Genomic DNA, 110,780 nt, shown 5'->3' on the forward strand with positions numbered 1-110,780 from the left:
TCACACATAACTGTCTGTGGCCCTAGAGAATCTTTCCACAAAAAACTATTCCCTGAATGTACATTCCAAACCTTTTCCCCAGAAAGACAAGGCCATCCAGTCAAAGTTTAGGTTCACTGACTCTGACCTGGCCTCCCCGGTGAGCCCCGCAGTCTGCCTGTGGGAGGCCCAGGACAGCACGGGCTGAGGGTGGAGCAAGTAGAAAAACAAACAGTTTGCTGCTAAGAACTGAGTTGTGTTTACAGAAGAACTTCATTCCCCCAGGACATTCTCCAATCACTCTGGACATCCAAGCCTCTATCCTTGAGGCGGAGCTCGCCACCTCTCCTGACCAGGTGAAGGCCTGCCTTCTAGGGCAGGTGGACCTCAGTCTACAACAGAGGGGAGACTCTCTACAGAGAAAAATAGTAACTACAGGAATAAGGATACTGCCCCGGCTCCTGCCGGCAGGATAACGTCTTCCAAAGGGCTGCAGTGTCCAGAGGAGGCGCTCGCTCATGTTCTGACTGCCCAGCATACAGAGCAGAGGAGCTTGGGAATGGTGGGACACGGGAGCCCAAGTCCTAGGTGCAGCCAGGGAACAGTCAGGAAGTCAAAGTCAGTGCTAACAGCCAACAGGGGTGGTGGGCTTCTCCGCAGGCAGGAGGCAGCAGCAACAGCAGCATCCGTCTCCTGGCAGCTCATGTTTCCACCACTCGGATGAGAGGCATGGGCTTCGGGCTGGGAGGCTTGGATATCCTAACACTGAAAAGAAAGTTGGAAACGCTGAGTTGTGTTGGAAGCAGCTGTCTTGCTGCCCACCCTCCACATGTGCCGCTGGACTCTCACACTTCAGTGCTGGCTGATCTCGTGGGTTCCAAATGCTTTGAAAACGTGATTGTCGGTGACATCTAAGAGAAGATTTGGGGCATGATATATTTGCCTGGAGACAGGGATGATGTAAAGAGAGGGGAAGTTCAACAACTGAGAAGTGGATATAGCTGTGATTCTTGATTCTTTTCAAGGTCTTAGGCCGTTCTGTGAATCTCTTGAAAGCAAAAGACCCTCTCCCTAGAAATACACAAATATTTCCAATACATTTTGCATACCATTTCAGGGGGTTCATGTGCATCTAGAAGCCATTCATGGACTTCCTTGGGTTTGTGATATCAGGCTCTACTAACTAGGTTAGAAAATGGTTCGGTGGAGAACGGGTCAGATTAGAGACTGAGGGCAGAAAGCCGACTTAAAAGAGCCTTGTCCTTGCTTTAGCACTGAAGGTTTCGCATGGCTCTCTCCCTCCTTCCCTTCCCACCTGGGCCCGTTCTATCTATATATGCGCTTCCTCACCTGCCCGGGTTCTCTGTCTTGGCCCGGGCCTGGGTGCTGAAGTTGCCGTAGCTGATTTGTTTTTCTATCAGGTGTTCCATCCGGTCGTGCATCTCTAAATTCTGTAAGACAAGCTATGGGGTTAGAATTGGCCTTTTTCTGGCGCATTCTGGTCTCTCCATCTCTGTGTTTGTGCTGCTGTTGCCCCACCCCCTCCATGCGTGCCACCACGCGGATGCCCGCTCCCCTCGTCCCCACTACTACCGATTGCTCAACAACTCTGTGCAACTCTGGCCATTTCCCGTAGGTCCTCTCTATATATTTCTTGTATATAATTTCTTGTCATCAGTTGAGATATCCCCTTGCCTTCATCGATATGCTATTCTATAAAGCATTCTTTGATCTTTTTAAAAAAATACATATTATCTCTAACTCTAGACTGCAAATTCCCTAACGATAAACAACCCTTTCTCCCATTTATCTCCCCTACACAAGGAATCTTCACACAGTGGCTATAAAGTGATCTTCAGGTGGTCAACAGACAGGAAGGGCTTTGTAACAACACAGAAACTAGACTCAGAAGACAATGCCTCAGCGAATCAAGCCCATCCTCTTAGCCATGGAAAAGACTCCAACTACAGAACGCCTCCTCCTCCTCCTCCTCCTTCAAAGCCCAGCTGCCACTGTCAGCTCCTCTGCAAAGCCCCATAAGGTCAGAATGAAGGGTTCACCTCCACGCTGCCATGACATGCAGGTTGCACCGTGATATGTCCCTGGAGGGCAGGGGCAGGTTTCACCATTGTTAGCAACTCCCTGGAGGTTCTCAGAAAATGTCCACTCAACTGAACTGAAGATCCACCAACCATCCCAGATACTCAGTTCAGAGCAGCAGCTAGACAGGACCAAGACCCCTCTATAAGCTCTCCCTCCCTTATATCCATCTTGTCTTCACGAGCCCAATTCCCCTGCTGGGGCTGTCCAGCACACACACCTCTGCCTCCAGATAGGCAATTTTCTCCTTGAGCTCCTGGATGGTGGTGTCCTTTGACTGGATCACAGCTTTTGAATTCTGGAGCTGCAAAGATATAGGAGACACTGGAGGTCATTATGCAATGACTCATTACACACTCACCAAACTTCACCCCACTGCTGGGGAAGCTAGCAGAGATGAAAGGCAGAGCTCTGCAACTCTCACATGACTTAATTAGCTTTTCTACAAAGGCTTCATTTCAGTCAATATTAAACTCTTGATTATCCCAGGGGTGAGAGTGAGGGATATATGAGGGGAACACTACCCTGATAATGCAAAATAATGGATGATTCAAAACCCATCCCATTTGGCTTTAGAAAATACCAATTATTTTTTCGTTCAAGAAATATTTATTAACTAGCACTCTGGGAGGCCGAGGCGAGAGGACCGCTTGAGGCCAGGAGTTCAAGACCAGCCTGACCAAGAGCGAGACCCCCATCTTTACTGAAAATATAAAAATTAGCTGGGCAACTAAAAATAGGAAAAAAGAAAGAAAGGAAGAAAGAAAATTAGCCGACATGGTGGTGTGCGCCTGTACTCCCAGCTACTCGGGAGGCTGAGGCAGGAGGATCGCTTGAGCCCAAGAGTTTGAGGTTGCTGTGAGCTAGGCTGATGTTACAGCACTCTAGCCTGGGCAACAGAGCAAGACTCTGTCTCAAAAAAAAAGGAAAAAGAAATATTTATTGAGTGCTTACTATATGACAGACCCTGTTCTAGACAATGGGAAATAACAGTAGACAAAACAGATGCAAATGGAGCTGACATGAAACAAACACACCTTCCCAGTTAGGGGATGTTAAGTTCTCAAAACAATTCTGCCGATGGGCATATACTGAATGTACTACCCTTCAGCTCAGGTGGGCAAGGACAGGAAATCTGCCATGAGGCAGGAAGACTGATAATCTGCAAGCAGATAACAGAGTTATGATGACTCAGTTACTCATTTACCAGCACTTTTCAGCATATACGAGAGACTAATCTTTTCCTTCCTTTCCTTTTAGAAAGCAAAAGCCAAATGGCAAAAAAAGTAGGAGAAAGATAGAAGAAAAGCAAGTCCCAATAACCCAAAGTTATAAATGTTTCATGGGAAACACAGGAATGTAAGCCAAGCTCCCTGGGAGAATAAATAAATAAAAGCGTAGACTCGAAGTAACAACCCAGGGAGGGCTGAGACCTGCTTACCTGCTCTATCATTTGCCGCACTTTCCGCTGCTGGCTCTTGAGCATGTCATCCAAGTGGTGGATCTTCTCCCGCAGCCCGGCCACTTCCTTTTCCAGGGTAGCAGCCCTGGGTACAAAGACCGGAGGCTGAAGCAAGGGGAAAATATACCTTCTCTACCCAGTATGAGAAGAGCCTTGGGCCTGGGAGGTTCTCATCAGGTGTGATTCTCCCTCCCCGCTTGATCCCCCATAGGTGGTGGGACACCTTAGAACATCACATTGGAAGCACCATCAGAGATCATCCTATCCAAGTGACGAAACTGAGCCCCAGAAAAGTTAGAAGGGATAAGTCATTCTGGATGGCTCTAGAGGGTAAAGCTAGAACCAACGGGTTAGATGTTCTAGGTAAGCTGTTTTTATATTAATGCAGGAAAGACTTTCTCAGTAACAAAGCCGTCAGAAAGTGGGCTGCCTCACATGTAATGAGCTCCTCGCTACTGCAAACAATTCAAGTAGGAGCTGGGGTTGTTATACCCAACACCATCAAAGCTGTTGGCAGATGAGGTTCCCTGTGGATGTTCACGCTGGTCTCAAACTCCTGGCTTCAAGCAATGCTCCTTCCTGCCTTGTCATCCCAAGGGATTTTACATCAGGAAGGAGATAAGATATCAGGAGGATCCTTAAAGCCTCCTCATGCAATTCTGTTTCTAAGTCTCCTAATTCCCAAACCACTGTTGTTTCCTTTGCATCTTCTAAGCAAACCGAGCCAATATTCCCAACGGTCAGTGTGACATAAAAACAAATATATATTTGGGGAAGGACACCAATCGGATATCAGACTGAGGTGGGGGGTGGAGGAGAGGATGGGGGTATGCCTACACAATGAGTGCATTGCACACCGTTTGGGGAATGGTAACACTTGAAGGTGCTGACTCGGGAAGGGGGGGTGGGGAAGGGAGGGATATATACCTACACGATGGGTGCAACGTGCACTATCTGGGGAACAGACACTCCTGGAGCTCTGACTTGGGGGGAAAGGCGGTACATGGGCGACGTATGTAACCTGCAATTCTGTATCCCACATAACAATAAGATGAAATAAAAAAAATAATAATAATAATCTTTTATTCCCAAGGGTAGGAGGAGCCCATTGATTGCAATAGATACATTATATTGCAGTAGTTTTTTGTATTATTTGTTTTATGTCAGCATAAAATTTTTAAAAATATGACAATATATGCCAGAAAAAGTACTTGCTCTAAAAACCAAGAAAACAAAATTAAAAAAAAAAAATCTATGCTATAAATGATGATGATGGTATTTCAAGGGTTTATTAGTTTTAGATCTATGTATGCAATTCAAATGTATAGAATTTACCATTACTTGGATTTTATTGTAAGCTCTTTTTGTCAGATGCATGATCAATCTTTGTTTTTAATATGGAGTGTTACAGTTTCTAATGTTCTATTAATATTATCTAAACTGTGATTATCCAGCCTGATCAGTTGTTCTTATGTGAAAAAAAAGTCTCCCTTTTGAAATGAAAGACAGGTTAAATTTACTCTATAAAAGTAAATGTAAAAGAAAAAAAGTAACAATTAAAAACTATTGATGTATATGGTTATTTAAATTAAATTACTGTAAGAAATAAAGATTGGAAAAAATATACATGCAAAAAAAAAAAAAAGAAAAAAGAAAAGAAATATATATTTGATCTCTAGCCAGGGTTCCTGAAACAGAGCTCCTAAAACCCTTGTAATTTCCTGAGTATAGGGGTGACAGGAGTACGTTTTGTTACAATATTTGATCTTAGTGTCTGGTTCCTGACAAGACCCTTGGAATCTCCGGGAATTCTCCAGGAATGACGAGTGTCTTTTTGTGTGCTAAGGAGATGCCTGGTGGTTGGGATCCCTAGATAAAGCCAGGATGGGGGCTAGTCAAAGACCACACCATGATTAAAGGGTCGGCACTTTCAGCTCCACCACCCCAACCTCTGCGGAAGGGTGAGGGGCTGCTGGAGGTCGAGATTCACCAGTGGCCAGTGATTTAATCCACCACACCTATGTAATGGAACCTCCCTAAAATAAACCTGAACCAAAGAGTTTAGAGAGCTTCCAGGTTGCTGAATGCTTGCACATGCTGAGAGGGTGGCATGCCCCAACTCTATGGGGACAGAAGCTCTGGCACTCTTCCAGACCGCCCCCTATGTGCCTCTTCATCAGTCTGTTCATTTGAATCCCTTATATTATCCTTTATAATAAACCAGTAATTGTAAGTAAAATGTTTCCCTGAGTTCTATGAGCCACTATAACAAATTATCAAATCTGAGGGGAGGATCATGGAAACCCCCAATTCATGCCAGGTTGGATTGGACAAAAGCGTGGGTACCCTTGGATTTGTGATCGGCATCTGAAGTGGGGGCAGCCTTGTGGGACTGAGCCCTTAACCAGGGTGGGGGTGGGGGGTCTGCACTAACTCTGGGTAGTCTCAAAATTGAATTTAATTGTAGGACACCCAGTTGATTTCAACTGCGAACTGGAAAAGTGCTTGGTGTGCAAAACCCACACATGTGGTGTCAGAGGTATTATGAGTAGAGGAGCAGTTTTCTTTTTGTCAGGCCACTTGGGAGCGTGTCCAGGAGTTAGGACCCCTGAAAGGATCCATGACTGCTCCATTCTGCCGGAGGACATTGAAGTGCCCCAGAGAGTGGGCAGTGCTCGGGGCAGGGGGGATACAACGCAGTCAGAGCCTCCCCACATTCTTCTTGAACTTAACATTCTAAGTTTCCACCCTCAGTTCTCCAGTGCCCTATTTCTTGGTCTCCTGTTGTTTGGAAAGTCAGCATTTATGATACACGGCTGCCACGTGCATTCCCAAGCCTTGGCTTTGGATTGTCTAGTCCTCTTTGTTTCTCCTGCGACTCCCTTCTCTTGGTCTGCCCAAGTGCACCTCCACCAGAGAGGAAGACGGAGTGCTGAGTAATTTAAAGGAATTCTGATATGAAGTCAAGTCACAAAAGAGGCTTCAATAAGAGGTGCGCATTTTCCATGCCAAGAAGTCAAGTCTAGGTTATCCTAAAGGAGAGAAAATGCCTCTGAAAGGCAAGGATCGTGTCTGTTAATCTTGGAATTCCTTAGAAGGCCCTTCAGATAATGTCTTGCTGAACTAAAAAAAAGTCCAACTTATACAATGGAGATCAGACCCAATATGCTGATATTAAAATTGATTTACCATTTGTGGTCTTATTTATTAATTGCCAACAGCATAAAGAACTTCTACATTCCTGAAAATCCAGAAGGCACACTCGTTGCTCTGTGGGTTTCACTGGTCTGGAGCCTCTGATCCCCTCTGATCAGAAGGAATTTGCAAAACCCTCTACCTTTGGCAGTAGGAAGGATCTCAGCAATGGCCCAGATGCCACAGCTGACAGGTGGTTCTCGGTTTCTAACTGCGTCGCTTCAAGTGACAGGAAGTTCAATATCTCTTCATAAAGCAGCTCATTCTATTTTTCATCAGCGTAACTCGCGAGGAAGTTATTCGATTTTACCCTCAATGGTTTACAGTCAGTTTTTGGCTCGGCAGGGAGGACAGCGGGGTATAATACACCCAGTGTAACAACCTGAGAATGACGTGCTGCAGCAGCAGATGCTCTACCAGCTTCCACTTAACCTTGGCTCTCAAACTGTAGAAGTCTTTTCTTTAGGTTATTACCCCATGGAAAATGAACTCCCTGGAGATGGCCGCCTTCCAAATAGCATCTCCCCAGGCAGGGCTCCGCCCTGAGCAAACACACTGTGAGTCAGAGCTGGAATATCTGACATCAGCACTCGCTTCCTCCCCAGATCTGGCCACCACGGGAGCTGCAGGCTGCACGGCCCGCCCTCCCCTCCATGCACCCCAATTTCACAGTCAACAAGAGCCCTTACTTTTCTTGTTCTGCTTGGCAGTCAGCGTTCTTGCTCCGAAGTTCCTCTAGGGCCAGCTCCCCTTCCCTGACTTTGGCCAGTAAGGCCTGATGCTCCTGGATGGACCAAAAGAGAGAGAAAACCCACAATGAGAAAATGGCAACAGTTTCTATGTTTGAGGTGAGATGGGCACTAGGACTGGGACTCAGCCCCTACTGGGCCTGGGACAGCTGCCAGAGAGTAGCAAGACAAGCTGGTTTGGTGGGGCACCCTCCCCTGTCAGGGAGAACCCTTCCATCCTCAGCACACAGACATTTCCCAGCCTCACCCAGCTGCCCAGAGGGAGAACCTGGCCCTGCATCACGCAGGCCCACCTGCCAGCTATGGCTGCCAACCACCGAGGAGAGGAAGCCGGCTGCATGACTTCTTAGCAACAGTCTTCAAAAGCCCCAAAGGGGCATCTGTATAAGAATCCGATTAAAGTGGAAATGGGTTCAACTCTAGTTAGGGGGAGGCTGAAACTAGCGGAGAGAAAGATTTTCCCATTGAAATGTGCTTTTTCTGGAGCTGCTTGGAAACACAGAGTCTCAAAAACCATCTCAATCAATCCTTGAGCCCGTTCCAGCCCAGGAGTCCAGCAATACGAAGCAAGACCCCCACCATTACCGTCTCCATCCCTAACAAGCGCCTCTGCAGCTCTCCGACTTCTGCCTCTTTCTGCTCCACTCTGTCCTCCTCTCTCTGAAGGGCCACATTACTCCGTTCTGCTTCTCTCTGGTACTGGCTGAGTTTGACCTATGGCACAGGATGGGGATGTGTTAAATGGTACGGAACAAAAGAGCAAACAAGGATAAAAACCTTAGAAAAGAACCCAGGAATCTGGGGCAGCTCTGGCACCAAGATGGGAGAAAGGAGGCGACTCTGCTGAGTGCACCGCCACCTCCCAATCCCTTTTAGGACCACCTCCGAGGACTCTAGCAGATTAACTCTATTTGCAGGGTTAACTGGCACACAATTGAACTTCACTTTAAAGTGACACCCGGGCCAGGCATGGTGGCTCATGCCTATAATTCCAGTGCTTTGGGAGTCCAAGGCAGAAGGAGTTCAAGAGCAACCTGGGCAACATAGTGAGACCCGTCTCTACAAAATATTTTTTGAAAAATTTAGCTGGGTATGGTGGCACATGCCTGTAGTCCTAGCTACTCAACAGGCTGAGGTAGGAGCATCACTTGAGCCCAGGAGTTCATGGTTGCAGTGAGTTGTGAACGCACCACTGCATTCCAGTCTGGGTGACAGAGCAAAACTGTCTCTAGAAAAAAATTTAAAAAAAAATAATAAAATAAAATAAAGTGAGACCCGGAACACACAAGCAATACTTTTCAGATGGCTGACTTCTTCAACATACCCAGGAATCCTCCCGTGCCACCCAAGCTTAACCCAGTTTTATGGCTTTACTACCAATTCAATAGTAAATAATCCCAGGGAGGCTACATTGCCACGTTATTCCTTCTGTTTCCTCAACTCTTCCTTGCCCTCAATTTAAGCAATATTTCAGAGCCCACATTCAAAGGCCTAAACAGCATCTGGAAGGGCTACTAAGCACCAGGAAGAATTTGTCTTTTATCAAAGATGAAAAACCAATTTAGAAAAAAATAAAAGCAGAATTTTAGAATATTAGAATAAGAAATAAAAGTAAGAACTTGCTTCTGTTTCTCTCACCTGCATCTTGCCAACTCCTACTCATTCTTCAGGTCTCACTTAGATACCCCCTCTTCCAGGGAGCCTTCCAAGCCTGCAGAGGAGCTGTTCCTTTGTGTACCCACAGAAGACACACAGCCCTTCCCTCTCAAAGCATTGAGTGGATTCTGCCCAGTTACTTGTGCACACAGCCTGAGCAGATGGTCAGCTTCACGACGGCACAGACCTAAGCACCATTACATTTCGAGAGCTCCCACAGTAGCTTTGCGGTGCACTAACTGATAAAATCACAAATGGAATTTCACAAGTAAAGGTCAACTCACCTATTGGAGGCCACACAGCTAGTGAATGACAAAGCCAATGTTAGAACCCAGTTACTTCACCATCCATGTCAACGCTTCCCAGTTGCCCTATACTGCCTCTTCATCATTTACTAAAACAGGATCCAGGCCGGGCGTGGTGGCTCATGCCTATAATCCCAGCACTCTGGGAGGCCGAGGTAGGTGGATCATTTGAGCTCCAGAGTTCGAGACCAGCCTGAGCAAGAGCAAGACCCCATCTCTACTAAAAATAGAAAGAAATTATATGAAGAGCTAAAAATATATATATAGAAAAAATTAGCCGTGCATGGTGGCACATGCCTGTAGTCCCAGCTACTCGGGAGGCTGAGGCAGGAGGATCCCTTGAGCCCAGGAGTTTGAGGTTGCTGTGAGCTAGGCTGACACCACGGCACTCTAGCCCGGGCAACAGAGTGAGACTCTGTCTCAAAATATATATATATATGAAAAATAGGATCCAGGTAACATCTGAAAAGCCTAGCCAGGCCTGGGAAAACAGAACACCAGCAGCCAGTTTGTCCGGCTCCTCCTGAAGTCAGAATTAGGGAGGAGAAAGCACAGCACGGGATGATGTACGATGGGACGTGTCCACGCCGCACACCAGCCCTGTCTGGAGCAAACTCACTCTCACTGCAAATCCTTCCTGACAGCAAGCAGCCAGTAGAACGGGAAACCCAGGCTTAGCAGCAGGTTATTTTCATGTTAACTGATGATCTTGCCCTTCCTACCGCAAGGTTCAGAAAAGTAGACCAGAGAGTCCAATCACTAGAAGAGACTAAGGAAAGCTCTCAAATGACCCATATTGGCCTGAAGCAGGCCAGCTGCACGGGCAAGAACTTGAAAAGAAGGCTTTTCATTTTGGTACATAAACACTGCACCCAGGTTGATGAGTGCTCGGAACACAGCGTGCACCATGCTCAGAGCACTGGAGGCCATGGTCCAATACTCACACCTCATCATAGGATCACAAAGGTTAGAAAACAAAACAACATTCCCATTCCACATCTGTCCCTGTAGCTCCAGCCAGCCTAGCCCCCAAAGGAACCTCTTAATTATAAAAGGGTGTGCCCAATAGTGGGAACAACGTTAGGAGCACTTCCTATTGCAGGTGGTGCTGTGCACCATGGGGTTAAGGAACAGCCTCTTCTGAACTGTGGGCAGTTGGCTGCAGCTGTCCGGGGCCTTCTGGCCTCAGGCGTATATTCAGGGCACTTTTACTCCGGCTCTGAAACCCAGAGCAGCAGACTCCTCCATGTGTGGTCAAAACTGACAAGTATTTCTGTAATTTCTACAACTTAAAAATGCCTCTCAACGCAGACATTTCTTTCCAAAATTCACAACCTGGTCAGTGCTCCAGCCTCAACCTCCCCTTCCTCCTGTTTTGTTCTGAGAAGGTACGAGACAGCTAGTCACCAAACTGATACATCACCAGCCAAATGTTCCACATTGTAGAAGCTGAAACAGAGGCAGAAAACTTCTTTACCAGACAGCTGGTTTGTTCTGGGATCACAAACTAACCTTAGTATTACCCTAAGTCCAAACTATTTACGATAGGAAAATCTGCTTAGCGAACTGATCGTGAAGAAAAATACAAAATATCTCTTATATTTCTAAAACCCTGTAGAATAATAAAGTGCTCTCATAAAGATTACCTCACTTAATCCGTACAACAAGCTTGTGAGGTATGTTTAATGACCCCTTTGTATACTAGTTAAAACTGATGCTTAGGGAGGTTAAATTGCTTGTTCAAATAAGACTTCAGCTAACCTAGAGGCAGTTTATCATCCTCAGTGCCCTTCCTCCTCACCTTCAATCCTCCTCTCAAAAATTACCTTTCTCAGTTCCATGAGAAAGAAGAATTCAGGTTGCCCTCCTCTTTCTGTCAGTTCCCAGCATGCCTAGGCAGGAATAACCCTACCATAACATATTTATGACATAAAGAGTACTTTATTTATGGAAGAGCAAAGCAGATAACAGATGGTTGATCTCACGGAGTAGTTAGAAAACTGTCCCATGTACCTTATGTTATACTCAAAGAATTTTCTAGAAAGTATGAAAGACCTTGCATATTTTTAATAGTAGGCAGCTTTTGCTCTCCATTTATAGACTTCTGTTTTTTTTAATCTTCTGTAATAATCTAGTGTTACTTTTTTTAAAAATCAATAATTAAGATACTCGTTCCAGATCACAAAGCTCTGCATAGTAAAGCCTAGAGCTAAAGTCCTCTGACTCCATGGCACAGTTCTTTCTATGACAACACAGCTGACAGCACTCATCCAGTCCACATCCACAAAGCACCCACCTTAAGCCAGGTATTGTGCCAGACACTGGGGACTCAGTGGTGACCATGACAGCAACAGTCCCCGCCTGCATGGAGCCTTACAGCCCAGTGACTCTTATCATGGTACACACAGAAATGACTTCTGAATGACCTGCTGTCCCACACTAGTATTACTGCTCAACTTCATCTGAGCAGAAAATCAAGAGCTGACCTTTGAACTATGGGCCAGCCTTGGACAGTAATCCACCATAAGTGTCCACGAGAAGGAAAAGCAGATGAGAAGTGCCCCAGGCCTCAAAGCCTTGTTTTTCCAGTTGGTGGCACCCAGCCAGAGAGACATGAAGTCCAAGCCGAGAACGTCACTGGCACCTGCATCCAGCAGCCCATCCCTTAGGGCACCTTCTCCCCAAATCCCAGATCTCACCTCAAAAGCCACACGGTCTAACTGGTGTTGACGCTCAGCCTCCTGCAGCTTGGCTAGCAAGTCCTGCACGGTCTTCCTCAAGCTCTCGACATCTTCATTTATATAGGTGTCCACCTATGACCAGAGCAGGGAAGGGAAGGCAAAGCCACCATGATTTTTATTTGGTAAGAGAAGGTCCACTCCCTGCCACACACTGGTTTGGACCACCTCATCCAGAACACCCTCACAAAAGAATTAACATCACACAGGGGGAGAGTTAGTCTTAGGCAGCCAAGAATTCTGAGTTATTCAATGAAACTTTCTCCCTTCATACCCTAAAGAATTCAGCTATGTAATCCTAGCACTCTGGGAGGCCAAGGCGGGAGGATCGCTCGAGGTCAGGAGTTCCCGACCAGCCTGACAAGAGCGAGACCCCATCTCTACTAAAAAAAAATAGAAAGAAATGATCTGGACAGCTAAAAATACATATAGAAAAAATTAGCCAGGCATGGCGGCACATGCCTGTAGTCCCAGCTACTCAGGAGGCTGAGGCAGTAGGATCGCTTGAGCCCAGGAGTTGGAGGTTGCTGTGAGCTAGGCTGACGCCATGGCACTCTAGCCCGGGCAACAGCGTGAGACTCTGTCTAAAAAAAAAGAATTCAGCTAGCCTCAAATCACTGAATTATTTTAAGACACGCTCAGCAATAATTTGTACCTATGTCAACCAGTGATTTCTTGGCAAGTACGTGCATGCCATCTTTATGCTGTGTCCTGCTTCCCTGCATCAGACTAGACCTCTCTGAGAGCAGGGTCCATGTTCCTCTTTGGAACTCATCTCCAGGGTAGGGGCCCAAAGGCACACCTGTCACCGTTCTCGGCACCTGGCACCAAGATCAGCATATGAAGGGTTACTGATGGATGCACAGGTTAAGGGCAAGAGCACCCAAGCAGTCCACAATCTGATTCAGTGTAGGAAAAGGTGTCTCATCAAGGTTATTGCTCAGTCTCTCTCCCAGACACACCCAACTGTGGGCTGGTGATTAGGGCTGAGCTAACATGTAGGGTCTCGCCCCCATCTCTGCTACACAGACACCAGACACCAGTTACGAGCTCCCTGTGGGTCTGAGGGAAGAATCTCTCCCTGTCTTGCACCGTGGGAAGCAGCAATATCTTCAAACCAGAGCGCAGAGCTCTCACAGTTGGGAGGAGGGAGACAGGGTCCCAGTCACTGCATCATTACCAGGTCCTGTGGGCCTTCCTTTCTTTATCTGTGGAGCAGCGAGAAGACTCCTTACAACACCCTGCCTTACAGGCTGCCTTAAAAATAGCCAAGATAATATCTGGCAGGGCTTTGAGCTTGTCAGAAGAAAGAGGCTAAACACATATTACCAGGTGTTATTATTAATATAATTTGTTGCCAACAACATATTTGCCAAATGTGGTGATTCAAGGGAATGGGAAAATCCAAACTGCACATCTGAAGAGGGGCTAGAATCATGACATTCTAAATCTAGACATCCACAAGTTATCTGATCAAATCCCCTATGGCCTCACCTAAGCCACTGAGCAGGTGAAAAATGCTTTAAAGGCTCCTGGAACACATCTATTATGTATTTATTTCAAATGGTGTTCTCATAAGACTATTTAATGACATGGAACACTTTCATGAAAATATTATTTCATCATATGATATAATATGAAGTGACAAAAAAGAGAGATAAAACTAGATGAGGGGCCGGGCGCGGTGGCTCACGCCTGTAATCCTAGCACTCTGGGAGGCCGAGGTGGGAGGATCGTTTGAGCTCAGGAGTTCGAGACCAGCCTGAGCAAGAGCGAGACCCCGTCTCTACTAAATTAGAAAGAAATTATATGAACAACTAAAAATACATACAGAAAAAATTAGCCAGGCATGGTGGCACATGCCTGTAATCCCAGCTACTCGGGAGGCTGAGGCAGTAGGATCACTGGAGCCCAGGAGTTGGAGGTTGCTGTGAGCTAGGCTGATACCACGGCACTCTAGCCTGGGCAACAGAGTGAGACTCTGTCTCAAAAAAAAAAAAAAAAAAACTACATGAGGGAAGTAGAAACAAAAATTCGATTTTAATACAGCAATGTATTAAATAAACCACTAAAAACATGCTGCTGTGTAAAAGAAGAAAAAGCAGAAAAAAGATACAGCACAAGCCCATCTTGTAAACTGAAAACATTTTGCAGGCTTATTTAAAGTCATATACTGAATTCATTAGGGTTAGTGCCTCTTGGGGGAGGTAGGAAAAGAGGCAAAAAAAAAGAAAAATTAAAACCAGTGGGAGGCCTTGAGGGCACTCATGAGGATGACGTGCTGAGAACTAATAGATGAGTCTGAGTCAATCCTATACTTGAGAGTCAAAAACATCCAATGCAAAAAAAATACCCAACCGAAGAAAAAACAAATACAGGCCGGGCGTGGTGGCTCACGCCTGTAATCCTAGCACTCTGGGAGGCCAAGGTGAGAGGATCGTTTGAGTTCAGGAATTCAAGACCAGCCTGAGCAAGAGCGAGACCCCCTCTCTACGAAAAATAGAAAAAATTAGCTGGGTGTCATGGCTTATGCCTATAGTCCCAGCTACCCGGGAGGCTGAGGCAAGAGGATTGCTTGAGCCCAGGAGTTTGAGGTTGCTGTGAGCTAGGCTGATGTCACAGCACTCTAGCCCAAGCAACAGAGCAATACTCTGTCTCAAAAAAAAAAAAAAAAAAAAAGAAAAGAAAGAAAGAAATGCTATATATAGTATATAGTAACAAACATTATTTTTTTAAAGTACAGCCATGGAAGGAAATACTAAGCAGTTATTCAAAAGATTGATTTAGATCTATATGTACTAGTATGGAAAGACAACTATAATTACATTCTTCAGTTTAAAAAATTTAAAAAAGCAAGGAATAATGCATTTACCATGACCTTGTTATCTGTGAAAAGTATATGTGTATTATATACATATATATGTGCGTATATATGGTATGTGTATATATAATAACATATATAATATGGTATTTAAATATGGTTGTCTGTGTACAGAAAAACACTCTAGAATATTGGTACTCAACTTTGGTTAAACAGTAGTATCACCTAAAGAGCTTTTAAAAGTCCTGATGCCCAGGCCACACCTCAGAATTACTATCCCTGGGGTTGGGACCGGCATGATCTCCTGTAAAGCTCGAAGGCCATTCCAGGGGGCAGCCGAGGCTGAGGAGTCTGCTTGTGAAGGACCACCCACTTCAGTCTGCTAACAGCAGATACCTCCCAGGACTGGGACTGGGGAAGGGGAATTTCCACTTTTCATATTTCTCTATTGTTTGAATTTTTACATCAAGTATTACTCTTGTATTTAGTGAGAGAGAGAGAGAGCACTCGAGGGAGCAATAAACAAAGAAAGGGATCAGGGAAGAGGAGGTCTGGCCCTGGCTAAGCAGAGTCACCATGGTGTCCCCTCTGTCACCTACCTCAGGTGGGCTGCTGTACAGGGTTGTCGGACTCTGACTAAAGCCATTTGGCTTTTCTAGAACCACCTGTTCAAAGAAAAATAAAACTGGTAGTTAAAACAGTTCCAAGCAATCAGCTTCAAAATATTATTCTCCTAAGACTCAAATCTTAGAAAGAGGGAGGAGAGGAGGGAGGAAGGAAGAAGAAAGGGGAGAAAAGGAGAGAAAAAAGGAAGGGAGAGAGGGAGGGAGGAGGAGGAGAAAGAGCAAAGGGAGGAAGGAAGGAAGGAGAAAGGGAAAGAAGGAGAGAGGAAGGCAAGGCAGGGAAGGGAAAGGGAAGAAGACTTCCGGTGCTTCCTGGGAACACAGAAACCGGAGGAGGTGGAGAAATGTGTGGCCCTGAAAAGAAGTGCCCTCACCCTGTAAGGAGGATGAAAGAAGCCTCAGGCTAAAACCTCTCAGCAGGTTGGAAAATGCGTGGAGCCCATAACCTCCCAGCCAGGGGAACACAGGCAACTGCCTATAACAAACAGTTTCCCTTGCCCCCGGGGATCCTGACAAGGATTGACAAAGCATAAATGACAAGGGGAAGCTGCTTTTGTCACAATTCTTTCCAAACCAATGCCTGATTATTCATCATATGATGGCTGATTTGTGTAAACACGGGGCCTGGACTTTGGGGCCAGTCTCTGAGCACATTACGCTCTTCCACCACCTGACAAAGCATCTCCCACCAGCCACATGTGAGCTCAGGCGCTGAAAGTCCTACCTTCAGCCACAGAAAAATAAATTAGGGAATGTCCCTCGCAAGCCTAGTGCATGCCCAAGACAAAGAAGAACTGTCTGGCACCAGCTGCTGGGCCACTGCTCCCTCCACGGGAACGAAGGCAGGGACTGCTGGACAAAGTCCACCCCGCCCAAACTGAAATGCAGATGAAGGAAATACGGCTCAGAATCTAAAGGAGCAGCAGGGGAAGTCGCTGCTCTCCTGAGGACATTTCTGTCCTCAAATTTTGGAAAAGCTGAAAAGCACGATCCCAGGATTCTCCACCCCAGAAAGGATTTATCCAATCTATTCAGTCTAACAAATATTTACTGATGCCTCCTACATCCCAGACCGTGGGGCGGCGGGCCTGTGGGGGAACCCCTAACCTCGAGGAGCTTCCCATCCCAGGTTAGATATATTAATAGTTATATACACAGATTAATAACAGGCCAGGAAGAAGCAAGACAAAGACTTCAGTTTACAGCACAGGTATCACCCAAATTAAGCAAGATCAACTTATGAGAAGTTTGGATTTAGGGGAGACTGCTTTATAAAACTCTGAATTACAAGAAGATCGATCACAGAACCCTTATAGATAAGAGGCTGTGCCAATAACTGATGATCATTCATTATAAAATTCCATTGTGTACAGTGTGTTAGGATCAGGTGTACTTATACACAGGCTGACACATGTAAGTGCAAGAGCCCACCTGCCGCAGGGCCCTAACTCTAGATCGTGAGTGTTCAGAGAAGCCAGCATGCCTAGATTTTCTCCACTCTTGGCAGCGGTGCTAGATTCAGCACACACCACGTAACTGGTACATGGGACTGCCTGGCACAACCCCGCCTCCTCAGTGGGGACCCAACCAGGGGCTATTTCCTATTACCTGTATCTCCTGTCGATGGAGAGACTCTCCGGGATCCCTGTCAAGCTTGCTACTTATATCCTCCCGGAGCTTCTGCAGGCAGTTCCTGGCCTGGGAGGGGAGGGCAAGAAACTTGAGCTTTAGGGCCTGGAAAGGGAGCACACCAACTCCCCCACCTTTGTGTCTGTCCCCAGCCCATACTACTGTGAGTCAGGTGCTGTTCTAAGTACTGGCTGCGGGAAGGAAGGAGGGACCCTGGTCGAGTGGGGCTATGGCCAACAGTCTAGTTGGGGAGACACACAACACAACAGACCAACAAGTAAAGCATGTAATATGTTATATGGTAAGACATGCCACGGAGAAAAATGAGCCAGGAAGAGGGTTAGGAAATGCTGGGAAAGGTGGCTCATATTTTAGATAATATGGCTGGGGGACAGTGCTAGGCACATGGTACTTCATAAGTATCTGTGGATGAATGGATTGGGTACAAAGGGTCAAAAATGATATTTGACACATGGGAGGGCATGGTGGCACTTCAGAGACATAAAGGGAACAGAAGGGGAAAAAACCAGAATCCTTAAAAATAAGGAAGCCAAAAAAAATGTGAGGTTTAGAGAAATAACCCAAGCACTCCTTCAGAGGGAAGGGGCACCCACCTCCTGGATGTACTGGACCTCACTCTTCAGCTGGTTAATATTCTTCTCGTGGATCATCTTGTCTCCAGACCTCCCCTTCAAGTACACCTGAAAAAAGGAAGATAACACTATTTAGTTAAGAAACCTCAAATTAAATTAATTCCACAAAAACATTGTATGAAGCCTCCTACCAGCTTCATACAATGCTGGTAGGAGGCTAAATTGTTACCATCAATTTACTGGGTAGCAATTTGGTGATTCAGATCAGAAGACTCAGAAATATATTTACTCTTTGATTTAGCAAATCTACTTCTGGAAATTTATCCTAATGCAATAAATTTAGCTAAATGATATATAGTGATATAGGCATAAACATACAAATACAGTCACATGCATCACCTAATGACAGGGATATATCCTGAGAAATGTGTCATTAGGCAAATCTGTGATGCAAACAAATGCACTTACACAAACCCAGATAGTATAGCCTACTACACACCTGGGCTGTGTGGTATAGCCTGTTGTTCCCAGCCTGTAAACCTGTACAGTATTTTACTGTACTGAATACTGTAACACAACTGTAACACAATGGTAAGTATTTGTGTCTCTAAACATATCTAAACATAGAAAAAGTACAGTAAAAATATGGTTATGGGACGACCACCACCATATACGTGGTCCATCATTGACTGAAATATCATTCTGCAGCATGAGTGTACTTTCACTGGGTCAATTATATGGTATGAATTATATCTCAAAAAGCTGGTTTTTTTTTTTTTTTAAAGAAATTAAAAAATGTTCTCATTTTTAAAAATAAGTTCCATAAGCACACCTCCCACCTCTCTCTACAACCTCCAGCAGCAAAACATGGCCAGTGGACAGGCACCTAGTAAGGTCATCCATCCATCCCCATGCCCACAGCCAGATTGTACCAGAGTCACTATGGGCAGATTATAGTCTCCTGGAAAGTCTTAGGATATTTCCAGGAGATGGCAAAGAACTAGTATCTCAGGTCTGGTTCCTTCCAGTCAAACCACAAGCTTCCTTTGGCAACGGCAGCTGCTCCCTCTCATGTACCCACAGGGAGAACGAGAGGAGGGAGAAAGGTGGTGAACTCAGTTTACCTTAATGATCTCCTCGTGTCCATCATTGGACTCCACCAGTTCTGAGGCCAGAGAATGACCAGTTGAGCGGCCGGACACCATGGCATAGGTCTTCCTGCCCGCCTAGCAGAGAAACACAGAGAGAGATGGCTCAGAAACCACATGGCCAGCCCAGAACTCCAACATCTCGACCAACGCAAAAGACCTGCTTCTCAGAAGACTTGAGGAGTTAGTCTGGTTTTCCCCTCCAAAAATTCATTTCAGAAGCTCTAACAGAAGCCACACAGCAGCAAGAACCCCAGACGAGGAATATTAGCAGAAATCGCAGGTTAGTTTTAATTTTAGTGGGGGGTCTCCCCATCCTCCAAAGCAGTGCGCAATGCTGAGGTCAGCTGGTATTTCTGAAAGGAGATGCTCCCAAGCTTGCGACAGCAGAGATGGCTCCAGGCAGCATGGGGGGAGGAGTCAGCAGCAAGGAGGGAGAACTGGTGAGGGGAGGGGGCCTCGCCCCACCAGAAACCTCAATACCTTCTGGGCTATGTGTTCAAGTTCATCCCCTGTCAGTTCACTCTGGAGAGTCAGCCTGAAAATGTCCACGCTGCCCTAATAATGACAATGACAGCAACAAAAACCCTTTACCTTTACAGTCTACAAGTGCAGGTGCGCTTCTACCAACCCTGTGGAGTGGGTCGTGTCATCACCACCTCACAGACGAGGAAAACTGAGGTCCACAGAGACGGTGTTAGCTCGCCCACTATCAGGTGTTGGGATGTCTCTGGGGCCATCTGACAGTTCCCTTTCCACTGCGCCAGAGACCACACAGCTCACTGCTCTGCACAGCGCCCACAGGGCTACCCGGGTTCTCAGATTACAGGGAGCACATTGCATGGACTCCCCTTCCCCCAGCTGTGGAGAGGTCACCCCTGGACTGGTCGTGCCCAATCCAGAATTTCTGCTCCTGACAACCAGCCAGGAAATTACTGATGCACTTTACAAGACTAGTATATTCTTCCTGAATCAAACTATAGGAAAATATTTGAATTCAAACTCCCATTTGTATGAGCCACACAGACAGAAATTATCCAAGTGAAAGCAGGTAAGATAATAGATATTTATCTAGAGATCAACCTAATTTCAAAGGATAGGCTGGGTGTGGTGGCTTACACCTGTAATTCTAGCACTTTGTGAGGACAGGAGTTCAAGACCAGCCTGGGCAACACAGAGAGACCCTGTCTCTACAAAAAATTTAAAAATTAGCCAGCTGTGGTGGTGTGCCCTGTAGTCCCAACTACTCAGGAGGCTGAGGCAGGAGGATCACTTAAGCCTAGGCGTTCGAGGTTACAGTGAGGTTCGAGGTTACACTGCGCTCCAGCCTCAGTGACAGGGTGATACCCTACCCCGCAAAAAATAAAAGCTAAAACACCTTGTGGGGAAAAGAAAAAACCTGAAAGGAAAAACACGTGGCAAGAGGGAGAAGTGGGGGCCTAGAGATCTGGGAAGACAACAACATTGACAGAGAGCTAGCAAGGCAGAGTGGAGCAAACCTTCTCAATAATTTATTTATTTATTATTTTTTTGAGACAGAGTCTCACTCTGTTGCCTGGGCTAGAGTGCCGTGGCATCAGCCTAGCTCACAGCAACCTCCAACTCCTGGGCTCAAGCAATCCTCCTGCCTCAGCCTCCCGAGTAGCTGGGACTACAGGCATGCGCCACCATACCCAGCTAATTTTTTCTATATATATTTTTAGCTGTCCATATAATTTCTCTCTATTTTTAGTAGAGACGGGGTCTCGCTCTTGCTCAGGCTGGTCTCGAACTCCTGAGCTCAAACAATCCGCCCGCCTCGGTCTCCCAGAGTGCTAGGATTACAGGCGTGAGCCACCGCGCCCGGCCCTTCCCAATAATTTATATGTGGAGGTGAATGAGGGGCTTAGCGATCTGGGTCCTCTAGTTCCCACTGGAAAAATAAGGGGCCAGACTAAGTATCTTTCAGGTGCCTTCCAGATTCCATTCTGTGACAGCATGACGGTGGAGTATAAGCCTCTTCCAGGCAATAAAGGGAAGATGGGTGCTGGGCTACCCAAGGAAGAGTGACGTTGAGGCCATCTGGTCATCCTCTGCCTCGAGGCCCAGGAGCATCAATGCCATCCTACCCATACAGGTTTTAAGGAACCCTCCTAACCTTCCAAATATCTGCAGAAGACAACCTTACAACTTGGTAGAGAAGAAATCAGTTTTTGATCAGATACTTAACTCTTGGTGTTCGCACCTGTAAAGTGGGAATACTACCATACAAATGCGGGGGGGGGGGGGGGTGAAGATTAATTGAAAATACATGGAGGTAACTCCCTGCCACAGAGGAGGGAGGCACTCAAATGTTAGCCTCCTCCCACTGCTTGGAATGAACCCAAATTTAGGAAAGACAGCCAAATGGCTCTTAAGCCTTCCCAATCCTAGCAAAGTAGCTGGTTTTACAAAAACACTTAATTCCTACGAAATAAAAGCCAGATCCTTAGTGTGGCACACAGAGCTCTCCATGGTCTGGGTCAACTCACCTCTCTTGCTACTGTCCCTCACTGCTTCCCACCCAATACATCCTGTGCTTTCGAACCTCAGTGCCTTTGTTGCCATCATGTCCTGTACCTTGAATATTCTTTCTTCCTATTTTCGCCCGTGGCATCTGCAAGTCCCTCAAGAGTTCACGTTTGGGTGCCACATCTACCATGCTGCTATCCCTGCATCCTGTGGAAGACACATTTTCCCACCCTGAGCTCCCTCAACAGCACAGGGCCTCCTATGGCATCTGCCTCTCAGTTATTTGTGTTCCATGAGGAATTACCCCTCCCAGTTGTTAACTCCTTGAGGGCTGCTGTCGGCCTCAGCCATATTCATTCATTCATTCATTCATTCATTTAGAGACAGGGTCTCACTCTGTTGCCCGGGCTAGAGTGCCGTGGCATCAGCCTAGCTCACAGCAACCTCAAACTCCTGGGCTCAAGCCATCCTCCTGCCTCAGCCTCCCAAGTAGCTGGGACTACAGGCATGTGCCACCATGCCTAGCTACTTTTTTCTACATATTTTTAGTTGTCCAACTAATTTCTTTCTATTTTTAGTAGAGACGGGGTGTCACTCTTGCTCAGGCTGGTCTCGAACTCCTGAGCTCAAACGAACCTCCCGCCTCGGCCTCCCAGAGTGCTAGGATTACAGGCGTGAGCCACCGCACCTGGCCTGCCTCAGCCTTTTAGCACAGTATTTTCTAAATGCACAGTGAATGTTCCATAACATCTAGGTTAAGAGAACATTATAAAAAAAAAGAAGAGGAAATGATTTCAAAATAGCCAAAATGACTGCCAACTCTTTTTTACCAGGACATACTTTGATTAAAACATGCACTTTGGATTAAAATACAATCTCCCCATACCTGGAGGCAGCTAGGAAAAGCGTGGACATCTCTTAGTCAGAACAAAGGAATTATTAGACAATGAAGGTCAAGCCTGGTTTATTTCATAAACTCAGGCATTCCAAATGAAAGAGCACAGACAACTAGGCTGGGTTGGCGCACTGAGAGATTATCCCATTCATTCATGTCATCAGAATCCCAGACAAAGAGGAGAAAGAGGGTGAGTTGAAAAAGTATTTAAAGAAATAATGACTGAAAACTTTCCAAATTTAGCAAAAGACAGAAACCTACAGATTCAAGAAACCAAGCAAATCCCAAATAGAATAACACAAAATTCATGCCATGATACATCACAATTAAACTTCTGATAACTAAAGACAAAGAAAAAATCTTGAAAGCAGAGACAAATGACACTTTGGGGACGAGGGGGGTGGGAACAATTTGAATAACAGTAGATTTCTCCTCAGAAATGACAGAGGCCAGAAGAAAGTGGTACAATATTTTTCAAGTGCTGAAAAAAAGGACTGTCAATTCAGAATTCTAAAACAAGAGAAAATATCCTTCAGGAATGAGGGGAAAATCAAGACATTCTCAGAAAAAGGGAAACCAAGAGAATCTCTCACCAGCAGAATCTACACTAAAGAATGGCTAAAAAATTCTCTAAATAGAAAGGAAACAATTTAAAAAAAAAGCAACTTGAAATATTGTGAAGAAAGAAACAGAAAAAAGATGGGTAAATACAATGGAGTTCCCTTCTCTTAGGTTTTCAAGTTATGTTTGATGATTGAAGCTAAAATTATAATACTGATGTTCTAAATGTATGCAGAATAAATATTTAAATATTGTATATTTAAATAATATATAATATTATAACATTAAACATTTAATGCTATAAATGGGAGAAGGTAAAAGGAAGGAAAGGTTTCTCTTCTTCACGCAAACTGATGACACCACCAGTAGACTATAAGTTATGTAATACCTAGAGCAACCATTAAAAAGGCTATACAAAGAGATAACATTCAAAAATACTATAAATGAATCAAAATGGAATCCTAAAAAGTGTTCAAGTAACCCACAGGAAGGCAAGAAAAAGAAAGCAGAGAAATGAAAAGCAGAGAACAAACAAAATACAAAAAGAAAATGGCAGACTTACCATACCAATAATTACATTAAATATCAGTGGTCTAAATATACTAATTAAAAAAGCAGCGATTGGTTTTGACCCATCTACTGTGAGAATGGAGACCATTCTCAGCAATCAGACTGTCAACATTCCAGAAAATATCGACATCACTCTTAAGGGATGTACAGTTACTGTGAAGAGTCCCAGATGAACCCTGCCGAGGGACTTCAATCACATCAATGTAGAACTCAGTCTCCTTGGAAAGAGAAAGAAGAGGCTCCAGGTTGACAAATGGTGGGGAAATAGAAAGGAGCTGGCTACTGTTCGCACTACTTGTAGTCATGCACAGAGCACGATCAAGGATGTCACACTGGGCTTCCAAATTACAAGATGAGGTCTGTGTATGCTCACTTTCCCATCAATGTCATTATCCAAGACAATGGATCTCTTGTTGAAATACGAAATTTCTTGGCTACAAAATACATCCACAGGGTTCAGATAAGGCCAGGTGTTGCTTGTTCAGTATCTCAAGCCCAGAAAGATGAGTTAATCCTTGAAGGAAAGGACATTAGGCTTGGTTCAAATTCAGCTGCTTTGATTCAGCAAGCCACAACAGTTAAAAACAAGGATATCCGAAAAATTTTGGATGGTATCTATGTCTCTGAAAAAGGAACAGTTTAGCAGGCTGATAAATAAGATCTAAGAGTTGTCCTGATCCATCAAGATGATGCCAGATGATTCCTAAGACCTATTTACAAATTTAATGATGTAATAAAAGACATATTGATTTGGGACTTTTTCCTTAAGCTGATTATTCCTTTTAACTACTTGGCAAGTAAATAGTTCAGGAATAAACTCTAGTGAACTAAGAACAATGCAGAAGGAATAGAACAGGAATGATTATGGCAAAATTTTTTTTTTTTTTTTTTTGAGACAGAGTCTCACTCTGTTGCCCAGGCTAGAGTGTGGCAGCGTCAGCCTAGCTCACAGCAACCTCAAATTCCTGGGTTCAGGCGATCCTTCTACCTCAGCCTCCCGAGTAGCTGGGACTACAGGCATGTGCCACCATGCCCGGCTAATTTTTTTCTATGTATTTTTAGCTGTCCAGATCATTTCTTTCTATTTTTTTAGTAGAGGCGGGGGTCTCGCTCTTGCTCAGGCTGATCTCGAACTCCTGACCTCAAGCGATCCTCCTGCCTCAGCCTCCCAGAGTGCTAGGATTACAGGTGTGAGCCACTGCGCCTGGCCCTTAAGGCAAAATTTAATGTTCAATCTTGATTTCTCTTACTATACATCCAGTCCATGAGGAAAGCCTGATGAATACCTTGAAAGTAGTAAGGTATGTTCGAAGTCTTTATCAGAAAAATTAAGCAAGAAAAAGTAAAAGAGAGGTAGCAACCAGTTGGAACGTATGGATCTTATTTAGCTCTTGATTCAGATGCACCAATTGAATATATGATATTGAGGAGTTAATCTGTTTGATGACTATTTTGTTAAGTTCTTAAGAAATTTGGGTGAAATAATTTGCTTAGAAATACCTGAGGTGGGGTTGTGGTAGGCACTAAATGGAGTTGTAGGTCAAGTAAGATTACTTAAGAATTAATAATTGTTGGAATTGGAAAATATGGGTTCATTATACTATCCTACTTAGTTTTTAATTTTTTGGAATGTAGGAAATGAAACAGACTCTGTATATTTAAAAAAACAGACTGGCAGAATGAGTTTCTTAAAAATGACTCCATATATGCTGTCTACAAAAAACATACTTCAAATATAAAGATACAGGCAGGTTGAAAGTAAAAGGGTAGAGAAACATACATTATGTATACATTAATCAAAGGAAAGTATGAGTGGTTACATTAGTATCAGATAAAGTAGACTTCAGAGTAAAACAAAATTACCAGAGACAGAAAGGGACATTACATAATGATAAAAGAATCAATCCACAAAGAAGACATAGCAATTCCAAAAGAATATGCATCAAACAAGCTGAAAAATGTGAAGTTAAAAATTGATAGAACTCAAAGCAGAAATATACGAATCTACAATTATATTTGGAGACTTCAACACCTATCACTCAAAAATTGATAACAACTGGACAAAAAATCAGCAAGGATATATAAGAACTCAACAACACCATCAACCAACAGAATCTAATTAACATTTATAGAACACTCCAACCAACAACAGCAAAATACACATTCTTTTCATGCATCTACAGAACATATACTAAGATAGACCATAATCTGGGTCATAAAACAAACCTCAACAAACTCAAAATTGAAACCATATGTTATCTAACTATAATGGAATCAAACTAGAAAGGAATCAGAGAGAGAACAGGAAATTTTCCAAACATTAGGAAACTAAGCAACACACTTCTAAATAATCCTTGGGTCAAAGACGAAGTCTCAAGGCAAATTAAAAAATCATTGAACTAAATGAAAATAAAAATACAAAATATCAAACTTTGTGGGACACAGCTAAAGAAGTTCTATGAGGGAAATTTATAGCACTAAATGTATACATTAGAAAACAGTTTGAAATCCAATGGGGTATCCCCGCGCAGGTTAAAAATTTTAAAAAAAAGAAAGAAAACAGGGCAGTCTCAAAGCAATAATTTAAGCTCCCATTTCAAGAACCAAGAAAAAGAAGAACAAACTAAACCTAAAGCAAGCAGGAGGAAGGAAATAATAAAGATAATAGCAGGCTGGCACAGTGGTTCACACCTGTAATCCTAGCACTCTGGGAGGCTAAGGCAGGAGGATCTCTTGAGCTCAGGAGTTCAAGACCATCCTGAGCAAGACCGAGACCCCATCTCTACTAAAAATAGAAAAAAAAAAAAAAAAAAAGAAAAGAAAAGAAAAGAAATTAGATGGGCAACTAAAAATAGAAAAAATTAGCTGGCTGTGGTGGCATGCACCTGTAGTCCCAGCTAATTGGGAGGCTAGAGCAGGAAGATCCCTTGAGCCCAGGATTTTAAGGTTGCTGTGAGCTAGGCTCATGCCACGGCACTCTAGCCTGGGCAACAGAGGGAGCCTCTGTCTCATAAAAATAGCAGAAATGAATGATATTTAACACAGAAAAATAAAGAAAAATCAGTGAAACAAAGATCTTGGAAAAGATTAATAAAATTGACAAACCCTAGCAAGACTGACAAAAAATAAAAGAGAAACACATAAATTACCAATATGAGGATTGAAATGAGATATTTTATAGATCCTGCAGACATCAAAAGGATAAGGTGGCAGACATTATCAACAACTCTATGAACATAAATTTATCAATTTAGATTCATTGGCCTATTCCTTAAAAAACACAAACTACAACTCTCCCAATATGAAACAGGTAATCTGAATAACCTTATAACTAATAAGGAAATTAAATTCATAATTTTAGAACTCTAAAGAAAACCTCCAGGCCCAGATGGTTCCACTGCAGAATTCTACCTAATGTTTAAAGAATTGGCACCAATTCTACATAATTTCTTTTTTTTTTTTTTTTCCAATTCTACATAATTTCATCCAGGAAACAGAGGAGGAGGGAACATTTCCCAATTCATTTTATGAAGCTAGCCTAACCCTGGGAGGGAGGGAAGGAGGATCACTTGAGCCCAGGAGTTGGAGGTTGCAGTGAGTTATGAAACCAGTGCACTTTAGCTGGAGCAACAGAGTGAGACTCTGTCTCAAAAAAAAAAAAAAAAATCCTGGTTGTGACGGGGTACTATGGTTTAACAAGATGTTACCACGGGGGAAAGTGAGTAAGGAGTACTTGAAATTTCTATTATTTCATTTAACTGCATGTGAATCTATAATTACCTTTTTTTAAAAGTAATTAATATTCTTTGAAGCATTTTCAGGGACAAAAACTGAAGAAAATAATGAAGAAAATAAGCATTTATAATCCTACCACCCAGAAATAGTCCATTAAAATAATGTATTCCTTATAATTTTTCTATGCATATTTTTAAAGGTATACTATTATACACAGTTATATATTTGTGTTTTTTCCCTTTTAACATTTTATCATTTTATCATTAATTTCCCTCACAGTAAATATTCTTCAAAATTGACTTTTAATGGCTACTAGTACTCTATTTTATAGATTAAACTAATTTACTCAACCTAACCCCACATAAGTTGTTTTCAATTTCTTTTTTTCTTATATATATATTTTTATCTTAGCATATATCTTTCATTTTGATAGAATGCGATGATATACAACAGTACCTACATAACCACTAGATTTATTGCCTGGTTCACTGCCCCTCAAGCCCAACCTTTCTCTCACCCTCGCAGAAAAAGGACAGCACTTGGAACAGGTAGACCTTGGCTCAGACGTGGGCTCTGGTTTTCCATTTGCTGTATAGGTTGACACTACTCTCCCTCAGCTTTAGTTTTTCAGTTGGTAAGATGGTAGCGTGACGGCTAAGTGAGAAAATAGTGACCAACATAAGTAGTCACACAAAATTATCAGTTCCTCTAAATTTGACATAATGCTCCTCTTCAAAATATTTTAATGACTCCATATGCCTACAGGTTAAAGTAAAAATGCCTTGTTGAGAAAAAAATGTATATTAGGCCGGGCGCGGTGGCTCACGCCTGTAATCCTAGTACTCTGGGAGGCCGAGGTGGGCGGATCGTTTGAGCTCAGGAGTTCGAGACCAGCCTGAGCAAGAGCAAGACCCCACCTCTACTAAAAAAATAGAAAGAAATTATATGGACAGCTAAAAATATATATAGAAAAAATTAGCCGGGCATGGTGGCGCATGCCTGTAGTCCCAGCTACTCGGGAGGCTGAGACAGGAGGATCGCTTGAGCTCAGTTGCTGTGAGCTAGGCTAACGCCACGGCACTCACTCTAGCCTGGGCAACAGAGTGAGACTCTGTCTCAAAAAAAAAAAAAAAAAAAAAAAATGTATATTAACTCCTACCTCACACAATCAATTGTGGAATTGATACACAAACATCATTTCTACCCCTGTAATATTCTGAAATTTTTAAAAAAAAGGGTAAAAATGTAAAAATAAACAAATGGGATTATATCAAGCTAAAAATCTGCACAGCAATAGAAACAGTCAACAGAGTGAAAAGGCAACTACAAAATGGGAGAAAATATTTGCAAATTATTCATCTGGGAGGAGATTAATATATAGAATATGCAAGGAATGCAAACATCTCAATAGCAAAAAATAAACAATCTATTTAAAAAATGGGCAAATGATCTGAACAGACATTTCCCAAAAGAAGACATACAAATGGCCAGCAAATATACAAAAAAATGCTCAACATCACTTATTATCTAGGAAATGCAAACAAAACCACGTGAAGTATCATCTCACCCCAGTTAGGATGACTATTATCAAAATGACAGAAATTAACAATTCTTGGCAAGGATGCAGAGAAAAGGGAACTCTTATACTCTGTTTGTGGGACTGTAATCTAGTACGGCCACAATGGAGAACAGTATGGAGGTTTCTCATAAAACCACAAATGGAGCTACCGTATGACCCAGCAGCCCCACGACTGGGCCTTCATCCAAAGGAAAGGAAATCAGTACATTGAAGAGACATCTGCACCTTCAATTATTGCAGCTCTATCCACAATAGCCAAGATACCAAACCAACATAGGATCCCAACCACAGATGAATGAATAGAGAAAATGTGGTACGTATACACAACAGAATACTATTCAGTCATTAAAAAAAAGATGAAATTCTGTTATTTGCTGCAACATGGATTGAACCAGAGTACACTGTGATAAGTTAAATAAGCCAGGAACAAAAATTTAGACCCCATATATTCACATTCATATGTGGAAGCTAAAAAGAGTTCATGTCATAGAAGTAAAAAATAGGACAGAGGATACTAGAGGCTAGGAAGTGCAGGGGGAGGGGTGATAGGGAGAGATTTGTTAAAGGATATCAAAATTATAGCTAGAAAGGAGGAATAAGTCCTAGTGTTCTATAGTACTGTATGATGACTATAGTTAACAATATATAACTTCAATCACTAGAAGGAGGATATTGAAGTTCTCAACACAAAGAAATGATAAATGTTTGAGATGACAGATATTATGGTAATTTCCCTGATCTGATCACTGTATATTATATGTATCCAAATATCACTATATGATCCATAAACATGTTCAATTTTATGTCAATTAAAAAATAAAATAAGGGGATGGGTGTATGCCTACACAATGAGTGCATTGCGCACCGTTTGGGGAATGGTAACGCTTGAAGGTGCTGACTCGGGAAGGGGGAGGTGGGGAAGGGAAGGATATATACCTACATGATGGGTGCAATGCGCACTAGCTGGGGATCAGACACGCCTGGAGCTCTGACTTGGGGGGAAAGGCGGTACATGGGCAACGTATGTAACCTGCAATTCTGTATCCCCCATAACAATAAGATGAAATAAAAAAAATAATAAAATAAAATGAGAATTTAATTAAAAAATCATTCCAAGTAGACTGTAGATTTAAATGTATAAAGTAAAATAAAGATTTTATAGGAAAACATCTTGGCAAAGGCAAAAATTTTCTTAAACATGGCACAAAAAAATCTTTCCCATAAAAATGAAAAATTGACAAATTGGGCTGTATTAAAATTTGGAACTTTTGTTCATCAAAAGACACTACTAAGAGACGAAATTCACTATACATATATCTGACAAAAGATATCAAGAATATATAAAACATTCCAACAAAACAAAAAGACTAAACACAATATGGTATCCTGGACTGGATCCTGGATCAGAAAAAGAATATTAGTGGAAAAACTGGTGAAATCTAAATAAAGTCTACAATTTAGTTAACAGCATTGTACCAACATTAATTTCTTAGTTGTGACAAATGTACCACGGTAATGTAAGGTGCCAACACTCAGGGAAACTGAGTGAAGAGTATACAAGAGTTGTCTGTATGCTCTTTGCAATTTTTTTATAAATCTAAAATTATTTCGAGATAAAATATTTACTTACACCTATTGAGTACAATGTACACTATTCAGGTGATAGATACACCTAAAGCCTAGACTTCACCACTATACAACATATCCATGTAACAAAACTCCACTTGTACCCCCTAAATATATTGAAATTTTTTTTAAAAAGCATATTTAGAGAAAGAGAAACAGACAGAAATACAGCCCAATAAAAAAATGAGCAGAAGACTTCAACAGATACATCATTAAGAAATGGTCAATAAACAAACACATGACAAGGGTTCACCTTCATTAGGCATCATCAAAGAACTAGAAACTAAGACCACAAGACAATACCACAAAGTATCAGAATGACTAAAATGGAAAGGGCAACTGCAAGGCTATTTTCTGTTTAGATGGATCTGGTACCTGGAAGTAGGTATTTTTGTGCCCTGCCTCCCTAAATAAAAGAAGTATTTATCCATTAAAAAAAAAAGAAAAAAAGAAAAGGACAAAAAAATGCCAAGTGTCCCGGGCATGTGGAACAACTGAAACTCTCACAAACTGAAGGTGGGACTGCTCATTATCACAATCGCTTCGGAACACTGTCCATATGCATATGGATGAACATATGCATACTCTAGGACGTGGCATTCTACTCCTATTTATTCTACCCAACAGAAAGCATATACAGGGTCTCAGAAAATGATACCCCAAAATGAAGGTCTCAGAAGCAAAAGCTTTTGTCTTTGTCCTGCTCTCCTTTCTCTGGCGTCTCATTTCCCCCCAAGGCTAGCCATAGAAACTAGAATCCTTCCTCCCCAAGGCAGGTCATAGAAACCCGACCCACTTTCCCCAAAGCCAGCCATAAAACCTAAAAATATTACTCTAACTTTTCCTGCCCTCTCCCTTCCCCGCTGCTTCTCTAGAAAACTGGCCATAAATAAATCATCTGACCTACCTTTTTGTAATTCATAAGACCCCTACTCCAGAGAGGGTCCTGCTCCACACCCAGAAGGAAGCAATGCTGCACACAGAGGCCAAGAAAAATCTGGACAGACAGGCCTTGCTGGGTTTCCCCACTCAGTCCATTAGCATACCCTTTTTGTCCAATCATAGTTCTACATAGCTGTTCCTACTTTGTTGAACCTAAGCATAAAAATGGACTGTTTTCCCTGTATCTTTGGGTCTTCATTCTAAAGGCTCCATGTCATGTAAAACTATGATCAAATAAGTTTGTATGTCTTTTCTCCCGTTAGTCTGCCTTTTGTCAGTGATTTTAAGTGAACCTTCAGTGGGTGAAGGGGAAGCTTTTCCTTCACCCTCAACACATACACATGTTCCCCATGAAAACATATACCAGAAAGTTCATAGCAGCATTTTTCATAATAGCCCCAAACCAGAAATTACCCAAATGTTCATCAACAGCAGAGTGGATAAATTGCGATATATTCATACAATGGAACAACGATCAAAAAGAATGAACTACTGTACATGCAGCATTGGTGAACCTCACAAAAATGTCAAGCAAAAGAATCCAGACAAATATGCTGTATGATTCCACTTACATAAGAAGTATAAAAATAAGCAAAACTAACATTAGAAGTCAGGATAATGGTTACCCTTGAGGGTGGAGGATAGGTAGAAACTAGAAGGGGACATGAGGGAGCTTCTGCAGTACTTGTTTCTTCCTTTATTTGAGACAGGGTCTCACTTTGTTGCCCTTACTAGAGTGCAGTGGCATCATCATAACTCGCTGCAACCTCAAATTCCTGAGCTCAAGCAATCCTCCTGCCTCAGCCTCCCCAGTAGCTGGGACTACAAGCATGCACCACCATGTCCCGCTAATTTTTCTATTTTCTGTAAAGACCGGTCTTGCTCTTGCTTAGGCTGGTCTCAAACTCCTGGGCTCAAGAGAGCCTCCCGCCTCGGCCTCCGAAAGTGCTGGGATTACAGGTTTGAGCCACCATGCCTTGCCCTTCTCATTTACTGAAGTACATATATATACACACACACACACACACACACACACACGTTCATAATACTGGTAATTGCCAACTCTAGTTATAGGAATGACTAGTGTGTAGAGCCCTCTTGGGCCCTGTTCTTTTTTTTTTTTTTTTTTTTTTTTTTTTGAGACAGAGTCTCACTCTGTTGCCCAGGCTAGAGTGAGTACCATGGCGTCAGCCTAGCTCACAGCAACCTAAAACTCCTGAGCTCAAGCGATCCTCCTGTCTCAGCCTCCCGAGTAGCTGGGACTACAGGCATGCACCACCATGCCCGGCTAATTTTTTTTTTCTATATATATTTTTAGCTGTCCATATAATTTCTTTCTATTTTTAGTAGAGATGGGGTCTCGCTCTTGCTCAGGCTGGTCTCGAACTCCTGAGCTCAAACGATCCGCCCACCTCGGCCTCCCAGAGTGCTAGGATTACAGGCGTGAGCCACCGCGCCCGGCCGGCCCTGTTCTAAGTGCCTTACATGCAATATTTAATACTAACTCATTTATCCTCACAAAAATACTATATAGTAGGTACTATTAATATTATCTACATCCCCATTTTATAGATGGGAAAACTGAGGCACAGACGTTAACTATCTTGTCCAAGGTCACACAACTAGTAAGGGGCAGAGCTCAGATTCAAACCCAATCCCTGTGGCTCTAGTCTAGGTTCTTAACTAGCATGCCACATGGCATTTTTAAATTAACATACACTAAAGTGAAGAAGGGTAGGTAAGCGAAGGAACTTTTATACCGTATACTTATAGTATTTTAAACTTCAGCAACAAAAATGTATTTGTGCAACACTCCTATAATAAAACACATAAATAAAGAGAAGGAAAGAAAAAGTACTAAACTTAGAGTTGGACGCAGGATGTCTGAGTCCTGAATGACACCCATTAATCCCTGAGCAAACTACTTAATCTCTCTGGGCCTCAGTTTTCTACCTGTAAAATGGGGGTGATAGTGCCAACCCTGCCGACATTGTAGGTAGACGCATAGGAACAATGTGAAAGTGCTTTGCAAACCATAAATCACTTCACAAAGGTCAGGCAGCATTACTTTCCCAAGTAGCTCTACCAAGTCTGCAAGGGAAGAGGGTGGATGAAGTAAATTGTCTAAATAGAGCTGGTGAAAAATCTAGGGCTCTCTCTGGCACCTCATCCTCTAGAACCAAGGAATGCAATCTAGTTAACAAGGCCACAAATCTCACCCCACAGCCCCAACCCAGAGCCAAGGAGGGAACCTGGGGTTCCTCTCTGCTTGGTGATTTTGTTTTCCAGAGCTGGAGTGACCTCAGGGCTGTGAGCAGGCTCCAGGGAACTCTAGGAATGCCCCAGAAATGTCTGCCAGGGTGGTCTCCACTGGGGACTCTAACAGGCAAGAGGAGAAGTGGAGTGGGGGTGGGGGGGGAAGAAGCAGGGCTAATCACAAGGTAAGCGGCCTCTAACCTCATAAACATTCTCGGGGAGAAGCCCAGCTACCTCCCAATTACAGGCAGACTCATCACTCTGTTCAAACAAACCTGCAGTGGTGACTCACTCCTCCAAGCAGGGAGCGGGTAAACACATAGCTGAGGGGTTAGAGATCAAGACACTAAAGGAGAAGAGATAGGAAGATAAACAGGGAGGCCCTGGAGATAAAGAGGGAGGTGAGGTTCTCACACTACAGGCTCATGTGAATAGGGAAATGCCTATGTCCCCAGCTCTCACTCCCAGGCTTCTAAAGGGGCCACAGGACTGGGTGATGGGTGAGGGTCAAGTGTAGATTTTTTCTAAGAGAAAGTAAGGGAAGTGGAGATTGCCCAAGCTGCAAACCCACAACCTTAATTCTCCTTCACCCTGTATCCCCTCCTCCATCACTTTGTCCCTAAATCCCGTGTCCTCTCCTACCTCAAATGTGCATGGTCTCTCAAGCTACTGCAGGAACAGCCACTTCAATTTCCCCAGTCTAAGAAATGGGAATAGCCAGCCCCTTGTAGCAATGGTTCCCAAGAGATCAGGGTGAGGAGAGGCCCATAAAGTCAAAGAGGAGAGCCAGATGGGATGCTTGGGTGCCTCTCCTGGGTGAGACTCCCGACCTGCTCAGCTCGAAGGTTTCAGGTCCTTGCTCCTGCCTTCGGCAGTGCTCTCTAGGCCAGAGATGGCCCTTTGTAGAGTATGACACAAAGAATCACTCCCTTTTTTCCTCCCCACAGATTAGCCAACAAAACAGGTGTTTGGTTTTTATCTGGCTACCTACCCAGAGGCATGGGCTGGACAAGCTCTATGCAGAGGGCTGACCAGGGTGACTGGGAGGTGAAACAAGAAAAGGCATTTGGGTGGCACCCTAAATGGGCAGCCCTTCTCATCACCTGGAGCCCTAGCAAACGCAAACACTGGGGCCTGGCAGTGAGAGTGTGTCTGTAGAAGGGAGTAGGCTCCTGAACCCAACTCCGAAGGGGACACCCTTTTGCTAAGCCAGTCTCTCTGCCAGACATCTGCCTGGTGACCAGTCAGCCTGGAATGAAAGGACAAGTTCCTCAGTGCCCTCTCCCCTCAAAGGGCTGACACAAGTGACTCTGCCAGCTCTAGTCTCTGACTAAGCTGCTTTGTGATTTGTGCTTTTGTGCCCCAGACCCTGGAAGACCATTTCCTTTTTCTTCCTTCATCGAGCCATCTCCATCGTACGCTATATTCTCTCCTCTTCACGCCTCTATTGGCCAGGTTTAAATCTGGGCCACCAGCCCTCCTGGCACATACCTATTCCCCCAACTAAACCCTCCCAACCCCTAGGAAACAAGGGTATTTCACAAGACTATGCATTGTGACCCAAAGAAACACGTATCATAATTAACAGCAGGCTAGGAAGCTAGTCCCACCTGCTCTGAGCACACGTGTCTGGAACCGAAACCATCTGGGTGCACACGCCCCTCCACCCCGGAGAAGTATGGGCACATGTTAGTGCCAAATGCCTGGTGATTAGGTAACCCTCCTCTCTCAGATCCTCCCTGCTCCTTCCTCCTCTGGCAGAGCCCAGCATTCCCCAAAGTCCTGGCAGGCTTGGAGACATCAGCTGCAGTGCTCCTCAAAGTAAGAACCTGGCACTAAATGGGAGAGATGGAATGGTGTGAGGAGGAATTTAAGGGCTGAGTTAGGGCAAGTATCATGAGTGGAAGGAACAGGCAGTCACCAAACTTGAATGGTTCCTCTGCCCAAGAGTTTCTTCCCCACCCAGGTGTCACGGAACCAGGACTTCCATCATTTTAGAATGCGTTCATTCCTTTGGAATAAGCAGCAGTGACTCCAGATGAATTTTCTTTTAAAGTGCAAATATTCTGACCCAGCAATTCCACTCCTAGGTATTTCTCTCCAAGAGAAATGAAAACAGAGGTCCACACAAAAACTTGTACACCAAAGTTCATAGCAGCATTATCCATAATAGCCAAAAAGTAGAAACAACCCAAATCATCCATGATGAACTTATCTATGATAATACATCTATACAATGGACTATTATTCAGCCATAAGAAGGAATGAAGTACTGATTCATGTTACAACATGGATGAACCTTAAAAACATCATGCTAATAAAAGAAGCCACATTATTATTCTTCTAATAAAAGAAGGATCACGTATTACATGATTACATTTATATGAAATGTCCAGAATAGGTAAACCTATAGAAAAAGAAAGTAGACTAGTGGTTGCCTAGGGCCAGGGAGATTGGGGGAAAATGGGGAGTGACTGCTAATGGGCCAGGATTTCTTTATAAGATGATGAAAATGTTCTAAAATTGATTTATTGATGACTGTACAACTCCACGAATATACTAAAAACCATTGAATTATATACTTTAAATGAGTGAATCTTATGGTATATGAATTATATCTCAATAAATCTGTTATAAAAATTATGTGAATCTCATGGTAAGCCTTTAATAAATCATAGCTTTAGTTTAAACAAACAAAAAAAAGAATGGGGCTCAGGAAAGACTTGGTGTTAAACTACTTCAGCTTCTAAGGTCCTAAAGGAATATCGCCTATTCCACATAAAGACAAGGGTTCGGACTGCAGCTGATGAAAAAATTCCAAATCCTCTCAGCTGTTTAGGGAACCTCTCTGGCCAAGACAAATCCAAAAATAAAAATAAATAACCATAGAGAGAATGAAAAAAAAAGCAAATATTCTAAGGAAGAGTAACACTGAGAGATTAATTAAAGAAAATCCCCTTTTCCAAGAGTCTAGAGCAGCAGAGGACAATAGCTGCCTTGGCCATGAGGTTAGAAAAAGAAAGAGGAGGAAAGGTGCCCAGAGAGGGATGCCAAAAATGAACCCTGACCATCACCCTGTCTGGGACCAGTCCTGGCTGAGTTAGGATTTTGCCCTGTGTCTATCTACAGGTCCCCTCTTACCCTTGGGGCTCCCACTGGCACAGGGACCTGGACCATCAACGAAAGGGAAAGAAACAGATAGGAATAAACAAATATCAACATAGAGAAGAAGCAAACCTTGATCAAACCAGAGTCTCCAGACTCTTTGTCCATCCCTTGGCTGGGTGCTCAGAGGTTAAAATGGTCTAGTCTAAGCTAAGAGCAAATGGAAAATAATAGCTAACCTCTGAGCACTTACCACGTGCACAGTGCTTCATGTGTCATGCGTATTATCTCATTTAATCTTCACAACAACCTTATGAGAAGGGTACAATTATTATCCATGTTTTACAGATGAGGAAACTGAGAATGAAGAAATTAAGTAATTTACCAAAGTGATCTTGGACAAAGCAAATGTCGAAGCCCTGACTAGAGTCCACCTTAGTCAGATTCTCAGAGCCATGCTCTTAACCACAATGCTATCAGCAGAAACCATAGTTTAGCTAAAAACTGACATACGATTGCACTGAGAGAATGGGAAGGGAGCATGTAAGAGGTAGGAGTATAAATCTTCCTATAATTCCTACAATAGGAAGTCAATAAATGTCTAAAACTGATAAATCAAGAAATATCACTATGAACATATTATTTAGAAACACAGAGGTAAACACCAGACAAAACAGCTAAAAGGGTTGAGAGTGGTTACTTCCATGGAGCAGAACTTGGAGGAGGGTACCATTTTGTTTTAAAAGCCTTCTGATATTATTAAATCTATTTAAAATTATGCACATATGTGCTCACTTCAGCAGCACATATACTAAAATTGGAATGATACAGAGAAGATTAACATGGCCATATTTAAAATTTTTTAATTATGCATATTTAATCCTTTGATTAAAAAGTGATTTAAGAAGAAAGGGAAGGAAGGAAGGAAGGAAAGAAGGAAGGAATGGATCAGAGATCATCCATGCCAAAGTCTAATATCATGGACATCTGTTCTTTTGCCACACAGCTTCCATTCCCCTCCACTGGAGACACTTGGGTCTTACTTTGGAGAATCTTCCTCCTTGACTGGTAATCTGGTGGGCCTGTCCATCAAGGAACTCTGCCCTGGCCAAGTGGGGGCTAAGGGGCAATGGCACCCTCTCCCTGGAATCTTGAGCAGAATGGCAAAAAGACCTAAAACAGCCAGAACCAATTCACCAGGCAATAGAAAGCCTCCACTAGTTCCTTCCACCGACCCAGGCCCCAGGACTCCCTCAGTCAGATCTTTTTAAGCTTTCCCTTAAATTCTGCAAGCTGCCTCATTTCCTTCTAATAAATTACTCTTCTGCTTAAGTTAGCTGGAGATTATAACCAAAGGATATTAATGGAAATGTCTAATAAAAATGAATTTGATATTTATTTGTTCTTTTATTTGCCAGTATAAATTACTATAGTGGCTTGCAAACTTTTTCAAACTCAGAAATACATTTTACATCACAATCCAGTAAACACACACATATAATATGTACACACACATATATGTAACCGAAACAGAAGTGTTGTCACAAATGTCTACACTCATTAACACTGTGAGAATGTTAATTCTACTCCTTTGTTTATGCTGGTTCCCACTCACTAAGCTGATTTCAGACCCACTAGTGGTTACAGTCTGTAGTTTTGAAAAACACTGGCTCCTTATGCCTGCTGCATCTGCCTCCAATAGAAACAACCCACCAGGGCTTTCAGACAGGCCTACGCAACATAGCAAGACCCTGACTCTACAAAAAATTAAGAAATTAACCAGGTGTGATGGTGCATGCCAGTAGTCCCAGCTATCTGCCGAGGCTGAGGAGGGAGGATCACTGGAGTTCGAGGCTGCAGTGAGCTACCATTGCACTCCAGCCTAGACAACTGTGTGAGATCCTGTCTCTAGAAAAGAATCTAAAACATAAAATTTAAAAAAATGCAGAGTGTATATTAACCATATTTCCATGTCCATATGTGCTGTACTAAGGCACAGGGCCTGGCTGGTGGGGAAGCAGAACCCAAGGTTCCTGACTCCCACTATGATACCAATCAGTGCAACTGTCTAGCTGACTCCAGAGGAAACATCTGTTCGTGTATTTATTCACTCACTCATTTTGCACATGCACTGAGCACTCTTTAGTGTGTGAATATATGACAGGTTCCTGGGGACAGTCCAGAGCCAAATTCTGTCTGCAGGCTGGTTCAGAGGAGAGGAATCTGGGACAAAGCCTGCCTCCTGACTGATTGATTGTTTACCATTTCCTCCCCCTATTTAAGGGCCCAGGAATGTCTCCAAGATTAGATCAGGGCAATGATTACTTCATTCCAAGCTTTGGAGTAAAATAAGTCTCAAGTTCAGCTTAGAAAAAAAGGAATAAGAGGGAATTTCTGTCTCCCCCTTGCTCTAGGGGTCTCTGGTTAGCTTCAAATTAATCTATGGCTGGAGACTATCTGAATTCCTTGTTCACTATTTTCTTACTTACTCTTTCTGCCCCATCAGACAAGCAGCCAAAACATCAAGAAATAGCAGAGAGTGGCGATTCATTCTCAACACTGCCCATGCCTGGTCTTAGACTTCTCTCTGGATCTCTTTACTACAGTAAGCAAAACAAAGCCCGAACATCCCTCTCCTTTATCTCACACCATTTTCCTCCAACCATTCCAAAACAGTGAGCAAGAACATGGAGCAGGAAGCCAGCAGTGGCGCATGCCTGTAGTCCCAGCTACTCAGGAGGCTGACGCAGAAGGATGGCTCCAGCCCAGGAGTTTGAGGCTGTAGTGCACTACGATCACGCCTGTAAACAGCCGTTGCACTCCAGCCTGAGCAACATGGTAAGACCCTCATCTTGAAAGAAAGAAAAGAAAAAGAAAGAGAGAGAGAGAAAGTAGGACTTGGGGCTGACACAGTAAGGGATGGATTTTTTCCATCTCTTCAGGGTCCCATAGGTGGGAGAGTGGCAGGCTACAGATGACTGGGGGTTGGGCAACCGGTGTTGGGCAGCAGCAAGACCTGGATTGTAATGTGGCAGAAACACTCATAGCATGGGCAGAAATGGAGAGGGGTCTGTGAGCAAAATTAAAAGGCCATTTGTACTTTAAATTTGAAATAAGTACCTATTCTACAAATATTCTTTGAAGAAGAGCCATAATCCAGCTGCAGCTGGGTTAGCTCTACCTCGGGGGCATGCTGAGACAGGCAGAGGGCAAGGGAATCAGATGGGGTGGGAGGTGGGGGTGATACAAACTCCCCATCACTTTGGCTCCCATTTCACTCACCCACAATAGCCTGGAAATCGATGAAATAGTACACTCCTATGTGGGTTACGTTCCCCAGCAGAGCCTAGAAACACTCAGCCACAAATTACCCTCCTCTGCCTCTGGAGAGGAAAAATCATATGGTGAGCTGGGGTGGGGAGAACAGGGACGGGGAGGCAGGGAGTGAGGGAAGCTGGACAGACGAGCTTGCACTGGAAGACGCCCCCACTCTCACCAACCCTCTTTCCCGTGCAGAAGCCCTCGCATGGGTCACTTCCATTCCAGTCTCTGCCCAGGTTCTACATCCCCTTTATCCACTGTGCCCTGGGCTTGGCGGCTGGAGACGGAAGCAAAACCAACAAGCCGTCCCAGGAAGCTATCTGTTGGCCGATAGGGGGAGGGGAGGAGAACTGCAAGAGGGAAGGAGAAATCCGAGACAAGAGATGACCCCCAGGCGGAAAGCCACATCCCTCTTAGCAAAAGGTGAGTCTCAGGCCAATCTCGCCATCCGTCCCCTACCCATCCCCCACCCTCCAGTCCAGGCCCTAGGATTTCACCCTCTACTCTTTTTCTTGTTATTGATCACCCAAGGCACCATGAAATTCTTTGAATGGCCTCTGAGGTCACCAGGATCCAAGGGAAAGCCTAATCAGGCTCAACGGGACAGTGTCCAGCAGAGCTCAGGGATCCAGTCTCTTGAGCCCATTCTCCTACGACCCGATCTAGAAGCCCACAGGACGCCTGAGTAACGTGCTCTGGGACTCACGGGCCAAGCAAGGGCTCAGAGGCGCCGAGTCCCAGGCAGGAGCCGCAGTGTCCTCCCTCCCAAAGGGCAGGGACGCCCCGAGCCCTCGAGCCTCAAAAGAGTCTTCATCCCGTGACTCCCCGGGACACCCACTGTCCGTCTCCGGCAATAGAAAACAGAGAGAAGGGCTGACCGCACGGAGCCGGACACCGGCTGATGTCAGCGAACTCGACGCGGGGCACGCGAGGGACGGACTTAGAAACCCAGCCTACCACGGAGGAAGGCGGCGTAGACGCTTTTTCTTACCTCGGCCTGGCCCTCCGGGTGCACGTCCACCAGGGTACACCAATTCCGTGTCCCGTTCATTTTTTTCCCCCGCTGGGCTCGCGGCGCACTATCCTACCCGGCCCTCGGCCCTGCGGTCCGGCGCCTACCAGGCGGGCGCGCGCGGAACCGCCCCCATGTATAGGCGCGTCAAGGGCGGGGGCTGCAGGTGGGCCACGCCCCCAGGGCGCTGTTTCGCCAAAGAGGCGACAGCGCGAGGTAGGTGGGGCCAAGAGGCTTTGGGACACGCCCCATCTGTGCTGGCTCAGATTTACATAAAGGTGGAGCTTGGGAGCGATTTAGGGCTGCTTAATTACCAATAGTTGCACCTCAACATTCTTCATTAGTCTTGCTGTCTCCATTCAACTCTGCAAGATCAGGTTGGTCAGAGGGAATCCTGTCTGCCCCTAGAGGACGAGGAGTTGGAACGTGCCAAAGGTTCCATACATTCTCCTCTGTATATACGCCAGCCTGTAGAATTTGCAGAGCTGAGTAAACCTTTCCTCCAACGCAGAAAAGCAGGCACCAAGAGCCAGCTCACTCATACTGGCCTAAGCCAGTCTGGCAGGTGCCCTGGCAAAAGGCCCAGGGCAAAGTCAAAGCCAGCTAGGCTCTGGGTGGGGCTTGTTTTGCAGAAACTATTACACTAAAGGTGCCCTTATATGGTTGGGAGAGGCGGGACACATTGCCTTAAAAGGAATTTGTATTTTTGAGAGAGGATGAGCCTGGACTTCTCCAATGGCATTTGTTCCCCAAGCCTACGCCAGGATCTGGAGGGCCTAGAAGAGAGGGTTGGCCAAACAGGACCGCGGAGCCTTCTCCCAGCTCAGCTGCCCTGAGCAGATGGCTATGGTCCACCTGGACAGAAGGCAGAATAGGTAAGGTCTGACCTAATCTCGAGTGGGCAGTATCCCTATACCTAGCAATAGGCTTTGGTGAAGGAAACACCTTGTGTTTAACAAAACACAAGGCCAGGGAAGGCAGAAATTTCCCTACCTCCCAGGTAGGGACAGGGTCCCATGTGAGTCAGAAATGGATGGGGATCTTTGTACCTGGGAGATGAATGGTGGGGTTATTCCTGAGACCCAGGGGAATAAAACCAGTTCTGATCTGTTCCCCTCTAACCCTTAAAGAAGGCATTTACTGGTCTTGCTCTTCCCAAAAGGTTGTTCAGGAGAGAATGGAACTGCTATAAACATTTCCAGGTTTTCTAGGTCACATCTGATCTGTTGTAAAGGGCCTCTGAAAAGTGAGGTAAAGAAAGCTCCAGCTTCAGCCTTTAAGCTATACAGTTAATATGACGTTTTCATAAAACTTGAACCTCCAAATGAGCCAGGAAAAAGAATGAGAAGACAAGCCAAGGATTTCAATATAGATATATAATTTTAATATTTAATTCATAATAAAACCAAGGCTGGATTGTATTGGGAGAGAATGTCTGATTTGCAGAATATGGGAATTTTTTTTTAAATCATGAAATTACAAGTCATTGGTGCGAACAGCCTTCCCCCTCCCACAAGCTCCCTATAGAACCTGCTTAGGAAATAAGAGAGGTGAATCATCCCCCATACCTCTTCCCCACCAGGGCTTGGCTCTCCCCAAAATCCAAAGAAGGAATAAATCCGCCATTGCCTCTTCCCAATTCTACCAGCAGTCAGCTTCTACCCCCAGGCAAAGACCTGAATCAGAGCCAAGCTCCTGAAAAAAACGAGGATTCCTTGGTTCTCTATTGAAATTGGGCACACCTGGTCAGAAAAGCCACAAGGAAGGCCAGAGGGACTGAGACCTTTGCTTTGAGAACCTATATAGACAGTTGTCAAAGTTCCCAGGTGCAACCACCTCAGAACCACATCTGTAGTCAAGAGGAAGGAGAGGAGGATGAAAACCCTGAGCAGAACCAGGCCCCCACCACCTTATCATGCCCTACCAAGACCCTCTCCCAGGGGTTCATTGGTAGAGAAACCAGCAAGCAGCTCTCTTGACCAGTCACTGGGGCAGCAGGGAAGGCTGAAAGCCCCGGTTGGGGAAAGGCTGGTCTTTGGAGAGGTATGAATGTGCAGATAAAAAAGGCAAGAAGAGCATCCTTATCTCCTCACCCTGGCTAAGGCACTGAGAAGAAAGAAGCAAGGTAGCAATGGTAAAGATGGGAAGAGGAGAGGATAAAGGATCCCTTGGACCTGCTTGCTTGGAGAAGACAAAAATACAGGAACTAGAGGGGTGTGGGGACTACCACATGGGCCCCATGACTGTGCAAAGAGGAGCATCTGAGAAGTGGGTAGAGCCACGCCTGCGTGTCCGTTACCCATAACGTTCCCCTCACCCTGCCCCAGGGTGGGAGGAAAATGGGCTGCAGGAATCCCGGGAGCAGAACAGCATAAGGTATCTCCCTGAGCCTTAGGGTTAAGGGCTAAAGAAATAAAGCTTTATACACATGGCAATTCCTATCCCTTCCTATCCTGCTCAGTCCTCCTCAGCCTATACGCTGACCATCCTTCCACTAAGAGAGATGAGGGAGGTGTCGGCACTTGAGGGAAGGGCTTGGTTGGCCTAAAATATCCACTTCTCCAGTGGAAAGGGAAAGTCCATCTATCAGCTTATTGCTGATGCTTTTTTTATCACCATCACTCAGACCCCTCCCTGTCTTAGGTCTGAATAACTGGGTCACCCACAGGCATGAGGAATCCAAGGTGGGCAGGGCAGAGCAGGGCTGGCCCTGAACCACGAGCTAACAGGAGCTGGTCTGCAGGTTGCTCTCTGTAAGCAGTGATGCGATGGACGAGGGATCGTAGACACTGTCAAATTCCTCATCTGAGCTCAGCCCTTCATGTTTGAGGGTTGATTCAGCAGCTGAGCGGGAAGCTTTGCGCCTAAGTCAGAGAGAAGAATACTGGTAAGGGAGGAGGAATAGAAAGATAGAGACAGCCACCCTTTTCATGCTAAACTCCAATTTTTCTAAGGCCTAAAGTTACTCACAAGATCCTCCACTAATCCGAGTTTTGGGGAGAGTATGGTGGCTGAGATATTAAGAAATAATCATAACTAGCTTCCCGCCAGGAATAAGTGACTACACAGTCCCGTCTTAGCGATTCTCCTCCTTAGCCAGCTCAGAGGAGACCATTCCCTTCTAGCTCTACTGTCCCCATAAGGCAGGCGGCAGAAGAGCAGCCCATACCAGGAGTCCTTCTCCAGGGATTTGATCCGGGCCTGGAGTTGTTCATTGACCTCATGCTGCTCCTCCAGCTCACGCTGGGCCTTCTTCCTCAGACCGTCCAGTCGCTCGATCTCCTCTTCTGCTTCATCCACCTGCCGCTTCAAAGCCTTCACCCTCAGGCTCAGCTGGGCAGGATACCAAGTCCCATTAGGAAAATATCTGCTACCATGGCCTGGGACCCTCTCCTCTAACAATCTTGACAAGGGATAGTTTCCCTAGAAAAATGTGATCATGGGCAAGTCCCCTAACCTCTCAGGGTTGTCTTGGGGATTCAATGGATTAATACATGTAGAACACTTAGACAGAGAAGCTATTACAGCACATACGCACTCCATATATATGCTTGCAATGACTGCTCTAGTCTTTTCAATCTCCCTGTCTTTATATTTAATACAACAACAGTCCCAGTTTGGAAGACCTATGGAAGAGGGGCCTCCCTTGGCCTTCAAGCAAACACATACTGTATACTTGCCCCATGGTTGCTTGGCCCCAGGGTGCCATGTCCTTACCTGGTCTTTCTGGTCATTGACATGCTGCCGCTCATCATCAATCTGGATGGACAGCTCTTTAACTCTCCGCTCTAGTTTTCGGTTGGCGGACTGCAGAACTGTCTTCTCCCTGAGAATGAGGTAGAAGGATGTCTCTGGGTGTTGCCATTTCTGAGAGAACCCTGACTTAGCCCTAGTCTACTGCCTCCATGGACTTCTCTCAGTCATGAGCCCACCATCAGACTGGGGAGGATCCAGGGCAGATCCAAAGAACCAAGGAGATTGAGGTCATCACATTTCAGAATTTCTGCACTCTCTCTGCTCTTTATCAGGAGAAAATGGCCCCCAAAGATCAGGCTAAGTCGGCCATATCTGAGGTGGAAGATGGAGGGAGCCCCAGAGGAGAAAGATCCAGAGGGAGGGAGGAAGGGAAGGAAGGGAAGAAAGGAAAAAGGGAGGGAGGAAGGGAAGGAGGGAGGGAGGGAGGACAGGCTCATGTCACCTCTCTTCAGCCTGTAGCCGCTCCTGCAACAACTGATTCTGGGACTCAAGTTGAGAGAGGCTGGCATTGGGCTTCTGGAAGCCTTCTGAGCTGGCCAACCGGGTCTTCAAGTCCTTATTCTGAAAGGGACAGGGAGCCTCCATGGTTAGCACTCCACTTGGTCATTCTACTCCTGGGCTCTATCCCCCAGACTCCCCACTCTCCCCCTCACCTGTCTCTCCAAGGAGATTTTGTCACACTCCAGGTCCTGCCGAGCAGACCTCTCCTGCATGAGCTCTGTCCTCAACTGATCCACCTAGTGGGGATGGGTGAGAGAAACCAGACATGGGGAGGGCTAAGGAAGAACCAGCAAGCTGAACCAAGTGAAGCAGAGTAACTGGACGATGGTCTTTGAACCCTAAACCCCCAAATTCCTAGGCAACTAAGATATCAGGCGCAGTGGCTCATGCCTGTAATCCTAGGACTCTGGGAGGCCGAAAGGAGAGGATCGCTTAAGCTCAGGAGTTCGAGACCAGCCTGAGCAAAAGCGAGACCCAATCTCTACAAAAAATAGAAAATATTAGCTGGGTGTGGCGGTGCACACCTGTAGTCCCAGCTACTCAGGAGGCTGAGGCAGGAGGATTGCTTGAGCCCAAAAGTTTGAGGTTGCTGTGAGCTAGGCTGACACCACTGCACTCTAGCCCAGGGCAACAGAGCAAGACTCTGTCTCAAAAAAAAAAAAAAAAAAAAGAAAAAGAAATCACAGCTTATTCAAATGGGAGGAGATACACAATTTAAACAGGGCCTCCTGTGTCCCACCAGGAACTAGCGTCCCTTTGGAACCAAAGCAGCCCCAACTCAGGTCAGAGAGTAGCCCAGACCACCAAGATTCCTTCCTCAACTCAAATTCTTGGCCCTTTCCACCTGAGGAAACTTGCCAACCCTTCCCGAAGCAGATGAGCCTGAAGTAGACCCAGCCGTGCACAAATTCTGCAGCCAGAACTCTCCAGATTACAAAAGGGGGGGGGTAGAGTTGTTTTTGAGAAGATCAAGAGGTTATGTAGGCCGGGCGCGGTGGCTCACGCCTGTAATCTTAGCACTCTGGGAGGCAGAGGTGGGAGGATTGCTCAAGGTCAGGAGTTCAAGACCAGCCTGAGTGAAAGCGAGACTCCATCTCTACTAAAAATAGAAAGAAATTATCTGGACAACTAAAAATAGATATAGAAAAAATTAGCCGGGCATAGTGGCACATGCCTGTCTCAAAAAAAATAAAAAATTAAAAAAAGGCCGGGCACAGTGGCTCACGCCTGTAATCCTAGCACTCTGGGAGGCCGAGGTGGGAGGATCGCTCGAGGTCAGGAGTTCGAGACCAGCCTGAGCAAGAGCAAGACCCCGTCTCTACTAAAAATAGAAAGAAATGATTTGGACAGCTAAAAATATATATACATAGAAAAAATGAGCTGGGCATGGTGGCGCATTCCTGTAGTCCCAGCTACTTGGAAGGCTGAGGCAGGAGGATTGCTTGAGCCCAGGAGTTTGAGGTTGTTGTGAGCTAGGCAGACACCATGGCACTCTAGCCCAGGCAACAGAGCAAGACTCTGTCTCAAAAAAAAGAAAAAAAAAGAGGTTATGTAGTCAGGGGTAGGCACAGATGAGGGGTAAGAAAGGGACTACCTGGTCCCGGCCACGATTCACCCGATCTGTTAGCAGCTCCACAGTGTTCTTCTCCTCATCTAACTCTGTTTCCAGCCGTGAGACTTTTTCCTATGGCAGAAGAACAACAAGGTTAATTCTGCCCCAAATGCGGGACACCGGAATGCCAAACTCAGACCAGCACCCTCTCAAACTCCAGCTTCCACAGAACTCTCTCTTGCACACCCAACCCAATAACCTTTTGGTACTGGTGCCCACACTCAACCACCATGAAGCTAGCGCCCTCTGCTGCCCAGCCATGGCATCGTGGGGAGGGGGTGGGGCATGCTCTGGTCATGGCCTCTTGGCGGGAAGGCAAACCCCAGAATCCATTCCTCATTGGAGAACCCTATTTCTCTAAGGGGAAAACTGAGAGAGAAACCCAAGTACCTGGGCCACAGCTGAGATGAAGAGACTCAGAAACCGAAGCACCAGAGTACAGACTGGGGGAGCAAATTCAAGCCAGGCGGTACTATGTACAGGCCGAGAGTATGTACATGGGGCCAGACTGCCTGGGTTTTAAAATCAGATCTACCACTTCCTGGCAGTAGAACCATGGACAAGGTACTTAATTTCTCTGTGCTTCAGTTTTCCTCATCTGTAAAATGAAGACAAAAAGACTGTCTACCCCACAGGGTTATCCTGAGGCTTAAATGAGTCCAAGTGCCTGTCACACAGCACAATATGTTTGTTGCTGCTCCTATTATTATCACATATAGCAAATTGAAGAGAATTATTCACTCTAAAGGGGAAAAGCCACACTGCTCAGCTCCAGCCCACTGCTGCCATGCACACCCAGGACTAGAAGCTCAGTATTACCACATCTTCCAAATATAAAAGAAGCCAGAAATCCAAATTTTTATATGACACCTGTAAATTTCTAAACATTGTCATAATTCAAAGTTGTTTAAAATACTGTAGCCAAACAAAACCCATTAGCTGTAGGCTGCCAGTTTCCATCTCTAGTATAGAAAGAGGATTTGGAAGTCCCACCTATGCCAGCACCCAGAATGCCCCGACCCCCACAGGCCACCCCCCAGTGTCCTGACCTCAAGGCTCTTCACTTGCCGGGCCCTGTCATCCTGGGAGCGCTTCTTGTTCTCTGCCTCTTGCTCCAGCCCCTGCAGTCGCTGGGCCAGCAGCTCTTTGTCCAGCCGAGCTGAGTCCCGCTCAGCCTGCGATGCCTGCAGGGCCTGCCGCAGCCTCTGGATCTGGACAGAAGGAAAAGACGCAACAGCTCAGTGTAGTAAGAAGGTGGGGGTTGAGGGGCGGGAGCAATCTGCCCCTCCAGAGAGAAACATTTCATCACAGATTTTCTTTAGAATTATCAGCACATGGTGACAATAAAAAGCAGATGGACTTTTAGTCCATTTTCATTATTGTTTTAAAATTCTCTACACAAATTGGAATCACCTGAGGAGTTTTTAAAAATGCTGATCCTGGGTCCCGCCCCCAGAGACTATGATTTAAGTGATATGGGATATAGCTTGGGCATTAGGATTTTTTTTTAATCTCTCCAAGTGACTCTAATATGCAGCAGAATTTGAAAATCACTGCTCTACAGATGATATATCCCCTACTGTTTGTACCTAGGGTGGACGACTCCCTCTACCCTACCCCACCTTAGCATGTCACTGCAAGTCATTAGACTACACCTGGCCCAAGACCCTTGGCCACAGGTTCAGTTAAGAGGCAATGACCTCCAAACCCAGGGACAATGGGATGGTTCCCACCCTCCTGTCATTTAGGCTCCTACCTCATCCTGAAGCCGGCTCAGCCCCCCAGAGGTCTTCTCCGCCTCACTGGCCCAATCCTTGGCCTGGCGCTGGGCATCTGCCACCTCCCGCCGGGCCTTTTCCTTGTAATCCTCCAGCTGGGCCTGGAGCTGCTGCAGGGCTTGCTTAGAGTTGTCCCCAATCTGCTCTAGCTAAAACGCAGAGAAAAGAGTGGTCCCTTTTCCAGGCACAGACTCCCAAGACTGTCCCAGGAGCCTCCCTCCTGCCAAGGCATCCTCTCTTGCTCTTTCCTGGGCCTAGGTTCCTAGTATGGCTAATAGTTACAAACAGATGCCTGGGTTCAAATCCCAGCTCTACCACTTACTAGTGAACATAGGCAAGTTACTTATCCTCGATGGCTGTGGTTCCCAACCCCCGGGTTTTAAAGACTGGTACTGGTCCGTGGTCTGTTAGGAACAGTGTTGCACAGCAAGAGGCAAGCAGCAGGCAAGCAAGAGAGTGAGGCTTCATCTGTATTTATAGCCACTCCCCATCGCTCACATCACCACCTGAGCTCCACCTCCTATCAGATGAGCAGCGGCATTGGATTCTCATAGGAGCTCGAACCCTACTGTAAACTGCGCATGCTAGGGATCTAGGTTGTGTGCTCCTTATGAGAATCTAATGCCTGATGAGCTGAGGTGGGGACCACTGATCTATGGGTCTCAGTTCCCTATCTGTAAAATGGGATAATAATAGTATCTACATAAGGTTGTTGTGAGAATTATGTGAGTTAATTACATAAAGTTCTATACTTACAATAGTGCCTAATACAAAGTAAACCTTAAATGACTATATTTCAGCAAACTCAAGGTGCCAACAATTATAGGATATACCACTAAGAAAGAAAAGTCTGCCAATTGAACTATGACGTATCATCAATTATAAGATATAGTCCTTGGCCGGGAGTGGTAGTTCACGCCTGTGATCCTAGCACTCTGGGAGGCAGAGGCAGGAGGATCGCTTGAGCTCCGCTGGAGTTCAAGAACAGCCTGAGCAAGAGTGAGACTCCGTCTCTACTAAAAATAGAAAAATTGGCTGGGTGTGGTGGTGCATGCCTGTAGTCCCAGCTACTTGAGAGGCTGAGGCAGGAGGATCCCTTGACCCCAGGAGTTTGAGGTTGCTGTGAGCTAGGCTGACACCACTGCACTCTAGCCCAGGCAACAGAGTGAGACTCTGTCTCAAAAAAAAAAAAAAAAAAAAAAAATACAATGCTATTTCAGAGATGATAAAATGTGCACTTTAGAACTGATGTAATATAGTAAGTGTTTGCTCTTGTTTTATAGAGTAAGAGATTGGAAAGAGAACCTTATCAGCAAAAAGCCATTTATTTCCTTTACTTTCTTTCTCCTTCCCCTCTCCCAAAATTTAAAATTCTTCCAGCAAAGATTCTTGTATTTAGGTTTTATTGACTTCTAAGGTAGACTCCTAAGAGATATTCTCCAAGAATGAAGACCACAAAGGAATGGGATGTGGGGGGAAGGGCAAAAGCACGGAAGGAGTTAGAAAGGATGCCACTTTTGGAAGATTTGACCTTGGCTTTCCTGACAATGTACTTGAGGAAAGCAAACATCACGCATTCTGACTCCCACCCCCGGCCCTCAGGCCAGCTTCTGTGCGAGCTGGGTCTCTTCCTACGGGCCCAGGCCACACCATGCCCCACCTCCTTGTTCAGTCGGTCCACAGTCCTGTCCAGCAAACGCTTCTGCTCCTCCAGCTCAGCCTTGCCTCGCCGAAGCACCTCCCGCTGCTTCCCCTCCTCCTCTAGGGCCCGTCTCAGTGCCTGCTGCTCCTGCCCCAGGCGGGCCAGCCCCCGCTGGGACTCTTCCAGCCGTGCCTCCAGTGCCCGCTTGGCTGCTGCCAGGCTCCCCTCCTCTTCCTGGGCTGCACCCAGGGCCTCCTCCAGCCGCTGTTTCTCTGCCTGGGAGGAGTGGAAGGGGGGTTGGACTGGGAGAAGGCAAAGCCTGGGCTCAAGCCATTTGAGGTAGATAGATGGGGGTGGGGGGGGAAGGAGACATTTATGAAAAATGTGGGCATTGAAAACAGGCTCAGAGGAACTAGAAAAGAAATCAAGACACAGAAAGCAAGCAAAGATGGGAGATAAGAGACAAAAATACCAGTGCAAAGTCTAGAACATTGACACCTGAGTATACTCCAGGAAATAAACCCAAGGTTAACAGAGGGTCTGGGGAGGCAAAACAGAAGCACACTAAGAGCAAAATAAAACTGATGGCTGCGTATGCAGCGTGGGAGTATTTGCCGGGGCTGAGTAGAGAGAACCAGGAGGAAGCCAACACTGTGGGCAGAAGCACTGACCTCCAGCCGCTGCACTTTGTCCCGAAGTCGTCCCTCCACCACTTCCCCACCCTCCGCCAGGCCTCGAGCCTCCTTCAGCTGCTGCTCCAGACCCAGGATGCGCCGGCGGAATTCGTCATTTTCCTCCTGGGTCTCTCGAAGCGTCGTCTCCACTGCAGCCCGTCTCTGCCCCAGCACTGCTGTTTCTGCCTCGGCCACCATCTTAGCCTATGGACGGTCCAGGGAGCGGTGGCTCAGACCCCAGGGCTCAGGGCCACTGCCAACACCCAGGAAAGCCCTCCCAAAGAGAGCCCAGAAGAAAAAGCTTATAGAAGGGTACTACCGCCAGCCAGAAGCTTCCCTGAGAATCCCACCCCTACAGAGATGCAGTGGGCTGCCAAATCCTGGCTGCCTTTAACCACACACCTCGGACCAAGGAGCTGGTTAGTACATACCCATGATAGGTAACTTGCCACACCCTCTGGCTCCTCAGCCCTCCAGCACCCTCAGCCTCCACCTCCTAATCCCTGTGCCCACTCCCCTTGCCTTGGAAGCCTCTTCACAGTCCTGTCTCAGTTGCTGGACAGTCTTTTGTAGCTGGAGGTTCTGCTCTTCCACCTCCTGAACTCGATCAGCCTCAACCCTCAGGACTGCCAGCTGCTTCTCCAACTCCCGGTCCCGGTGTCGCCCAGCCACCTCCTGGCTCTGCCGCTCTGCCTGCAGCTCCTTAAACTCCTCCTGTGTCCGGCGCAGCTCCTGGAAGGGAAGGGGAATGGTGATGGGGCACAAGAGCCAGACTTCAATACCACAATGTGGAGAAATTGAAACTCATACATTGCCAGAGGGAATATAAAACGATTCGACCGCTTTGGAAAGCAATTCGGCAGTTTCCCAAAAAATGAAACAACTAAAAGGGTGGAATTGGAATGTTTCTAACACAAAGAAATGATAAATGCTTGAAGTGATGGATATGCAATTACCTTGATTTAATACACATTGTATGCCTGTATCAAAACATCACATGTACCCTATAAATATATGCAACTATTAATATTATGTACTGATAATAATTAAACTTTTTTTTTAATTTTTAAAAAGTGAAACAGAGTTACCATATGACCCACCAATTCTACTCTTAGGTACATAACTAAGAGAATTGAAAATGTATGTTTACACAAAAAATTTGTACATGAATGTTCATAGCAGCATTATTCATTATAGCCTAAATGTAGAGATATGCAATGTTCATCAATTGATAAATGGACAAAATATGGTATGTCCATAGAATGGAATATTATTCATCTATAAAAAGGAAAGAAGTACTGATACTTGCTACCACCTTGAGAACATGCAGGTGAAAGAAGCCAGACACTTAAGGCCACATATTATAGAATTCTAATTACACGAAACATCCAGAATAGGCAAATCCAGAGAGACAGAAAGTAGATTAGTGGTCGCCAGGGGGGAATGGGTACTGGGTACCTTTTTGGGGTAATGGAAATGTTCTGTAATTAGATAGTGTGATGGCTTTACAACTTTGTGAATATACTAAAAACCACTGAATTGTACGCTTTTAAAAGATGAGTTTTATGGTAAATGAAACATAATTCCACCAAAAAAAATTATGTGGAAGGAGAGTGGATGAGGGTATGGACAAAACAAGATTGGCTGTTTAAAAAAATATATTGAAAACCAAAATATGTGACACAATAAATACTGGTGCAGCTCTGATTTCTTTTAAAAAGAAAATTTAAATATGAGTTCTGATTCTAATTCTTTAGTTACTTGCTACTTCCGAAATTCAGAAAGAACCATAATTAGGCCAAAGGGTTATATAATATATATGTAGTGAATCTTCAGTGTAAGACACTAACAAAACTAATTTGAATGAAAAAGAAAAATAGCAGAGCATATTATCTATACTGGACTTTGTTAGTCTTTTTTCTAATGCATATTTTATTGATTAAATACTTGATAAAATATACTTAATATACGAAATAGATGAAACACAAGTTATTGCTTTTTTGTTTCACCCAGAATACAAAATCAACTGAGATTGTCCAGTGGACTGTCCGAGTTCATTCACTATGTCAGCTAATACAGGTTGAGCATCCCTAATCTGAAAATCTGAAATCTGAAATGCTCCAAATTGCGAAGCTTTTTGAGCGCCAACACGATGCTCAAAGGTCATGCTCAAAGGAAATGCTCACTGGAGCACTTTGGATTTCAGATTTTCAGATTAATGGATGCTCATCCAGTAAATATAATGCAAATAATTATCCTAAAATCCAAAAAAATCTGAAACATTGCTGATCTCAAGCATATTGAATAAGAGATATTCAACCTGTACAGTGAACAGACTTCAGACTATCTTTAATATTTGTTAACTTCAAAATAATATAGCAAATATTTTAAGAGCAATTTTAACCTGGCCGGGCGCAGTGCCTCATGCCTGTAATCCTACCACTCTGGGAGGCTGAGGCGAGTGGACTGCTTGAGCTCAGGAGTTCGAGAACAGCCTAAGCATGAGCAAGACCCCATCTCTACTAAAAATAGAAAAAAAATCTGCTGGGCAACTAAAAATAGAAACAACAAAAAAAAATTAGCCAGGCATGGTGACATGCGCCTGCAGTCCCAGATACTCGGGAGGCTGAAGCAGGAGGATCGCTTGAGCCCAGGAGTTTGAGGTTGCTGTGAGCTAGGTGGATGCCATGGCACTCTAGCCTAGGCAACAGGGTGAGACTCTATCTCAAAAAAAAAAAAAAAAAAGTTTAACTTGACCATTTTTTCAGGAGTTTTTCTGAGAAAATGGAATCTTAAATTATATAACACAGCATGACAATCACCAAAGTATATTTGGTTAACATTTGTTATGTTTTTCTCTACCACATATTTTGTGTAATTAGAAAAAAAATCTCAGACTTTTATTTATCTGGAAAATAATTACTTATAATTTTTTTTACTCATTTAAAAATATGATTACCTTGATTACAATTAGGCAGTCTTATAGTAGAGGTGTAATAAACAAGCATTGATTAACCAATAATGAAGCACCTATTACACATCCATTACAGTAAATCAATAAAATATAAAGCTGGAAGAATCTTCAGGAGGCCATAAATGCCAGCTCCCTATAATTAATGAAAACATTTTCTAAGTTATCTAAACCAAAAAAAAGCAGTTGCCTTATCATTCATAAACTAAAGCACAAAGAATGTGCAGAAATTGTGTATTCACTTCAATTTTATGACCTTATCATTTGTGACTCTTTTAAAAACATCATCTATGCATGATAGAAAGAGGATTAACTTTAAAAAAAAAAAAAGAAGAAGAAGAAGAAGAAGAAGAAGAACAAAGACGGAATCTTACCATGAACTCTGAGTGTTAAAGCCCACCAGCAAGGCTATGCCCTGGAGACTAGGCAGACAGACACATTAAACACTGGGATCCTTCAGTTCTCCATGTCCAGATTCTATACTTTTTACACAGCCTTCAGATGACAATTTGGCTTCCCATATAGGTCAGCTGGCCATGCTAACACAAGTATTCCAGTCCATGTGATGATATTTCTCATTGTAAATTAAACATTTGTTTCATAAATGTAGTTAATGAGTCCCCCACGAAAGAGAAGCTTTTGCTATGCTAACCAAATTAGGTTTCTATGCCTGCAAAAATGACCCTAGAGTTTCACTAATCCACCTAAATGCTTCTACCCATGATGTCTCTTGGGAGGCAGCCAGCGGCCTCTGGCTATACCCCAACCTGGCCACTGAGAGCCCTTTTCACTGGAAACCTCTACACTCACTCCTCCTGTGCCAGAAAGAGGTAAAGCTGACCAGGCAGGATGGGGTCTGGAAACCAAGCACACAGGAGACAGCCCCACTATCGTGGAGGCCCTCGTAGATAGGTGAAGCAGATGCCCATAACCCCTACCTGCCATTCTGCGCCCCCAACTCCCAAGTACCTTCTTGAGCTCCTCAACCTGGCGAATATCTCCAGCACCAGCTCGGGCCTGCTGTAATTCCCTCTGCAAGACCTCTATCTTCTCCCCAAGCTCCTCTTCCATCTCCTCCTTCTCCATCCGCAGCTGCAGGAGTCTGAGTCCAGCAAGGTGGAAAAAAGTAAAAAAGAAAGGGTACAGGGTCAGGCCACCTGCCTAGGAGAGTGGGACAACAAAAACCACCTCTCTGGAAGCCAATGCACTAGGCACGTACTCTCAAGAGGGAGGACGGTGAATATGGAGAAGAACAGCCTGAGAAATGGGAGAGCAAGAGCACGGCAGAGGTAGAAGGGGTGGGGGGGGGCTGTAAGAATGATGGGTAAGTTTTTCTAGGAGTGGGGCAAGGTCCTTACTCCTGCTTGCTGGCTCTAAGCTCCTCCTTGTTCTTCTGGAACATGCTCTGCCAATGCCCTGTCTCCTCTGAGGTCTCCTCCAGCTCCCTCTGCAGCCCCCGCACCAGAGCTGACATCTTCTGCCTTTCAGCCTCCAGCACCGCGTGGTCCTAGAGAAGGGGACAGTGGGCACCAGAAGGCTCAGTGGGAAGATGTCACTTCAAAAAAAGCATGAGTGTGTAAAAGGGAAGGCTCAGACCTCAAAGGTCACTATGCCAGCTGCACCCCACATACTCTAGTGGTAGCTGATACAATGCCAGCAGAAGGTTCTCTCCCCAAGTCACAGTCTACCCCCCTCTGTCATCTACAGGAAGCCTCCCCCAGTAATTTCCCCATGCGACTTTGGTCACACAACCTCATGGTACTTCTGGTCTGCCTTTGCAGGTTTCTTGGCCAAGGTTTTCACTACATCTCACATGTGTTCTTTACGGGGAGTCCCCAGTTGCAACCAGGAAAAGTCCAAAAATGTAAGATTCCAAGGCAGCCCCTTTCTCCTGCAGCACCCTCCTCTCCCAGCCTCGTCACATGCCTGGCTCGCATCTTGCATGCTCCGGCGAAGCTGCTCTGTGTCTCGCTGGTACTGCTGCCGGACATGCTCCACCTCCTGGTCACGGGAGGCCACCTCCTCCTTCAGGGCCCCCTTCAGGGCTGTTAACTCCCGCTCCCGCAGCCTCAACTGCTCCTCTATCCGCTGTTTCCCCTCCAAGACCTCTTCCAGAAGTTCCCGGGTCTCTAACAGGTCCTGGGCAAAATGAAGGTGGAAATATAGAGGTGACCATATTAGGAGCCATCTGTCTATTAATTAATTCACTCATTTGTCAAAATATATTTATTGAGTACCTTGTGTTAGGCATAGTACCAGGTGCTGTCTGACCTCCCACATGCCTAGTTAGGATAAAGGAAAGAAACCTACCATCCTGAGTTCTAGTCCCATCCTGCCACTGGTCTGTCTAAAAGCATACTAAGGAACCCCCATAAGCAGCTATCCGCTCCCCATACTTTGGGGAAACTGTGGATGAGCAGACCTGAGGATGCCCCAGCTAAAAGGAAGCAGAGGCTGGGGCATACAATCCCACTCCTTACCTTCAGTAGCACCTCCTTGGCAGGCTCAGTTCCCTGGACCTGCTTCAGCTTGTTCTGCAGCTCCATCACCTGGGTCTCCAGCCCACGGCGTAAACTCTCACCCTGGTCCAGGAGGAGCTTCACGTTCTGGAGCCTGATAATAGATAACATTGAGCACTATGCATCAGGCAGTTTTCAAAACACTTCACGTACATTAATTCACTCAAACCTCCTTTCTCTACAAAAACATTTAAAAATTAGCTGGGATGTGGTAGCACACACCTCTAGTCCTAGCTATTTGGGAAGCTGAGGCAGGAGAATCACTGGAGCCCGGGAGTTCGAGGTTACAGTGAGCTATAATCATGCCACTGCACTCTAGTCTGGGTGACAGAGCAAGACCCTGTCTCTAAAAAAAATTTAAATAAATAAATAAAACCTCCTTTGTCAAATCTTAATGAGGTCTCCCCTGACTTCCTTATTTAATACTGCAACCTGCTCCCCTACATCCTGGCCCTCTTGATCTGCCTCATCCTGCTCTACTTATGGCCTTCTCACATTATAAATTTACTTATGTAATATGGCTGTTTACTGTCTGTTCCCTCTCTAGAAACTAACCTTCTGACGAGCAGGGCCCTTCATCTGTAGGGTTCACTGATGTATCTCAGGAACCTAGATTAGTGCCTGTCACATAGCACTCATGGCAAACATCTGCTGAATGGATGAATGAATCTTCACAACAATCCTGTGAGGTAGGTACTATTATTAGGCCGATTTTACAGATTAAAAACCTGAGGCACAGGGGCAAATCCAGGTATCCGAACTCCAAATCATGCACACTATCACCATTATTGACAAAGAAGGTAAAGAGAAAGGTGCTATTCTATCCTAAGCATCCCTGCACCTTTTCAGCTTCTGGAGATTTCCTTCTGCCTCCTTCAACCTTCGGGAATGGGGGGCTCTGAGTCTGGCCTAGCCCCCCAAGCAGCCCCACATGTGCCACCAGCTGCACTCACTCCCTGGTGCTCTGCTGGGCCTCCGCCTTCCTCCTCTCCAGCAGCTCCTGCAGTCGGCTGCACTCCTCTGCCTTCTCCTCCAGCTGCCGCTCCAGCCCAGCTCTGGATGGCTCTAGTTTCTGACGCTTCTGGAAAAGGGAATGAGAGCATAGCACATGGAGGGTAGAGAAGGCCTCTCAGAAGGACTCATAATAATGGAGACATCTGACATTCATTGGACATTCACTATATGACAATGTTCTCGGGAACTTATATGTATTATCTACGTTTCATCCTCATACAAATCTTGGTACTGATGATGGCTTAAAATATGTCCACAAATTCTTTGACATTCCTGTCAAAAGATGAAGCCCAATTCTGGTCCCTTTGAGTATGGGCTGGACTTAGGAACTCCCTTCTAACAAATACAAAAAGGAGGAAGTGATGCATAAAGTCTAAGATTCGGTCATAAAAAGGCATTGCGGCTTCCTCCTTACCACTTCTCTTGGTTCCCTCATTCTGAGGAAAGGTGGCTGCCCTACTGTGAGGATACTCAAAAGCAGCGCTGTGAAGAGGTCTAGACAGCCAGGAACTGAGGCCTCCAACTAACAGTCATTTGAGTAAGCCACTTTAGAAGCAGATCCTCCAACCTACTAAGTTCTTCTAAAGGCAACAGCACAGCCAAAAGCTTGACTGGAACCTCATGACAGACTCGAGCCAGAATTACCCAGCTAAGCTGATCTCAGATTCTTGGTCCTAAGACACTCGGAAATATTTGTTTTAAGCTATTAAGTTTGGGGGTAACTTGTTACACAGCAATAGATAACTAATACAGTACAATTATTATCTCCACTTTGTAGTTAAGGAAACCAAGGTTTAGAAAAGTTAAAAGAATTTGCCCAAAGTCAGTTGCAAAGCCAGCAGTAACGGTACCAGGATGTGAACCCAGTTAGGCGCCACAGCCCACCACTTAACCATTACACTATATTGCTTTCCAGGAAACAAGGGGTGTTACAATTTAACACATATTGAGGGCCGGGCGCGGTGGCTCACGCCTGTAATCCTAGCACTCTGGGAGGCCGAGGCGGGTGGATCGCTCGAGGTCAGGAGTTCGAGACCAGCCTGAGCAAGAGTGAGACCCCGTCTCTACTAAAAATAGAAAGAAATTATATGGACAACTAAAATATATATATACAAAAAATTAGCTGGGCATAGTGGCACATGCCTGTAGTCCCAGCTACTCGGGAGGCTGAGGCAGTAGGATCGCTTAAGCCCAGGAGTTTGAGGTTGCTGTGAGCTAGACTGACGCCACAGCACTCACTCTAGCCCGGGCAACAGAGTGAGACTCTGTCTCAAAAAAAAAAAAAAAAAAACACATATTGAGCACCAGCTACATACAAGGCAATACTGTGAAAGGAGAAAGCAGTAGATTTAAAAAGACTGACCTGGATTTTTTTCATTCCTCTCTGCAACTTACTACCATAGGCAATTTACTTAACCTCTCTGATCTTCAGTTTTCTCATCAGAAAAGGGTCCAGAATGCCTACTTTACAGGGTTACTATTAACATAATGATTACATATTATCCAGGATAGTACCTATTACAAAAATTATACTCCAAAAATAACAGCTCCTATTACTGCCATCATTATTACAATGAAAAGAAGTGAGGCACAGAGAATATAAGCAGTTTTCTCAAGTTTTACACAGCCAGCAAGTGGCAAAGCCAGGATAGGAACTCCCAAGGGAAGGGAAAAGAAGGTAGTTGGATTCCTAACGTGCTCTGCCTCCCTAAGCTCCAGAGAACTGCAGAAGTCCTTGCTGGAACTAATGCACACTCTTATCTCATAAGATACAAGCATGCTCGGTCCCTTGCTAGCCCAGCCCACCCCCAGGCCAAGGCTTTCTCCCTGTGGTCCTTCATCCCTCCAGCACCTAACAGTTCCTCACCTTCACCTCTTCATCCAGCTTTTGCTGTAGCTCCTCCACTTTTCGGGTAAGCTCACCCTGGCCAGTCAAAGCCTTAGTAGAACCAGGAGAAACCATCTGCCAGAGATACAGGAGGAGGAGGGAAGGGAATGAGTCCAGATCCAGATCCCCTGATCCTCAAAACCCTAACCCTGACGATTGCTCCCACCCAGAGAAGGCCACTCACCACCAGGGGCTGCATCTGCTCCAGTACCAGACTGACTTTCCTCCTCACAGAGGTTTCACTTTCTGAGCTTCTGGAGGATAAAAGGTCAGAAACAAGGGTTAGGGGAGGAAAGAGGTAGCAGAGGTAAGCCAAGGGTAAAATCAGGGGAGACCGGGAACAAAGCTGGAAGGAAAAGAAGGGAGGTGTGTGCTCCCACTGCTGAGTGGGCCCCCGCTCACCCCTCCCTCAGGATGCCATAGATGGTGGCCTTCACATGGTCCACACTGCCTGGTGGGGCTGCCTCTTGCTGATCTCGGAGAAGGTCCGGAGTTGATTTGAACTGTAAAAAATAAAAACAAAGAACTAGGAGGATTAGGTCAGAAGCGTGTGTGGGGTTTAGTTGGAGCAGAAGTGGAGTCAGGAGACAAGGCCCCTGGAGCATGACGAACAGCCTGAAGTGCGGCAAAAAGGACAGGCTGCGGAGGCCCGAGCAACAGGCCGGGGAGAGGTCCAAGCAGGATACACCTCTACACTGCGGCTGCAAACCAGTTTCCTCAACAGATCTCAACCAGCTGTGAGCTGGGTCACAAGTAATTTGTCCCTGATGATAGTTAGCATACAATGATTATAAATGATTTACTTTTAGAATGGACTTAAGTTTGTCTCAAAGTAAAGTCACTCCCCCACCTACTTGCATTCCTGAGTGGGAGAGAAAGGTGTGGAATTTCGACAAGAGCACCAGGGAAACTGCTCCCATCCTGCAAGCCTGCCTTACATACCCTGCAGACCCAGCAAATGCTGGTGACTGACGCATGGTTACTGGTTGTGGCAATGACAAGTAACTCTCTATGCTTATAAATACTGATTTCATAGTTAGTTTCATTTCCCTTAGAATTTTACCCATGGAGGTATCTTGGCCATATGAATATCACCTATTTTGTGCATGCATAAAGGACAGAACAAAAGGTGGAGACTTTCTGCCCTTGGTTATGTGAATTAGCACGGAGTTCCAAGGCTGACAAGAAGGGGCTGGGGCTGGCAGCTGGGGAGGGATTGGGGCTGACCTGCAGCATGGTGGGGTCCTGCACTCTCCCCTGTGACTCCTCAAAACTCTGAAGGACCCAGTCCTGAGTCTGACGGGAACGGCCAAAGCCACTGCTCTGACCCTGGACTGGCTGTTTCGAGCTGCTCACACGGTTGTCATATTTTGTGCTAGGGGTCCAGTCGTTGGGGGACTCGCGCTCCCGTTCCTCAAGGGTGTCCCGTGGGAGACGGCTGTCCAGGCTCTTGCTCCGTTTGTGCTGCTCAGGGGGTAGCGTCCGTGTTCGACGGCCAGTCCGGCCACGGGCCTGGCCTGCAAGTTGACCACCAAACTTATTGATGAGTGAGTCCACTGAAGACAGGGGAGCAGTGTCAATGGTGCTAGCCGGGGAAGCCTCTTTCGGGGCAAGCTCCAGCAAGCTGGTGCTCCTGCTGCTAGGACCCATAGGGGCAGGGCCTGCCAGCGAGGCCTGGGACTGGGAACGGAGTAGCCTTCCATTCCAGCGGGCCCCAGGCTCCTCATCAGACGTGCTGCCCTGCGAGGGGGCAGGAAATCCCTTGACCTGAGAGTAGGGGTTCTCAGGGAGTTCCGAATCAGAGCTCAGAGCTCCTGGGGCCCCTTGGTTGTTGGCACCCTTGATTTGGACCCCGAAGGAGTCGCCACCTTTCTCCCCACTGTTGAGCACCACAAAGGGCTGCCCAGCGATGCCCTGCACACGCACAGCAACCCCATAGGTACTGGCTCTTGCATCCTTAGCTGGGCGTCGCCCACCACGACGTAGGGTGCCCATCTCTGCACCACCCACTGGCTCTGTGATGAAGCGAATCTGAACTCCATGGTCTACAGGGCCCCGGGACTCAGCCATGGTAGATGCCTGCTCCATGGGTAGGAGGGGTCCTAGAAGATGAAGAAAAGAGTTTAAGCTGAGAGACCTGAAGTAGGTACCGAAAAACTTCCACCCGCCCAGCTCTGGTGGGGCCGATTGCCTGTCAATTCCTTAGATTTAGAGCACTGCTTCTCATACTTTATCTGAGCAATAGAATAACAGGAGGCCCATGGAGGGCTTGTTAAAACACAGATTGCTGGACCCAACCCCCAGAGTTTCTGATTCAGTAAGTCTGGGTTGGGACCTGAGAATCTGCATTTCTAACCAAGTTCCCAGGTGATGCTGAGACTACTGGCCCAGATACCAACCATACTTTGAGACCCACTAACCTTAAAGAATCCATTTCCTATGACACAGCCCTGGGGAGCTTGGCTTCGTTAAGACTTTAAATAAACATTTTGCTTGATTTTCAACATACACATACACCACCATGTGCCTTCCTCCTCCCCACAGTGAAGGCAGAACCCAAACCCTGCTGAGCAGATGCCTCCATCCCACTGGGGAAAAGGGGGCTTCCTCTCCCAGATCTCATTTAAAATACAGAAGACCTCCAAGCGTATCATCCCACTTCTGGGAAAAGACTCAAAAGCACTAATAACAGTGATGTCTCTAGGGTGGAGGAACTGAGGGCAAGGGGCAGGAAGAGGAAAGTTTCTACTCTCTGAAAGAGTAGAAAGGGGTGGGCTTTCTACTGTGTATCATTTTGTCCCTTTTCAATTTGGAACCATGTAGATATATTAACTACTCAAGAAAAGATTTAAATAAGGTTTTAATTGTGACAGTCCATGGTGCCCCAAGACAGGTTGATGTGTCCCAGCTGGGGGCCAGAGCGACGGCCATCCACAGGCCAGCTCCCCAAGTCCACACCGCCCAAGCTCAGAGTCAGCAAATGGAATGTATCCCAGCTATGCTCTGGCTCCAGGAAGTGGGGAGAGAGATTCTCTTCCAAGTAAATAAAAAAATCCAGTCTCCACCAGAGCCTAGCACCAAACTGGAGGAGGAGCCTCTAAAGTGCCAGACAGAAACACAAACATACCCAACTCAACCTCCCTGTGGAGTCTGGGCCAAGGAAACTTGGCACGGTCCCTGTCAGGGATTGCTAGGAAGCCAGGAAACCAGGGTGAGATGAGAATGGAGGGGAGGGGATGGAAGGAGCAGAGCTCCAGGTGAGAAAGGGCTTGGTGGGGGGAAAAGACTCAGGTCTAAGGAAGAGCATTCTTAGAATTCCCAGCCCTTCCTCTCAAGAGAAAGGAATAGAAAAGGAGGGCCATTTATTAAAAATGTTTCTTCATCTTTTTGGCCCTGGGATTCCATGAGAAAATGATGAAAGCAAAGCACCCTCCCCCAAGAGACAGCCCACACGAACTTTTACCATAGCATCTTACAAAGTTTATGAAGGCAGAGGGGTAAAGTAGTTTTCCAAACCATTCATCCAGTGTAAAAGACACTGGACTAGAGTCAGAATCTGGCCTGGAATCCTACCTCCGCTATTCATTCACATGACATATATAACCTTGGGCAAATCACAACTTTTCCAAGCCTCAATTTGCTCATCTGTAAAATGGGTATAATGATAATACCTTACAAGGCAATTACCTGTGAAAATTAGATAATAAAAAATTACATAGGCATATACAACTATAAAAAATTATCAAGTTACACACTTAACATTTTTGTATACTTTATTATACTTAGGTTCTACTTTAATAAAAAAGGAGGGAAATGACAAGATATTAAACATGAAAACACCTAGAACATGCCTGTATCAAAGCTGACAACAAATATTACCCTTCACACATGCCACTCCATCCAGCAGGCACTTTCTGGCTTCACTTGGTTCATAGAAGGATGTCACTTCCTCAGAGAACCCTTCCCTGACCACCCCTCTAATAAACCAGGTCAGATCTCACAAATCAGCCTCCCACAAACCAGGTGAGAATCCATGCTATATCCATGCTACAGTTGTTCTTTCATAGGTTTACCCCAGTTCATCTTTATACATTTATTGGAGTGATTATTTGTTTCCTGTCTCCCCCACTAGATTATAAGCTCCCAGAGGGCAAAGACCACAGCTATCAATTGACCACTCTATCCCCAGATGCTTGGATACATGGTGGATGCCAATAAATATTTGTTAAAGGTCATACATCAAACCTAAGGCCAACTCACACAGTAGTGGGGAGATTTGCCCAAAGCAAATCTAGTTTGCCTTAGTAACAGAACCTCTTCCTGATCTGGACTACTCTACGCAGTCATGATCTTAGAACCAGATGTGCCTAGACTGCCAGCTCTCAGAAGTCACATGATTTATTCATGATGCAGCTCTACCCTGTCAGTACATCTACTGATCTTCCAGATCCAGGTCAAGGAGTTCCTAGCCTAGGACTGGCACAGTGCACAGCCCCTTGGGCAAGAGGACCAAATTGTTCAGAGGCAGTATCAAGTGTTCCCCCAGGTCCAAGGTTAGGTTGACTGCCTAACCTCAATCACCTTCAGTCCAGGACATATGGATCAGAGACCAGAGGGCTGAAGTGATCTTTGGGGTGGGTCAGAAAGCAGAGCTCTAAATGATTCAACATGGAAAACCCGAAACCTACCCGCCTTCAGTTACAGAGGACAGCGGGGCGGGACCAAGGCAGCAGGGCAGCTCCAAGGCCTTGCGTAAGCCCCAGAGGCAGGTAAACAGCGATCCAGTGCCAGGCAACATGGAGTCTGAGGCCTGCGCTCTCACCAGATGCCCGGCCCTGCTTTTCCCTGCCCTGGCACATGCCCAGGGCTCTCCTCACCAACTGTACTCTGGGAAGAGACCAGGCTACAGTTAATTCAGCTTCATCTGTCTGCCTCTGCCATTCCTGCCTGCAAGGAGGGGGAGGACACTCTACACCTGTACCAGATAGCCACTTCTCCCTGAGTTACTCATTAGCCTGCCCTGCCCCAATTCCATCACCTCTGGCCCAGCCATATGCGTCTGGCTTCTAACTAGGAGTGACAGGGTCTCTGGACTTCTGGCAGGAAGTGGAGGTGGGGTGGTTTCGGGTGTGCAAAAGAAGGCCTGATACACACAGGGCCAGGCAATATGCTAGATGCTAAATAATCAGCAGATTTAGAAAATGGGAGAACTAGAGGTATAGAGATTAGAACTCCCTTGGAGGTAATAAGGAAAGCAAATGATCAAAACAGAAAAGGACAACTCGGTGACCTTGATCACTTGGCTCCCTTTTTCTCATAGTTAAAAAGATAGGAAGGTTCCTGGTGGATCCATAAAGAACCCCCCAGGTAGACTCCTGGCTAGGTCCACTGAAAAAGCAGAAATCTGAGAGCCAGGCTAGAGCTGCTTGGCCAGTGGGGGGAAAAAAACACACAATGAGGAACTGGGCCCCTGCAAACTGGCTGGACTGGTTTGAGAGGCAAGGGGAAGGGGAGGGCCAGGGAGACGACACTGGCAGTTTGTAAAGCAGACCAGAGAAATTCCACACCACAGAGGAGGCAGAGGGATAAGACCAGGGGCAGGGGCTCTGGCCAGCCCGATGCCAAGGCCAAGGCTCTGAAGGAGGAGACAGCAGCAGGGAGGGAACAGGCAAGAGGAGCAGATGCACAAGAACCTAGTGACAGGCCAGTGTGTGACAGGAAGACTTTGTCTTCCTCCACCCCTCCCTCTCAAGTTCCCAAAGTTACATTCCTGATCCCACACTTGCCTTGGCCACCTCCCTAGCCCTTAGTTCTCCCCTCCCTGGCATGAAGAGAAGCAGCCCTGCCCCCTCCTCCCCTCCCACAAGGGGAATGGCATGCAGGCCAGCCTGGGAAACAGGAAGGGTTCTAGGAAGTCAGAATCCTCTTAGAGTCAGGCAAATCTCTGGATTAGCAGTCCCCCAGAACCCGCCCCCCAGCCCCAAATATCCAGGATGAAAGAAGAGGTACAGAGGCACGTGTAGGCAGCCCGTCTACAAACATAGCGGTTACTATTTCCCAATTACAACCTTCCTCAGGCAGGGCTTCAAAGGGGCCACGCTAAGGTTGGCTCTGGTTCTCTTACCTGCCTAAGGCAAGGAAATTTGCCTCAGAAGTCTTGTCTGGGCCCCAATGTGCACCTTTCATCTGGCCTGGGATCTGGAGGTGTAATTCCCCTAGTCTGTGGTCTACCGAGGAGTCCTGCCTATTTCCTGCACCACTAGTGCCTACTGCCAGTCTGACAGCCATCATGCGTCAGGAGTCAGGGATGCCTGGTGGCGTTTCAGGGAGTAAGGGGGATTCTGGGAGACATCACAGAAATTGGTCGGGCTACCAAACCTCACCCAATGGCCCCCATCTAGAACCACAGAAAAAAATGTGTGTGCTTAGGGGGAAGGGTTTGACATCAGCCCCCAGAAAGAAGCCTCATGAGAAGTAAGTATTCCTAGACATTTTGTAGGCCCAGGGATCTATGCTACCTCATAGCCTCCCTTGGAGAACATTCCCTCTTTCAAGAGGAAGAAGGAAAAATTCTCCCTGGTGTGAAAGCAAAGGACAGAAACTGAGAGCCTTAAATACTTTTACACCTAGCAAAGAGATGGGGTGCCCTCTCATCCTGCCCCTCAGTGTCTCTTATTTGCAACTGCCTTCACCTGTAGGTGAAGAATTGGAGAAAGACCCCTCACTTCAGAGCCATCTCAAAGCCAGAAGGGAGGTGTCAGCGGCCAGCTCAGACTGGCAGACTCAGGAGAGAACCTCAGGAAAACAGCACCTGCAGATGCCCTCCCCTTACGTCTCTGAACCTCAGGCAGCAAGTTCCCTTTGCCCAACTGGGACTAACTCCTTCCCCCCCACCACTCTGGTCTCCAGGAGAAATTCTGCCCCTAGGGCTGCGCCTGACCTCCAGAGATATCCTGGCTCTGAAATGCTTTCCTGCCGTAGGAACAGCCTTAGTCTCACCTGGCACCTTCCCAGCCACCTGCTTCTGGCACCTTAGAATAGGGGCCAGCTCTTAATCAGTACTGCCACCCGACCCTGACCTCCCCTTCCCTGTCTAACTCAGCACCTGTGCCCAGGGGGCGGGTATTTCTGATTGCCTGAACCGCCGCCCCTCAGGGGTACACCTGCGGGCCCGCTTGCCTCTCAGGTGCCCTCGCCCCCGCCCCGTTCACTCACCCAGCGGGGCTCGGCGCTCCCGGGCTCGCGCGCCGGGCTCGGGCTCCGGCTCGGGCTCGGGCAGAGCAGCACGCTCGGCTCCCGGCCCTCCCCCTGCGTCCCTCGGCTCTCCCTCCTTCTTTCTCCCCCTCCCACCAACCTGTTACTCCCCTCCGGAGCTCCACCCCCATTGGCCGTCACCACCCGCCCCGCCTTACCCCTCCTCCGGTTGGTCCGCTTCCCGCGAGGGGCGGGGCCGCGGCCGCGGGGACCCAGACCTGGGGTCGCTAGCCTGGTGGGCGGGAGGAGCGGGCCGGGTCACGTGGCCGGCGGGCGGCGGAGCGCCGGGCGGGGCGGCGAGGGGCATCGGAGGCCATTTTGGGGGCGTAGTGGCTGGAGGCCAGCGGCAGCCCCCAGCCCCGGCTCGGCGGCGGCCTGCCAGAGCATCTTCTCGGCCCTGCAGGAAGACAGCCTCCCGCCGCCGGCTTACTCAGTGGGCATCACAAGCCAGAGCCCTTTCTGCCCTTCACCTACCTCCGCATAAGCCAGAATACTCTACCGTCACTTCTCTGCAGAAAATATCTCCGTTGTTCCCCGACGTCAGAGCCTCCTTCACTTCGGCTCGTCTCCCTTTTCCCCAACCCGAACCAGAACCCCAATCTTGGATTCTCTCCCCTCATCTCCTGGCTTCCACAATCATTTTCCAGCCTGACACCTTTTTCTGTGTAATATTTATCACCTCCTAACTTACATAATATAAATAATATTCATCGTTCTGTCTCCCTTCCTACGATAAGCCCCACCAGGGCGAGGCTCTCTCGTTGGCTGCTTTGTCCCTACAACAGGGACCGGCACATATTAGGCGCTTAATATTTGTTGAATTCATGAATGAGAACTGAGGACACAAATTTACGTGACTAGGAATGACCTTCATTTTAAACCGAAGGAGACTCAATCCCAAATTGTAAATCCACGTTACAGTTAGCCTTTCAAGAACCAGGGATATTGATTTCAGTTTCCAGAAAAGAGTAAAATCTGGGGTGCTGTGCAAACCACACAAAACTCCGCTAATACCAGCTGCAGTCAAACAAGAGACTGACTTAGCTTACGTTGCTGGGCTCTGGGTCTTGTTCTCATTTCGTTATTCAGCAAATATTTACTGTGTACCTATTTATGGTTAAAGAGGAATCTTCAGTGCAGCCCAGAGTTCTCGGGAGCTCCCTTCCTCCCCGCCCCCTAGCCTTCAGAAACTGGGTGTGGGTCCAGGAGGGTAAAGTCCACCTACCAGTTCCTTAGCTGGGGTGCAAAGTCTCCGCATTCCAAAGGAAGCTTTATATTAGGATTAGAGCCTTCAAGCTGTCCTGTGCCCTGGGGAGGGATAGCAAAAAAGGTGTGGTGGAGGCGGGCATCAGGAGAGGAATTGTCCCTCCAGGATCCCACCTCCAGACAACTGGGGTGGTATTTTAAAGAGATTTTTTTTTTTAATATGGGATTGTTAAATTGACCCATATATGTGAAAAGTGGAAGCACGTAAGCTCTCTTAGGTAATACCTTAACAATTACCGTATTTATAGTAAAGAAAAACTTGGGTGGTTACCCAGGACAATGAATACAGATTACAAGGAAAAACCAAGAGCCTGAGTGAGTCACAATCTTTGTCATCTGTTCATCAAGGAAGCATTCAATCTCAAAGGGACGCCATAATCAGGCACAGGTGACAAAGGTGACACCATGGTCTTTTTCCAGTGTTCCAGAGAGAAGTGATCCCTCTTCTTAAGAAATGTTATAGTTTGGCAAAATTGGCCAGTTTATAAATATGGCAAAAGCAGAACATTAAAGTGAATATATTAAGTTATTAAGTATGGAATGTCTGATTTCCTTAAGTACTAAATTTGACAATTGATATCTCTGACATTTAACTTTGACACTTGTAGATTGATTTTAATTGTGAAGGTATATCCTCATTCTTTCAAACACATATTTTGTCTTCTGATTATCTTTCGAAAAAATTTTTAGAGCAATTTTTTGTGAAACCATGGATAAGTCAAAAATTCATGTTATTTTTTAATATGAGTTCCATCATGGAACCAATTCAGCGCAGACAGCTCGAATTATCAACAAAGTGGGAAGGATGTGGCTAATGAATACAGAGTACGTGGATGGTTTGAGAAGTTCTGTTCTGGTGATTTTAATCTTGAAAATGAGCCATGTGGGAGACCTGAAACCAAAGTGTATAATATTGAGCTGAAAGCTATAGTGGAAGCGAATCCATCTCAACCTGTGTGTGAATTAGCTGCAAGGTTTGACGTTATTATTCCAAAGATATTGGACAATTTGAAACAAATGGGCAAGGTAAAGAAGCTGGATAGATGGGTACCACATGACTTAAATGAGCATCGGAAATCATCTTGAAGCTTGCCTTTCTTTGCTGTCACAACATAAAGGTGAACCATTTCTACACTGTATTGTTACATGTGATGAAAAATGGATTCTTTTTGACAATCGCAAGCCTTCAGCACAATGGTTGGATAAAGATGAAGTGCCAAAACACAGTCCAAAACCAAATATTCATCCAAAAAAGCTAATGGTGTCTCTTTGGTGGTCCAGCTACAGCTTAATGAAACCTGGTCAGTCAATTACAGCAGATGTCTCCAACTAATTGGACAAAATGATGAGGATGCTTGCTATTAAGCAACCAAGATTGGCCAATAGAGACAGGCCAATCCTCTTGCAAGACCACATGTCACAAAAAACAATGCTGCTCAAACTACAGAAGCTGGACTTGGAAACCCTCTGTCGTCCACCGTTTTCACTAGATCTTGCACCAACTGACTACCACTTCTTCCAGGCTTTGGACCACTTCTTGCAAGGAAAAATATTCAATTCTCAACAAGCTGTGGAAAACACCTTTGTCGATTTCATTGCCACTGGCTCTGCAGGCTTCTTTGCTGCTGGCATAAACAAGCTACCGTTAAGATGGCAACACTGTGTTGATAGTTTAGGCACATACTTTAATTAATTGTACTGCTTCTTGTTTGAGATATAATAAACTAAACTTTTGATTGAAATTGGACATTTCATACTTAATGACCTAATATTATCCAAAAAGGAGAAATAAACAACATTGATATATTAATATATGGAAGAGTAGTTTTATTTTGTGAAATGGGGTATAAGAGGAAGTTCTAGGAAAATCGGAGAAGATTTCATCAAAGGAGTGGATCTGGAGCCAAATTCCTGTCTTACAATTCTTTCCTGAATTCTTTCCTGAATTCTTTCCTGAGTTCTCCAAGACTCATTGCTACCACTAACAACTGTACTGAAATTGTTCTCTCAAAGATCACCACCTATTAAAAAAATAATGGAAACGAGGTGATACCAGCTGAGATGGAAAGGACAAGAGACAGGAGGGATTTGGGGAGGACCTAGAAAAAGAAGAATATAATAAATTAACTTTGGAACTTGCCATTTTGAAGAAGTAGGACATCCACAAAAAAAATGTCTGACAAACAACTAGAAATGAAGCTTAGAAGAAAAGTTTGGGCTAGAGACAGAGCTAATAATCATCCTTATGGATGTAAAAGTTTGTGAAGAGGACCAAAGAATAAACCATGAGAAATATGGTACAGATGGGGAGAGAAGGCAGGACAGTGTTGGAGTAGTCAGAGAGGTGAAAAAGCCCATGGAACACAGTTGTTCAAGTAGGAGAAGGAGTGGAATTTGGCATTTAAAAGTTATGGTTTATCTTCCAGAAGTCAGTTTCAGCAGAGTGCTAGGCTCTCAACTTGGACTGCAATATAAGAAGCGTATTATCTTCAGGATAGGATTGAAATTAAAAAAAAAAAAAAGTATATTGTCAGCAGGGCATGGTGGCTCATAAGTGTAATCTTAGCACTTGGGGAGGCTGAGGAGGCGGGAGGATCACCTGGACCCAGGAATTTGAGACTAGTCTGAGCAGTAGAAGAGATCCCGTCTCCACAAAAAAATACAAAAATTAGCCGGGCATGGTGGCCCGAACCTGTAGTCTCAGCTACTCGGGAGGCTGAGGAAGGAGGATCACTGGAGTCCAGGAGTTTGAGGTTACAGTGAGCTATGATCATGCCACTGCACTCTAGCCCAGGGAACAGAGTGAGACCCTGTCTCAAAGAAAACAGTATATTATCAATAAAAGAGAAGGAGAGAGGATACCTTGCCTTAAAGGAAAACAGGGTAAAAGAATGGGGAAGTTCTATGTTTGTTAGTTTTGTTTTTAAGAAGGATAGACTTGGTTATGTTTTCAGAAGAATCCAGAAGAGTGGGTAAGAGTCAAGAAATAAGAGAAGGTACAAGGGAGAGGGAGAGAGAGAAAGAGATAGTCAAACAGTCAAAGCCTAGAACTTAGAGGAGAAGGTGAGGTCTCTATTCTGGAACTTAAATTGGAAGAACAGATGTGAAGGAGTGGGGAGTTGAAAAAGTTGAGTCAGATGTTAATAACTTTAGTTCATCAGACGGCTGGACCTGCCAAAGAGAAGAATGATTCTCAGGCTGGAGAATTTGTAAACAAATTCTGGAGCAGTTGGAATTGTCTAAAAGCCAAAGGAAGGATATGATAAATGCCAAATCAATGGCACAAATGAAATGCTACTGAAAAGTTTCTCAGCTAGAATAGGGTAACATCTAATCTGGGCCTTGAAAAAACAGGTGGGTGAAGGGAGAGGAGGAAAGAGAGCAAGAAATGTGCGAAGGCCCTGGGGACAGAGAAGCAAAATGTTTGTTGAGTGAACTAAGAGAGCCTATAGACTGAGCAAAGAGATAGGGAATAATGGGAAATTAGACAAAAGTAAATTCTAGGGCAGATTTTACAAAGCCTTGAATATCAGGGTAAGAAATGTGAGCTTTTGGTAATGGAGAGCTACTGAAGGCTCTTGAGCAAGAAAGTGGCAGTACTTCAGAAGGTTAATCTAGGTCTGTATGATAAATTTAATGGCAAGGCTTGATTGGATTGGTAAGCCCTACATACTACAGTGGTGGCAAAAGGGAGGCAAAGCAAGGACCACACACCTGGATGTCCTTTTAGCTCATTACTCATCTTTGTCTCTGAACTTTCTTTACAAATACTTTGCTCTTCAACAGCAATAATAACATGTAATTATACTAATGCTTGGGGCTTTTCCTGGTTGAGTAAAATTTTTATTCTGAGTGTGGTTAGGGAAGACAATAAAAAATGGGTGAGTGCAGTGGCTCACGCCTGTAATCCTAGCACTCTGGGAGGCCGAGGCAGGAGGATCGCTCAAGGTCAGGAGTTTGAGACCAGCCTGAGCAAAAGCGAGACCCCGTCTCTACCAAAAATAGAAAAAATTAGCTGGGCAACTAAATATAGAAAAAAAAAAATGAGCTGAGCATGGTGGTTAATGCCTGTAGTCCCAGCTATTCGGGAGGCTGAGGCAGGAGGATCACTTGATCCCAGGAGTTTGAGGTTGCTGTGAACTAGGCTGACACCATGGCACTCCACTCAGGGCAACAGAGTGAGACTCTGTCTCAAAAAAAAAAAAAAAAATGGTCACTATAAACACTCACCTTCTATACCCTTCCAACCTTTGGGTTCAGGACCTTCGAGAGTCCCCAAAAGATATTTCATTCCTTCTGACCTATGTCCTGCACTGTTTTCTCAGTTTGGCCAGGGAGGCAGGGCCACAGAGGTTTCATGAGTGGACATCACTGAAGCAGAGCACTGAGTCAGGAGTCAAGAGACCTCTGTTCTAATTTTACTTCTGGGAAAGCTATACTCCTAGACAAGTCTTCTAAAATCTTTGTTATTCGGTTACCTCTGAGAACAAAGAAGATGGTCCCAGATTTCACAGTTGTATTGTTTCCTTTGGGGCTTCTTGGGGGGGGGGGGGCGGAACACCCAGTCATATTCTATCTCCTTTTATCTGCTGGGAACAGGAGTAAATGTAACCATATCTGGTACATAACAGAGTAACTGTTTGAAACAAAGAATCCCAAGGAACTTTTTTCAGTCTAATCAGGGTCACTCCCTGACAAGGGAAAGGCTCATCCCAAAGCTCCTTCAGTTGCCCCATACCCTCCAGCCCCTCTATTGTCCCAGCCGCCCACCTCTAATGTTCGATTGGAAGCAACTAAATTTCGGTAGGTTCAAAGTCTCCAGTATACATTCCAAATAAGAGTATCATTTAAAAGAAAAAAAAAAAGAGCAAAACAGGCCACATATTTCCAATTCTGATGAAATTAAAAGGAACAGATTCTTTTTGCATAATTTTTTTTCTGAGTTGTTAAAACGCCATTCTGAGGAGAGAGCCAGCTTCCTTCCACACACCCAAACAACAGCTGATTCCACCTCCCCTCTCCCTTCCCTCCCCCATCAGTGAAGGAGACAGGAGCTTGGCAGCTCAAATCTACACACATATTCCTGAAGCCTAAAGATTCTTCCGGTTCACTCACAATCCATTGTGGCAAGTAGCAGAATCACACTAATTGCCCAATTTGCTTAGGTTCTTCATCTGAACCTTTTTCAAAGTATATATTTCATAATACAGAGGCAAGTTGACATACGGAAACAGCACTGGGCTGGAAGACAAAATATCTGCCATGGCAGCCATGGCTCCCTTTAAGAAAGAGTCTGCCATTCAACTGCCAGAATGCAGTTCACTGTCAGCCTCCAGCTGCATCACCTTTGGGACCCACTACAGTGTCAGAGGTAAGGCCACAGTCCTCCTGGACAGCCCCTCGCCAGTGACTGAACACAGTGTAGGTGTTAGGCCCTGGCCATTTCTGCCCACTGTTGGATTCCTGTATATGATAATCTTTTCTCCACAGCTTTCTGTTGGGTAGACTGCAACGTGAAAAGATCTTCACCATGGCTTGAGGTTCTCCTTGCCCAGTTCTGCTTCCTATCTCGTTTCCTTTCAAAGGTATCAGATCTGTGTCAATATCTAAAGGCTTTCTCTGCCCATTCCTGCTTCCTTCCTCTTTATCTTTGACAGGTATTACCACCCAATAAGCCTCTCCCACTCCTAACTTTGTCTCAGCGTCTGCTTCCCAGATCACCTGAACTGACTCAGTGGGTTCCAGGAGTGGTCTGAAAAAGCAGGCAGTAAGATGAGGTTAGGGAACTGCCTGGCTGGCAATAAGAATGTCTCCTGGGTGGTGTGGGGTACAGATTGTCTCTGAAACAGGATGGTGGCCCAGTTGCTAAAACTACCACTTAATGGTGAAGTGGGAGAATGTTCCTATGGTGCAACAGTTCAGGCATTTGGGGGGAGGCAGAAGGACAGCAGTGAATACGGGGACAATAGAATTGGCTGGTTGTTATTAAGTTGCATTAAGCCTTGCCAAGAGGTAATGAAAAGCTGAGAGCAGTTAACAAACATTGAAAATTAACTGTGAAGGTCAGAAGGCCTCTTTGATGGCTTACAAAGAGGCCCTTATCTACAGCAGTGGGAGAGCAAACTAATCTGAAGACCAAACTCCAGACTTAATAAGAGTTCCCAGAGGCAGACCTGCAATCAAAGTCAGGGCCCTGGTTGGGAAAACGTGGGACCCTGACACACAGAATGGACATATCTGGGTGGGTGCCTCTGAAGATTTTGGTTTCCTACACTCCTATTGAACTGTCAGAGCCTTAAGAGAGAGCCCACCCCTCCCTATTAAGAGCTGGAACTTCCACCATGTGGGAAGACACTGCAAAGGCCTCTGTCCTCTCAGAATATGCTGCCAGGACCTTAATTAGGGTTAACTTACAGCAGACTCTGGCAAGAACATGGTAGGCCTGATAAGGGAAGAAAGGGACTATACCACAAAGTATCTGCAAGAACTGGCCAACATGTAGTGGTAAGAATATGGGAGTACCTGGGGGATTGGATTTTGATGGTGCTTAATCATGGGGATGAAAAGTGGATAAGGGAGAGTTTATTTAATTGGGGGCCACTTTCTTGGGGTAGAATTTAACTTTCTGGTAAGGACCTGCCCCAGTGACTCCTAGAAGGATGGAAGAAGTGATAATCCTTGTTGAGTGAAGGTCAAATGCCTGAATTGCCATAGCAATAGGCGGAAGAATACATTAAATGGCTGGCTCAGTGAAGTGGGCTTGCTAGAGTCAATTCTAAGAGGCCAGAGCCCAACCAAAAATGTTCCATAGAAGGCCCAGAGGAACTCCATTTACCAAAGCCATCAGGAATGTGCTGGTGAGAGAAGTACCTGTATCACTAAGAAGCTCAATTGTGGCTTTCTTCTGAGGGCCAGGGCTAACAGGAGAAGATGCTGCCACATGCTTGGCTCTTTAATAGCAACAGGGATGGTGGAGTCCTGAAGCTATAGAGGCTAAGCACTTAATTGGCAGAACTTAATTGCCCATGGGGTATTTGGCGTAGGTATTTGGGTAAATGGCGATAGGGGTTGCAATTATCATAGTGACTGGCAAGGTCAAAGTGATAGCTAAGGGGGCTGGACATGAAGAGTTATATAGATGATTACTAGAACATGGCATCCCTAACGGCCAAGTAGATGAGCAGTCAAAACAAGGATATTGCTGGATATATGGAATCAAAAGAAAGCAAGAATGGATGAGCAGGAACCTGAGGATGGGGGTCTCCATAAAAAACCATGTTTGTTTTTCTAGTCCTGGACCTGAGTCAGTTTTCAGACCTAAAACTCATTGACTGTAGAGGTGGACAGGTCCCCAAAGACTGGCAACACCATGGTAAGTACATACTGTAATGATTCCCCAATCCTTCCAAAAAGGGATTTGTAACTATTTACTCAGGTGACTATACATAGAGGAATGGAGAACACCCAGGCATTTTGAGAACTGTTAAACACTAGATCTGAGTTGACATTGATACCTGGAGACCCAAATGTCATCTTCCTTGCCCTGTTGGAGTAGGAGCTTATAAGGGCCAGGTAATAAAGTCATAGCCAAAGTCCAGTTTACAGTGGAATCACCCGTCTGGCCGGCAATTCAGATTATTTGGACACCCTGCAGAACATCACTTTGATCCATGACATCAATGATGTCATACTAATCAGTCAGGATGAGTAAGAGTAGTCAGCACTAGAGGCCTTGGTAAGACACACGTTCTCTAGAGCATGGAAGATAATCCCTAAAAATCAAAAACCTACCACATCAGTAAAGTTTTCAGGGGTACAGTGTTTAAGGGGCCATGCTGGGACATCCTTTCTAAAGTAAAAGATAAATTGATGTATCTTGCATTCCCTGCCACAAAGAAGGAATCAGAGTACCTGGTAGGTCTCTTCAAGTTCTGAAGACAACACTTTCCACACTAGAAATACTGCTCTGACCCATATACTTGGTGGCACAAAATACTTCCAGCCCTGAGTGGAGGCTGGAGCAGGAAAGGAATAGCCCCACTTACCATCACTTCCAGTGACCCACTGGGGGACTTTATGCTTCCTCTTCCTACAATGCTGGGCTCTGCAGGGTTAGAAGTTCTGATCCCCAAAAGGCTATACTCTTTCTTGCAAGGGTCACATTGAATTAATATGCTTTGGCTGGTACTTGAGCACTATGAAATCCTTGTATTTAGGGATCACCAGGCAAGAAGAGAAATGGCCATGTTGTCAGGGGTAATTGACCCTGACCAGGGAAGAGGTAGGGCTGCAGTTATAGCATTGGGCCGGGGAGGAATATGTGTGGTGACTCTCTTGGGCATTTTTTGGTATTCCTTGGATTCTTAGTTGTGACCAGAAACGGGTAAGTGCAGCAACCCTGGCCTGAGAAGGGGGCCTCAGTCCCCTCAGGAATTAGGGTTTGGGCCACAGCATCAGATAAGCCACTGAGACCAGTAGAGGTGATAACTGAGGGCAAGGGGACCTAGAATGGAAGGAAACGATGAGTACCAGTTGCAGCCCTGAGACCAACTGCAGCAATGGGGGTTGTATGTTATTCCACTAACCTCCCTCATCTGAGATTTTCACAGGAAGAGAGGCCCATGGAACCCTTACCAATTATGTATGGAGAATTGAACCCACATCACATGGGGCAGGGGTGGGGGTAGTAGTCATGGAGGTGCCCCACGTGGATTCCCTTCAAGAAAGAACTTTCTGTTCAGCTGCAGTTACCTCATAGCATCCAACTGCAGCAACTTCAGGATTCACTATTATGTTCAAGTTAAGACCACAGGCTTCCCAGGCAGTCCCCAGACATGACTGGGCATGATGGTGGTACTAGAGCCTGGCCATTTCTGCTCAACGTGGGACTCCTCTGGCAGCTTTGCCCCAGATCTCCCCACTGCATTGACTGAGACTTTGTCAGGTCTGCATCAGGACTTGAGGCTCTCCTTGCTCAGTCCTGCTTCCTCTCCCTTTATGTTTCACACCCATCCCCCCAATAAACTTCTTCCAGTCCTAACTTTGCCTCAGCATCTACTTCCCAGAGAACCCAAGCCAATGCACTGGGCAATAACGTTAAACAGAAAAAATGAAATCTACATATGCATGTGTGTGTGTGTGTGTGTGTGTGTACATATATATGCACACACAATACAATTATAAAGAATGTTTTAAATGTGTATTTACATAGATGAGACCTGTAAGAAGATAGAAAAATAAAACTGTTTAATCTATTAAATAGAGTAAAGGGATAGTGAATAAATTTTTTTACATGTCTTTCATTGTTGACATAATGTTTAAGCACTAGACAAAAATAAGGAGAAAACAAAGATATTGGTTCTGAATCTACTTTCTGCCTCTTAAAAGGTCTGGGATTTTTGGACAATTAATTTTCCATTTCCTTATCTATAAAATAAGGACAATAATTATAACAATAAAATGAAATTAAGATATATGGCCCGGTGCAGTGGCTCACGCTTGTAATCCTAGCACTCTGGGAGGCCAAGACGGGAGGATCGCTCCAGGTCAAGGAGTTCGAGACCAGCCTGAGCAAGAGCAAGACCCCGTTTCTACTAAAAATAGAAAGAAATTATTTGGACAGCTAAAAAAATATATATAGAGAAAAAATTAGCCGGGCATGATGGCTCATGCCTGTAGTCCCAGCTACTCAGGAGGCTGAGGCAGTAGGATCACTTAAGCCCAGGAGTTTGAGGTTGCTGTGAGCTAGGCAGACGCCACGGCACTCTAGCCCAGGCAACAGAGTGAGACTCTGTCTAAAAAAAAAAAAGATGTAAACATATTTTGTTATTATACAACACTAAAAATTGTGAAGTGTTATTTTTATTATTGGCTGAGGGCCCAGATATAAGGAAGTTGGTCAATCAACAAATGTTTATTGATAACCTACTATGTGTCAGGTACCATTTGTATTTAGTTCTCTATGGCTGCTATAACAAATTACCACAAATTTAGTGGCTTAAAACAACACAAATTTATTATCTTATAGTTCTGGAGGTCAGAAATCCTAAAATCAAATTGTCAGCAGGTCTGTGTTCCTTCTGGAAGCTCTAGGAGAAAATCTAGAGGGTTTTTGTTTTTGTTTTTGTTTTTTTAGGATTTTCTGGAAAATCGTTGCCTTTTCTAGCTTCTAGAAGCCTTCTGCATTCCTTGGCTCATGGCCCCTTCTTCTATCTTTAAAGCTAGTGGCATAGCATTGTTAAAGAAAATAACCAGAGGCTGCCTCCAGACTTTGAGTTCCTATGCAACAAACTGCAACCTAGCATAGGAGTATAATGATCAGCCAAGTATCAGCCAATCACAGGCAGCTGACCCATCACACCATGCCTAAATAAGGCAGATCTCTACCTACAGCCAATCAGGTGATTTCTTTACTTCTGTGTCTGGCCTATAAAAGCCTGCTGCTCACACTACCTAGTAGAGCTCTCTGAACCTCTTCTGGTTCCAAGTAGTGCTCCCTGCTTAAAGAATCATTCTTTGCTCAAATAACCTGCTAAATTTAATTTGTCTAAAGCTTTGGGGGTTTTGTTTGTCTGAGACAGTGTCTCACTCTGTGTCCTGGGCTAGAGTGCAGTGGCATCATCATAGCTCACTGCAACCTCAAACTCCTGAGCTCAAGCAATCCTCCTGCCTCAGCCTCCCGAGTAGCTGGATGACAGGTACATGCCACCACACCTAGCTAATTTTTTTATTTGTGTAGAGATGGAGTCTCACTCTTGTCCAAGCTGGTCTTGAACTCCTAGCCTCAAGTGATCCTTCTACCTGGGCCTCCCAAAGTGCTAGAATTACAGGCATGAGCCACTGCTCCCGGCTTATCTAAAGTTTTCCTTTTAAAAGCATCTTTAAGTGTCTCTCCTACTCTCTGACCACTGCTTCTGTTGTCACAACTCCTCTGACTCTGAGGCTCCTTCCTCCCGCTTATAAGAATTCTTGTGATTACACTGGGCCCACCTGGATAATCCAGAGTAATCTCCCCATCTCAAGATCCTTAACTTAATCACATCTGCAAAATCCCTTATGCCATATGAGGTAACATTCAGGGCTTCCTAGGATTAGAATGTGGACATCTTTGTGAGGACATTATTTTGCATTATTGTGGGTGAATGCAGGTGATCCCGGCTCCATGGAGATGCTATTCTAATGTAGGAGAGACAGGTAATAAAAAGGTAAATTAATTAATACTTTCAGATGCTGATAAGTGCTATGAAGACATTTAAAAAAAACATGATGGTGACTAGGAGTGGAGAGTGGTCAGGGAAGTCCCTTTGGGAGGTGGCTTTTGGGCCAAAGCCTGAATATTTAGAAGGTAATGACTGGCACCCTTGGCTCCATTCCCCCTTGGAGTTCTTTGGAGATTTTTAGTAAATTTGGGGCCTGTTAGTTCAGGAAGTTAGTTGACTTTTACCTTCCCACTCATGAATGAACTCTATTATTAAGCACACTAGTTCCAACTTACAAAGTAAACATTAATTTGTTACCCCTGTTCCAGGGAGTTTAGTCTCTAACCTTTCTGAATTTCTGAGATCAAGAACTAATCCTATAGGATTAAGAGCAGCACCCAGTACTGTTTTATGGATATTCTCTGGCATAAAAGTACTAAGACTGCAATTGTGGAGACCAAATTAGCAGTAATTTAAATCCTTAGCCACTTAAATTTTTTTTTTATTTTTTTATTTTATTTATGTATTTTTTTTGAGACAGAGTCTCACTCTGTTGCCGGGGCTGGAGTGCTGTGGCGTCAGCCTAGCTCGCAGCAACCTCAAACTTCTGGGTCAAACAATCCTTCTGCCTCAGCCTCTCGAGTAGCTGGGACTACAGGTATGCGCCACCATGCTCGGCTAATTTTTTCTATATATTTTTAGTTGTCCAGATAATTTCTTTCTATTTTTTTTGCTAGAGACAGGGTCTCGCTCTTGCTCAGGTTGGTCTCGAACTCCTGAGCTCAAACGATCCACCCGCCTTGGCCTCCCAGAGTGCTAGGATTACAGGTGTGAGCCACCGCGCCCAGCCAGCCACTTAAATTTAATTCCTTTGGATATAATTTCTAAAACCTCTTCAGAAAAGTTTACGGTGGACTTTCCTTAGCAAAGGACAGGGAAACCAGGCCCTAGGTGCTCCTATTAAGTGTGTTGTACTGGTGTCTCTCAAGTTCTGTAGCACATTAGGGGCACCCCGGGGCCAGCAGAATGGCAGAACATCTGGCTTCCCTAGGAGAAAGTTGTGTTCCTCTCTGGGCTGTGAAAGGGAGGATTTCCTGTAGACTGAAGGGGACACAGAAAGGCTGTTCTCAAGGAGAGTCAACCAGATAAATAAAGAATTACAAGAAGTTTACAAAAAGAACACAACATTCTCATCCCAGCAAGCAAAGACTTTTCCTTCCTCAGTTCTCTCCCCCAGGAGAGGAAGATTCTAGTTTATCCTGGTGTGTGGCTAGAAATCCGACAATGACACTCTTTGTATCTAGTCTCCCTGGGCTGTCCTTGTTTTCCCCAAAACAATTATTTGATTTTATTTCCAAATGACTCTCTCTTTGATTGCAAAGATGAATTAGATAAATTTATATATGCAAGTAAATAAATTAAATATCCAGATTCTGAGATTATAAAACCTTTATGTATAAGATTCTTCTTTTCCTTTTTGTAAACAGACTTATTGAGGTATAACTGACATACAGTAAACTGCACAAATGTAAAGTGTGCAATTTGATAGTTTTGACATATGCATACATTTGTGAAATCTTTACCACAATCAAGATAATGAGCATATTCATTCACCAGAAATTGGGGTGGGGGCGTAGGGGTGGATATATGCTCCCTAGGTTTTGACCTCTTATTATCAGCTCACAATTTGTACTCTGAGTAATGTGACAAGATGAGTCATTCATAAAAAATTTTTTTTCTACAAAAGTGGGCAGAAAAAAAAAAACAACTTCCCACCCACTTGGCAGGTAATCAGTAGCTCATTAACCTAAATCATGTCATTACACTGTCACTTCTCTTTCTTCATTGTACACAGGGCTCAGCTGGAATTCAAAGGGCTGGGAAAAGCACCCAGCTGGTGTCCCACGCCAGCTCTTGGCTGTCTGCGTGGAAGCAGGAGGGGATTTCTGCCCTCAGTTCCCTGACAGGCCTGCCCTCCAGCAGCCTGTCCTTGCTGAGCACCGTATCACTCAGCTCAGGGCTACAGGAATGCATTCCTTCCTTATTTCTAGCTCCTCAATCTTCCCTGTGGTCTAAGAGGAAGAGATATTTATCATTCATTCTAAAGCCAGTCTCTTCTCCTAGGGTCTAGACTTAATTCCTGATCTTCCACTATTTAGCAATATTTCTTGTACACCTACCAGATGCCAGACACTGTCCTAGGCTCTTGAAATACAGCAGAAGTTAAAACACACGGTCATCCCTACTTTCATGAGCTTACATCCTAGCGAAGTTGGGAAACTAAAAGCTAGAATCTAAATTCCATCTTTTGAAAGTAACTTCTGAGTTACTTTCCTTCTGCCCTCAAACATGTATAGAAGAGCTTTATCCTAATCCTTTGCAACTTGTAGCTGCTCTATCTCATTCCTTTCTATTGGCCACCTCCAAGCAGTTTATGCTTAGTGCCTCTGCTCCCCACTTTTTCACACTCTTTCCTCCTTGGGTTTTGACACCACTGCTTTGTGATCTTCTATAGCTCCAGCACCACCACCACCCCCACTTTCTCCTCTCTGGGTACTTCTTCCCTGTCCCCTAACTTTCTTTTCCTCTGCCCTCCACTCTTCTCCCTCAGTGGCTCATTCATTCTCATGCTTTCTATTGCCACCTATAAAAGTAGACAACTCTCAAATTTCCACTTTCAACACTGACCTCTCATCCATGTACCAAATCTGTTTCCTACTTTTTCCAGGCCTCCTGCACTTGTACATCTCACCTTTGCTTAGGACACAGACAAACCAAGCACGTTAACTTCCCCAGCACTTCAGCACTCCTTCTCAACTTCCCTGTCTCTACTTATTAGAGCCCCCAATATTGCAAGGAACAAATCCTTGCTTAGAATAGTACTAGAGACTAGCTACTAAGAACACTTGCCTGCTACCCTGAATAAGGGAAAATTTTAAATAAATAAATACAAAGCAAGTTTACGGGTATATGTGGGGGTAATCTCAACTTTTGACAAAGAAGGCTAGAAAGTAGCATTTGGCTTCAGAGAAGACCTACCATTGCTAGATTGGTCAGAGAGCAAAGACAGCATGTGCAGGGCACTTGAGTGGATTTGGAAGTAGAGGAGGGTTACCTGAGAGCCTCAGAGAAGGGGGATTGAAGCAGGAGGGAGAATTGGGAGAGGGATTGTATGTGTGGAAAAACACACAAACTTGAAGCGCTTTTTTCTATTCTCTCACTCAACAATAATCCACACAGACAGACTTCTGTGACCAGATGTGAGGGATTTTTCCCCCACCAACAAAGAAGCAATCAATTCTGTAGCAGACACCAGCTGGGTGTCCTCGAATTCAATTCCAACACTATCTACCTGGAGATAGTGTCAGATCCCACAGGTTGAGAGCTCAGTCCCCAAAATTGCCCCCCTTCAGACACCAGTCACAAGTCTGGGCCTCTGGAACTTCTGACTGACAGGCTTGAAGTTAGGGTTCCCAAAACCCCCTCTTTGGGTTCAATTAATTTGCTGGAGCAACTCACAGAACTTCAGGGAACACTTCGGTTTACCAGTTTATTATTAAGGATATTACAAAGGATACAGATGAAGATATGCATAGAGTGAGGTATGGAGGAAGGGGCCCAGAGCTTCCATGCCCTCTCCAGGTATGCCACCCTCCAGGAACTTCCAGGTGTTCAACTACCTGTTGTTTTTTTTTCTTTCTTTCTTTTTTTTTTTTTTTTTGAGACAGAGTCTCACTCTGTTGCCCTGAGTAGAGTGCCATGGCATCAGCCTAGCTCACAGCAACCTCAAACTCCTGGACTCAAGCAATCCTTCTGCCTCAGCCTCCTGAGTAGCTGGGACCACAAGCTTGCACCACAAAGCCTGGCTAATTTTTATATTTTTAGTAGAGAGGGGTCTTGCTCTTGCTCAGGCTGGTCTTGAACTCCTGAGCTCAAGCCATCCTCCCGCCTCAGCCTCCCAGAGTGCTAGGATTACAGGCGTGAGCCACTGCGCCCGGCTGAGTTCAGCTATCTGGAAGTTCCCTGAACCTGGTCCTCTTGGGCCTTTGATAGAGACTTCATTGACTAGGCATGATTGAAGCATGGACAACAGTGTCAAAATGTCATTGGACAAAAAGGGTATGATCCAAAACTAATGGACTGGGGAAACCCAGCAAGGCCTGCCTGTTCAGATTCTTCTGGCGTCTCTGTGCAGCATTCCTTCCTCCAGGGTATGGGGCAGAACCCTCTTTGGAATGAGGGTCTTATGACCCACAATCAGATTAGAGTCCTGCCTTAGGCAGGTGAAAGGAGGGCAGAAGAGGTCAGAGAGAGAAATTCTGTGTTTCCTGAAGCCTGCTTCAGAGGCCTAAAGTACCCCAACTTATAACAAAAGCCTGTAACAAGGGCTATGGGAGTTATGAGCCAGGAATCATGGATGAGAATATATATATAAAAAATAATATCACAGATCTACTCTCAACTGTTTGCCTATTCTGTATCGCAGGCATGGCTAGCTCAGGTGGGGTTTTGCTCCCATTAGTTAGTGAATTGATGTGGGATGACAATGATAAAAAGCAGAAACTCAACTGTTAGAGCCAAGTGGAGCCTAAGGAGGGATTATGAATAAATATAATGTGGTATCCTGGATGGGATTCTGGAGCATAAAAAGGATATGAGATTAAAAGCTAAGGAGGCCGGGCATGGTGGCTCATCCCTGTAATCCTAGCACTCTGGGAGGCCGAGGTGGGTGGATCGTTTGAGCTCAGGAGTTTGAGACCAGCCTGAGCAAGAGCGAGACCCCGTCTCTACTAAAATAGAAAGAAATTATATGGACAGCTAAATATATATAGAAAAAATTAGCTGGGCATGGTGGCGCATGCCTGTAGTCCCAGCTACTTGGGAGGCTGAGGCAGAAGGATTACTTGAGCCCAGGAGTTTGAGGTTGCTGTGAGCTAGGCTGATGCCACGGCACTCTAGCCCGGGCAATAGAGTGAGACTCTGTCTCAAAAAATAAATAAATAAATAAATAAATAAATAAAAGCTAAGGAAATCTGGTAAAGTACGGACTTTAATTAATAGTAATGTTAGGTAGATAGTGAGAGATTCCGGGTGTCCTAGGGGCAAAAGTGGGTGCTGTTGCCTTGGTGCAATTGCCCCACCTGGAACGAAGGACAAGGGTAGGCCCACAGGCCCCCATCTTGGTCCTGCTCCACGCTAATTCTTTCTGAAGAGACTGCCATACCAGGGGGAGGAGGAAATACCCTACAAATCTGCCAATCAGAACTTAACATGCCAGCTGCAAAAGAATGCAGAGGACACTCTAGCCCATGGGCCAAGCAGCATAGGTACCATAGAGTCTGGAAATTGCCCTAGAAGAAACTGCATGTGTAGTAATGCAACTCCCAACTGTCCAATCAAAGTTGTTCCATGGTGACAGCTGAGCCACAATGGAAGGTCCCAATCTGGTCCAATGAAACAAGTTGCAGACCATAACCAAACTCTCTTTTCCTGCTGTGACAAGGGGTCTGGTCATCATCTGTGGAGTACGTCTCTTGCTCTGTAAACCTATATCTTGCTCTTGCCCTATAATCCTATTGTAATCCTATCTTGCTCCGAGTCAATAAATTTCACCTCATGCTTGCCTTAATTTGGTGCGTTCGGTCATTCTTCGACCATGGGTGTGCCAAGAACTGACATTTCAGACTAAAATGTGACAGTAATGTGTCAATATTGGTTCAATAATTGTGACAAATGTACCACACTAATTTATGATGTTAATAATAGGGGAAACTAGGTACGAGGTATATGAGAATCCTCTAGACTATCTTTGCAACTTTTCTGTAAATCTGAAACTATTCTTCAACCATTCATTAAAGCCGGGCGTGGTGGCATGTGCCTATAGTCCTAGCTACTCAGGAGGCTGAGGCAGGAGCTTCACCTGAGGCCAAGTGTTTGTGGCTGCAGTGTGCTGTGATTGTTCCTGTGAATAGCCACTGCACCCCACCTTGGGCAACATAGTGAGACCCCATATCAAGAAACAAAGAGAGAGAGAGAGGAAAGAAAGGAAGGAAAGAAAGAGAAAAAGAAAAGCAGTAAATGTTAATGAATTCTTGAGTCTGAAGCTTACATAGTGAGACCTCATATCTAAAGAGAAAGAAAGAGAGAGAGAGAGAAAGAAAGGAAGGAAGGAAGGGAGTGAGGGGGGAGGAAAGAAGGACAGAAAGATAAAGGGAGTAAATGTTAATGAATTCTTGAGTCTGAAGCTTTGGCTCCCTAAATTCACCGGGAAGGACCTTCCACTGGAAGGACCCCTGCTGGAGGAGCCTGGTAAGGACATTAACATTACTCCCAAACCTAGAAACACCGGGGTTACTTTTGATGTCTACCTCTCCCAGGTCCTCTACACCTAGGCTGTCATTAAGTGCTGTTGATTGAAACTTCATCTAAAAGTCTTGGTGTACAAAATTAAAAGCTTTGTTTCTGTATAGGGAAAAAATGCTGCAATTAGAATCAAAAGACTTGTAAGTCAGGGATAATGTTTGCAACTCATGATAAGCAAAGGGCTAATTTCTTTAATTTATATAAAGAAATACTAAAGATAAACAACCTAAAAGAAAATTTAAAAAGGGGTATAATGTACACTATATACAGGTGTATAGAGTGACGGGTACAGCAGGTGATGGGTATAGCAAAAGCCCAGACTTTACCATGATACTATATATATATATATATATATGTAAGAGAATTCAGCTTGTACTCCCAAAGGTATTAAAATTTTTTAAAAAGGGGGAAAAAAGAGTGAAAGATTTCATAAAATAAAAATAATTTTTATTGTAAAAATAGCCAGGCACAGTGGCTCACACCTGTAAATCCTAGCACTCTGGGAGGCTGAGGCAAGAGGATGGCTTGAGGTCAGGAGTTTGAGACCAACCTGAGCAAGAGTGAGATCCATTTACCAAAAATAGAAAAAATTAGCTGGCCGTGATGATGCACGCCTGTAGTCCCAGCTACTTGGGAGGCTGAGGCAGGAGGATCACTTGAGCTCAGGAGTTTGAGGTTGCTGTGAGCTATGATGACACCACTGTATTCTAGCCAGGGCTACAGAGCAAGGCTCTGTCTCAAAATAATAATAATAATATTATAATACTCCCCAAAATTAAAATGCAAATTATAAAATAGAAAAAAATAAACAAACCCTTAAGCCCTCCCCCCCCAAAAGAAAACGTACAAAGCATAGAAACAGGCAATTCACAAAAAGAGAACAAGAAAATGAGCAATAAATAAATATATAGAAAAAATGTTCAACTTCACCCATAATTAAATAGATGCAAATTAAAACTACTACAAGATGTCGTTTTTTGCCTATCAGATTGGCAAATGTTTTAAGGTTTGGAAATTTCTGGAGTTGACAAGCTGTGAGAAAATAGGCATTCTCAAATTTTGGTAGGAGTAAAAATCAGTACAAACTTTTTGGCAAGCAACAATGCAATAACTATCATTTGAAATACAAATATCCTTTGACTTGGCAACAATTCTACTGCTAGTGTAGTATGTGAATATAATCTCAAGGCATGACAAAATGTGTGTGTATTTGTGTGTATGTACAAGGATGGTCCTTTCAGCATAATTTCTAAAAGCAAAAATTCATAAAGTAATGTTCATCAATGGGAGACTCAATAAATAAATTATGATACATCTATACTATGGATATTAAAAGGAAGGAAGTAATTTTGTATGAAAGAAAGAAGCAAAGTGCAGAACAGTATGATCCCATTTATAAAATTAAATAAACACACACACACACACACACACACACACGCAATCACATATAGGACTAGCTACATAATTTGTAGCCTGGTGCAAATTGAAAATGATGTGGGGTTCTTTGTTCAAAAGTTAAGAATTTCAAGATAGCAACAACAGCAGGACACAAAAGCAAGCATGGGGCCCTTCTGAGTCTGGGGCCCTGTGCAACTGCACAGGTCACACGACCAGGAAGCTGGCTTTCTATACACAGTGGATCCTCATTATTTGCTGATTCCATGTTTGCCAACTCACCTACTCACTAAAATTTATTTGTAACCCCCAAATTAATGCTCATCAGGCTTTCATGGTCATTCACGGACATGCACAGAGCAGCAAAAATGAGTCCCTGACCAGGTAGGTACATTACCAGCCGGGTCCAAACAACTGGCTACTCTGCTCCCTTGTTTCAACTCTCGCACTGTAAACAAGTGTCTTTTCTTCTCTTTTGAGGGTCTCGCTCTGTTTCCCTGGCCAGAGTGCAGTGGTGTCATCATAGCTCACTGCAGCCTCAAACTTCCCAGGCTGAAGTGATCCTCCTGCCTCAGCCTCACTAGTAGCTGGGACTATAGGTGCATGCCACCATGGCAGGCTAATTTTTTCTATTTTTCGTAGAGACGGGGTCTCACTCTTGCTAAGGCTGGTCTTGAACGCCTGGCCTCAAACAATCCTCCTGCCTCGGCTTCCCAGAGTGTTAGGATTACAGGCCTGAGCCACTACACCCAGCCAGCCACAAATGTCTTTTTCATGGTCTATTTAAGTGCTACGTTTTTCACACTTGTTTTGAGGGGGAAGGTGATTTCATTGTTTAAAATGCCCCCCAGTCGTAGTGCTGAAGTGCTGTCTAGTGTTCCTAAGCCCAAGAAGGCTATGATGTGCCTTACAGAGAACACATGAATGTTAGATATGCTTCGTTTAGGCATGAGTTATAGTGCTGTAGGCTATGAGTTCAATGTCAGCAAATCAACAATATATATTCTATATATTACATTACGTGTCTTTAAACAGAAACTTACATGAAACAGCTTATGTATTGATCAGTTGAAAATATTATGACCAGAGGCTCACAGGAACCTAACCTTGAATTTCCCTCAGGAGCAATGGTTCAATATTTGCTAATTCAGTGTTTGTGGCGACTTTATAAAACATAACTACTGTGAATAGTCAACTCGTGTGTGTGTGTGTGTGTGTGTGTGTGTGTGTATGCGCACTTTTGCAGAGCCAGACTGGAAGTGGGGAAGAGAAGGGAGACTTTTATTTTTCATTTTATACCTTTATGTTCTACTAAAATTTTTTGTTACTCTAAGCATAATCTTACTTTTATTTTCTGAAAATGAATTTAAAACCAAGTATCTCTCAAATTCCTCTCATCTTCTCCTTGTCTAATACAACATTAAATTAGATCCTAACCACCTCAAACTAGAATTACTGGAATTACTTCCTGACTGTCCTCCCTTCTTCTAATCTTTTCTCTAATCTTTCCAGAAAATTACTGCCAGATGTATCTTCCTAAAACAACACTTCCATTATGTCATTTGCCTCTGAAAACGCTCAACAATTCTCCATTGCCCATACAGCAAATCTAGCTTTCAAAGTCTTACATAGTCCAGGTCTCAATCTTATGTCTCCCCACTCCCCAGTTCTAATCCTACTGTCAGGCATCTCCTCTACTCTCCACCCAACCTGCCCCCAGTTGTGCCAGTTTTTGCCTCCATATCTCTGCCTGCTGATTTCCAGATCTGGGCCATACCTCTGTGTCTACCAAATCCTGTCCATTATTTGGAACTAATTGATGGGCACACATGAGTTCAGTGGCATCATCATAGCTCACAGCAACCTCAAACTCCTGGGCTCAAGCAATCCTCCTGCCTCGGCCTCCTGAATAGCTGGGACTATAGGCAATCACCACTATGCCTAGCTAATTTTTCTATTTTTTGTAGAGATGGGGTCTCACTCTTGCTTAGGCTGTGCTTGAACTCCTGACCTCAAGCGATCCTCTGGCCTCCTTGACCTCCCAAAGTGCTAGGATTACAGGTGTGAGCCACTGTGCCTGGCCCCAATTCTGAATTCTTCCTGAGCTAAACCACATAATGAGTGTTTCACTTATATGTTATTTATAAATCTCTAAATCTTTTGTGTATATTTATTTAAAAAACATTTACTATTACTATTTTAATTGCTATTTTGACCACTTTAGAAATGTTACCTCACTTAATCTTCATAATGACCTTATGAGGTAGGTGCATTACATCCATTTTTTAAATCTTTTTTTATTTTTTATTTCAAAACATTAAGGGGGTACAAATTTTTTTAGATGGATAGATTTTATTAATATAATGCTTTAGTCAGAGCTGTAAGTGTGCCCATCACCGGAATAGTGTTCATTAGTACCCGTTAGTTAGGTTTTTACCCCTCCCCCTTCCCCCCCTCCCCTTCTTGGTTTCCAACGATTTTTACTTCTTTCTGTTCCCATCTGTGCCCATCAATTAGTTCTAAATTATTAGAGAGTACCTGTAGTGTTTGTTTTTCCATTCTTGAGATACTTCACTTAGGATAATGGTCTCCAGTTCCATCCAAATTGCTACAAAAGACATTAATTCATTCCTTTTTATGGCTGAGTAGTATTCCATGGTGTGTGTGTGTGTGTGTATATCATTTTGTTAATTCACTCATGAACTAATGGGCACTTGTATTGATTCCACATCTTTGCAATTCTGAGTTGTGCTGCAATAAACATTTGAGTGCAGGTGTCTTTTTGATAAAATGACTTATTTTCCTTTGAGTAGATACCCAGTAGTGGGACTGCTGGATCGAATGGTAGGTCTCAACTTTTAGTTCTTTGAGAAATCTCCATACTGTTTTCCATAGAGGTTGTACTAATTTGCAGTTCCACCAACAGTATATAAGCGTTCCTTTCTCTCTGCATCCATGCCAGCATCTATTGTTTCTGGACTTTTTAATAAAACCCATTCCAACAGGGGTAAGGTGATATCTCATTGTAGTTTTAATTTGTGTTTCCCTGATGGTTAGTGATATTGAGCATTTTTTCATATGTTTGTTGGCCGTTTGTTTTCCGTTCATGTCTTTTGCCTACTTTTTAATGGGCTTGTTTTTTTCTTGCTGATTTGTTTGAGTTCTTTGTAGATTCTGTATATTAGCCTTTTACTGGATGTATAGTTTGAAAATATTTTCTCCCATTCTGTAGGTTGTCTATTTGCTCTGTTGATTATTTTCTTTGCTTGTGCAGAAGCCTTTTAATTTAATCAAGTCCCATTTATTTGTTACCTGCATTTTATGGGAGGAAACTGAAGTGCAGAGAAGTTAAGTAACTTGCCCAAGGTCACACAGGAAGTGGCAGGATTCACACTGACAGTCTAACTCTAGAATCAAGCTCTTAAACATATACAATTCTGCTTGCTGATTGCTCAAATGGATTAATTATATGATGAATTCCTTGGAGAGGGGACTGTATCTCCCATTTCTTCTCTTGAGATCTCCATATCATGTTTTAGAAAGTCTTATCAACTGCCTGGAGTTTTCTGGTCCTCATTTTTATAGGAGGTTGATACTCGGGCCTAGGAATGGACTTGGAACTTGGAAGTTGGGTTCCTTAAACTTGCTACCTGTCTTCTTTCTCTTTGAACACCCCATCTTTCTCCCACAGATGGGCAGAGCCAGGCCCTTGCTGACTTCAGTACTCCCCTTCTGGCTTCCCCTCCCTGATTGCCAAGCGCTCACAGTGAGTCCTACGGCCACAAGAGGGCGAGATAGACCTCAGCTCCTCCATTGGGAAACCTCACCAAGTTACACAAGAGCAAAAAGGCAGAATTTCATCCATCTGATCCTGCTCTAGCCCCTCCTCCCTGCACCCTACCCACATTGGGTCCTTTCTGGATGCAGTGAGGAAATGCACAGTTTTAAAAGTCAGACAGACTTGGGTCTGGGTTTGAATCTTGGCCTTACCACTTACTGGGTCACCTTAAACAAGTTACTGAAGCTTTCTGAGCTACAATCAGGCCTCTGAGTAGGATATGCTACTGCTAATACAGTAATGACTAATACTGAGCACTTACTATGTGCCAAATACAATTCTAAGTATTTCATGTATATAAAATTGTCCAATCTTCACAGCTCTATGAGGAGGTGCTGTATTGTCTTCATTTTACAGATACGAGGAAACTGAGGCACAGAGAAGTGAAGTAACTTAATAACATTAGCAAGGAGCAATCTGGCTAATTTTTGTAGAATTGTCATGAACATAAAAAGAATTAATGTGTACAAAATACCTGACATATGAAGGCACTCTGTAAACATCCCCCTTGTATTAGTTAACATTAGGTTTGGCTATGTAAAACAGGAAGTCTAAGTTAAGAGTGGTTTGAAGAAACTAAAAGCTTATTTCTCTCTTATGTGGAAGAAGTTCAAAATAGGAGCCAGCGCTGATAGGGTGGTTCCATCTTATCAAGGACTCAGGCTCCTTCTAGCGCTCTGCTCTGCTATCCCCAGTTCATGGCTTCTGTTCTCAGAGTTGCCTCCTGGTAGCACAGTTGGCAACTCTAGATGCCACATTCACGCTCGTAGGTAGCAGGGATGAAGATGAGACAAAGGTAAAAGGAAAGACCTTCAGCCAAGTTAGCCTGCTTCAAAGGTTTCCAAGACCAAGCCAAATACTTCCACCTACATCTCATTGCTACTCCTATCTACAGTGGAGTCCAAGAGATACAATAGTCCACCTTTATTGACAGGGGACACGTTCCAAGATCCCCAGTGGGTGCCTAAAACTGCAGGTAGTACTGAGCCCTATACATACACTGTTTTTTCCCATACATACATACCTATGATGAAGTTTAATTTATAAATTAGCACAGTAAGAGCTTAACAACCATAACTAATAATAAAATAGAACAATTATAACAATATGCCAACATCACTACTGTTGCATGTTGGGGCCATTATTGAGTAAAATAAAGGTTACTTGAATGCAAGCACTGTGATACCACTACTGGAAGAGTCGAACTGATAACCTGAACAGCTACTACGTGACTAATGGGTGGGTAGCATATACAATGTGGATAAATTGGACAAAGGGATGATTCATTTCCCAGGCAGGACAGAGTGGGACAGTGAAAGATTTTATCACATTACTCGGAACGGCATACAATTTATAACTTATGAATTGTTTTTGAAATTTTCCATTGAATATTTTTGGACCATGGTTGGCTGTGGGTAACTGAAACCTTGGAAAGCAAAAGCATGGAAGAGGTGGGGACTACGGTATAGTTTTTAGCACAGTGCCACCCTCAGTAACATAAAGTTCTGCCAGTGAGGGAGCATGAAAGACTGGATGTTGAGAAAACTAGCAGTCTCCCCTCTCTAGGCACTCAGATGTCACAGCCCTCCTACCCACCTACGTTTCAGTTTTGATGTCTGGCTTAGTTTCTTCTGTCGTCATCTTAACTTCTTGTCCTGTCTTCCTCAAACCCTTTATTTTTAGACAGGGGACAGACAAGAAAGAAAATCTTTACTCTGTTGATAGTCTAAAAGTTGAAAACCATTCATTCATCACTTGACGAATATTGAGTACCAATATCAACCAGAAACCACATGAGGCACTTGAGATACACTAATTTAAAAAATAGGTCTCCAGGCCTCATTTAGCTTATAGTCTAAAGAGGAGAATTACATTCTTTGGGGTGATAGGTATTCTTTACCAAACAATTATGGTTCTCATGGAGGAAAAGGTACTTCTCCAAGCAAAGGAGAATCAAGAAAGGTTTCACATGGCCAGGCGCGGTGGCTCACGCCTGTAATCCTAGCACTCTGCGAGCCGAGGCAGGAGAATCGTTTGAGCTCAGGAGTTCGAGACCAGCCTGAGCAAGAGCGAGACCCCGTCTCTACTAAAAATAGAAAGAAATTATCTGGCCAACTAAAAATATATATAGAAAAAATTAGCCGGGCATGGTGGCACATGCCTGTAGTCCCAGCTACGCGGGAGGCTGAGGCGGGAGGATCGCTTGAGTCCAGGAGTTTGAGATTGCTGTGAGCTAGGCTGACGCCATGGCACTCTAGCGTGGGCAACAGAGTGAGACTGTCTCAAAAAAAAAAAAAAAAAAAAGAAAAAGAAAGAAAGGTTTCATAGGCCAACAATCCTAGCACTCTGGGAGACCAAGTGGGATGATTGCTTGAGCTCAGGAGTTTGAGACCAGCCTGAGCAAGAGTGAGACCCTGTCTCTACTAAAAATAGAAAAATTAGCCAGGTGTGGTGGTGCATGCCTGTAGTCCCAGCTACTTGGGAGGCTGAGGTAAGAGGATGGCTTGAGCCCAGGAGTTTGAGGTTGAGCTATGATGACGCCACTGCACTCTACCCAGAGCAACAGAGCGAGACTCTGTCTCAAAAAGAAAGGAAGGAAGGAAGGTTTCACAGATGAAGTAACATTTAACTGAGAGCTGAAAGACTAGTGGGAATAAGCCCAGTGAGGATACAGAAGTCCAAGGCAAGGAAGCGAGAGTGCATGGAGTGCTACAGGAGTGGCAAGGAGATCTGCAAGACGGGGGCACAGAGTGCCCAGGACACGGTGGGCAGATGAGGCCTAGGAGGCAGAAAGGAACTGCATTGTGAATGGCCTTATAGACTTTTTTTTTTTTTTTTGAGATGGGGTCTTGCTCTGTTGCCCAGGATAGATGCAGTGGAGTGACCACAGCTCACTGCAACCTCAAACTCTTGGGCTCAAGCAACCCCCCTGTGCCAGCCTCTCAAGTTGCTAGGCTGGTGGCATACCACCATGCCCGATTAATTTTTCTATTTTTTGTAGAGGGGGGGGTCTTGCTGTGTTGCTCAGGCTAGTCTTGAACCCTTGGCCTCAAGTGATCCTCCCACCTACGCCTCCCAAAGTCTGGGATTATAGGCATGAGCCACTGTGCCAGTTGGATGGCTTTAGAGAATTTTTATGGCAAAAGTCTAACTCAAGCCTGTAAGTGGTAGGGAACTATTGAAAGGTAACAGGGTGAGATTCACATGTTAGAGGTGGGTGGAAGGTGTGAGGTCAGGGGTAGGGACCTCTGTTAGAAGAGTACTTTGATAGTTTAATTAAAAAATGGTGAACCAATGCATGGTAGTGGAGGATAGGAAAAAAAAAAAAAAAGCCAGAACATGAGAGAAATGAGGACAGTAAATACAGACAAGAATTCGCCTTCTGGCTTTAGCAGCCAAATAAGGACTGTAACTGATGCCAGTGGCTGCCAATCATCTCCAGGCTGGATGAAAGCAGCATGGATATACCTTCCATAGCTCAACTCTCCCTGGGCACTTGGTCTTCTCTTCCGTTTCACACTTTCACAGTGCCTCTGAGTGTGCAAGCTAGGCCTGCCAGAGACTTCTAGTGTCCACAGTGTCCGTGTTCTCTTCTTTTCCCTTTGCATACAGCTAGACCCCGTTTCCAGTTTCCGTTATGGTTAGATGTGACTATTAAACTGAGTTCTAGCAGAAGGAATATGAGGGGAAGTAATGTATACTAGTGCTTCTCAAGCCGTATGGGGCAAAGGACAATTTTTTCTTTCTAATCCCTTGTGAACCCAAATTTTTGTAAAATACACTACAAATGGTTTATTGGAAATATGAAATAAAAAACCAAAGACATATAAAATTAAGCCCAAATTGCTTGTTCAAGGTTTTTAAGTAGTGAAGAGTTTCTGATGTTGAGACTTTGGTAGAAGACTAATCAAGGCAGTGGGGCCCCATCTTACAAGCCACATAGCTTTGGTGACCAAGAAAACCTAAACTCCTGACAGTCATCTCGTATCCAGCAGCCGGATACTTAGCAGGGTTGGGGGTTAAACGTTCCTTGCTTTCAAGTTTGTTCTTGCCAGTATTACCAGGCCTAACTCATCTTCAATGATTTGAAACAGCATTGATACCGCCCGTGTAAAATCATCTCTGACATGCTTTTTGAGAAACAGTAATGAGGAAATATTTGGGACCAAGCTGAGGCACTGTCCCCACTAAGTTAAGGACTTTTTTTCAGCCTAAGGCAGGCCTGAATCAAATGCTTTTAAGTAAAATTTTAAATGATGCTGTATTATATAGAAAAATGTTTAAAATCCTATATTTTAGAACAGTGAAAAATGTCTTTTGAGATTCAACTTTTTACATTACCACAGGGAAAAAAAATTTCCCTGTGTTTATAGATTCAGTCCACTAGGCCATTTTCAAGGGAAGATTATTTAACATAATGTTCTCTTAGTCCCTGTTTTTTAAGTTGTACTTAATTTCCAGGCCCCTTCCAAGAAAGATGTGAATTTTGGTGAGGATGGTCTCCTTGTTCTCTTAAAATCAGCAGTGCTATTCTTTGTGCTGCCCCTGTCTTTTCCTCCAACCGCATTGTTAACACAGTTTGCAACATTTTATCTGTCATCTCTGCCTATTTATGGGGGCTCTGAATCAGAGTTTTCTGACAGTAGTTCCAGAGAACTAAAGTTCTTTTTGATTCTTGTTGTCTTTCTAATCTCCGGGCATTTATTTCCTTTGTCATAAACACTTGATGACTCTTTATGAAGTGGTAAGTTCAATTTTTAAAAGAAACAAAATGTTAATTATAAAAAATAAAATAAAAGTAAGCCCAATTTTTAAATTTTAGATTCAATAGACAAAAAATTACTCTATTAAAATTGCTATAAAACGTTCTAAAGGCTTACTTCTCATTTCTGTTGTCATCTTGTCAAGTACCAGTAACAAACTGTTTGCAAACCAATACCAGTCTGTGGAGCCCATTTGGGGGGAGGTGCCCTACTTCTGGCCCATAAAAATCTCTTGCATATGTTCTTCCATGCCTGTTGCATGACAGGGCTTCATTAACCTGGGATCCTCCCATCCAAGTACTAACCAGGCCTGACCCTGCTTAGCTTCCGAGATCAGATGAGATTGCGGGCATGCAGGGTGGTATGGCCATGGATTTAACCTGGGATCCTGAATGGCAGCATGGAGGAGGGCTGCCCTGCCACCTAAGAAGCAAGAAATAAATGTCTATTGTATTTGAGCCATTGTTCTTACTTGGGTCTATTTGTTACAGCAATTAGTCTATCCTAAGTAATGCAACATGTTGCTCCTATTTCTTTCAGGAGAGTAATTCTATTCAGAAAGAAATTCTCAGCAAATCTTTGAAGTGAGAGGTTAAGAACAAGCTGCTAGGATGGAATGTGGTAAACAAGCTCTGGGTGTTCACAGACAGCGATGATCAAAGGTAGGAAAAATGTTTCAGTACATGGTGGTACCTTAATACTAACGTTATTTCTGTTGTTGGTCCTCACTCTGAAGATGAGATTCCATTTGGGAAAACGTTGGAAGATTTCTCTTAGGTTAAAATGGTATAGCAAAAGAGGTACATGAAGCTGCCTTATAAGTAGTATCTATTTAACAAATGTTAGCTGATTCTGAATCTGAATGCCCAAGCCTTACTGGAGGGAGGCCCTTCCTTCCTCAGGCCAGACTTGGGATGAGGGGGGCTCTTTTCCACACAGAAACATCTTTTCTAGGCTAAGATCCTCCCTCATTTGTTTTGTGTTGGTGTCTACTGTGCTTTGACAGCAAGAAATCCTTGAATTATAACTTCCTTTCTTCCTTCTGTAGTTTCAGGATCTCCCCTTGTTCTCCGTGGAGGTAGAAAGAGTGTTGACACCTGGCAGAGTTGTTTATGTCGGAGACATAAACAGAAAGATAAGTACACAGAGGGTCATAAATCCACTTTATCGAACTAAAGGAACAACTCATATGGCTAGGCTGACTGTTCCTTCAAGGAAGAGAACTGGTCCTCCAAGGAAAATGTGTAGAGTTAAGGAAACTGCCAGTTCTCAGCACCCAAAGCTGTCAACTTGCCTTACTGCTCCACTGCAGGAGGCAGCAGTGATCTGCCTGAGCGAGGCTGGGCTGCAGGAAGCCTGGGTTCTTCCTCTGACTTGTTTCAAATCACTACAGGATCCTGTGGAAGTAACTGTACCATTTTCTCCTCACAAAATGTGAAGCAGACTGTTTTCCTCCCAGAAGGAGAATATAATACGTATTTTGCCATAAAAGCTCTCTAATCTACAAGAAAAGTTAGCTGAAGACCATGCTGAAGTAAAAAGCATCTTAATTTAATTCTGATAAAAGGTCAAGCTCTTCTAATTTTTAAATGAAGAACTTGGAACTCAGAAGTAAATAACTTTCGAACAAATTTTTAAATCCATTGAAGTTCTATATTATTATTTATTATTGCTATTTTTTTAGAGACAGGGTCTTGCTCAGTCTCCCAAGCTGGAGTGCAGTGGTATGATCAGAGCTCACTGCTGGAGCCTCGAAATCCTGGGCTCAAGCAATCCTTCTGCCTCAGCCTCCCAAGTAGCTGAGATTACAGGTGGGCACCACTATGCCTGGCTAATTTTTCTTGTTTTTTATACAGATGGGGTCTCATACTTGCTCAGGCTGGTCTTGAACTCCTGGCCTCAAGTGATCCTTCAGCCTCCTCGGCCTCCCAAGGTGCTAGGATTACAGGCATGAGCCATCATGTCCGGCCCTATCAGTTTCTTTTTAATATTTTAATGTGGCTACTAGAAAATTTTAAATTACATACGTGGCTTTCATTACATTCCTGTTGAATGGCACTGTTATAGACTATAAGAACTGAGGTATCTCTAAGGCTTAGCACTCAATAAATAAGCATTGATTAAATAAATAAATCATAATCAGCCAGGGCACATTCAATTTCTGACCACTGGTATCCCTTAATGATGATGGCTTTCAGCTTCAATGTTGTTATTTGCATGAAAAAGAATGTACTTTCTGGACAAGCTAAACCCAAACATTGCCCAAAATTTGGCCAAGAATTTTAGAATACTTTTGCAATTCATCTACTTGTCTCTAAAATTACAGGGATATTTGTCTTTTTATGGGTGTAGCTCACTTTCAGCTCAGTTAATCACTCTGGAAACTGAATGGCATGATAATTCAGAACAATCTTAAGGTGTACATTCTAAAAGCAACTACTAACTAAAACATGAAACAATACCTACACATCAAAATCTGTGAAGCTCTTCTGAATCATGACTTCATTTTCACCAAATAATTCAGCACCTTGTCAAAGTCTGTGCTTTGGGCACGGAAAAAAAAAAAAAGAAAAAGAAAAAACAAACAAACAAAAAAAAAACCCCACAAACAACAACAACAAAAAAAAAACAAAGTCTGTGCTTTTACTGAGCTCAGGGTGCTTGAGCAGAAGGAAATGAGTCCAGTGCCCAGACTCGGCTGTCACGGCCAGTTCTCGTCTGAACACCTGCATGTCTTTGAACACCACAGCACTGCTCTTGTATTCCTCCCCTACAGCTTTGCATGTACTGTGCTCAGCTGTCATGTCACATCAATAAGAAAGCACAATCTTATGAGCCAGTAGGGGTCTGGCATGTTGTATCTCTCAGAACTGTTAATTAATTCATTAAAGTCTTCTTCAATCTAAGGAAATAGCTCAGTAAATCCCTTCAACAAGTTTCCCCCGTTTAGCTGTCTAACATTAAAATAAACTAGATCTCCATGTTCTGCTTCAACCTTTTCCAAACATGCTAAAAACTGAATACAGCCAAGGGCAGAAACATAAAGAAAATCCAATCTTAAGTCCCCCATCAAATTATGTGATTTGCAGAGCTCCTGGCACACATTTTCCTAACGAGTGATGCAATGGAAGCTGAGGCCCCCAATCACTTTTGACATGAATAACTTGAATAATGTGTAGAAATCTTTTCCCCCTGATCTGTGTCAAGTGAGCTTAGCTTTTCCGTATTTAGACAAACTTCTCAAGTTCCATACAGACAAGAGGTTAGGCCCTACTAGCTAATTAACCACACTTTACCCTAAAAATTTTAAGTGGTCCACATTCCAAGGTCAAGGGAGCTTGCATCTGGTAAAAGGGCTGCAGGATGGACACCTCCACACTAAGCTTCATTGATGAAATGAAGACACTAGGTAGAAGGTCCTCATCCTGGTATTTTCTCTGTGTATACTGTAGCACGGGACATGGCACCTTCATTCACTCAACCAGTATCTACTGAGTATTTGCCATGTGCATAGCACTTCGGAAGAGATCAAAATAAATAGTACTGGCCGGGGCGCAGTGGCTCACGCCTGTAATCCTAGCACTCTGGGAGGCCAAGGCGGGTGGATCGCTTGAGGTCAGGAGTTCAAGACCAGCCTGAGCAAGAGCGAGACCCCATCTCTACTAAAAATAGAAACAAATTATCTGGCCAACTAAAAATATATATAGAAAAAATTAGCTGGGCATGGCGGCACATGCCTGTAGTCCCAGCTACTCGGGAGGCTGAGGTGGGAGGATCGCTTGAGCCCAGGAGTTTGAGGTTGCTGTGAGCTAGGCTGACACCACGGCACTCACTCTAGCCCGGGCAACAAAGCGAGACCCTGTCTCAAAAAAAAAAAAAAAAAAAAGATAAATAGTACTAATAGCTGTCATTTAATGAGTCTCTATTATATCTTAGACCCTTTTAAATGCACAACACTGCAAGGAGAGTAACTCCATTTTACGGAGAAATAAAACAGGGTCCCTATATTTAAGAAGTTTGTATTTTACAAATATTTCTGATATATAACTATTTCTGATACATACTATGTATATGAAGTCCTAACTGCTGTTTGTTTTTTTTTTTTTTTTTGATTTTTTTTTTTTGTTGTTGTTGAGACAGAGTCTCACTTTGTTGCCCAGGCTAGAGTGAGTGCCGTGGCGTCAGCTTAGCTCACAGCAACCTCAAACTCCTGGGCTTAAGCGATCCTACTGCCTCAGCCTCCCGAGTAGCTGGGACTACAGGCATGCGCCACTATGCCCGGCTAATTTTTTCTATATAGATTTTTAGGTGTCCATATAATGTCTTTCTATTTTTAGTAGAGACGGGGTCTCGCTCAGGCTGGTCTCGAACTCCTGACCTTGAGCAATCCACCCGCCTCGGCCTCCCAGAGTGCTAGGATTACAGGCGTGAGCCACCGCGCCCGGCCCTAACTGCTGTTTTTAATGAAATTAACAAGTGTGTCAGATTGTTTAATCTATAGTACCTAACAGCATCCTGAACTAAGCACTCCCCAAACGTTTGTTGACAGCGCCAACCAGGACAGAGTAAGAGGCTGTTTTCTATCTGTACTAAGAACACCACAGCAAACAATACTTTAAATGTGTGTAGCAGTAAAGCAAAACTTCCTAAATCTGAATAAGGAGAAACTAGTAAATTACTTACCACTGAAACTTTTTAAATAATCTGAATTAAATCTGGGCTGAGCTGGGTATAATCTTACCCACTTGAAGCAGAGACATGTATCAGAATGAAGTAAAATAAAAATGTAAAAGTCATCACCCATGGAAATGTTCATTACTTACCAGGATGATGTTTTGGGGAGTAGGTCTCCATTTGGCAAAATTACTATCACACCAAAATCTTAATCTGGTGTCAAGAGAGAGCAAAGGCAGAGCCTGGGATCCTGATCTTGGGGCCTATCAAAATGTGATTTACAACTAAATTAATTTGAGAGGGAAAAAGGAAGTAGGAAAAACTATATTTTAAAAATAGCATTTTTTTTTCCAGGTCACTTCATTTTCTGCATTCATACTGTGGCTACCTTAACGTAGTCTAAGGCCAAGAGATCATGATGATAAAAAGATATGATGAATAAAGAGACAGCTCTGGAACCCAAGTCTATTCCAGGGTTCAGGAGACCTTGGAGCTCACCCTCGGCTGCCCGGCCGCCAGGGACCCTCCCGGGAGGTGGCGCCAGCAGAGGAGCGGGGGGGGAGCGGGGGGGGAGCGGGGGGGGGGGCGGGGGGGGGGGGCGGACACTGCGCTTTCCTGGATTTCGGGGCTTTCTTCTCCCCCACCCCATCCCACCCCCCAGGTCCTCCCACCGCCCTGCAGTCTCCGCACCGACGCGCCACCGCCCCGGCTGTTCGCGGCTCCCACTGCCCCGCCCGGGCTGCCCACCCATCCGCACGTCAAACGCCCTCTTTTCCCCTGAAAAGTTTCTAGACGGTAGGGACTATTTTCTTCTAATGTAACCTTCCACCAAACTGGAGGGAAAAGTTACCCGAGGCCAAAGAAGGGCTGGGGCCTTGGGAGGTACTTGTGTTTGAAAACCAGAGGTCTCTGTTCCTTGAAAATGAGTAATTGGGGCCCCCAAGCCGAAGTCTTGTTTGTTGGACTAATTGTTCAAGGTGCACGATGATGTTAAATATTTAAGATGAAGATTTTTTTAAAAAATTGATATAAAATAGACTCCACTAGACAAGTGGTTCTTGCTTCAGACGTTGCAGTTCTTTCTGTTGATTCTCATGTTATCTATCCCTCCCTCCCCTGGGCTCCCAAGTCTTTAGGTTAATCTATAAGGAAACCCAGGTTCCCTGAGAATGACATCTTAAATCCTAAAGACAAACGTCAACCTAGAAATGCTCTTTCAGGCAGTTTGCTGAATTCTATCCGCATTCCGGATGGGTAAACTAACCTGCACAAATAGTTAATAATTAGGGAAACACGCTAGACCTATAATTTTCAAACTGTGGGTGGCAAAATCAGTTTGACACGGAGTATTAGGGAGGCAGGGAGGGAAGAAGGAAGGAAGAATAGAAAGAAAGGTATTGCATAGTGAGGATCAGTATTCTTCCATGAAACCTAAATCATGAAAGAATACTGAGTGTGTTTGTGTGTATGGAGTGAGGATGTAGAATATACTTATTGTGGGTTGCTGTCAAAAAAAATGTTTAAAAACCACTGTGCTAGGCAGTGGAATTTTTTTCAGATGCTTACATTGGCAGGGTTGAAAAGTCATGTGATTTATTCCTCTATGCTTAGACAGTATTTTGTTTTAAGAATAGTGCAGAGTTTAATTATCTTTCTTATCATCTTCCCATCTCAACATTTGCTATTAATGATTTGTGAATAATTTGTCTCTTTAAAGCTATTATTTCAGTGAGAAAGCTATAACTTAAAATACAAAAGCAATTCTACCAAGCTCCCCATTTTTCTATGGCTCCTCTTCTACCCTGTAGCGCTGGGCAGCAGACACGTGATTCCAAATGCGCAGGACACCACTGCCTGCAATGTAGTCCCAGAGAAGACCTGGTTGCTAGAATATCATGTAATCAAATATCCTCATAGATCTATTTTATTTTATTTTTAAATTAAGAGTGTTTTAGTATTTCTTTATCTCTTTGCCTTTATTATTTACTTCTAAAAATTTATTCTCCTGTGTAGTTAATATGAAAGCCTCAAGTGCTTGAATTTGACTTTGTCCTTTCTCAGTAGGGGAGCTCTCTGTTGTGCTAACTAGGGCTGCAGTTTGTGACTGAACTTTCAGTTTTAACATCCATCCCTTCCCCCCATCACACACCCTCACTTCATTCCAGCCACTTTTATTAGTTCAACACTTGCATAGAAGGTCCAGTGTCCGTGTGGGTGAGGGTGCTGAGGGTAGGGAAACACTCCCTATTGTCAATAGTGACCCACTGGTAATGTTAATGACAACACCACAAATGGTAATAACAGCAACAATAACAATATAATTAAAATAATAGTTATTGACAGTTATATTAATAGCTAAAATTTACTAACATTTTTCTGTGCTAAGCATCTTAGATGCCTTAAGTCAATGAATTCGTCTAATAACCCTATCTCATAGTTGAAGAAACGGAGGCTTAGACAACTTTAACTAATGTGCTAGTTAGTGATTTAGGTAGGATTCAAACCCAAGTGGTATGACTCCGGAGCCAGTACACCACTCCCTTGCCTCTCAGTATATAGTTGTGGCAGGACTCTTCCTCTGCTACCTGGGCTCCTTTCACTTGTTTTCACTGACTCACTGAATGAATGTTGTGCTGAGAATTTTCTCCTAAGGACCTCCTGCCTAAAAGGCAGTTGTGATATTAACGAGATAGTTTATGTTCCTTGACGTCAAACGCCAGGTTAACTGGCATCTGAAGCGCGGCAGGCACACTCCACAGATCTCCATGCCTACCAGGCAGAAGGGGGTTATTGTGAGCATGGACAGAGGAAGGGGAACCGCTCTCAGAACACTCTGGTAAAGTGTTCAGAATGCTGTACAAATGTGTGCCTTGAGAGAGAAGGAATGCAAGCACTGTGAACTTATTTAACTGGTTTTGTTTCTTCTACATGTTCAGCATGCCTTTTCATGATCAGGGCTGCTATTCAGCTAGTCATTCAACATTTTGAGACTCAACCTTAACAATAAATCTTGGAGTTTGATATATGGGGCTTATGGGGCAATTGGAGAAGTACGAAGGAGAGGAACAGGGGTGCTAAGCATTTAGCAGGGGAGAATTTTAGTGTAATTAGAAAAGTAATACATTGAAAAATAGTATGCTTTTCTTTTTTCTTTTCTGAATAAATGCCTTTATCCTTCGTTGGCCCTTGGCATCCAACTGCTTGTGGGAGGTAAGGATTTGTTACAAAAAGAACAGAGGGAAAATAATGAGATACTCAACTTCTGACATTCAAAATAGGATTTTACAACAAGAACTTTGTTAGCCAGGTGAGTGGCTTAAAAGATTTCCTAACTTCTTTTTCAGATTAAAAAAAAATTTTCTGTAACTTTCTCAAGAGTCCAGCTTGGAGGACTTGATTCAGGGAGTTGTCCCAAAGGGTAGAGAAGTTATACCCTCTCCATGTGACTCAGGCCATGATGTGTGCTGCTCAGTGGCAGAGGGGCATGGAGGGTGACGCAGGGTGGGGTGGGGGGGGAATCTCTGTTTTCTGGTTCTGGGGGATAAGGGGAAGAAGGGGGTGAGAAAAAAAGAGAAAGCGAAAAGCATTAGTCCTCATTAGTTTTGACATTGCCCCGGAGGCCAGCGGAGTCAAAGAACACTGTACTTGGGGTCTGTAGATTCTTTCTTCACAAGGTTGCACAAGCCATGCTTGTTCTCAGTGTACTTGGACATTACCTTGGAGAAAAGCTGGGGAAAAGGATAAAAGTCTGAGAACGCTGAGAAAAGCAAGTGTTATTTTCTTAAAGAGAGTAAGCATTACCTAAAGAGATTATTTAAATTATTTGATGAGACTTAACTATCTTAGTGCTTTTCTTTAAATTATTTTAAAAAGATGATTATGAAATATTTAAGAACCACAAGAAAATTAAGAAGTAATCTAAGGAATCTGTGAACCTGCCACTCAGTATAAGAAATAAGACATTACCAAGACAATTGAAATTTCCAGTGTATCACTCCACATACGCTACTTTTATTAGGTCAAGTGATATGAAATTGGCAATATTAGATTGTTTTTGACCCACAAAACACCTCCATCAATTTTATGTGATTCAACCTAATATTTTATTTAAGCTTTGTGGGTTTATCAGTACCTTTATCATTCTGTTGCCCACTCGGAATGCCTTTCTTCCTTTCCCTCATCTATCCACATTCTACACATTCTTTAAGACAAGGTCAGAGCCCACTCCTTTCAAGAAGTTTTCACTGAAGACTCAATCCTGCATAGATCTTTCCTTTCTTCTCCCAGAAGGTACTGTCTATCTCACACACTTAACATCATTTTATATGTCATATTCTTTAATTGTCTGGACCACACAAATTAGCACTTGACAATATTATCTTACCTATTATGCTATTTTGTTAATTAACATGTGGAAGAAGTAGTAGGCTTTTACTAAATGTTTAACTTATTAAGGACAATAAACTACTCATTTCTTGGAAGTGATTACTTCAAACAATTTTATAAAAGATGCTTGAGCCCAAGACCCAAACTACTTAGAAGAGATATCTTAAGGTAAGAAATCTGGGAAAGAATCAGAATAGGGAGACTGTCATCCATGAATATAGTCAAATTTTATCATGCCCCATAAAATATTTATATTATGATATAAGGTAACTTAAGAATGAATAATAAAAGCTACCATTTATGGAGTAACTACGATAAGACAGGTATTGGTCTAGGCATTTCATATATTTTATCTCTAATATAACAACCCTGTAATGTAAGTAATAACAGGCTCTGACCAGGTCACCATGCTGTCTCCCATTCTTACCCATAAAAGTGTCCTGAGAATGGGAATGTTTTAATTTTTTAGTCTAATCTTTTTTTTTTTTTTTTTTTTTGAGACAGAGTCTCACTCTATTGCCCGGGTTGAGTGCAGTGGTGTCATCATAGTTCACTGCAACCTCACACTCCTGGGCTCAAGCAATCCTCCTGCCTCAGCTGCCCAAAGGGCTGGGACTACAGGCTTGCAACACCATGACACCACGCCCAACTAATTTTTTTATATTTTTGGTAGACATGGGGTCTCACTCTTGCTCAGGCTGGTCTCGAACTCCTGAGTTCAAGTGATGCTTCCACCTTGGCCTCCCAGAGTGCTAAGATTACAGGCATGAGCCACCATACTTGGCCTTTTAGTCCAATCTTTATACCAATGTATGTCAGTATAATTAGGCTATTCTGCATTAACAAATTAATTAATCCTGGAATCTCAATGGTTTAGCACAATCAAGGTTTTTTGTTGTTGTTATTCTAGTAAAATCCAACATATGCTGGACAACTCAGTAGTTCATCTCTCTCCATGGGGTGACTCAGGGATCAAGGCTGCTTCCTTATTGTGGTTCTACCATCTCACATCAACCTTTAAATGCTCTGGTCCAGAAGTATCCCATCACTTGCACTTACATTCCCATTTACAAGGACTCGATTTTGAGGCCCTAATGCAGTTGCAAAGGAGGCTGGGAAATGACAGCACATGAATATTCACTGAGCCACAGTCAATGAAGTAGGGCCAGGAATCTCAGGAGAGCCACTATATTTACACGGTTGGAAAATCTGAGAAAACCTCCTTAATGCCAATGACATCAACTCAACTGGTTGAAGTAGCTAAACCACCTGGTCATCATTTTGGCCCTGGAGGTTCCTGGACTTTCCTAGATATTGAAGAACATCTTGGGCAAAGATAAAGGAAGAAGTAATACTAGTAATAACAATAATAACCCACTTGTTAGAGTGAGAAGAATCTCTAGTTCTTTGGGCACACATGTTCATATGATTATTGAGAAATTAATGTATCATTTCTCTGGGAAGACAGGGAATGAAGCATCTTGTCTAATGAGCCCAAGGTCTGAGGTTCTTTCCCTGGAGTTCGTGACAGGCCTATGAGCAGAATTCAAGTCTGAAAGTGTTTGCAAGATTTTGTGTATATATACAAGTGTGCATTTTTCTGGGGGAGATAATCCAAAACTTTTATAGAGATTTTCAAAGGGTTCCTAATGCAGAAAAGGTTAAGATTCACTTTTCAAGGCTAGGAATAAAGTCTCTGAATAGGAGAAGCAGAAATCAGAACCTTCCAGGAAGCAAGGTGCTTATGAAAGAGGAAACTCATATTCACACCTGATGCACACCACTCATACTCATGGCTGCATTTACACACAAGCCTAGAAATGAGAATGATCTCCTGGATGAATGAAGGTTAAGTCATTTTACTCCTATAAAATGATTTTTTTTTTTTATTATTTTTTTTTTTTTTGAGACAGAGTCTCACTCTGTTGCCCCGGCTAGAGTGAGTGCCATGGCGTCAGCCTAGCTCATAGCAACCTCAAACTCCTGGGCTTAAGCGATCCTACTGCCTCGGCCTTCCGAGTAGCTGGGACTACAGGCATGCACCACCATGCCCGGCTAATTTTTTCTATATATATTTTTAGCTGTCCATATAATTTCTTTCTATTTTTAGTAGAGATGGGGTCTCGCTCTTGCTCAGGCTGGTCTCAAACTTCTGAGCTCAAACGATCCGCCCACCTCGGCCTCCCAGAGTGCTAGGATTACAGGCGTGAGCCACCGCGCCCGGCCTAAAATGATTTTTAAATTGGTGAATCTTGGCACTTTCACATATTCAGATTTTAGAACCTTTATATTTCAGACAACAGAAAAAGCATCAAAAGTGGATCTTTGGCTACCATAGGAGATAGCCTTGTTGCCACCTCTAAACCCTATTGTACATACTCAACAATAAGAGAAGAACCAAAAGGATCTGACCACCTATCTATACTAGAAAACTTTAAAGCTTAATTCTGAAGGAGACCTCACTTTTTTCATCTGTAAAACAATGATATTAACTCTCACGTCCTTCAAAAAAGTGAATTGGTAAGTTATTTACTATCCACAGTTGCATTCTGAAAATTATCCATGACTGTAATAAAATGCAAACATTTCTAAATAAAAAAGAATGTACCCTAGAGAAGAAAAGGAACTTTTTATTAAATTTCACCCTGCAATCCATTATAATGAACAAGCTACATTTCAAGCATGTCTGTAAAATAATCCAATTCATTTTTCCATGAAGCTTTATGGAATCAATTTAATTACTTGATAATCATACCTGGTCAACTCCATAGCAACAACCTAGATGAAACAAGTATAACTTTGCTTCTGGGTGTCTCTTAAATAATATAAATTTAATTCAAAGTAAAATTAAATCACTATCTCCTATGAAATCATGCAGCAACTCATAGTGAAGTCTTGATGACTGATGAAGTTGCTGCTCATGCATTTCTTACAAAATATATTTTGAAGGCAGAAGCCTTAATTGCTTCTTGCTGAAAGCTAATGAGGAACTTTTCTTCTTTTAGAAACCCAGTCTGAAAACTTCCTCAGGATTTTTCTCACCTCTGTGTCTCTAGGAAAGTCCCCAGCTCTTCCAAACATAAAGAGCTAGCAAGTAATATTCCTAAATAAAATCTGGCTGTAGCTTCTAAGTTCCCCATTTTTTATTTGACGCTGGTCAAATGTAAATCTCCACTTGCCCTTTTTTCATGACAATTTCCATGTCAAGTTGGGCATTTCAGTGTTCTCCTTTCCACTCACACATAGTGACTTTTTTTTTTTTTTAAAGATAGGGTCTATTGCCCAGGCTGGAGTGCAGTGGCATGATCATAGCTCACTGCAGCCTCAGTCTCCTGGGCTCAAGTGATCCTCCTGCCTCAGACTTCTGAGTAGCTGGAACTACAGACATGCACCATGACACCTGGCTAATTTTTTATTCTTTGTAGAGACAGCATCTCACTATGTTGCCCAGGCTGGTCTCAAACTCCTGGTCTCAAGTGATCCTCCTTCCTCAGACTCCCAAAGCGCTGGGATTACAGGCATGAGCCACTGCACCTGGCCTGGTGACTTCTCTTGACTTCCAGGCTTAGTGCAATCAGCTGTCAATTTTCATATCTGGGAGCTGCTTAGATTGTAAAAATTTCTCCACTGCTTTTCTCTCTCTTACATTTTTCAAAATGAGTAATTCTCTTTGAGTTCCCAGCTTCAACCACCCTGAGTGTGTGTTATACAGGGTGGGATGCCCATTTTTTAAAGAAACCTGGCATTGTCCCCCATGAAGCTGCTTTCTGCCTGGACTGACCCCACAATCTGATCCTCCCCACTCCCCACCCCAGCACATACTGGTCAACCTCACACTGGACCTGAGTGATAAGTAATTGGGTCTGTATATTAGCAAACTGATACCAAAGAGGGCATCCATGACTCACTTCTTTTGAAGACATATTGAAATCATTTGTCTCCCTGCCTTGACATTTTCTAAGTTACAGGTGGTTCCAATTTTCAACTCAGGGCAGAAACCATAAGCCAAGGAAGCAAATAAGTGTTTCCGTAAATTGTAGAAAAGAAACACTCTCCTGCTACCTAACTGTGAAAAGCTTAGCTTGGGACTTCCATTAACCTTTGACTTTCTTTCTTAGAAATCCATACGCAGAGGATTCAATTTGTCTAAGTTGGCTACTGAGGTCTGGGGTCGTTTTTAGGGGTACCATTATTAAGGTCCACTTTCTTCCATATATCAAACTGGATTGGCTTTCAGACTCCTCCCCAGCATGTTATAGAGACACATGTGAATTGATTTCTGAGAATTTGATTTAGGTTATTTGTTCTAGCTCTTTGGTTTCCCATCATTATCAAGATGGTTCAAACCATTATCAAGATGGTTCAAGAGAGACCAAAGCTATCAGTTCTATTGCTTCACCCTGGAAACCTGTGTGTTAGCTGATGACAGCAAAATGTTCCAACACTGTCCAAATTAATATGGGAGTTCCCTCTTTAGCACAGGCAATATACTTCTGGAAACTGAAGTGTTTAACTTTTGAAATGCTGTACCAGTGTTGTAAGGTGGCAGAGTTCTTCAAATCCTCTGAAGTTATAAAATGCCTTTGCCCATCATTCCTTCCAGTCATCAGTCCTTCAACTGTTCATCAATTCTCTCCACTGTGGCACAGTTAGGATACCTTTTATGATGTCAAAAGACTTACTCCATTCCCTAAATGCTTGTTGATCTTTAGCCTCTGTTTCCTCACCCATTTCCTCAAAGGTGCCTCTAGACCCTGCAAAACTCCCATTTTTACATTCAGCATCATAGTCTTCCTTTATTTCTTTGTGGCAGGTATAGCACCATCACTCATTTTGTTAGCCATTATGGGTCAAAACTGTCTCCCGAGGCACAAACTAAATGACAGAGAAATAGGTTCCAGAGGAGTAAACAACACACTGCAGAACTCAATCAGCTGAAGTAGCAGCTTCACAACTCCCATCCGGTCCAAGCCGCCATCATCCCTCACTTGGATTATTGCCATTGCTTCCTAACTGGTCTCCCTGCACCTGCCCTTGCCCCTGCCAGTTATTCTCCACAAGTAGCCAGAGTGATCCTTTAGAAACGTCAGTCAGGCTGTGTCACTACTTGGCTCTATCTAAATCCTCCAGCAGCTTTGCTTTCTCTACTAGTAAAACCTAAGCTTTGCTTCACTTTCTTCAGGTCTTTGCCCAAATATCACCTTAATGACAAGGCCTTCTCCAACCATCCCACATAAAATAGTAACTTCCCCACCCCACCCCTGCACCCTATCCCAATGCCCCCTATCCTGCCCTTTTCCTTTCCATAGTGCCTATCACTATATCATATATTATATATTTATAAATATGTGGCACATTGCATTTTCCAAGATGGCCGCAACAAGACTTCCCATTCCACACACTTTCTTATGAAGTGGTATTTCCACTACTCCCTTTGAGAGGTGAGGGTCTATGTTCCCCATCCCCCTTGAATCAAGGTGGACCTGTAACTGTAATGGAAGTGATACCATGTGACCTCTGAGACTAGGTCACAAAAAGCCATACAATCTCTGTCTGGTCTTCTTGGGGCACAGGATCTTAGAGCTCAGCCTTTACGATATGAGGAAGGCTGGGCCACATGGAGAGGTCACTTGTAAATATTCTGGCCAACAGCCCCAGCTGCAGTCTAAGCCAATAGTCAACCTCAACTTCCAGACACGTAAGGAAACTTTCGAAATGACTTTAGTGGCAGCCATTGCATAAGAAACTCCAAGTGAGAACCTGTTTAATAGCCTAATCACCTCCCCGAACCATGAGAGATAATAAAATTGTTTTAAGCCACTAAGTGTTGGGGCCATTTGTTATTTAACAGTTTGTTAATGTATATTTTATGTCTCTTCCATTCTAGAGTGTAAATCCCACAAGTTCAGGGATTTTGTTTTTCTTTGTTGCTGTACTCTCAGCACCTAAACCAGTGCCTGGTACATGACAAGTACTCGATAAATATTTGTTGAATGAGTGAATGGATGCATAATGCATTTTCAATATAGTGTGCTAGTGGTTACTGGCCAAACAGTACATGGCATAGTCTGCTGGATGAGACCTCATTGGCTGAGACCATAAATTAGCACATAGAGCATGGGAAAATATGTTGGAATATTTCAGAGGTAAATAACATACATAACATATATAATATATATGATGAATTATAGTAATTAC

At 44.2% G+C, this 110,780-nt stretch overlaps 2 protein-coding genes and 2 pseudogenes across 6 annotated transcripts; 2 read left to right on the top strand and 2 right to left on the bottom strand.

Annotated features, from left to right (window-relative positions):
• Nucleotides 1–263: 263 nt before the first annotated feature.
• On the bottom strand, nt 264–41,160 carry TUFT1 (tuftelin 1). Of its 5 annotated transcripts, none has more exons than XM_069478785.1 (13): nt 41,070–41,160; nt 19,482–19,556; nt 18,975–19,076; nt 17,872–17,958; nt 17,237–17,326; nt 15,605–15,670; nt 12,146–12,259; nt 8,071–8,199; nt 7,426–7,520; nt 3,521–3,626; nt 2,300–2,383; nt 1,330–1,430; nt 264–744 (listed from the first exon to the last, which is right to left on the bottom strand). In XM_069478785.1, exons 1-13 carry the CDS (start codon nt 41,127–41,129, stop codon nt 681–683), a joined length of 1,173 nt encoding a protein of 390 aa, XP_069334886.1. In that variant the 5' UTR covers nt 41,130–41,160; the 3' UTR covers nt 264–680. The 5 variants fall into 5 exon arrangements, with proteins under 5 accessions (XP_069334886.1, XP_069334890.1, XP_069334887.1 ...); XM_069478789.1 differs by lacking the exon at nt 41,070–41,160 and adding an exon at nt 19,770–19,880; XM_069478786.1 differs by lacking the exon at nt 19,482–19,556.
• LOC138390009 (large ribosomal subunit protein uL6 pseudogene) lies at nt 23,592–24,172 on the top strand (annotated as a pseudogene).
• LOC138391109 (U6 spliceosomal RNA) lies at nt 37,545–37,637 on the top strand (annotated as a pseudogene).
• A 1,325-nt stretch (nt 41,161–42,485) lies between the features above and the next one.
• CGN (cingulin) lies at nt 42,486–66,754 on the bottom strand. The gene is made up of 21 exons (XM_069480587.1): nt 66,661–66,754; nt 60,673–61,547; nt 59,848–59,948; nt 59,630–59,699; nt 59,425–59,520; nt 57,497–57,624; nt 56,505–56,637; nt 55,951–56,163; nt 55,383–55,531; nt 54,994–55,126; nt 51,576–51,785; nt 51,051–51,257; nt 50,398–50,655; nt 48,716–48,886; nt 48,009–48,170; nt 46,942–47,031; nt 45,500–45,583; nt 45,289–45,407; nt 44,808–44,916; nt 44,260–44,423; nt 42,486–43,954 (listed from the first exon to the last, which is right to left on the bottom strand). The coding sequence occupies exons 2-21, from the start codon at nt 61,531–61,533 to the stop codon at nt 43,813–43,815; spliced, it is 3,600 nt and encodes a 1,199-aa protein (XP_069336688.1). The 5' UTR covers nt 61,534–61,547; nt 66,661–66,754; the 3' UTR covers nt 42,486–43,812.
• Nucleotides 66,755–110,780: the final 44,026 nt, after the last annotated feature.

The sequence above is a fragment of the Eulemur rufifrons genome, chromosome 8, assembly GCF_041146395.1.
Source record: "Eulemur rufifrons isolate Redbay chromosome 8, OSU_ERuf_1, whole genome shotgun sequence".
NCBI classification, from domain to species: domain Eukaryota; kingdom Metazoa; phylum Chordata; class Mammalia; order Primates; family Lemuridae; genus Eulemur; species Eulemur rufifrons.

Excerpts from the sequence above, each read along its gene's own strand:
- TUFT1 (XM_069478789.1), bottom strand. The coding sequence starts at position 19,841 with ATGCAATGTGCTCCCTGTAATCTGAGAACCCGGGTAGCCCTGTGGGCG. Across the intron at positions 3,627-7,425 it reads TGCCAAGCAGAACAAGAAAA|GGCTGCTACCCTGGAAAAGG; the intron begins GTAAGGGCTCTT and ends CTTTGTACCCAG. Across the intron at positions 1,431-2,299 it reads TTGCCTATCTGGAGGCAGAG|AATTTAGAGATGCACGACCG; the intron begins GTGTGTGTGCTG and ends CTTGTCTTACAG.
- CGN (XM_069480587.1), bottom strand. The coding sequence starts at position 61,533 with ATGGAGCAGGCATCTACCATGGCTGAGTCCCGGGGCCCTGTAGACCAT. Across the intron at positions 57,625-59,424 it reads AGCTGGATGAAGAGGTGAAG|AAGCGTCAGAAACTAGAGCC; the intron begins GTGAGGAACTGT and ends TCCCTTTTCCAG. Across the intron at positions 44,917-45,288 it reads CGGCTACAGGCTGAAGAGAG|GGAGAAGACAGTTCTGCAGT; the intron begins GTGACATGAGCC and ends CCTCATTCTCAG.